Raw genomic sequence first — 144179 nt, forward strand, 5'->3', positions numbered from 1 at the left:
TGGGGAGGGTAATGTCATTGAAACATGCTAAATATTGAAAGGCGTAGATAGAGTGGATAAGACCAGAGGACACAGCCTAAATACAGAAGGGCATCCCTTTAGAACAGAGGTGAGGATGAATATCTTTACCCAGAGGGTGATGAATCTGTGGAATTCATTGCCACATACTGCTGTGTATATTTAAAGTGGAGCTTGATAGGTTCTTGGTTAGTTCAAAGGTTATGAACAGAAGGAAGGAGAGTGCCAATAAATCAGCCACAATGGAATTGCAGAGAAGACTCGATGGGCCAAATGGGCCAATTCTGCTCCAATGTAGGCAGTAGTCAGGTCAATAACAATTCTGAATTAGGAAGCAAAAATAAAACCTGTAAATTTTAAAGGAAGGTTATTTTGCAAGAAATAAAGGATTTCTCCCAATTTAGGGAGAGTGAGTTCAGAATTTTGAAGAAAAATTTTATGTTTTCTCTCTATGATCACTAATAAACCAGGTATTTGTTCAGTCTCAAGAGATTGTTTATACTGGAATATGCATCAACACAGAAAATGCTGGAAGAACTCAACCTGTCAAGCAGATCAACTCACACAAAATGCTGGAAGAACTCAGCAGTCCAGGCAGCATCAATGGAAAAAAAAGTACAGACAACATTTTGGGTTAAAACCCTTTGACAGGACTGGAGAAAAAAAGCTGAGCAGTAGATTTAAAAGGTGGGGGAAGGAGAGAGAAACACCAGGTGACAGGTGAAACTTGGAGGGGGAGCGATGAAGTGAAAAGCTAGGAAGTTGATTTGGTAAAAGAGACCATGGAAAAAGAAGAAAGGGGGTGGGGAGGAGCACCAGAGGGAGATGATGGGCAGGCAGGGAGATAAGGTGAGAGAAGGAAAAAAGGATGGGAAATAGTGAAGTGAGGTGGTATTTACTGGAAGCTTGAGAAATTGATGTTCATGCCATCAGGTTGGAGGCTGCCCAAATATAATACAAGATGTTGTTCCTTCAACCTAAGTGTGGCCTCATCACGACAGTGGAACAGGCCATGGATGGACATATTGGAATGGGAATGGGAAATGGAATTAAAATGGGTGGCTACTGGGAGATCCTGCTTTTTCTGGCGGATAGACTGTAGGTGCTCAGCGAAGTAGTCTCCCAATCTACGTCGGGTCTCACCGATATACAGGAGGCTGCACTGAACACAGTCTATGACCCCAACAGACTCACAGGTGAAGTGTCATCTCACATGGAAGGACTGTTTGGGGCCCTGAATGGTGGTGAGGGAGGAGGTGTAGGGGCAGGTGTAGCATTTGTTCCGCTTGCAAGGATAAGTGCCAAGAGAGAGATCAGTGGGGAAGGAGAAATGGACAAGGGAGTCGCAGAGGAAGCAATCCCTGCAGAAAGCAGAAGGGGGGGGGGAGGGGAGAGGAGGGAAAGATGTGCTCCAGTTGGGATACAGTTGGAGGCGGAGAACTTTTCAGAGAATTATGCGCTGGATGCAGAGGCTGGTGGGGTGAAAGATGAGGACAAGAGGAACCCTATCCCTGGTAGGGTGGCGGGAGGATGGGTAAGAACAGATGTGTGTGAAATGGAAGAGATGTGGTGGAGGGCAGCATTGATGGTGGAGGAAGAGAAGCCCCTTCCTTTGAAAAAGGAGGACACCTCCTTCGTTCTAAAATGAAAAGCCTCATCCTGAGAGCAGATGCGGCAGAGATGGTGGAATTTAAAGAAGGGGATGGCATTTTTACTAGTAGCAGGGTGGGATGAGGTGTAGTCCGGGTAGCTGTGGAGTCCGTGGGTTTATAATAGCATCGGTAGATAAGCTGTCTCTGGAGATAGAGAAAGTGAGATTGTGAAAGGGAAAGGAGGTGCCAGAAATAGTGAGAAAGGGAAGGGAGGTGTCAAAAATTTCAAGAGCTTGCCTGACCTAATGAATTTCTTCAGTGTCTTCCACATTGCTTCTGATATTTCTGCAGCGCAATACAACCCTTCAACTGTGATTCAACTCTCTCAAAATTGCGCTTTTCTTCCTCCAAAGTCACAACTACCTTCCGGATCATCTGAGAAATTTCTGTCTCTTTCTTGTGAAATTCTTCTACATCCTTACATAAAGAATAGATATCCCACACAAGAGTAAGACCTGCCAAAACTCCTGAAACAGATTTGAATGCTCTTAAGGCACTTCTAGTCACTGCTGAAGTGACTGTAGAAACAAGACTCAAGCTGCTTACAAGACCCTGAGCCACGCCAACAAATGCCAGGTTTGGTACATTAACTGTATATTTGTTAACTAGAGATTCGATTACTTGGTTGAGTAGCTCTAGTTTGTTTGTCAGAGCTTTTTGTTTTTTGAGGTATTGCTGCATAATTTTATTTACTCTTTTTTGTTTGTCCTGTTGATACTCATTTTCAGAAACACTGGATGCAATGTTGGTGATCCCACCAGCAATACCAGCTGCCATTCCCAAACCAGTGAGCGCTAACGAGCCTCCCAATGTGAAAGGAGCAGTAATTAGTCCTACAATGCTTAGAATTCCTCCCACAGCTCCTGTAACAGAGCCTGCAATGTTTGCCTCGGTAGCAGTTCCATGACGTTCATCAATGCAATTAGCAATGGATCGCAGTTCGAAGATGTATTCTGATAATTGATTTATCCACTGTGGAATATCCACCTCAAGTTCATTGTACAGCTTTGCTGGAAAGTTGCAAAGAGAGCATATTGTTAATTATTAATCACCTGAGGACACATACTAGCAAAACACATATGGTACACAAATAGAAATAAAACTGTTGCTTCACATCATTTCCAAGTTCCAGTGAAAAGAAAGTGGCCCAGAATGGAGGTGAACTCCAAGAATACCAAAGCTCAGTAGTTAATGAGATAGGAAGCATATGGCAGAGTAACAGGCCCATCAGCCACTCCCCTCCACCATCTCCACATCAACCCTGATGGGTCAATCCTGATAAAGGGTTTTGACCCAAAAATTCAACTGTTAATTCCTCTCCATAGATTTTGCTTGACCTGAGGAGTTCCTCCAACATTTTGTGCATGTGTTTTGCTCAAGATTTCAGGCATGTGCAGAATCTCTTGTATTTATCTATCCTACTAATCCAATTTAGCAACTTGGTCCATATTGCTCTGGATTGCTTTGGTGAAACAAGAACTCATCCAGACATTTCTTAGATGTACCTGCTTGCACCACCTCCCAGTCAGTGCATTCGCTGGGCGAAAGTACTAGGGGTGATTGATAAGTTCATGGCCTGAGGTAGAAGGAGTCAATTTTAGAAAACCTAGCACATTTATTTTTCAACATAGTCCCCTCCTACATTTACACACTTAATCCAGCGGTCATGGAGCATACAGATCTTGAACCTCCTGAAAGTGTTCACTGCAGGGGTGATTCATAAGTTTGTGGCCCAAGGTAGAAGGAGATGAGTTATATAGCTCTTGTTACATGCACATGCAGTTCAACTCTTTGGTGATTATGCAGAAAGTTTAAAGTTAATAACATCTCCTTCTACCTTGGGCCACAAATTTATTAATCACCCCTGATGAGTTATTAACTTCAATCTTTCTGCTGGACTAAGTGTCTAAATGTAGGAGGGGACTATGTTGAAAGATAAATGTGCTAGGTTTTCTAAAATTGACTCCTTCTACCTTAGGCCACGAACTTATCAATAACCCCTCGTATAATCTTCCTCAGACCTCTAAACCTCTGGCTGCTCATCTTAAAACCTATACTCTCTGATCTTGCATTTCTTGTCCATGGAGAAAATTTCCTACCATCTGCCCCAGTAGGTATGCTTCTAACAGGTCACCCTTCTGCCTCTTCAAAGCAAGCCCAACCTATCCATTCTCTCCCCATAACTGAAACATGCTATCCCATGCAACATCCTGGTGAATCTCATCTGCACCCCCTCCAAGGCAATATAGATGGCAACCAGAAAGGCAGACAATATTCTAGAATAGCGCACACACAAAATGCTGGAGGAACTCAGCAGGTCAGGCAGCATCCATGGAAAGGGATAAAGCGTTGACGTTTCAGGCTGAGACCCTTCAGCAGAACTAAGTTGGAAGACGTCAGAACGAAAAAGTGCTTGGAGGGGTAGGAGGAAAAACTAGAAGGTGATAGGTGAAGCCAGTTGGCTAGGAAATGTAAAGGAGAAGGAGGAGTCTGATAGGAGAGAAAAGTGGGCCAGGAGAGAAAGGGAAGAAAGAGATGCACCAAACAGAGATGATAGGCTGGTGAGATGAAGAGGTAAGAGGCTAGAGCAGGGAAATTGTCGAAGAGGGGTGTGTGTGTGTGGGGGGGGGGGGGGAGGTGTGGTGAGGCTGAGAGAAAAAATACTGGAAGCTGGAGAAATATTGATATTTAGGCTACCTAGACAGAAATATGAGATGTCAGTTCTCCAAACCGGGGGTGGCTTCATCATGGTAGGAGGAAGCCATGTACCAATACATCAGAATGTGAATGAGGATAAAAATGAAAATGGTTGGCCACCAGGAAATCCCAATGGTTGCAGATGGAGTGGAGGTGCTGAACAAAGTGGTCCCCCAATCTACATCAGGTCTTACCATTGTGGAGGAGGCTGCAGCAGCAGGACTGGATACAGTAGGCAAACTCAACAGATTTGCAGGTGAAGTATTGCATCACCTGGAAGGACTGTTTGGGGATGTGAATGGAGGTGAGGGAAGAGATGATGGGTAGGTGTAGTATTCCTGTCACTTACAGTATGTACCCAGAGAGAAAATGGTGGGGAAAGAACAAATGGGCAATGGAATCATAGTAGCCACAGAGATGCAGTTGGTCGAAGGACACTGTAGAAGATAGTGAAAGTTGTGGAGGAGAATGTCTTGGATGTGGAGGCTCATGGAATGGTGGGAGAAAACAAGAGGAACTATCACCGTTAAAGCAGCAGGGTTTAGTACAGGTTTTCGGGAAATGGAGGAGGTGCAGGCGAGGGCAACATCAATGGTGGAGGAAGGGAAACCCTGCTCTTTGAAAAGGAGAACATCTCTGATATCCTGGAAAGGAAAGCCTTATCCTGGCAATTGACTTGGTGGAGATAGTTTGTTTCTTGAGATGGAGATAATGAGATTGAGGAAGGGGAAAGAGGTGTCAGAAATGGACCAAGTGAATTTAAGGCCAGGGTGGAAGATGGCAGCAAAATTGATGAAAATGACAAGCTCAGCATGAGCGCATGAAGCAGCACCAATGCATTTGTCAATATAGCAGGGGAAGAGTTGGGAGTACTACCAGGGAAGGCTGGGAAATAGACTTTTGCATGCATACAATGAAAAGGCAGACATAGTTGGGGCCCACGTGGATACCCATGGTTACGCCTTGCGTTAAGAGAAAGTGGGAGGAGCTGACAAAGAAATTGTTGAGGGTGAGGACCAGTTCTCCCTGATGGAGGAGAGTGGTGGTGGAGGAGATTTGGTTGCGTCTTTTATTGAGAAAGAAGTAGAGAGCTTTAAGGCATTTATGGTGGGTGAATAGAAGTGTTCAGACTGGACATCCATGGTGAAAAATGAGGTGGTCAGGGCCAGGGAATCAAAAGTTGTTGAAGTGCTTGAGAGCATGTAAAATATCGTGGTTGCAGGTGGGAAGAGACTGAACCAAGGGAAATAGAATGGAGGTGAGGTATGCAAACACAAATTCAGTAGGTTAGGAACAGGTAGAGACAATGGGCTTATCTGAACAGTCAGATTTGTGGATCTTGAATAAATGGTAGAAACAAGCAGTGCACGATAAGGGAACTATGAGTTTAGTGGCAGTGGATGGCAAACCTCCAGAGCTGATGAGGTTAGTGATGGTACGAGAGACAGTGGTCTGATGGTCTGGAGTGCACAGTCCTTCTCAAGGGGTAAGTAAGAGGAGGTGTCTGACAGTTGCCACCTGGCCTTAGCAAGGTAGAGGTCATTGCACTACAGTACAGCAACACCCTTTTGTCTTTGGGTTTGATGGTAAAGTTGGTGCAGAGAGAGTGGAGGGCAGTACATTCAGAAAGGGTAAGGTTTGAGGAGGAGAGAGGAGTGTTGAAGTCGAGTCGGTTGATGGGTCATCAGCAATTTCAGATGAAAAGATCCAGGGCAGGAGGAGAACCAAAGAGAGGTAAGCAAGAAGAGGGATAATGTTGGAGAGAGAAAGGCTCATTTGTGTAGGGTGGTGAATTCTTGCCAAAGAAGTGGGCTTGGAGGCAACAGAAAAAGAGCTTGGTATCATGATAGGTGCAGAACTCAGTGGAGTGCGGGCAGAGGGGCACCATGTTAAGGTTCTTTTTGGGGATAGGACTTTACTCTTCAGAGGGGGAAAGTTTGGTGGTAAAGGTGGAAACACTATCTAGCTGTCTTGCCACCTCCTGAGACATTTGCATCTGTGCTATTAAATAAAATTTAGAAAATACAAATCTGCAGTCACAACAAACCACACCAGAACACTAAGTGTAAGCTTTAAATTTTGGGAAATCATTGCCACAGCCATTTCAAGACGAGACCCCTCATCAGTACTGGAAAAGGAAGAAGGGGTAATAATTGTTCCTGAACCTGCTGATGTGGGACCGAAACCACCTGAAACTCCATCCAGATGGCAGCAACAAGGGAGCATGGCCTGGATGGTGGATTAGCCTCAGTACCCACAACACCAGATTCAGGAACAAGTATTACCCTACAACTATCAGGCTAGTAAACCAGAGAAAAAACTTCACTCAACCCATCACTGAACTGTTCCCACAACCTATGCACTTTCAAGGACTTATTTTTGTGTAACACCCTGGAGAGGGTTTCACCACTAACGTAATGGTCTTTCTGCAGAAGCAGTATTTGGGTTATAGTCAGAGATAACAAGTGGTTTGGAATGTGAGCTGGGCCCTTTGTTCGGCAGGAAATGAAGAGAGAAGACACTGGAGAGAATCGGTCGTAGGATACGACCTGGTGGGGCTCGTGATTCAATAAAGCCAGGTGCCGGGATCGACTGAGGATAGGTGAATATGAAGTTTGGGAAGAGTCGAGCTCCAATTTGTGCACATTTGACTGTTTAAGTGCAGTGCATTTGAGTGGGCTCTTTCGTTTTTTTCTTTCTTTTCTTTACTAACCTTTTAGTTAAGATTCATAAATATAATTCCTTTAATCATATGCAGTGTGCTGTTTATTACTTCTTGGCACTGAGTTGTGACAGGGAAGCAAATTACATAGCATCCCCACAAACCAGGGTCTGGCATGAGAGAGTCATCCCAATCTCACGGGTTTGTTGAGACCGGAGTGTGTGTTCCCTAGACTTACACACCCAAGGAAACCAGTGAGGTTTCAATTGTTATTTTATTTATTTTTATTTCTTTTTTTATTTGCACAGATAGTCATCTTTTGCACATTGGTTGCTTGCCTGTCTTGTTGCTTGCAATTTTACACTGATTCCATCGTGTTCCTTTGGATTTACTGTGAATGCCCACAAGAAAAAATCTCAGGGTTGTATATGGTGACATATGTATTTTGATGGTAAATTTACTTTGAACTTTAACTTTGATATATGCTGCGTTCTTGTAGCTGCACAATTTGTAGATGTGCTCAATGTTCAGGAGGGTTTTTCTGTGACACTGTGCAGAGAAAGTTTTCTCTGTATCTTGGTAACATTTGACAATAAGAATCCAACACTCAGTACTCCAAGGGTGTTTTTGAGCATATGAAGTTGCCACGTAGGTTGCTGAACAATCTGCGTGTTAGTAAACTCACTCTACAGCAAACACCAAATGTGGTCTTGGATTGTGACCAATCACTGAGCAGGATTCATAAGACAGGGCAAATAAAATTAATGTGAGCACAAATGGAGCGGCCATTGTTGTGAGTGAGCCAGTGTTTGGAGAGGGTTTGGCTCATCAGGCTTGGGCAAGATGAAGTATCTGGTAAGTTTCTCTTTTTGTTCTGATTTCTTTTGTCCTTCTCTATTAGGGCATGGTAGTGCAGTGAGAATGGCTTCAGGGACAGTGTTTCGCATTGTGTGAGAAATGTGGAAATTCTGGGAGACATCCAGTCTCCCTGATCTGCACCAGGTGCACTGAGCTGCAGCTCCTCAGAGAACGTATTAAGGAACGGGGGCTGCAGCTTGATGACCTCCAACACATACGAGAGAATGAGTTGATAAAAAGGAGCTACAGGGAAGTAGGTACTGCTAGGTCACAGTTGATGGGTAAATGAGTGACTGCCAGGAGAAGGAGGGGAAATGCACAGCCAGTGCCGTTCCCCTCAATAATATGTATTCCACTTTAGATACTGTTAAGGGGGGCCTGACTCCTGGGGAAAGCCAGAGTGACCAGGTTTCTTGCACTGAGTCTGGTGCTATAGATCAGAAGAGAACAGAGGTGATGCAGACTGCAGCGGAGATAGGAGATTCCATAGCCAGAGGAACAGAGATGAGATTCTATGGACGTGATGGAGATGCCGGGTGGTATATTGCCTCACACATGCCAGTGTCAGGGTTTCCTTGGATCAGGTCCATGGTATTCTAAAGGAGGAGGATGAGCAGCCAGAAGTCTTGATACCCATTGGCACCAATGACAATAGGTAGGAAAGATGAGGAGATCCTGAAGAGAGATTTTGGGGAGTTAGCTAGAAAGTTGAAAAACAGGACTTCCAGAGAATTAATCTCCAGATTGAAGCCCACACCATGTGCCATTGAGGGCAAGAATAGGATGATTTGGTAGGTGAATGCATGGCTGAAAAATTGGTGCAGGGGGCAGGGGAAGGGGTTCAGATTTCAGGATCATTGGGATCTCTTCTGGGGAAACTACAGTCTGTACAAAAGGGATGGGTTACACGAGAACCTGAGGGGATCAGTACCGTAGGGGGAAGGTTTGCTGGAGCTGTTTGGGCAGGTTTAAAATATTTTGGCAGGCAAATGGGAACCAGAATCATAATGCTGAGGATGAGGTGGTTGGTTTACAAACAGAGGCAATGTGTAGTGAGACTTAGTAAGGAGAGGCTGATGATAGGGCAAAATTGCAACTCATCCTGTTGACTACAATGTAAAAGGTAGACAAAACTGAGAAGGGTGAACACAGGACTGAAGGTGTTATATTTGAATACATGCAGTATACAGAATAAGGTAGATGAACTTTTAACACCGTTACAGATTGGCACATATGACATTGTGAACATCACTGAATCGTAGATTAACTTCCAAGGCTACACATTGTACAGAAAGGGTAGGCAAGTAGGCAGAAGGCTCTGATCATAAAAAATTAAATGAAATCACTAGAAAGATGTGAGATAGGGTCAGATGCTGTTGAATCATTGTGGTTAAGCCAAGGAACTAGAATGGTAAAAAGACCCTGATAAGATTTGTATACAGACCCCCAAACAGTTGTAAGGATGTGGTTAGGGAGATAGAAAGTGCATGTCAAAAGGGCAATGTTACAATAGTCATAGGGGGTTTCAACATGCAGGTAGATTGGGAAAAATCAGGTTTGCGCTGGATCCCAAGAGGGGATTTTCTAGAATGCCAATAAGATGGCTTTTTAGAGCAGCTTGTGGTTGAGCCCACTAGGGAATCAATTATTCTGGATTGGGTGTTGTGCAATGAACTGGGATTGGTTAGAAAGCTCAAGGTAAAGAGACCCTTAGGGTCCAGTGATCATAATGTGATAGAATTCACCCTGCAATTCGAGAAATAGAAGCTAAAGACAGATGAATCAGTATTGCAATGGAGCAAAAGGTATTACAGATGCAAAAGTGAGGGGTTGGACAAAATTGATTGGTAAAGGATATTGGCAGGAATGATGGCAGAGCAGAATGCTGCAATTTCTGGAAACAACTTGGAAGGCACAGAATATATACATCCCAAAGAGGAAGAAGTATTCTAAAGGCAGGTTGACACAGGTGTAGCTAACAAAATTAATCAAAGTCAACATAAGACCCAAAGAGAGGGCTTATAATAGTGCAAAAATAGTGGAAAGTTTAAGAATAGGTAAGCTTTTAAATACCAACAGAGGGCAACTAAAAACATCATTAAGGTATAGATGGAATACAAACCGATACTATGAAGAAGGATACCAAAAGTTTCTCCAAATACATAAAGTGTAAAAGGGAGGTGAAAGTAGATATTGGACTGCTGGAAAATAATGTGGTACAGGTAGTAATGAGGGACAAGGAAATGGCAAACTGTAAAAATTTTGGAATACACTAGCAGTATGTCAGAAATTCGAGTGTCAGAGGGCAGGGGGGAGAAGAGTATCAAGTTGTCATTATAAGGGAGATGGTTCCTGAGGAACTGAATGGTCTGAAGGTAGATATATTACCTGGATCAGATGGTGAACACCTGAAAGAGGTGGCTGAAGGGATTCCGGAGGCATTGGTAATGATCTTTCAAGAATCAATTGAATCTGGCTTGGTTGTGAAGGAATGGAAAAGTACAAATATGAGGAAGGACTTAGATTAAGAGAATGGGCAAGAAAGTAGCAAATGAAATACAACATTAGAAAATGCATTGTCATGCACTCTGGTGGTAGAAATAAATGTATGGACTATTTTCTAAATAGGGAGAAAACCCAGGAATCTGAGATGCAGATAGAAGATACTTTGGTAGTAGAAATAAATGTGCAGACTATTTTCTAAATGGTGAGAACATCTAAAAATCTGAGATACAAAGAGACTTGGGAGCCCTTGTATAGAATACCCTGAAAGTTAACTTGCAGATTGAGTCGGTGGTGAGGAAGGCAAATGCCATGTTAGCATTCAGTACAAGAGGTCTAGAATACAAGAACAAGGATCTGATGCTGAGGCTTTAAGGCACTGGTGAGGCCTCACCTTGAGTATTGCGAATAGTTTTGGCCCTCTCATCTTAGAAAAGATGAGTTGGCATTGGAGAAGGTCCAAGGAGGTTCACAAGGATGATTCCCGGAATGAAAGGGTTATCATACAAGGAACGTTTGATGGCTCTGAGTCTGTACTCACTGGAATTCAGAAGGATGCGGGGGGGGGGGGGGGGGGGGAATCTCATTGAAACCTTTCGAATGTTGAAAAGCCTATATGGAGTAGATGTGGGAAGGATGTTTCCCATGGTGAGCGAGTCTAGGACAAGAGAGCACAACCTCAGGATAGAGGGGCCCCCTTTCAAAACAGATGTGGAGAAATCTCTTGAGCCAAAGGGTGGAGAATTTGTGGAATTTGTTGCCACATGCAGCTGTGGAGGTCAAGTCATTGGGTATATTTAAGGCAGAGATTGATAGGTTCTTGATTGGACGTGGTGTCAAAGGTTACGAGGAGAAGGCCAGGAACTAACTCTGCTCCTATGTCTGATGGTATTTTGATTACTCCACTCTTCAAAAAGGGAGAGAGGCAGAAGAAAGGAAATAATAGGCCAGATAGTCTAACCTCAGTGGTTGGGAAGATGTTGGAGCTGATTGTAAAGAATGTGATTTCAGGTACTTGGAGGCACATGATTGGGACACAAAGAGGGATAATAGGTGAAGGGCAGGTTATTCTGAGGAAGTGGAGAGGCTACAGAAGGACTTAGATAGATTAGGAGAATGGGCACAGGAGTGGCAGAAGCAATACAGTGTTGGGAAATGCATGGGCATGCACTTTGGTAGAAGAAATAAAAGGGTAGACTGTTTTCTAAATGGAGAGAAAATTCAAAATTCTGAAGTGTGAAGGGACTTTGGAATTCTTATGCACCATTCCCTAAAAATTAATTTGCGGGTTGAGTCTCTGGTGAAAAAATGAAATGCGTTCATTTCAAGAAGACTAGAAAATAAAAGTAAGGATGTAATGTTGAGACTTTATAAAGCATTGCTGAGGCTTCACTTGGAGTATTGTGAGCAGTTTTCAGCTCCTTCTCTCAGAAAGGATATGCTGACATTGGAGTGTCAAAATGAGGTTCACGAAAATAATTCTGGGATTGAAAGACTTGATATATGAGAAGTGTTTGATGGCTCTGGGCCTATGCTCAACTGGAATTCAGAAGTACGAGGGGAGATCTCATTGAAACCTACTGAATGTTGAAAGGCCTGGATAGAGTTGTTTTGGAGAGAACGTTTCCTAAGGTGTGGAGTCTAAGTATAGAGAATATAGCTTCAGAATAGAGTAGCATCATTTTAGAATGGAAATGAAGAGGAATTTCTTGAGCCAGGGTGGTGAATCTATGAAATTCGTTACCATAGGTTGGCTGTGGAGGCTAACTAATTGGTTAAATCAAGGAGGAGGTTGATAGATTCTTCAGGTCATGAAGGGAGACAGGAAAAAGGCAGGAGATTGGGTCTGAGAGGGAAAATAGATCAGCTATGATGAAATGGGAAAGCAGACTCGATGAGCCAAATGGCCTAATTCTGCCCTTATATCATTTAGTCTTATGGTCTAATACTGAATTCATGTACTGAAAGTGGAGGATATTTAACTTGAAATACAAAAAATGCTTACCTGCCTCTTCCATTTTTCTCATGAAAGTAGGGCTCCAATTTATACACAATTGCCTTCAAATTTTTCCTAATCTTCAACAAAAAGTACCAACAAAAATGTTTTAAGTTGCATTATCCACAAAATTTACCATTGTTAATACATTATTTCAAAGGTCTATTTTATGTCAGAGAAATGTCAGTATACATCCTGAAATTATTTTTCTTCACAACCATCCACAAAAACAGAGGGGTGCCCCAAAGAATGAATGACAGTTAAATGTCAGAACCCCAACCCCCCCAGCTCCCCCCTCCCATGCAAAGCAACTATTCCCCCAACAGCAAAAAAATGCTTCAGCACCCCTCACCGAGCGCTCAAGCGTGCAGCAAAGCATCAATAAAGACACAGACTTGCAGTACCCCAAAGAATTCTTGTTCACCCAGTAATTCGACATACCACAGACTCTCGTGCTAATAAGGGAAAAAGAGGTGCCCATGTTTCACAGCGAGAACTGAGTCATAACAAACAACTCGCTGATTTACGATGTTAAAAGTCTGTTGCATCGCTTTTTCCGAGCTCTATGCCCAAAGAACTCGGGTCACTGGGCACACAGCCAGCAGCCAGCTAGCTGCTTTCAACCTTCTGTGTACTCCCAGGACACATCAGGTTCCTGCAGGGCACCAACCTTGAGTCCACCCACCTCCAGCTCCACAAAATCCCGGAACCCTGAAGGTGCGCTAGTCTTCTCGGCCACGTCCTTGGTATATCTGTTACGGATTCAAGCAACAATAAATATATGAGTTAGGCAGGGGTTTTTAATAACAAATAACATGTTTATTAAACACTGAAAACAAACCCCCCAAAAGTAAACAAATCACTAACATAACCGGAAATCAGCTGCTGTGCGGCAGCTTAAACAGTTCTTAAAGCGATGTTGCAAAAACGGTTCTTCAAAGTAGTATTGCAAAGGTTCAAAATGCTTACAGTCCATTTAAGGGAGAGACTTTTTAAGATGATTTAAATTCTTTTTCACGTCGTGTTGTTTCGATTCCCAGTCAAACTACTTTTCCCACGAAGAATTTTACGAATTTTATTTCACAGGGATTAACACGAGAACAGTCAACAAATTCCTTCCGAATAAGGATCAAATAAGGTCGAACCTGTTTCACCGTCGAAATCGATTCTCCTCGAGCTTTTAACTCCCGAACTCCGATCTTCACTCTCCACTGAATCTCAACTAGCAGTGTTATAAAGAAACTGCTGGCAATGACCTTTTAAACTTTAGGCATTAAATAAAACTCCATCTTCCAACTAAACTGCGTCATAACATTAAGTCACGCAGTGGCGCTCTCTGCCGCCATTGTACTGTGGGCTCCGGCATAGCCGCAGGAGGAGTCACGGATGTCAACACTGCACTTCAGGAGGTGCTGAAAACGGCATACATCCACGATGGCTTGTGTTGTGGTCTGCGGGAAGCTGCCAAAGTGCTCAATAAACGGCAAGCACACTTGTGTGTCCTGGCAAGCAACTGTGATGAGGCACAATATGTTAAGTTGGTAGAGGCACTCTGTGCTGAACATCAGATCAGCCTGATTAAGGTTGATGACAACAAGAAACTCGGAGAGTGGGTAGGCCTGTGCAAAATGGACCGAGGAGGGAAACCTCGCAAGGTTGTGGGTTGCAGCTGCGTTGTTGTCAAGGATTATGGCAAGGACTCACAAGCCAAGGATGTCATTGACAATTATTTCAGGGCAAAGTAATGCATTTTATTAAATAAAAAAACTTTTAATATCCAAAAAAAAGTCATGCAGTGGCATGAAGTCAACATGGCAAATCCAGCCATGAACTGCCCCTCCTCACAGGGAGGGGTCCTCCTTTTATACCCTGTAAAAAAAACCTGTCACATGACTTCTACTGGCGGGAAAATGACATCACTCCACCATCACAAGACCATTACCTCGTCCAGTATAGCTTCAACCCCAGTCACGTGACAAGGGTACCACTGTCACGTGTCACGGGTATGTAACACCTCCCTCCAAAAAACATTTTTGGTCTGACAAGAACAAAAATTTTAACAATTATTTACAAGAAAAACAAATGTATAAATTTTATAGCATACACAATATACAATACCATCATATAACATCTTACAACTCACAATACAGTAGGAGTGTTACAATTGTAAAAAAAACTCAATAAAAAATTACATTGTACATTCAACATCGAGATAGACAATCAGCAACCACATTATCTTTACCTTTAATACGAGTTATCACAATATTGTACTCTTGTAACATCAAACTCCAATTTAATAATCTTCTGTTTTTGTTTTTCATCTTACTCAGAAAAACTAACGGATTATGATCAGTGTAAACAATAAGTGGTTTTTGAGTTGTACCAACATATACCTCAAAATATTCTAAAGCTAAAACAAGAGATAACAATTCCTTCTCTATTGTCGAATAGTTTCTTTGATGCTTATTAAATCTCTTAGAAAAGTAAGCTACTGGATGATCAACCTCATCACCCTCATTCCTTTGCATTAATACTGCTCCTGCAGCCTCATCACTAGCATCTACATCATGTGAAGCTATAGTCGTCTTTCTCGGAACATCTGGAAACAAATCCTTATATTTAAAAATTAATTCCTTCATCTGCTGTTTCTGCTCTAGCTGCAAATGTGCTAGTTTCTCATCAATATTTTCCAGAGTGGTTGAATTTGGTAACCTGACAGAAACAATGTTGGATTTAGAATGAAATTCAGATGAATCATCTATCACGTTCCTAGTTAAATCAAACTCATTATCATTAACCACAACAGTCACAGTATCAGATCGTCTCCCAAAATATGGGTTTATCATATTTATATGGCAAAGTTGTGTTGACCTTCTATGATCTGGAGTTTTTATTACGTAATCCACATCATTGATTTTAGACACAATTTCATAAGAACCATGAAATCCAGCTTGTAAAGGATTCGTTTGCACTGGGAAAAGAACCAACACCTTATCGCCAGGCTTAAACATCCTCATCCTAGCTTCTTTATCATACCAAGTTTTCATTTTCTCCTGAGCCAATTTTAAATTTTCCTTGGCTAAGCTACAAGCTTTATGTAACCTGTCCTTAAATTTCAAAACATAGTCCAACAAATTAGTGTGTATTTCCTTACTAATCCACTGTTCTTTTAATAAAGCTAAAGGTCCTCTAACTCTATGCCCAAATACAAGTTCAAATGGACTAAACCCTAAAGAATCTTGTACCGATTCCCTTACTGCAAATAAAAGTTTATACCCTCATCCCAATCACTTTCATTTTCCACACAATATGTCCTAATCACATTCTTGAGGGTAGAATTGAGAATTGAGCACCTTGAGATTCTGGATGGTACACAGACAAAGTGATTTGCTTAGCTCCCAATTTATAAACTACCTGTTGAAACAATCCAGATATAAAATTACTGCCTTGATCAGTTTGTATTTCCTTAGGTAATCCAAAATAAGTAAAGAATTTTATAAGAGCCTTTGTCACAGTTTTAGCTTTTATATTCCTAAGTGGTACTGCCTCTGGAAACCTAGACGAAGTACACATGATAGTCAACAAGTACTGATAACCAGTTTTTGTCTTTGGTAATGGACCAACACAATCTATAATAACTTTAGAAAACGGCTCACCAAATGCTGGAATAGGTTGTAATGGAGCTACTGGTGTAACTTGATTTGGTTTACCCACAATTTGACAAGTATGGCACGTTTTACAAAACATCGCCACATCTTTTCTTAGACCAGGCCAGTAAAAATGTTTTAAAATCTTGTCCACAGTTTTCCTTACCCCTTGATGTCCACCTAAAGGCACACTATGAGCTAAAGTCAAAATCTCATTTCGATAAACTTTAGGGACAACTACCTGGTAAACAATATTCTATTCCTCACTTGCAGGAATTGTAGGTGATCTCCACTTCCTCATCAGCACTCCTTTTTCCAAGTAATATCCTACTGGCACCTTCTCAATTTCACTATCTAGTAGAACTTGTTCCCTTAATTTTATAATCAGGGTCTCTATTCTGCTCTGCTATCATCTCCTTCCGAGACAGAGATAAATCTTCAGTCAGACTTACTCCAAAAATCTTGTTCAAACAACGAAGGTAAGAAAGTCTCTGACACATCCTCAAAACTCAAATCCTGAGTTGAACAGTCCTGAGTAACAACCTCATTCTGCGCATCAATCTTTTTAACCATAGCTCTAGTTACAACACATGAAGAATCTGTGTTATAATTCATCTCTGGTTCCTCTGACTCCATTGTCAAATGCACTTCAGGAAAAACTTGTCCACCCGCCAAGTCATTACCTAACAATAAAGAAATACCCTTCATGGGTAAGCTATGCTGTAATCCTACTTTAACAAATCCTGTAACTAACCCTGACTTTAAATTACTTTATGCAAATGTACAGGCATAAAATCACTCCCAACACCTCTTATATAATTTACCTCACCAGTATCAGACTCTTCATTAAACTTCAATACACTGTCTAACATCAGTGATTGAGAAGCTCCAGTATCCCTAAGGATTTTTATTGGCACCAGAGTAGATGCTTCTTTCAAGGATACAAACCCTTCAGTTATAAAATGATCATATCCCTTTCTAACTTGGTCAGACTCTAACAAAAACTCATTTGTGTTTATCTAACCCTGTAATTCTACAGGTGCTTCAGTGTGTTGCACACAAGCATCTGGAACTGCTTCCTTCTCTTTCTTTTTCAATCTGAAACAAACAGTTAGCTATTACATGACCAGGCTTCCTACAATAGTTACAAATAAGACCAAACTGTCTTTCCTTCACAGGTTTTCCTTCCTCCTTACCTTTCTCATTAACTTCGGATTTAATTTCTGATTTACCTTGAGTCTCCGTGTTATTTTTCCTCTTAAAAATTCTGCCCTGAGGAAATTTATTCTTATGGATTAAAACATACTCATCAGCTAATCTAGCAGAGTCCTGCAATGTATCAGTATCCCTCTCATTTAAGTAGGTCCTTACTTCAACAGGAATGCTTCTTTTAAATTCCTCCATTAAAATCAGCTCTTTCAATGTATCATTGTCCTCATTTACATTTTTAGAAGAAACCCATCTCTCAAAACACACAGCTTTATCATAGGCAAATTCCACATAAGTTTTTTCCACAGACTTCTTCAAACTTCTGAATCTTTCTCTATACGCTTCTGGGACTAATTTGTATGATTTTAAAATATGCATTTTCACAATATCATAATCAAGTGCTTGCGCAACAGTTAAAGCTGTATAAACTTGTTGTGCTTTGTCTTTAATTACACTCTGTAACAACACTGACCATTTATCTTTCGGCCACTCTGAAATCTGAGCAATCGTTTCAAAATGTTGGAAATATCTTTCCACTTCTGGTTCACTAAATGGTGGAACCAATTTAATTTCTTGACTAGCAACAATCAGTTTTCTAGAACCAGAAGACTGATTCCCAGACCTTAATTCCGTCATAGCATATTCAAAATCCCTTTTTTTCCGATCAGCTTCTAACCTACAACGCTCCAATTCTGCTTTACTTTGTTCCAACTTCATTTGTTCGATTTGCAACTGCATCTCTACATTACTTATTGGAAACGACTCTAAAGTCGATTCATCAAAATCACCCGAATCCACATAGTGTGACGCGATTTTTCTCTGTATTAACGCCTTTGATGTAGTCTTCAAAATACCTTTAAGTTGCAATCTACTAGCTATCTCAGACACCTCAGTCTTTTTCGCCTTCTCTAACAACTCCGTGTCTGGCGAAGCCAGAAACTCATCAATATTCATTGTTGCCGAATACCACTCACAAGCCAATCAAACAAAAGAATCGAGTATTCCCCGTTTCCAAAACACCGACTCAAAATTTAACAAGCAGTTAAACTCAAATGATCCAATCCGGACGCAGACCCCATTTTTATGTTACGGATTCAAGCAACAATAAATATGAGTTAGGCAGGGGTTTTTATAACAAATAGAACATTTATTAAACACTGAAAACAAACCCCCCCCAAAAGTAAACAAATCACTAACGTAACCGGAAATCAGCTGCTGTGCGGCAGCTTAAACAGTTCTTAAAGCGATGTTGCAAAAACAGTTCTTCAAAGTAGTATTGCAAAAGTTCAAAATGCTTACAGTCCATTTAAGAGAGAGACTTTAAGACAATTTAAATTCTCTTTCACGTCATGTTTCGGTTCCCAAAATCAAACTTTTCCAACGAAGAATTTATGTAGATGGACAAATGAAACAGCTTAAAGGCACTGACCTTTCCTTTACAAAACTGTTCCCAATCCTTTGCTATTTCACAGGGATTAACACGAGAACAGTCAACGAATTCCTTCCGAATGAGGATAAAACAAGGTTGAAATCGATTCTCCTCGATCTTTTAACTCCCGAACTCCGATCTTCACTCTCCACTGTCCACTGAATCTCAACTAGCAGTATTATAAAGAAACTGCTGGCAATGATCTTTTAAACTTTAGGCATTAAATAAAACTCCATCTTCCAACTAAACTGTGTCATAATATTGGACCACACAGTGGCATGAACTCAGCATAGCAAATCCAGCCACGAACTGCCCCTCCTAACAGGGAGGGGTCCTCCTTTTATACACTGTGGAAAAAAAACTGTCACATGACCTCTACTGGCAGGAAAATGGCATTACTCCACCATCACAAGGCCATTACCTCAAGTCCAGTATAGCTTCAACCCCAGTCACGTGACAAGGGTACCACTATCATGTGTCACGGGTACATAACATGTCAAATAGCAGCCAGTCATTTTACAGTATTCAAACAATACATGATGAGAAGTCCAAGAAACAAATATATGGGAGGTGTATACAATCATGAGGGGAACTAAACAAAATCAGTCACAACTTTACGGAGTGACACAGCAGGTTTATGGAACCTGATGATCTGCTGCTATATAGTACTTTCAGTTAACAACTTCCCAAAACTTAATGAACAACAATTCATAAAAAATTCAAGTCCTGAGTGTGGGTAAACAGTCACCCCTTGGCCTACAGCACAGCCCCACTAAATACAAAATAATTATTAAATGATTCAAATGACGTAGATTGATGAGATAATGAAAAGAGTGAAATCTGCAGTTGCTGAAAATCTGAGATTAAAACAAAAAAAAAAGCTGGAAGCTCCAGCAGGTCAGGCAGGATCTGTAGAAAAAGCATTTAAAACTTCACATTGGGCTCTTTTGTCACAAAAATATACCCTTACTTGACTCCCACCCCGTCTTAAACAAATAGAGCTTCTGTATTTTCCCTAACTGGAAATGAAATCTTACCTTCTTACCCAGAGATTGTCTTTTAAACTGACACTGGGGCTTTTCTTCGTCTTTCCGCCGATAGCTAATCAGAGATGTTCATTTTATTCTTCAATTTTTCCTCTATTTTCTATATTACTGAACACGTACTCGATTCTACTGTTTCGCAGTTCTGACAGTATACACTATCTTACCCAACCCTTCTTTTTCAACTTTGGTATCAGTGGCAGAGATAGACTGATTGCCAACAAGGAGAAAACCGGTGGAGGATAGGAGAACATTTGGATCCTGCAACACGATATAACTGGATTGAGTCAGTGGATAACAAAATTGGCAGAGTCTATTGTGGAAAAGTGGGAGGTCATGTACTTCATTAAGATGAATCTCCAGCCTAATCATTATCTGAATAAAGGAAAAATGTAAATAAAGAGTACAGAGAGTTCCAAGTCTTCTTGTGCATAAGTCACAAAAGTTAACAGCAGACATACACAGTAAGTCGTTCAGTCCATAGGTCTTTATTCGAGCTTAGATATCAGGAAGCATTACTTACAATTTTACAGGGCATTGGTGAGACCATACCGGGTGTAACTAACTATAGGTTAATTGGTTTGGTACAACATGTGGGCCAAAGGGCCTGCTCCTGAGCTGCACTGTTCAATGTTCTACAAGATTACCAAGGAACTGACAGGGAGTGGAGTTGAGGCCAAGAATCTAATGATTCTAATTTCCACTACCCTGTAGAATAGAGCATGCCAGAGATTCACCACCCTCTGAAAGAATACACTTCCCTCCAACTATATTCCACAGCTTGAGGTTGCCCCACTACTGACAACAAACCTTGTCAACCCCTTTATCCCATCTAGGCCATTCAGCTGCTTACACTCATCGACCTAGACCAGAACCGTTCATGTACCTATCCAAACTTGCCATAAATGTTGAAATCAAGCTTGCATGCACCACTTGTGGTGGCAGCTCATTCCAAACTCACAAATCTGTTGAACTTTCCACTCATGTTCCCATTAAACTTTTCACCCTTAATCCATGACCTCTGGTTGCAATCCCATCTAACCTCAGTGCCTGCTTGCATGTGCATTATCTATACCACTTCATAATTTTTTTTAAATTTTTTATAAAAACCTCTATCAACTTTCCTCTCAATCTTTTACATTCCAAGGAATAAAGTCCCAAAAAACTATTCAGACTTTCCTTATAACTCAGGTCCTCCAGACCTGGTGACATCCTTGCTAGTTTTCTCTGTACTCTTTCAACTTTATTTACTTCTTTCCTGTAGTTAGGTGACCAACACTGCACAATACTCCAAATTAGATCTCACCTACGTCTTCCACAAATTGTCAGGACACTGAAGCAGGGACCCAATTGCAGACCAAGTACTGTGCACACTGTGATATTTACTGAGTAGCAAATCTAGGGGAGCAACAAAGTCAGCATCAAAGTTCAGGAAGAGATCAAAAAATCCAGAGAAATCCAAAAACCAGAATCAAGAAACAGGCAGAGTCAATATTCAGCCAGACAGGGTACAGATACAAATGCCGGAAAGGCTCAGGAAAATTCACTGGCACAATGTGGCCACAAATAGGTGAAAACACAGGACTGAAATACACTGAGCAATAAACAGAGAGGCAGATGATAGGTGGAGCACAATGAGACACAGGTGGCAGCAATACAGGTAATAATGAGAAACAGGTGAGAGACGAGTACTCAGTAATACAGAGGCCGGAGTGGAGACAGGAGCACCTGGCAGTACAAAACCACAGACTGACAGCTAGGGGAAAAACACACAGAAAGAGTTTAACTAGAGGTACTGACAGTAAACCCCCCACACCCCACGGACACCTCTTGGCATCGTGGCAGGTAGAGCTGGGTGCTGGCAATGAAAGTCCCTGTTGAGAGAGAGGTCCAGGATGTAAAGGGCAGGGACTCAGCAGCTTTCCTTAGGACCGTAGATCTCCCAATCCAGAAGGTACTGGAGGTCATGGCTCCAGCGACAAACGTCCAGCAGTCAACGAACCGTGAAGGCCTTTGACCCATCAATGAACCATGGGAGCAGGGCTAGATTAAGCTAGTGTGGGGCCTGTAGCATGTGTTATAAAGGCGCCCTAAATTTTAAAAATGCACTTAAGTATTACAACACAAATTATTTACTTGCATAGTAACGTAATTCAATTTTTTCATTTGCTATACAGCCAGATAATACGACAAATGTCTGACACTTCAGTAATAGTATTACTTACATGTAGGTATCAATTTCAAATGTCAAAAGAAACAAAACGACAATTTAAAAGTTAATTTTTCTAGATTTAGCATGAGCAAATTTATTGATGACACTGGAAATGTCTATTTCATGCAGAAGTTCATGTTCAATGCTCATTAGAATGAGATTGTTCAATCTGTTTTGACCCATGGGGCTCCTTAGTTCATTTTTAAAATATTCTGTCAACTTACGTGTTTTTGATATCACAGGTTGGTCTCTTCTTTCTTTTTCTTCCTTCGCTGTACGTGTTGCACTTCCAGAAGCATAATAATGTCCAATATCTCTGTTTCTATTGCTCATTGCTATCTGCAATGGAAAAAGAATTAATGAAATATGCATTTAAAACCAAATACTTTACGTTACAAAAGCTAAGTAGCGGTATCAACAAAGACTAGTGAACAATAACAAATTTATGTGACTGTTGTGGCTATGAACACGTGTGGATCACATGCACTCAACAACCAACTAGGAATAGTGTTCTGAAAATGATCTGTTTAGTTGCTTATTGAAACTCATTTCATTGGGAAATACAAGTTGAAACTCACAGTCTAATCCGATCTTGTACGTTCCTGAGCTGGTTCGGACTACCTAAAATCAGGAATACAATGAGGAATCATGAACAGGGTCACATAAAACTGTTGAGTGGCACATCCCTTGTCACAGGCTCTCCGTGGCAGCACACCCTCCAGCGGCGTAACAGCACACGCTGCAGCGGCTGGGGAGGTGGGAGATAGCACAAAGGTCACCACAACACAGCAAGGAGCCAACACACGCCTGCACACACACCATGTGTGTCAATTCTCCCCAATGCCATTAGGCTTTACAATTCAACCGCCAGACTTAAGAACTTTTTAAAAGCTATTATTAATGCTTTTTGAGATAGTGATTTAGATGCATATCATATTTTTTTACTGAGTTAAGTATTGTATGTGATTAGTTTTGCTACAACAAGTGTATGGGACATTGGAAAAAAAGTTGAATTTCCCCATGGGGATGAATAAAGTATCTATCTATCTATCATGCTGCATGCAGCTCCCCCGACATGAAAACAACAGCGTTGCCAGAACGTCGTGAGAATACAGTGAGATGCCGATTTCACCAGACTGGAGCTGGCAAGCATTTAGTGTGGGGCCCTCGAACATGCAGAGCCCATTGCATATGCTACTTTTGCTACTAGGTTAATCTGGCACTTCATGGGAGAGGGGGGCTTTGGGGACAGGACACAGGGTTCAGGAAAGGCTTGATGTGGGACACATGGAAGGTAGGATGAATACTGTGGAGAGCAGAGGGGAGCTTGAGACGGACGGCAGCAGAGCTGATGACTTTAGCAATGGGAAAGGGGCCAATGAGGCGAGGGGCAAGCTTGCAGGAATTCACCTTGAGGGGCAGGTCTCGGGTTGAAAGTCCCTGACGGTAATGTGAGGCCTTGGAGTGATGGCAGTCAGCTTGATGCTTCATCCTAACAGAGGCACAGAAAAGGGCGAAGCGAGTGTGCCTCCACGTCCGCTGACAACGACGGATGAATGCCTTGGCAGATGGAACGCCAACCTCCTCCTCCTTTGCAGGCAATAGTGGAGGTTGGTAGCACAGGCAGCACTCGAAGGGGGTCAGGAAAGGGGACAGACCAGTGGATGAGGATGGATGAGAGTTTATGGCGTACTTGGCCCAAGGTAGCTGCCGATTCCATGAAGAGGGGTTCTGGGAGACCAAACACCGCAATACAGTCACCAGCTGTTGGTTGGCCCAACGGAGGCACCCAGAAGATTACAGAATGCCCTCCAGAAGTTGGGTGTGAATTGAGAGCCCCTGTCTGACACAACATCTACAGGTACACCATGTGATTTAAAAACCATGCAGTACTAGTAATTTGGCTGTTCCTTCGGCAGAGGGGAGTTTAGGTAAAGGAATAAAGTGTACAGACTTGGAGAAATTATCAACTACTGTGAGAATGGTAGTGTTACCATCTGATGGGGGAAGACCGGTGACAAAATCCAGGGCCAGTGGGTCCAGGGTCTCCTGGGGATAGACAGGGGTTGTAACGGACCAGCAGGTGACCGGTTAGAGCTCTTGCCTTGAGCACAGACCGTGCAGGCTGAGACAAAGTTGCAGATGTCATCTCCCATGGAGGGCCACCAGAACCACCGACTGATGAAGGCCTGAGTACGCTTGGTTCCAGGGTGACAGGATAACCGGGAAGAATGACCCCACTGCAATACCCGTGAGCGGACAGAGCTGGGAACGTAAACATGGTTAGTGGGGCATTGACAAGGGCCTGCCTCACTGTGTTGAGCAGCTTGCACAATGGATCCAATGTCCCATTTATGCTGCACCCACGAGACAGTGGGAGGATGACATCAGGGACCTCAGGGGTCTCAGAGGAGGAAAAACTTTAGGAGAGGGCATCAGGTTTTCCATTTTTGGAACAGGGGTGGAAGGACAGAGTAAAATTGAATCTTGAGAAAAACAGGGACCAACAAGCTTGACGGGAGTTGAAACGCTTGGCAGCACGGATATTTTCCAGACTCTTGTGATCAGTCCAGACTAAGAATGACAGCTTTGCTCCCTCCAGCCAATGCCTCCACTCCTCCGGAGCCAGCTTCACAGCCAGCAGCCCCCGGTTTCCGACATCGTAATTCCACTCCATGGGAGTGAGGCGGTGAGAGAAGAAGGCGCAGTGTGTACCTTCTCATCATTGGCTGACAGAATAGCTCCTACGCCAATGTCAGACACATCCAGCTCCACAATGAACTGCCGGTCGGTGTTGGGTTGAATCAGGATGGGGGCAGAGGTGAAACGTTCCTTCAGGTCAGAGAATGCTTTTTCAGCAGCAGGAGACCAGGAGAATCTGACAGCCGATGAGGTGAGAGCAGTGAGTGGTGCGGCCAGTGTACTGTAGTTTCTGATGAAGCGGCAATAGAAGTTAGCAAAGCCCAAGAAGCGTTGTAACTCCCGACGAGTCAAAGGTTGGGCCATTCGACCACCACCTTGACCTTCTGTTGGTCCATCTGAATGGAACCGCTTGAAATTACATACTCCAGGAAGTATTGCAATGAAACTCACATTTTTCCGCCTTCACAAATAGCTGGTTCTCCAGAAGGTGCTGGAGAATTCTGCAGACATGACCTGCATGTTCAGCAAGGGACTTAGAAAAAAATCAAAATGTCATCGAGATAAACAAAAACAAATTGGTTCAGCGTGTCCCTGAGAACGTCATTTACCAGGGCTTGGAAGATGGTGGGGGCATTGGTGCGACCGAATAGCGTGACCAGATACTCATAATGGCCCGAGGTGGTGTGGATGTGGACAAGATGGTAGGCATTACGGAGATCAAGCTTGGTGAAAACTGAGGCTCCTTGCAGTAGTTCAAATACCGAGATCATGAGTGAAAGAGGATAACAGTCCTTAACGGTCCCTGGTAATCAATTCATGGACATAAGGAGCTGTCCTTCATTTCAACTGTTACGTACCTCATAACTGGGTTAACAGACCAGCAGAAATGGAAGGATACGTTGGAATCTGGTGGGGTACTGTAACTAAAGGTGTTTATTAGTAAACTAAGCAATACAATATCAAAAATGCACATATACATATAAAACAGGTTAGCAATAATAAAAACAGAAGTGTAGGAATAAGAATCAACAGTAAAAAAAACAAGCTCTATCAAAGTCTAGGGGTAAATGAATTGTCATATGAGAATATAGAGTTCAGTTCAGTTCGTGTTGAGGTAGTTGTTGTTGTATTGCAATGTTGGAGAGAGCGAGAGAGAGAGAGAGAGAGAGAGAGAGAGCGAGCAAGAAATGAGCAGCTGCAGCAGGCAAACCTTCTGTCGTCTTCTTGTTCCGTTGTACCATTGGGGTCACCGGTTATGACCCTTCCATTCCAGGCTAGACCGTTCTTCAGTGATGGACTCGTCACCCAGGCAAGGGCGGGCACACACACAAGTCCCCACCGGTCTGCCTTCATCCACCGTGCTCCAGACCGATTCTCCTGAACCGATCCTCCAGGCCCCCACCTTCCTGTGGGTGCACAACACTCTTTCAGTGTCCACTGGTGTGTCTGAGGGTGTCTCCCCAGACCCGTCTTTTATCCCCACTGACGGGGTATCAGCTATCCATTAACTATATATGTCCATGTCTATCAAACTAGTCCACTCCCTGCTGTCTCAGCAAGAATGTTAACGAGCAAAGAAGTGTCCTTGCTGCAAAAGATTGTTTACCTTTCCATCAGTGAAGAAGCCATAATACATAAATCATCCGTCTCTCTCTCTCTCATTAGCAGCATAGTTCCCGGGGGGGGGTGGGGTGGGGTTAGCTCTGGACCCCATTTCCATCTGGCTCATTCAGTACACATAACACAACAAAGAAAAATACAGGCACCAGCAGGGGTAAAAGGCGGACGGATGATGTCTGCAGCCAGAGACTCTTAAATGCACTTATTCATGGCTGCTGTTTCAGGTATGGACAAGGAAATACAGGCGGCCCCTTGGGGGAGATGTGCCAGACAAGATGTCAATGGTGCAATCATATGGACAATGAGGTGTCAGGGAAGTGGCCTGGGACTTGCTGAACTCAGCCTTGAGGTCCATGTATTCAGCAGGGATGGCACTAAGGTTTGGAAATTCCTCGGGGGGGGGGATCTGGGCTTGGAGACAAGGGGATCTGAGCATGGTGGAGGCAGTGGGAGTGACAGAATGGGCTCCAGTCTACAATCTTGCGACTGAGCCAGTCAATGTGTGGGTTGTGTCTAACTAACCAGAAATGGCCCAGGACAATGGGAGCTTGAGGAGAGTCAATAACAAAGGTTTTACTGCTGATGCACCATCAATAACTCTCTCTGAGACGTAAAGGCGAGATATCAGCTTTTATTGACTGGAAGAAGGAACAAGCAGTGGTTGACCACCATACTACATCCTGGAGACAGAGAGGCCGGGCTCAGACCTCCATCACCTTTATACAGGGGTCTGTGGGAGGAGCCACAGGAGCAGTCAGCAGGGTCTGTGGGAGGAGCCACAGGAGCAGTCAGCAGGGGTCTGTGGGAGGAGCCACAGGAGCAGTCAGCAGGGGGCGTGTCCAGACAGGTATATGTAGTTCACCACAACTGCTCTCGATGGTTGCCAGATAAACTGAGACTCACTGGGGTCGTGACATGGGTGATGTTAGCAAATCTCTGACCATTCAAGGAGTTGGCCATCATTGGTGACTAGAGAGCAAATGTGGGTAACGCTCACAGGGGGGGGCCAAGTCAGAGTCGATAAAACACCCCTCCACACCAGAATCGACCAAGACAGAGACTGCTCACCGTTGGATGCCCCACTCCAGAGAAGCAGGTATGAGAGTGAGTGGAGTTGAGGAGGGCCGGACAAGGGTCATGCTCACCAGTACGCTTCGTCCTACTGGTGAATGCTGGCTTTTACTGGGCAGGTGGAGATGAAGTGGCCTGATTGGTCACAGTACAGACAGGAGTGGGTGCTGATTCTCCTTTGTCTTTCAGTCGACATCAGGCGGGTACGGTCAACATGCACAGCCTCAGGCTCTGGAACGGGAAATGTAGATGGGGGCAAATGGCAGGGCAATATAGACTGTGAGGAGTTGTAAATCACCCAGTGCCCCCAGATGCTTTCTGGAACCCCTCTCTCTGTGGCACTGCTGAAGGCAAACCTCAATACGGATGGCCAAATCCACCAGGGCTTCAAAGGTGGCAGGAAGGTCCTGGGTGACATCTTTGATGTCTTTGGAGTGATCGTTCAGGAAGGTGTCATACTGTGCCTCCAAGTTCCAGCCGCTGGAAGTGGCTCCGGTCTGGAACTCTATGGCATAATCTGACACGGATCTGCACCCATGGTGCATGCGCAGCATTTCACGGGCCGCCTCTCTCCCATGTTTGGAGCGTTCAAACACTTTTCTCATCTCCTCAGAAAATAACTGAAAAGAGGTTCCGGTGATGTCATCGTCCAGAATGGCAGCTTAAGTCAATAGCTCCTCTGAAAAAAACGCAAATCTTGCCCCGGTAATCCATCACATACAAGATCTTTAGAAAATATCTGAATTGATAAGGGGGGCAAGAATGGGGAAAAAGAATGGAAATAAAAAAGCATCACTGCGGAGCCTGTGGACGAGAGGGGTGCAGTGAGCGGCTCTCCTACCTGAAGCGTGGTAGCGAGGCTGACGATGGGCCTCGTTCAGGCGAAGTGGCAAATATGATAAAAATTCTGGAAGAGATACGGGAGTTCCAAAAAGATATAAAACAGCAACTGAACGATATCAAGTCAGAGCTTTCCGATGTCAATCAAAAAATAGTGGTGGCAGAGACACGAATTGAGGTGGAAGATCACGTGCAAAATGTGGAACAGATACTAAGTAAGACAATAAAAATATTAAGTCAACAAGAAAGTAAACTGATTGACCTAGTGGGAAGATCACGGTGGAAAAATATCAGGATATACAATGTTCCCGAAGGAGCAGAGGGTTTGTCTGTGACGGAGTTTGTACGAAAGTTGCTGCAGGATGCGCTGGAGCTTCCCTCGACTATGGAGCTGGAAATTGAGAGAGTGCATCGTGCTCTTGTCCCGAAGCCTACTGGAGACAGAGAAGATAAGCCATGCTCAATAGTAATTAGATTCCTTCAATACCATACCAAGGCAGAGATTCTACGAAGGGCCTGGGGTAAGAAGAGGGTGTTTTTGGATGGTGTTAATATATTTCAATCAAGATTACCCCCCGGCAGTCCTACAGAGATGTAAAGAATACTCTGAAGTAAAGCGAATATTAAAGCAATGAAAGATTAGATTCCAAACCCCGTACCCTGCTAAACTGCAGGTGTTTTGTGATGATGGGATCCAACTGTATCAGACAGTGGAAGGGGCAACTGCAGACATGAAGGCCAGAGGGTTGCCCGTTAGCGTGATCAAACCAAGGGAAAGCCTGGCTGAGCAGCTATCCCACTCTGCTTGTGAAATAGTGTGAGAATCGAGAAAGCGGGGGACGGGAGGAGGGCAAGAGAAGTATATCAGGAAGAGGCTGAGTTTTCCGAAGACAGCCCTCACCCCCTCCAGAAGAGCCATAAGGTTTGGCTAACTTTAAATGTGTTGAGAAGCTAAACGGAAACAAAAATAGATGGTGATATACCTATCTCGAGAAATACTTACTATAATGTGGATTTTATATTACTCAATTATTCTTTTTTATTCATTCATTCACTCCTTTTCCCCCACCTAAATGAGAATATGTATATGGGAGGAATACACAGGGAAATCTTTTCTGTGTAATGGATATAGATTTGTTTACTTACTTTTATCGGTACTGCAATGGGGGCCCTCAACTCACAGGTAGGAGGGGCTATCCCCCGCAGCTAGACGTTTCCTCTAGCTCAACCCAGGATCATCTACTAGAAACCTCAGCCTTGGAATCATACCTTTGTTTCCTTTTTTTAAATCATTATTATTTGTGTTTCTTGGTTCTTAATTGTTCAGGGAGTAGCTCAATTAAGCTTTATTCTTCTAATTTAGATAGATAGATAGATAGATACTTTATTCATCCCCATGGGGAAATTCAACATTTTTTCCAATGTCCCATACACTTGTTGTAGCAAAACTAATTACATACAATACTTAACTCAGTAAAAGTATGATATGCATCTAAATCACTCTCTCAAAAAGCATTAATAATAGCTTTTAAAAAGTTCTTAAGTAGTTTACTTAAGTACATTGAGTCCTAACCCCGGCACTTTAACATATCTTACTCCTGGCGGTTGAATTGTAAAGCCTAATGGCATTGGGGAGTATTGATCTCTTCATCCTGTCTGAGGAGCATTGCATCGATAGCAACCTGTCGCTGAAACTGCTTCTCTGTCTCTGGATGGTGCTATGTAAAGGATGTTCAGGGTTTTCCATAATTGACCGTAGCCTACTCAGCGCCCTTCGCTCTGCTACCGATGTTATACTCTCCAGTACTTTGCCCACGACAGAGCCCGCCTTCCTTACCAGCTTATTAAGACGTGAGGCGTCCCTCTTCTTAATGCTGCCTCCCCAACACGCCACCACAAAGAAGAGGGCGCTCTCCACAACTGACCTATAGAACATCTTCAGCATCTCACTACAGACATTGAATGACGCCAACCTTCTAAGGAAGTACAGTCGACTCTGTGCCTTCCTGCACAAGGCATCTGTGTTGGCAGTCCAGTCTAGCTTCTCGTCTAACTGTACTCCCAGATACTTGTAGGTCTTAACCTGCTCCACACATTCTCCATTAATGATCACTGGCTCCATATGAGGCCTAGATCTCCTAAAGTCCACCACCATCTCCTTGGTCTTGGTGATATTGAGACGCAGGTAGTTTGAGTTGCACCATATCACAAAGTCCTGTATCAGTTTCCTATACTCCTCCTCCTGTCCATTCCTGACACACCCCACTATGGCCGTGTCATCAGCGAACTTCTGCACATGGCAGGACTCCGAGTTATATTGGAAGTCTGATGTGTACAGGGTGAACAGGACCGGAGAGAGCACGGTCCCCTGCGGCGCTCCTGTGCTGCTGACCACCGTGTCAGACCTACAGTCTCCCAACCGCACATACTGAGGTCTATCTGTCAAGTAGTCCACTATCCAATCCACCATGTGAGAGTCTACTCCCATCTCCGTTAGTTTGTGCCTTAAGATCTTGGGCTGGATGGTGTTAAAGGCACTAGAGAAGTCCAGGAATATAATCCTCACAGCACCACTGACCCCATCTAGGTGAGAGAGGGATTTGTGCAGCAAATACGTGATAGCATCCTCCACTCCCACCTTCTCCTTATACGCAAACTGAAGAGGATCCTGGGCATGCCTGGTTTGTGGCCTCAGATTCTGTATTATCAGCCGCTCCATGGTCTTCATCACGTGCGACGTCAAGGCAACAGGTCTGAAGTCATTCAACTCCTTTGGTTGTGGTTTCTTCGGTACCGGGACAATACAGGATGTTTTCCACTGTCTGGGTACTCTTCTCTGCTCCAGGCTATATTGACACATAATGATATATTAATAATGATATATAATAATGATATATTAATGATAATGATATATTGACACATGGCTAAGGACAAAGTAAAATTAATTTTTTTAATGTCAATGGGCTGTTAAATCCAATCAAACATAGTAGAATTCTATCCAAAATGAAAAAAAAGAACAAGCCCATGTAGTATATTTACAGGCAACTCACTTAAGTGATAATGAGCATGGAAAACTAAAGAAAATGGGCTTCATTAATTTGTTTTTCTCCTCATAAAAATCAGGACATAGGAGAGGAGTTGCTATTCTTATCTCAAACAAGCTAAATTTTGAAAAAGTATTCAAAATGGGAGATAAGGAGGGCAAATATATTCTGGTAAGGGGGAATATAGACGAAAATTCAGTTACTCTATTGAATATATACGCACCCTCAAGAAGTGATATTGGTTTCTTTCAGAAAATTACTCATTATGGTAATGGAAACAGAAGGTCTCCTGATATGTGGAGGAGACTTAAATTTACAATTACAACCAAAGTTAGACTCTTCCAATAGAAAAAAACCTCTGAAACAAAATCCTTACATAAGAAAGTTAATACACTTTTTGAGGATGTTGGTCTAATTGATATATGGAGAGACCTTTTCCCCAACAGAAGGGATTACACTCATTATTGTGCTCCCCATTCTGTAGAATAGACTATTTTGTAACATTTGGAAAAGACAAAGACAAAATAAACACCTGTGGAATTGGGACAATAGATGTAAGTGACCATGCACCTATACATTTCTGTTGATTTTGACCTACAATCAAAGAATACTATTTGGAAACTAAATTCAAGTCTACTCAATGATCCCTACTTTAAGGAACAAGTTAAAAAAGAAATTGGTCTTTACTTAGAATTCAATAATAATGGAGAGGTTTCACCTCCCATTCTATGGGATACTCTGAAGGCTGTTTTAAGAGGAAAAATAATAGCGATATCTTCATACAAGAAAAAAATAAGGAATAAAACATTAGAGGAATTACAAAATAGACTGAAGGAACTAGAAAAAAGAACATAAATTGAATTTGGCACAGGATATATTAGAGGAAATTTTTTAAAAATAGGAATGAAATTAATAGTTCAGCTATGCAAGAAATCAGGAAAAATTTAATGTTTCTGAAACAGAGACATTATGAAAGTGGATCTAAATCTATGAAAATACTGGCGTGGAAACTGGAAAAAAAAGAGCAGAAAATAGAATTCATAGAATTCGGAATCCAAGAACAAAAATGATAAAAAATAAGCTAAGTGAAATTCAAGAAGCTTTTGAAGTGTTTTACAAAGCTCTATATTCCAAAGTTCCAGGGGGAAGCATAACTCAAATTGACACCTTCCTGAATTCTCTAGAGTTACCCACTTTAAGTGAAGAACAAAATAGAACAATGACTGCTGACATAACTGAAGTTGAACTAAAAGCTGCAATTAGTAGGCTTAAATTAAGCAAGTCACCAGGATCAGATGGGTATACGGCAGAGTGGTACAAATAATTTAAAAATGAGTTAATTCCTGTTTTACTCCCCACACTGAACTGGGCTCTAAGAAAGGCACAATTTTTTTTATTAAAAAAATATACTTTATTCAAAAATAAAATTATATACAATAAACCATTCAATGACTTTCGATCCTTTACAACTGTTTCCTCTGCTGTCTTTACATTTTCACACTTTTCACCACCCACTGAACTGGGCTCTAAAAAAGGCACAAATGCCACCCAGCCGGAAGGAAGCGATAATCTCAGCTATACCGAAAGAAGGCAAGGATAAAATGGAATATGGTTCATTTAGACCAACATCTGTTCTTAATGTAGATGATAGATTATTTACCTCCATCATGGCCAAGTGATTAGAAGAGTTTCTACCCATACTGATACATAACGATCAGACAGGTTTTATACAACGACAAACACAAGACAATCTTCACATTATGGATCATATATAAAATATAAAATTGAAGCAATAGTGATAAGCGTGGATGCTGTAAAGGCATTTGATCAGGTTAATTGGACTTTTCTTTACAGAGTTTTACGTAGATTTGGTTTCCATGACAATTATTAAAACTATACAGGCACTATATGACAACCCTACCGCTAGGATTAAAACCAATGGATATTTATCTAATAGTCTTACCCTAGAAAGGGGTTTGCATGGTCACTGCTACTCATTGCATTATATCTGGAACCATTAGCTCAATACATCAGGCAAAATGAAGATATCAGGGGAATTACTATTAAAGGGACAGAGCATAAATTGGCTTATTACACGGATGACATTTTGATCTATCTAGGGCAACCAACATAGTCTTTAATGCAATCCTTTGAACAATATGGTCAATTATCAGGATACAAGATCAACATAGATAAAACCCAACTACTTTCATATTACTATAGCCCACCAAGAGAAATTGAAAGTAGATATCCCTGGGCATGGCAAACAGAATCTTTCAAATATTTGGACATCATTATGCCAAAAGATTTGGCAAAATTATCAGAAATCAATTATCAGTCTATATATAAAAAAATTAAGGAAGATATAACAAGATGGAACCCAATTCCTTTTTTTAGTTTCGGTTCAAGGAACGAATCTATTAAAATGAATATACTGCCCAGACTATTATATCTCTTTCAAACCCTACCAATAGAGATTAATCAAAATCAATTCAATGAATGGAACAAGATGTTATCAAGGTATATTTGGCAGGGTAAACGGCCTAGAGTTCATCTCAAAACTACATACTTAGTATGCAATTAGCCAAGGAAAAGGGGAGATGAGGCCTACCTTCTGTTAAAGATTATTATTTTGCAGCACAGTTGAGAGCTGTGATGTGTTGGTGCAACCCATCGCTCAGTGGAAAAACATTGATGAGCAGGTACTTCCCATACAGGCAATTTTGGCTGATGACAACCTACAAAGATACATAAATACTATTGATAATCCATGGGTGAAATAAACTCTTAAAGTATGGAAAACAACTATAAAAGAATATAATCTAGAGGGAGATATTGCACTTCTTAAATGGTGTGCATATGAGTCGGATTTTACGCTGACTAAACTAGATGCTAGATTTAAGGACTGGACAGCTAAAGGAATAACAGTTCTTTGCAATATAATGAAAGGAGGAATACTGTTCAGTTTTGAAATGCTTAAAGAGAAACACTTATTAGAAAAACAAGCCTTTTATTGGTATTTACAGATGTGACAATATGTTAATAGGATGGTTTAAAATGTAACCAAGGCAAGAACATGTTTGATAGAGCTATTTAGAAAAGCATATACAGTAATTCAGATATTGGTAGTAGAATCATTTCAAGCATGTATAAGGGTTTGTCAAATCTTAAAACACATTTGACTTCATACAATAAAACAAAATGGGAGAAGGAAGGAGAGATAATTATATCTGAGGAAGAATGGCCAATAATATGGAGGTATCAATGGAAGTGTACCAGTTCACAGAAATGGAGGGAGTTCGGATGGAAAAACTTGATAAGATATTTTATTTCACCCTCTCAGAAATCCCATTATGATAGTAACCTCCCTTTTTGCTGGAGAAATTGTGGAAATCAAAATGCACACCATTGTCATATTTTCTGGGAATGCCTGTTATCAAAGACTACTGGAGTGGGATACATAATGTCCTACAAGACACCCTTAAATGTGAAATACCCTTAAGAAAGAAAGAGCATATGTTTTTGGTATATACCTCAAGAATGGTTGGAAAGGGATAAATATTTAATGAATATACTGTTGGTGGCTGGTAAAAAGACTCTTACTAGGAAATAGTTATCACAGGAGAGCCCAACCTTAATTGCATGGATGGAAATTACAATGAACATTTACAAAATGGAGAAGATAACAGCATCTGTTAATCATAAGTTGTAACAATTTGATTCATACTGGGAAAAATGGTTTAACTACATAACACCTCACAGGCCTGATTTTATTCTCACAAATCAATGAATATGTTGTGGAAAAAAAAGATCACTCCCTACTTGTACATAGTTTTCTCCTTTCGCTTTTTCTTTCTTTCCTCTCTTTTCTATAAGTGTATACCTCAGATAAATATTATGTGGAGATATGTGGCATACATGAACAATATCTGAAATACATCTTATGGAAATGTTTGTTTGATGATGAACTTCAATAACAAATAAATTACAAAAAAAAGAAAATATCTGAAAACTAATGCAGAAAGGGGAGCCTGCCTCCTATACAGCTGTTCCCCACTCTCTCACTCGACCAGACAGTTGGGTGATGACAGACTACCTTGACTTGGTCAGTCAGAAGTGTTGTTGGTTGTAATTCAAAACTGAGGGTGCACTGGGAAAGCAAAGAGCAGCAGGTACCGGGCTCAGCTGAGTACTTTTCTGGAGGAGGCAGACAGGGCTCTTGGACAGGAGAAGCATGCGGGGACACATGCGAGCCCTCTATTTTACTAAGCTCCATATACTTATCTAAAAGCCTCTTAAAACACCCTATCGTATCCACCACCATTGCCAGCAGCCCATTCCAAGCACTCACTACTCTCTGAATAAAAAACTTACCCCTGACATCTCCTTTGTACCTATTCCCCATCACCTTAAACCTGTGTCCTCTTGTGGCAACCATTTCAGCCCTGGGAAAAAGCCTCTGACTATCCACATGACCAAAGCCTCTCATCATCTTATACACTTCTATCAGGTCACCTCTCATCCTCCGTTGCCCCAAGGAAAAAAGGCCGAGTTCACTCAACCTACTCCCATAAGGCATGCTCTCCAATCCAGGCAACATTCTTGTAAATCTCCTCTGCACCCTTTCTACGGCTTCCACATCCTTCCTGTAGTGAAGAGACCAGAACTGAGCACAGTACTCCAAGTGGGGTCTGACCAGCATTCTATATAGCTGCAACATTACCTCTCGGCTCCTAAATTCAATTCCATGTTTGAAAAAGGCCAATACACCATACACCTTCTTAACCACAGAGTCAACCTGCGCAGCTGCTTTGAGTGTCCTATGGACTTGGACTCCAAGATCCCTCTGATCCTCCACACTGCCAAGAGTCTTATCATTAATAGTATATTCTGCCATCATATTTGACCTACCAAAATGAATCACTGCACACTTATCTGGGTTGAACTCCATCTGCCACTTCTCAGCCCAGTTTTGCATCCTATCAACGTCCCGCTGTAACCTCTGACAGCCCTCCACACTATCCACAACACCCGCAACTTTTGTGTCATCAGCAAACTTACTAATCCATCCCTCCACTTCCTCATCCAGGTCATTTATAAAAATCATGAAGAGTAAGGGTCCCAGAACAGATCCCTGAGGCACACCACTAGTGACCGACCTCCATGCAGAATATGACCCATCTACAACCACTCTTTGCCTTCTGTGGGCAAGCCAGTTCTCGATCCACAAATGAAGTGCAATACAGAGAGCTGGACAGACAGGCCAGACAGTTGTGCAATATTGCAAAGGAAGAATGGCTGAATCAAAAATGCAATGAAGTCAAAGGCCATATTAACAACGGCAAAGAAATGCACAAGAAAATTAAGGAAATTACTGGAATTAAGAAAATCTCCTCTACAGGATACATAAGATCAGCAGACGGATCCACACTAACAGATCCAGATAAAATATGTGAGAGGTGGATTCAGTATATAGAGCAGCAATTTGAGGATAATAGAGGGGAACCCCCAGATATTAAACACCCTAATTCTGGCCCACCTGTTAGCAAAGAAGAAATAACGAAAGCAATGAAAAGCATGAAACATGGTAAAGCCACTGGACCTGATGAAACTTCAGTGGAAATTATACAAACCCCAGAAGATCAGGGCATAGATATTCTTTTCGAACTGTTTAATGTCATATATGAGTCTGGTGTATTGCCTGACGATCTCTTGAAATCAGTATTTATAACTCTGCCAAAAATTCTTGGAACTATTGACTGCGAAAATTATAGAACAGTCAGACTTATGAGTCACGTAATAAAGATTTTGTTGAGAATTGTTCTGAGTCGAATTAAAAACAAGTTGCCAGAAACTTCTGAACTGCAATATGGGCTTATTGAGGATAGAGGAACTAGGAATGCAATTTTCATACTACAAATGCTTTCAGAAAGGGCAATTAAATATCAAAATGATGTCTTTTTATGTTTTATTGATTTCACTAAAGCATTCGACAAAGTGCAACATGAAAAATTATTTCAAATTCTCACTAAACTAAACATTGATGGAAGGGACCAACAACTGCTTCAAAATTTATATTGGAACCAAACGGCGGCAGTAGAAATTGATGATAATATTAGTAGTTGGACTAAAATTCAAAGAGGAGTTAAACAGGGATGTGTTGCCTCACCGGAATTATTTAATATCTATAGTGAAATGATTCTCAGAGAAATAGAAGACCTAGATGGGATAAAAATTGGAGGTGTTAACATCAACAATATAAGATATGCAGACGATACCACCCTAATAGCAAGTACTGCAGAAGATCTACAGATTCTCCTAGACAAAGTAGTACAAACACGTGCAGATTTTGGTCTAATCATCAACTGTAAGACAAAATGTATGGTAATATCATAACAGCAGGATACTCCCAACTGCCAATTGTACATCGGTAACCAAGAGATTGAACCAAAGACCAGCTTTAATTACCTTGGTAGCTTTATAGATAGATAGATAGATAGATAGATACTTTATTCATCCCCATGGGGAAATTCAACTTTTTTTTCCAATGTCCCATACACTTGTTGTAGCAAAACTAATTACATACAATACTTAACTCAGTAAAAAATATGATATGCATCTAAATCACTATCTCAAAAAGCATTAATAATAGCTTTTAAAAAGTTCTTAAGTCCTGGCGGTTGAATTGTAAAGCCTAATGGCATTGGGGAGTATTGACCTCTTCATCCTGTCTGAGGAGCATTGCATCGATAGTAACCTGTCGCTGAAACTGCTTCTCTGTCTCTGGATGGTGCTACGTAGAGGATGTTCAGAGCTTTCCATAATTGACCGTAGCCTACTCAGCGCCCTTCGCTCAGCTACCGATGTTAAACTCTCCAGTACTTTGCCCACGACAGAGCCCGCCTTCCTTACCAGCTTATTAAGACGTGAGGCGTCCCTCTTCTTAATGCTTCCTCCCCAACACGCCACCACAAAGAAGAGGGCGCTCTCCACAACTGACCTATAGAACATCTTCAGCATCTCACTACAGACATTGAATGACGCCAACCTTCTAAGGAAGTACAGTCGACTCTGTGCCTTCCTGCACAAGGCATCTGTGTTGGCAGTCCAGTCTAGCTTCTCGTCTAACTGTACTCCCAGATACTTGTAGGTCTTAACCTGCTCCACACATTCTCCATTAATGATCACTGGCTCCATATGAGGCCTAGATCACAAGATGCTAGAAGTAAAGTAGAAATAAAAAGAATAATTGCCATTGCCAAAACCAACTTCCAAAAAATGAAACCCATTTTTACCAACAGACACATTTCCAGACATCCCACCCTGCAAAAACTCATTTCAGGGAGGTAACACCAATACTTGAGCAGCCTTCCCTGCCCTTAGCATCCCAAATATGTTGTGGTCCCTAAAAGAAATAAAAGCATAAGGTGTATCCTTATTATATTGTCTTATGCAGAAAATGTGACATTAAAATATGTACTTATTATATTAAATCGTATTATCATGGAGTCGTTTTTTTATTCCATTACAACTTTAAGCAAGTCTAGAGGGAGTTTGGCCTCGTCATGTAGGACATCAATAGAGTAGCTCCTTAGCAGCTAGCCAGCTAGTTTAAATAACATTAGCTATGCTAATGGAAGAACGACACCTGCTAAACTCACCTCAATATGTCTTTTACAGTCATCTAACCCACCAAGGGCAATAGAAAAGTCACTGTTGCAAACAGTACAGCGAGCAACAATCAATTTCCAGGATATTGTATATAATTTGCGGGCGTCAGGGAGCCGCTATCAATATGCGGGTGACTCCTGGAACTTCTGGGAGAGGTGGGATGTCAGCATTTCTATGACAACAAGGCTTAGGCTACTAAAATGTTACATCTGGTCAATCTTGCTGTATGCTTCTGAAACCTGGACTATAACACCAGCACGCCAAAGAAACTTAGAAGCAACAGAAATGTGCTTTCTTAGAAGAATGCTGGAAATATCATAGGGTAACTAATGAGACTGTACTCCAACGTGCCCATAAAAACAGATCTTTAATGAGAACATTAAATGAGTGGAAACTTAAATTCCTGGGCCATGTCATCAGAAAGGGAGAAACAGAACGCCTTACATTACAAGGCCGTATCCCTGGGAAACGGGAAAGAGGAAGGCAAAGAAGAAAACATCTGGGCACTGTGAAAGAACTAACAGATCTAAGTGTGCGAGATATCATTGACGCTGCGTGGGATCGTTCGATGTGGAAAGCCATGATCGCCCAAGCGTGTAACGCACGCAAGGCACATGAAGAAGAAGAAGACAGCAAATCTGAAATAAAGTTAAAGAACAAAGGAAAAACTCAGCAGGTCATGTAGCATCTGTGGAAAAGAGAATAGAGTGCTCATGATTTATTGGCTTGATAGTGAGCTGTCATCAGAACATCGATCTGAGACATTTAGGAAGTACAATACTCTTGAGATGCTGCAATCACACAAAGCACTGGTGAATTCAGCAGTTTATGTAGCATCTGTGGAGTGGGATGGATAATTGAAGTGTCAGATTGACACCCTTCAGTGGTAGCATTCGGGTTTAGGGACTCTTGTGTGTGAAAATCCCAGGAGATCGGCAGTTTCTGATAAACTCAAACCACGCTGTCTGGCACCAACAATCATACCACAGTCAAGGTCATTTAGATCATGTTTCTTCCCCATTCTGATATTTGCTCTAAACAACAACTGAACCACTTGACCACATCTGTATGCTTTTATGCATCGAGTTGCTGGCACATGATTGGCTGATTAGATATTTACATTAATGAGCATATGTACAAGCGCACCAAATAAAGTAGCCATTTAGTGATACAGCATTTACTTTGTAAAGTTCAAAGTAAAATTAATTATCAGAGTACATACATGTCATTACATACAACACTGAGATTCTTTTTCCCGCAGGCATACTTAGCAAATAGATAGAACAGTAACTGTAAACAGGATCAATGAAAATCAAATGCAAATATAAATAAACAGCAATATGAAATAACAAGATAAAGAGTCCTTAAAGTGAGCCCATCGGTTGTGGGAACACCAGAAGTAGAATGAGTGTAGTTTTCTCCTTTTGTTCAATAGCCTGATGGTTGAGGGGAAGTAACTGTTCTTGAACCTGATGGTGCGAGTCCTGAGGCTCTTGTACCTTCTACCTGATGGCAGCAGTGAGAAAAGAGCATGGCCTGGGTGGTGGGGATCTTTGATGGATGCAGCTTTTATTTTACAATGTTTTGTGAATTGTAGATGTGCTTAATAGTTGGGAAGGTGTTGCTCGTGATGAACCGGGCCAAATCCACTACCTTTTGTAGGACAGAAGAGGTTTAGCAGGATATGTGCCTAACGCAGGCAAGTGCAGTCCGCTCCGACGGCATGGATCCGTTTGGAATACAGTATTACTCTGCAACTCTCAATAGAGTAGAACTATGGATCGTAAAGGATATTCATCCCAGGATAATTCTTGTAAGGCGCCTCTGGACTTTCTCAGCACATTCTTTCTAAGATATGGGGCTCAAAACTGCTTAAAATACTCCACCTCCCTCTCCTTTCGCTTTCTCTCTGTCTCCATCTCCGGAGACAAACTGTCAACCAATATCTTTTATAAACCTACCGATTCCCACAGTTATCTCAACTATACCTCGTCCCAACCCATCTCCTTTAAAAATGCCATGCCCTTTTCTCAGTTTCTATCGCATCTGTTCCCAGGATATGGTTATCGATTCCAGGACATCAGATACGTCCTCTTTCTTCAAAGAACAGGATTTCCCTTCCTCCACCATTGATGCTGTCCTCACCTGGGTTACATTAGCCACATCAGGGGTTACATTAGCCACCCTCCAATCCTCAGGAACTAACCCAGAATCTAAGGAGTTTTGAAAAATTATCACTAATGCATCCACTATTTCTTGGGCTACTTCCTTAAGCACTCTGGGATGCAGACCATCTGGCCCTGGGGATTTATCTGCCTTTAATCCCTTCAATTTACCTAACACCACTTCCCTACTAACATGTATTTCCCTCAGTTCCTCCATCTCACTAGACCCTCGGTCCCTTACTATTTCCGGAAGATTATTTATGTCCTCCTTCGTGAAGACAGAACCAAAGTAGTTATTCAATTGGTCTGCCATGTCCTTGTTCCCTATGATCAATTCACCTGTTTCTGACTGTAAGGGACCTACATTTGTCTTGACTAACCTTTTTCTTTTCACATATCTATAAAAGCTTTTACAGTCAGTTTTTATGTTCCCTGCCAGCTTTCTCTCATTATCTTTTTTCCCTTTCCTAATTAAGCCCTTTGTCCTCCTCTGCTGGTCTCTGAATTTCTCCCAGTCCTCAGGTGTGCCACTTTTTTTTGCTAATTTATATGATTCTTCTTTGGACTTGATACTATCCCTAATTTCCCTTGTCAGCCACAGGTGCACTACCTTCCCTGTGTTATTCTTTTGCCAAACTGGGATGAACAATTGTTGGAGTTCATCCATGCGATCTTTAAATGCTTGCCATTGCATATCCACCGTCAACCCTTTAAGTATCATTTGCCAGTCTATCTTAGCTAATTCATGTCTCATACCTTCAAAGTTACCCTTCTTTAAGTTCAGAACCTTTGTTTCTGAATTAACTATGTCACTCTCCATCTTAATGAAGAATTCCACCATATTAATGTCACTCTTACCCAAGGGGCCTCGCACGACAAAATTGCTAACTAACCCTTCCTCATTGCTCAATACCCAATCTAGAATGGCCTGCTCTCTAGTTGGTTCCTCGACATGTTGGTTCAGAAAACCATCCCGCATACATTCCAAGAAATCCTCTTCCTCAGCACCCTTACCAATTCGGTTCACCCAATCTATATGCAGATTGAAGTCACCCATTATAACTACTGTTCCTTTATTGAACGCATTTCTAATTTCCTGTTTAATGCCATCCCCAACCTCACTACTACTGTTAGGTGGCCTGTACACAACTCCCACCAGCGTTTTGTGCCCCTTAGTGTTATGCCGCTCTACCCATATCGATTCCACATCCTCCAGGCTAATGTCCTTCCTTTCTATTGCGTTAATCTCCTCTCTAACCAGCAATGCTACCCCACCTCCTTTTCTTTCCTGTCTATCCCTCCTGAATATTGAATATCCCTGGATGTTGAGCTCTCATCCTTGGTCACCCTGGAGCCATGTCTCTGTGATCCCAACTATATCGTATTCATTAATAACTATCTGCACATTCAATTCATCCACCTTGTTACGAATGCTCCTCGCATTGACACACAAAGCCTTCAGGCTTGTTTTTACAACACTCTTAGCCCTTATACAATTATGTTGAAAAGTGGTCCTTATTGCTTTTTGCCCTGGATTTGCCTGCATGCCTGAGGATTGGAGGGGGGCTAATGTAGCCCTACTTTTTAAAAAAGGAGGAAGAGAAAAACCAGGGAATTATAGACCAGTTAGTCTGACATCGGTGGTGGGGAAAATGCTAGAGTCGGTTATCAAAGATGTGATAACAGCACATTTGGAAAGTGGTGAAATCATCGGACAAAGTCAGCATGGATTTGTGAAAGGAAAATCATGTCTGACAAATCTTATAGAATTTTTTGAAGATGTAACTAGTAGAGTGGATAGGGGAGAGCCAGTGGATGTGGTATATTTAGATTTTCAAAAGGCTTTTGACAAGGTCCCACACAGGAGATTAGTGTGCAAACTTAAAGCACACAGTATTGGGGGTGTGGTATGAAGAAATAAAAGTGCAGACTATTTTCTAAATGGGGAGAAAATCCAAAAATCTGAGATGCAAAGGGACTTGGGAGTCCTTGTGCAGAACACCCTGAAGGTAGAGTTAGTGGTGAGGAAGGCAAATGCAATGTTGAGATTCATTTCAAGAGGACTAGAGTACAAGAGCAAGGTTGTGATGCTGAGGCTTTATAAGGCACTGGTGAGGCCTCACCTTGAGTATTGTGAACAGTTTTGGGCTCCCCATCTGTGAAAAGATGTGCTGGCATTGGAGACGGTTCAGTGGAGGTTCACAAGGATGATTCTGGGAATGGCAGGGTTATACGAGGATTGTTTGGTAGCTCTGGGTCTGAGGCAGAAATTTAGAAGGATGAGGGGGGATCACATTGAAACCTTTCTAATGCTGAAAGGCCTAGAAGGAGTAGATGTGGAAGGGTTGTTTCCCAAGGTGGGGGCGTTGAGGACAAGAGAGCACAGCCTCGGGATAGAGGGGTGTCCATTTAAAAAAGATATGTGGAGAAATATCTTTAGCCACAGGATGATAAATTTGTGGAATTTATTACCACGGGCAGTTGTGGATGCCAGGAAATTGGGTGGTTTTAAGGCAGAGCATGATAGGTTTTTGATTGGACAAGGTATCAAAAGTTATGGGGAACAACAACACACACAAAATGCTGGTGGAACGCAGCAGGCCAGGCAGCATCTATAGGGAGAAGCACTGTTGATGTTTCGGGCCGAGACCCTTCGTCAGGACTAACCGAAAGGAAAGGTAGTAAGAGATTTGAAAGTAGTGGGGGGAGGGGGAAATGCGAAATGATAGGAGAAGACCGGAGGGGGTGGGATGAAGCTAAGAGCAGGAAAGGTGATTGGCGAAAGTGATACAGAGCTGGAGAAGGGAAAGGATCATGGGACGGGAGGCCTCGGGAGAAAGAAAGGAGGTGGGGGAAGCACCAGAGGGAGATGGAGAACAGGCAAACAACTAAATATGTCAGGGATGGGATAAGAAGGGGAGGAGGAGCATTAACGGAAGTTAGAGAAGTCAATGTTCATACCATCAGGTTGGAGGCTACCCAGCCAGTATATAAGGTGTTGTTCCTCCAACCTGAGTTTGGATTCATTTTGACAGTACAGGAGGCCATGGATAGACATATCAGAATGGGAATGGGATGTGGAATTAAAATGTGTGGCCACTGGGAGATCCTGCTTTTTCTGGCGGACCGAGCGTAGGTGTACAGCAAAATGGTCTCCCAGTCTGCGTCGGGTCTCCCCAATATATAAAAGGCCACACCGGGAGCACCGGACGCAGTATACCACACCAGCCGACTCACAGGTGAAGTGTTGCCTCACCTGGAAGGACTGTCTGCGGCCCTGAATGGTGGTGAGGGAGGAAGTGTAAGGGCAGGTGTAGCACTTGTTCCGTTTACAAGGATAACTGCCAGGAGGGAGATCGGTGGGAAGGGATGGGGGGGGACGAGTGGACAAGGGAGTCGCGAAGGGAGCGATCCCTGTGAAAAGCAGAAAGAGGTGGGGAGGGAAAAATGTGTTTGGTAGTGGGATCCTGTTGGAGGTGGCGGATGTTATGGAGAATTATACGTTGATGCCTACACTGGAAAAGTTATGGGGAGTCAGGTGGATAGTGGGGCTGAGAGGGGAAAAATGATCAGCCATGATTGAATGGCAGAGCAGACTCGATGGGCCAAATGGCCTAATTCTGCTCCTATGTCTAATGGTCTTATGGTTCTGTTGCAATTTTATAAAATTCTCATTAGATCACACGGACTATTGCAAACAGTTCTGGTTGCCTCGCTATGGGATGGATGTTGAGGCTTTGAGAGGGTGCAGAAGAGGTTTACCCAGATTCGGCCTGGTTTACAGAGCATAACAGGCTGGATAATCTTGGGTTGTTTCCTCTGGAGTGATGGAGGCTGAGGGATGATCTGATAGAGGCTTACAAATTTATGAGAGGCGCTGATAGAGAAGACAGGGAGTACCTGTTTCCCAGGGCTGAAATATCTAACACCAGAGGGCATACATTGAGATAAGATAGGGGTAGGGATGTGAAAGGTAAGTTTTTTTATTCAGAGGTAAATGCCTGGAATGCATTGGCTATTATGGTGGTAGAGGCTTTTAAGAGATGTTTAAATTGGCACATGGAAGATGGAGAGACATGGACATGGTGTCGGTAGGAGGGATTTGTGTTTATGGTGTTTGCATTTGCATTCTAGCTGGTTTGGTACAACACTGTGGGTCAATTGGCCTGTTTCTGGGCCGTACTGTTCTACAGTATATTCTATTTACATAGAAATATAGATTGCTGCTGTTACCAGCAACTCATTCCCTGATAGGGAAATATTATTAATTCATCTATGAGAGAGATCAGACCCTGATCACCTTGGGCAAGGAACTTATTCCTTTAAAAAAGTATTCTGCACAGTCAAGTTAAGTTTTTTGTTTTATTTTGGAAGAGAATCAAGTACAGTGTAGGTAACTCATTTCATTCTCAAACACAAAGCATTACAATTAGTTATGATTCATATAGAAAACCCTCAGTTGAGTTGGTTAACATAATCTAAACTGCATTGGTAAAATGAATGTGCTATTAGACATATTTAATAATTTCACATAATAGATCAATAAGTGAGGACTTCAATTCGATTTGAAAGAAAACTTTGTTTTGTTGACTTAATTTAGGTCCTTTTCAACAAATAGAATAACTGGTTTATATTTGCAAGCTTCATGAATAACGCAAATCAGTTTTAATCAGGTGAAAATATTTCTTAAGTATTATGAATTGATATTTATTCATTAGTTAAAAATTTACATACAATAGCTTATATTCCAGCCTCTGAGCAGACACAAACATTATCTATATATTGAAGATTGGTTATTGGATATTGGGGTGACCTTAGTTCTGGATATTTTCACCATAGGTTAAACTGCTTCCCATTGGTTCCAAAGATGAGTTTGTTATAACTATGAATTGTGAGGAAAAGACTAAGAGGAGTGGGAATACAGTAGGGCTAACTGACATAAGATGATGTGGGGTGGAGTCAAAGAGGTTATGTCACAGACAGTCATCGTTGAAGAGAATTTTGGAGGGTTCCATCAAGCAAAGTTGCCTAAGTCCTCAAGCAGTTCATTGCTGCTCTTGGCTCTGATTGGCATGTACTTTGATTACTAGGCTAAAACATTTCCATTCATTTGACAGATCTGCTTTATTTGCCACATGTACATCGAAGCCTACAGTGAAATGTGTCATTTCCATCAACAACCAACGCAGTCTGAGATGTGTTGGGGGCAGCCCACAAGTGTCACTGTGCTTCAGATGTCTACATAGCATTCCCACAACTTACTAACTCTAACCGGTACATCTTTGGAATGTGTGGGGGGAAAAAACAGAGCAACCAGAGGAAACCCATGGGGTCACAGGGAGAATGTAGAAATTCCAACAGCAGTGGGAATCAAAGCCCCTTCTCTGATTAATGGTGTTGAAACGCAATCCAGCCAACTTCTGCTCTACCTTGTCGCACTGATAGGAAACGATGAATGTTAGGGAGTTGCTGAGCTTCCTAAAACAACTTTGACATCTGTTCTTTTAATCACTGGCTCTCCATCAGACACTTCCTCTTTATATCCCTGTAGAACTGATTCTATCCCCTTGAGGAATAATGCAGTTTCCAATCCTGGAATGCTTAATCTTTCCATTAATTACTTCCAGTTACCAGGGCACTCTCATCTGACCTGTCCTGCTTCTTCCTGGTAAAGAAGCCAAGAACATTTGCAGGTGCCAGTTGTGTTGGGCCTCAGGGCAGCCTGTATTCCACAGTCACTTCACGTCACTCACACATCCAGCATTTGTGGTTTCTGTCAATGTTAATATTTTGGGGCCTGATCAATGGGCTGAATAGAATAGACTGAGTGGTAGTCACTGGGCCAAAAGAAAGAGAGAGAATTAACATTGAACTCAAATAGTGCAAATCATCAGAGCGGACAAATTTTAAGTTTAAAGAAAATGATCCTGGGACAATGTATGGAGTGGAATAATAGATAAGGATGTGCTGGTATTGGAAATGGTCCTTAGGAGGTTCACAAGAGTAATCCCAGGAATGAAAAGGTTAACATATGATGAGCATTTCATGGCTCTCTGCCTGTACTCACTGGAGTTTGGAAGGATGAGTAAGAGGGAGATCCCATTCAAACCAATTGAATATTGAAAGGCCCAGATAGAGGGGATGTGGAGAGGATGTCTCCAATTGTGGTGAAACTAGGACCACAGATCACAACCTTAGAACAGAACAGTATCCCTTTAGAACAGAGATGATTTCTTTAGCCAGAGGGTGGTGAACCTGTGGAATTCATGGCCACAGACTCAGTGGAGGTCAAGTCATTGGGTATATTTAAAGTGGAGGTTGATAGGTTCTTGATTAGTAAGGGCATCTATGGTTATGAAGAGAAGGAAAGAGAATGGGTTTGGGAGGGATAATAAATCAGATAATAAATCAGGGACAATGAAATTGCAAAGAAGACTCAATGGGCCAAATGGACCAATTCTACACTGATGTCTTATGGTCTTGTAAGTAGTAGTCGGATCAATAACAAAACTGAATTTGGAAGCAAAAGTAAACATGCAGATTTTAAAGGGTGAACAGTTTTAAAAAAATAAGGAATTTCTACCAATTTGTGGAGAATTAATTCAGAATATCAAAGAACATTTTTATGTGTTATCTCCATGATCACTAATCAATCAGCTATTTATTCATCTCTAGAGATTACATATGCTGGAATATGCAACAACACAGGAAATCCAGAAAGAACTCAACACGTCAACCAGATGTTGCCTGACCTGTTGAATTTCTTCATTATCTTCCACATTTTTCCAGAAATTTCTGCAGCTCAGTGCAATCCTTCAACTTTGATTCAATTTTCTCAAAATTGCCCCTTTCTTCCTCCATACTCTTAGCTACCTCCCGGATCATCTGCGAAATTTCAGTCTCTTTGTCTCTAAGTTCATTTCTATCCTTCCATACAGAATAGATATCCCATGCTACAGTAAGACCTGCCAAAATTCCGGAAACACTTTTGAATACTTTTAAGGTATTTTTAGTCACTACTGAAGTAACTGTAGAAATATGACTCAAGCTGTTTATGATACCCTGAGTTGTGCCAACAAATACCGCGTTTGGTAAATTTTTTGTCTCAATTTTAATGATAGATTCAATTGCTTTGTTGAGTAGCTCTAGTATGTTCACCAGCTCTTGTTGTTTCTTGAGATATTGTTGAATAATTTCAGTTACTCTTTTCTGTTTGCTTTCTTGATTGAATTTATCAGAAACACTGGCTGTAATGTTGGTGACCCCACCAACAGCGCCAGCTACCATTCCCGCGCCAGTAAGCAATAACGAGCTTCCCATTGTGAAAGGAGAAGCAACTAATCCTACAATACTTAGAATTCCTCCCGCAGCTCCTGTAACCGAGCCTGCAATATTTGCCTTGGTAGCAGTTGCATGATATTTATCAATGGAATTAGCGATTAGTCGCAGTTCAGCAATGTATTCTGTTACTTGTCTTCGCCACAGGGAAATTTCTGACTGTAATCCACTCATTTTTTTTGCTGGAAAGTTGCAAAGAGAGCATATTGTTAATTATTAATCACCTGAGGACACATACTAGCAAAACACATATGGTGCACAAATAGAAATAAAACTGTAGCTTCACATTAGTCCAAGTTGCAGTGAACGGGAAGTGGCCCAGAATGGAAGTGGATTCCAAGCACACCAAAACCTCAGTAGTTAATAGGAAATGAACATATAGCACAGTAACCGGACAATCAGTCCCACCCAACCCGACCCCATATCCACGTCAAACATTACCTGAATGGCCAATTCTGATAAAGGGTCTCAGCCTAAAGTTTCGACTGTTTATTCCTCTCCATAGAAACATAGAAATCCTATAGAACAACACAGGCCCTTCGGCCCACAAAGCTGTCACAAACGTGTCCTTAACTTAGAAATTACCTAGGGTTACCGATAGCCCTCTATTTTTCTGAGCTCTGTGTATCTGTCCATATAACCATATAACAATTACAGCATGGAAACAGGCCATCTCGGCCCTTCTAGTCCATGCCGAACGCTTACTCTCACCTAGTCCCACCTACCTGCACTCAGCCCATAACCCTCCATTCCTGTCCTGTCCATATACCTATCCAATTTTTTTTTAAATGACAAAATCGAACCTGCCTCTACCACTTCTACTGGAATGTCTTAAAGGAGTGTCTTAAAATACCCTGTTGTATCCGCCTCCACCACTGTCTCCAGCAGCCCATTCCACGCACTCACCACTCTGCATAAAAAACTTACCCCTGACATCTCCTCTGTACCTACTCCCCAGCACCTTAAAACTGGCCCTCTTGTGCTAGCCATTTCAGCCCTGGGAAAAAGCCTCTGACTATCTACATGATCAATGCCTCTCATCATCTTATACACCTCTATCAGGTCACCTCTCATCCTCCGTCGCTCCAAGGAGAAAAGGCCAAGTTCACTCAACCTATTCTCATAAGGCATGCTCCCCAATCCAGGTAACATCCTTGTAAATCTCCTCTGCATCCTTTCTGTGGTTTCCATATCCTTCCTGTAGTGAGACAACCAGAACTGAGCACAGTACTCCAAGTGGGGTCGGACCAGGGTCCTATATATCTGCAACATTACCTCTCAGCTCCTAAACACAATCCCATGATCGATGAAGGCTAATGCACTGCATGCTTTGTTAACCACAGAGTCAACCTGCACAACAGCTTTGAGTGTCCTGTAGACTCAGACCCCAAGATCCCTCTGATCCTCCACACTGCCCAGAGTCTTACCATTAATACTATATTCTGCCATCATATTTGACCTACCAAAATGAACCACCTCACACTTATCTGCCACTTCTCAACCCAGTTTAGCATCCTATCAAAGTCCCGCTGTAACCTCTGACAGCCCTCCACACTACCCACAACACCCACAACTTTTGTATCATCAGCAAATTTACTAACTCATCCCTCCACTTCCTCTTCCAGGTCATTTATAAAAACCACGAAGAGTAGGGATCCCAGAATAGATCTCTGAGGCAACGGCCTCCATGCAGAACATGACCCGTCTACAACCACTCTTTTCCTACTGTGGGCAAGCCAGTTCTGGATCCACAAAGCAATTTCCCCTTGGATCCCATGCCTCCTTACTTTCTCAATAAGCCTTGCATGGGGTAGCTTATCAAATGCCTTGTTGAAATCCATATAGACTACATCTCTGCTCTACCTTCATCAATGTGTTTAGTCACATTCTCAAAAAATTTAATCAGGCTTGTAAGGCACAACCTGCCTTTCACAAAGCCACGCTGACTATTCCTAATCATATTATGTCTCCCCAAATGTTCATAAATCCTGCCTCTCAGGATATTCTCCATCAATTTACCAACCACTGAAGTAAGACTCATTGGTCTATAATTTCCTGGGCTCTCTCTACGCCCTTTCTTGAATAATGGAACAACATCCTCAACCCTCCAATCCTCCAGAATCTCTCATGCCCCCATTGATCATGCAAAGATTATCGCCAGAGGCTCAGCAATCGCCTCCCTTGCCTCCCACAGTAGCCTGGGGTATATCTCGTTCGGTCCCAGTGACTTATCCGACTTGATGCTTTCCAAAAGCTCCAGCACATCCTCTTTCTTAATATCTACATGCTTAAGCTTTTCAGACTGCTGTAAGTCATCCTTACAATCGCCAAGATCCTTTTCCGTAGTGAATACTGAAGCAAAGTACCTCTGCTATCTCCTCCGGTTCCATACACACTTTTCCACTGTCACACTTGATTGGTCCTATTCTCTCACATCTTATCCTCTTGCTCTTCACATACTTGTAGAATGCCTTGGGGTTTTCCTTAATCCTGTCTGCCAAGGCCTTCCCATGTCAGCTTCTGGCACTCCTAATTTTTCCTTTAGCTCCTTCCTGCTCGCAATATAATCTTCTAGATTATATTGCATTACCTATTTTTGAACCTTTGATAAGCTCTTCTTTTCCTCTTGACTAGATTTACAACAGACTTTGTACACCATGGTTCCTGTACCCTACCATCCTTGCCCTATTTCATTGGAACTTACCCTTGCAGAACTCTATGCAAATATCCCCTTAACATTTGCCACATTTCTCCCGTACATTTCCCTGAGAACATCTGCTCCCAGTTTATGTTTCCAAGTTCCTGCCTGATAGCCTCATATTTCCCTTTACTCCAATTAAACGTTTTCCTAACTTGTCAGTTCCTATCCCTCTCCAATGCTATGGTAAAGGAGATAGAATTGTGATCACGATCTTCAAAACGCTCTCCCACTGAGAGATCTAACACCTGATCAAGTTCATTTGCCAATACCAGATCAAGTACAGCCTCTCCTCTTGTAGGCTTATGCAGGGTTCTCCAATTATTAACTGTAATGGTAACTGTTAACTGCATACATAAAATGGCTTCACTGTAGATTTATAATGAAATGGCTTCTTTGTGGGTAACTGATGAGGTAACGCTCTGTTTAGTTGGAATGTTTGGGTTATAATTATTGATAACGGAGGAACTGACCAATGGAAGCGATGTTGTTCTATTTGTACATGTGGGAACCTGGAGTGAGTGGCGGGTTTTTATGGGAGGAGAACCAAAGAGGAAGGACGTGCTGGACACACTCTGGTTGACCACCGAGGTTGGTCCCAGGCGACAGGTCGAGGAGGTCAGAGAAGATCGAATGGTGGACAGAAGGCTTCGATAATTGAGCTCCAACAGTTGTGCATGATCTGATTGAACTCTGATAAGTTTTGGCACCTTTTTTTTTTCTTTTTATATTGTATTACTATTAATTACCTAGTTCCAGTAAGATTTATAAAGTGCAATCTGTAAAACGTACATTGTGTGCTGTCTGATATTGTATGTGCGGGTTTGTACCAGTGTGCATTACACAGCATCTATGCAAACAGGAGACATGGTTTGGCACGTGGACGGATTTTCCCCTGGACAAGCACAAGCCAATAGCCCTAAGCGTTACACTTATCTACATATTGTATCAAGAAACCCTTCTGAACACAGCTAACAGACTCCACCCCATCTAAACCCCTCGCATAGATCCTGCCTGACTTGATGAGTTCCTCCACCATTTTGTTCATGTAGTGTGGCTCAAGATTTCCAGCATCTGCAGAATCTCTTCTGTTTATCTATCCTACTAATCCCACTTAGCAACATTGTCTGGAATGCTTTGGTGGTGCAAGTGCTCAACCAGACATTTCTTACCTGTACCTGCTTGCTCCACCTTCTCAGTCAGTGCATTCTCTGGGTAAAAATACAATCTTCCACAGACCTCTAATCCTCTGGCTTCTCAACTTAAACCTACACTCTCTGATCTTTTTCCCATCTACCCAATATAGGCCCTGAGTTTTATATGCATCTAACAGATCACTCTTAAGAGAGGGGAAGGAGGACACCGTAGAAGATAATAGGTGAAGTCAAGTGATGGGAAAGGTGAACTGTTCAAGAAGAAAGAATCTGATAGGAGAAAAGAGTAAATAGTGGGAGAAAGTGAAGAAAGAGGGGCACCAGCTGGGGGTGATGGGCAGGTGAGGAGAACAGGTAAAAGACCAATGAGGGGAATTGAAGAAGATGGAAGGGGAGGGGTAGAAAAAAAATATGAGTTGGCAAAATATCAATATTCATTCAGCCTGGACAGAAATATGAGGTGTTACTCCTTCAATCTGAAGATGGCCTCATCATGGTAAAAGAGGACGTGGACCAATAAGTGAGAATGGGAATGGGGATAGGAGTTAAAACGGTTAGTCTTCAGGAAATCCCACCTTTTGTAGATGGAGTGGAGGTGCTCAATAAAGTGGTTCCTCCAATTTACATCAGGTCTTACCATTATAGAGGAGGCCACATCGGGAGGACTGAATAGAGTAGACAGCCTTAACATATTCATTGTTGAAGTGTTGCATCACCTGGAAGGACTGTTTGGGGCCATGAATAGCGGTGAAGGAGGGGGTGAATAGGTAGTTGCAGCATTTCTGTATTTCTTACAGGTCTATGTGCCAGGATAGATTGGTGGGGAGGGACAAATGGACAATGGAATTATGGAGGGAGGGATCTCTGTGGCTAGCAGAGAGTGGAGGAGGTAAAGATGCATTTGGTGGTAGGATCCTGTTAAAGACAGTGCAAGTTGTGGAGAAGGATGAGCTAGATGCGAAGGCTCATGGTCGGTTAAGAGAGGAGGAACTCTATCACTGTTAAGGCAGCAGGAAGATTTTGTGAGCGCAGATGTCCAGGAAATGGAGGAGATGCAGGAGAGGACAGTTTCAATGGCCGAGGAAGAGAAACCCTGTTCTTTGAAAAAGGAGGATATCTCTTGTTCCCAGGATGTAAAGCCACATCCTGAGAACAAATGCAATGGAGTAAGTTTGTCTTCAGCGATGGAGATAATGAAATTGAGGAAGGGGAAAGGGGTGTCAGAAATGGACCAAATGAATTTAAGGGTAGGGTGGAAGTTGATGAAATTGACAAGCTCAGCATGGACGCATGAAGCAGTACCAGTGCAGTTATTATTGTAGCAGAGGAAGAGTTGGGAGCATTACTGGGGAATGCTTGGAACAAGGACTGTTGGATGTGTACCAGGAAAGGCAGGTATTGCTGGGGCCCATGCGGGTGCCCATGGTTACCACTTCAGTTAGAAGAAAGTGGGAGGAGCTGAATAAGAAAGTATTGAGGGTGAGGACCAGTTCGGCCAGACAGAGGAGGGTGGTGGTACAGTGGACTGATTGATCTTTTGTCAAGAAAAAAGTGCAGAGCTTTAATACTTTCTTTATAGGGGATAGAGTTGTATAAGGAATGGACAACCATGGAGAAAAGTGAGGCGGTCAGGGCCGGGGAATTAAAAGTTGTTGAAGAGATTAAGAGCACGTGAAGTGTCAAGCATGTAGTTGGGAAGGGACTGAACCAAGGGAAATAGAATAGTGTTGAGTAAATGAACCTAAGTTCTGTGGGACTGGAACAGGCAGAGACAATGGGGCTAGCTGAACAGTCAGGTTTATGGATCTTGGGGAGGAGGTAGAAACAAGAAGTGCGGGGTAAGGGAGCTATGGGTTTGGAGGCAGTGGTTGGGAGTTTTCAGGAGTGGATGAGGTCAGTGATCGGACTGTTTTCTGATGATGGTGTCTCCTGCTCGAGAAAGGTAGAGGTCAGTCTACCATGCTATAGCAGCACTCCCTTTGTCTGTGGGCTTGATTGGAAGGTTGGAATTTGTGCAGATAGAGCGGAGGACAGTGCGTTCAGAGGAGGTAAAGTTCGAGGAACAGAGAGGAGTGCTGAAGTCAAAGCGGTTAATGTCTCATCAGCCATTAGAGATGTAAAGACCCAAGGCAGGTAAAGAACCAGAGTGGGGTATCCAAGGAGAGGAAGCAAATTGGAGAAGGGGTCATTGATGAGGGCTGGGGAATTCTTGCAAAAGAAATGGGTGCGGAGAAAGCTAACAGAAGAAAGACTTGGCATCGTGGCAGGCACAGAACTCAGTGGGGTGCGGGTAAAGTGGAACAAAGGTAAGGGACTTATCAAATATAGAACTTTACACCTCGGAGAAGGGAAAGTTCAAAGGGAATGGTGAAGACGTGGCAGGGATTAGAGCTGGGATCAGAGGGAGGAGGAGAGTTTCTGACATCAGAGGAAGTGAGGGTTGGGGTATTGAAAAGGAACAATATTCCACCCTGTACCTGCAATCAAAGCTTATGAGGTTGTATCAAGACCTTGTTGCTCTTATACTCTATGTTCTGACTAAGGAAACCATATAACCTATGTGTCTTCTTCACCACTCTATCAACCGTCCTGCTACTTTCTGAGAAACGTGCATCTGTATTGTTAAATTTTTTTAAAACTCAAAGTCACAGTAGAACACACTGGAAGATTAAATTTCTGGAATTCATTACCACAGACATCTTGGTTTAGACCAATCATCAAGGCTGGAAAGGAAGGAGGAAGAAGTGGGGGGGGGGGATAAATAACAGCCCCTAAACTTGTTGGTGTGGGACCTAAGCCTCCTGTACTCCCTTATGGATGGCAGCAATGACACCAGATTCCCGATATCAGATTCAGGAACAGTTATTACCCAACAGGCATCAGGGTATTAAACCAGAGGGGTAAGTTCACTCGACCCATCACTGAACTGTTCCCACAACCTATGCACTTCCAATGAGTCTTCATATCATGTTCATGATATTGATTTCCTTCTATTCATCATTATTATGTTGTTATTTTCGTCTTTTTGCACTTGCACAGATTGTCATTGTTTGCACATTGGCAATTTGCTTGTCTTGTCATCTGCGTTTTTTCATTAATTCTAATGTTTCCTTTTCCTTCCAGTGTATGCCCACAAGAAAATGAATTTCATACATGTATGCATGTACTTTGACAATAAAGATACTTTGAACTTTGATGGATGTTGCTTTCTTGTGGCAGTGCTCCTTGTAGTTGTGCTCAATATTCGGGAGGATTTTTCCTGTGATGCTCTGCAAGACATGCTTTTCACTTGGTAATACATGACATGTTAACATAATAAACCAATACTCAATACTCTAATGGAGTTGATGGCCATGTGAAGATTATCATGTCAGTTGACTCTGAACAATCTGCATTTTAATAAACCCACTGTGCAGCAAAGACCAAATATGGTTGAATACTGAATTCATGTACTGCTGAAAGTGAAGGATATTTAAATTGAAATATAAAAATGCTTACCTAAATCTTGATCTAATCCCATGTTTTCAGGAAAGTAGGGCTCCAATTTGGATATAATTGTCTTCAACAATTTTCTTTAATCTTCAAAAAATGTAATATTAAAAAGGTTTCAAATTGCATGTATCCATAAAATTTCAAAATCAGATTCAGAATCTGGATTAATATCACTGGCATATGTCATGAAATTTGCTGTTCTGTGGCAGCATACGTTACAATACATAATAAAAAATGTGAATTATAGTAAGTGCATATATAAAGTAGTTAAATTAAATAAGTTCTGCAAAAACATAGTGAGGCTGTATGGGTTTTATGAATGGGTTTTATGTCCATTCAGAAATTGATGGCAGAGGAGAAGAAGACATTCCTGAATCATTGAGTGTGTGACTTCAGGCTCCTGTACCTCCTCCCCGATGGTAGCAATGAGAAGAGGGCATGTCCTGGGTGGTGAGGGTCCTAAATGTTGCACACTACCTTTTTGAGGCATCGCTGCTTGAAGATGTCCTGGATGCTACGGAGGCTACTACCCATGACGGAGCTGACTGATATGTTTCCTGTCCTGCTGAAGTGTCCCAGACCAACATGTTGGCTGTTTATTTCCCTCCATTGATGTCATCTGAATTGTTGAGTTCCTCCAGCATTTTATGTAAAATGAGAGGGTTATGTGGAAATGAAATACAGATAATGTGATAATGCTATTGAGATAGTTTGGGGAATTATATCTGGGAAAATATATCTTACTGTAATTCAGAGTACTTTTTATGTATTGCCACAAAACAACAAATTTTATGGCACAAATGAGGCCCTCCGTTGATGGCGGCCAACCATAGATATTGCAACCTAGATTTCTACGTGATCCATAAGGTGGTACGCAAACCAGGGAAGTAAGATATGGAGACCAAACTGTTGCCCATGCAGGCATTGTCAGTCAGTGTTGAACTCAACACAGGACTGCCTTAGGGACTCCAGCTCCAGATTTTTCCTCAGGGTTTACTCCCGAAGCCTTCCCCATGAGTGGGTATGGCCGCAAAGCAGTGGAGGCTTGAGATCAGAGTTTTCCTTCTCCTAGATGAGCTGCAAACTACGGCTGATGAGCACCATCTGCACAGTGACTGGTTTTAAGAAGCCAGCAACCCATCTTTGCACCTTCTCTTGTCTGCAGGAACAGTCACACTGGGCTGAGAAGCTAAGCCACTTGGTAAGGCCAGGAAAAGGACTCGGGTGTCAAAGACTATTTGAGATGCATGCCATAGCGAACATTTAGTAGGGTAGTGGGAGCATATCCCTACCACCTCTTCCCACAATGACAACCTTAAGGAACCAAGGTTGCATAAGGAGTATACACAGTATCAATGATAATAAATCTGATTCTGTTTCTGAAATCTGAGAAACACTTACTGTTCCATTTCCAAATATGTAGCCTGATTTATGTTCATGTTTTAGGACTCTAGAGGACAGGGAGTGCCAACATCACAGATCATCCACTGAACATCATTACAAACCAGTGGGGTATCCTCATCACAGGTCCTGCCTCCATACTCACAAGTTCTCAGTTATTTGCATTAAATAAACAGTGCTCATTGCTTATCAAACTACCTCAGAGAGTTTTGTAGACCACCAGCTCCTGGTGACCACAGAAAATCAAAAGTAAGCAGATGACTTCCGGTTATGGCACGGTGCTGTGTCAGAGCTCCTCCGAAAAGTTTTGAAATTATGCAACCAAACAACCTTGAATTACCTGAACAGCTCCAGTTTGTCTAATTGGAACCTGAGTGATGGCCTAAGTGCCACCGAGACCAACAAAGCAAACACAAAAGTCTTCGAAATTAGACTTCACCTGTGGCCATGCGGTGCAAGCTAACGACAATGCTAGTGAAGAAGAGGCAACAGATGCTAGCACGGCAGTAGGCCCAAACTAATTCCTAAGCGCTATTCCAATAACAAAAGATGACCTTGTGTCGAGATTTGACAGGCTACTAAACGCTATACAGTCGGCCCTCCTTATCCGTGAATTCCGCGTGCACGAATTTAACCAACCATGAATCGCGAAAACCCGGAAGTGCTCTTCCAGCACATGTTCAAGCATGTACAGACTTTTTTTTCTTGTCATTATTCCCTAAACAATGCAGTATAATAACTATTTTACATAGCATTTACATTGTATTAGGTATTATAAGTAATCTAGAGATGATTTAAAGTATACGGGAGGATGTGCGTGGGTTATTGTGGATCGGGATCGAAAAAAATCAGAAGTTCTCTTACTCAGTAAGTCGGAACAGGTACATCCAGTATTATTTAGTGTCAGTTAGTCAAATGTTTGTCTTAGTATATAGTATATATTTTACCTTTCTATGCATATAAAACACTTAAGAACGTATGTTTCAGCGCCAAGCTCGAGAAGTTGTTCGATCCAGTGACAGACCACTTCCGAGCGCGCTCTCCACTGTGCCGGGTTGATGTGAGGATCAAAAACCCAAAACCCAATAATTAAACCACTGCATTACTTAGTAATAATTGTAGCTTTCATTGGGGCAGGGCCTTTCTCACTTTATCCTTTAAAATTGTTCTGATCGTTGACCAACGTAGCCTAATACTTTTCCAATGACCGATGGCATTTCACCTCTTTCCGATCGCTTTATTATTTCCACTTTATTTTCAATTGTGATAGTGATTATTTTTGTGAACAGAAACACTGCAGATTCAGACCTCTGCTGCCAGGTCCTAATGTCTACCGCACAGAGACAGGTTAAATAAGGTCTGGGGTTCCGCTGGGTCCTAAGATCCACCGCATTGAGACAGGTTGAATAAAGGACTTGAACATCCTTGAATTTTGGTATCCATGAGGGGTCCCGGAACCAATCCCTCGCAGATAAGGAGGGCCGACTGTACAAGGAATACAAGCTGATTTGTAAGCTGTCACAGTGCACATTAGAGAAGTCAAAGTATTAAAACTAATCAAGATGACGTCGCCTCTCTGCGTAATCAGAATACAACCATGAAAGCAGCTATAGAGGCACAGTGTTTAACGTGGACGATTTGGAAAATTGTAGCTGCCACTCTAACCTTCGCCTGGTGGGTCTCCCGGAGGGGGCAGAAGGGGCTGATATGGTCTATTTTTAAAAGAATGGATCCCCGAGGTGCTTGGTGCTGAAAACTTCCCTGGGCCCCTGCTGATTGAGAGAGCACACAGAATTGGCTGGGCTAACGAAGTTGAAGCATAGTCAGTTAAGTGACCCAGGGTAGTGATAATGAAGTTCCTAAACTATGCAGACAATGCCCAGGTTATGAAAGCTGCCAGGCTGAAAGAACCTGTACAGTACTTTTGGACAATCAGAGAATCATGCTTTTTCCTGACGTCGCTGCCAAACTCCTCAGGCAAAAGAAAATTTTTGATCCAGTGAAGAAAGGGTTAGCCTCTCTCTCCATCCCAGACCTATGGTATGGGATAGTTCACTCTGCTAAACTGCTGGTGACCTACAAAAGAAAACGCCACACCTTTGACAGTGTACCGGCAACGGAGAAATTTGTGCAGGAGCTGAAGGACTACAACTTGGAGGCTGCGGGCAAGTGAGACAGTATTGCAGTTTTGGACTAATGTTCATAGTGCCTAAGGAACATAAATGAACGCTAACAAACGTTAGCGGTGTGTTACCCAATGCATTGCTTATGCTAATGAATTTGCATCGGTTCTCATTATTTTCAGTGGCATTATAACTACAACCAGGTTAAATTTGATAAAGACTCTTGGTATAATTTGGTTGTAATATTCTCTACTACTGATAACGTTGGAGCTCTGTTCTGGCTGCTGGCCATGCTGCTCCTCACCATGACGACGGTGTAGTAGGACCAGGTAAGCTCCATAATTAGGCTCTCTTTCAGGGCCGTCAGGAGGTGTTCATCATGGGGAGGGTGGGTGTATTTCATTTCAGGAAGTACACTTAGTTATGTTTACAACATTCTAGTTACTACTTACTGGTTTTTACACATCTATTTTTGTTACACTGTAGTTTCAGTTAGCAATCATTCTAAATCAATTCAGCTCAACATGATTGAAGTTATAACTAATAGCCTATCCCCTGCGAACTTCAGTTTGCCTCTTGGAATGTAAGACGATTAAATAAACTTGTCAAGTGAAAGCAAGTCATGAGTAGGATAAGACAGTTAACCATATAACAATTTAACAACTACAGCATGGAAACAGGCCATCTCAGCCCTTCTAGTCCATGCCAAACGCTTACTTTCACCTAGTCCCACCGACCCACACTCGGCCCATAACCCTCCATTCCTTTCCTATCCATATACCTATCCAATTTTACTTTAAATGACAATACCAAACCTGCCTCTACCACTTCTACTGGAAGCTCGTTCCACACAGCTACCACTCTCTGAGTAAAGAAGTTCCCCCTCATGTTACCCCTAAACTTTTGCCCCTTAACTCTCAACTCATGTCCTCTTGTTTGAATCTCCCCTACTCTCAATGGAAAAAGCCTATCCACATCAACTCTATCCATCCCCCTCATAATTTTAAATACTTCTATCAAGTCCCCCCTCAACCTTCTACGCTCCAAAGAATAAAGACCTAACTTGTTCAACCTTACCCTGTAACTTAGGTGCTGAAACCCAGGTAACATTCTAGTAAATCTCCGTTGTACTTTCTCTATTTTGTTGACATCTTTCCTATAATTTGGTGACCAGAACTGGACACAATACTCCAAATTCGGCCTCACCAATGCCTTGTACAATTTTAACATTACATCCCAACTCCTATACTCAATGCTCTGATTTATAAATGCCAGCATACCAAAAGCTTTCTTCACCACCCTATCCACATGAGATTCCATCTTCAGGGAACTATGCACCATTATTCCTAGATCACTCTGTTCTACTGCATTCTTCAATGCCCTACCATTTACCATGTATGTCCTATTTTGATTAGTCCTACGAAAATGTAGCACCTCACACTTATCAGAATTAAACTCCATCTGCTATCTTTCAGCCCACTCTTCTAACTGGCCTAAATGTCTCTGCAAGCTTTGAAAACCTACTTCATTATCCACAACGCCACCTATCTTAGTATCATCTGCATACTTACTAATCCAATTTACCACCCCATCATCCAGATCATTAATGTAAATGACAAACAACATTGGACCCAGTACAGATCCCTGAAGCACACCACTAGTCACCGGCCTCCAACCTGACAAACAGTTATCCACCACTACTCTCTGTCACCTCCCATCCAGCCACTGTTGAATCCATTTTACTACTTCAATATTAATTCCTAATGATTGAACCTTCCTAACTAACCTTCCTATGGAACCTTGTCAAAGGCCTTACTGAAGTCCATATAGACAACATCCACTGCTTTACCCTCGTCAGCTTTCCTAGTAACCTCTTCAAAAAATTCAATAAGATTTGTCAAACATGACCTTCCACACGCAAATCCCTGTTGACTGGTCCTAAGTAGACCCTGTCTATCTGGATAATTATATATACCATCTCTAAGAATACTTTCCATTAATTTACCCACCACTGACGCCAAGCTTACAGGCCTATAATTGCTAGGTTTACTCTTAGAACCCTTTTTAAACAATGGAACCACATGAGCAATGCACTAATCCTCTGGCACCATCACCGTTTCTAATGACATTTGAAGTATTTCTGTCAGAGCCCCTGCTATTTCTACACTAACTTCCCTCAAGGTCCTAGGGAATATCCTGTCAGGACCTTCCACTTTTATATTCTTTAAAAGCGCCAGTACTTCCTCTTCTTTAATCATCATAGTTTCCATAACTATCCTACTTGTTTCCCTTATCTTATACAATTTAATATCCTTCTCCTTAGTGAATACCAAAGAAAAGAAATAGTTCAAAATCTCCCCCATCTCTTTTGGCTCCACACATAGCTGTCCATTCTGATTCTCTAAGGGACCAATTTTATCCCTCACTATCCTTTTGCTATTAATATAACTGTAGAAACCCTTTGGATTTATTTTCACCTTACTTGCCAAAGCAACCTCATATCTTCTTTTAGCTTTTCTAATTTCTTTCTTAAGATTCTTTTTACATTCTTTATATTCCTTGAGCACCTCATTTACTCCATGCTGCCTATATTTATTGTAGATACCTCTTTTTTTCTGAACCAAGTTTCCAATATCCCTTGAAAACCATGGCTCTCTCAAACTTTCAACCTTTGCTTTCAACCTAACAGGAACATAAAGATTCTGTACCCACAAAATTTCACCTTTAAATGACCTCCATTTCTCTATTACATCCTTCCCATAAAACAAATTGTTCCAATCCACTCCTTCTAAATCCTTTCGCATCTCCTCAAAGTTAGCCTTTCTCCAATCAAAAATCTCAAACCTGGGTCCAGTCCTATCTTTCTCCATAATTATATTGAAACTAATGGCATTGTGATCACTGGACCCGAAGTGCTCCCCAACACATACCTCCGTCACCTGACCTATCTCATTCCCTAACAGGAGATCCAACACTGCCCCTTCTCTAGTTGGTACCGCTATGTATTGCTGCAAAAAACTATCCTGCACACATTTTACGAACTCCAAACCATCCATCCCTTTTACAGAATGGGCTTCCCAGTCTATGTGTGGAAAACTAAAATCTCCCACAATCACCACCCTTTGCTTACTATAAATAACTGCTATCTCCTTGCAAATTTGCTCCTCCAGTTCTTGCTCCCCATTAGGAGGTCTATAATACACCCCTATAAGTGTTACTACACCTTTCCCATTCCTCAGTTCCACTCAAATAGCTTCCCTAGACGAGCCCTCTAATCTATCCTGCCAAAGCACCGCCACAATATTTTCTCTGACAAGCAATGCAACACCTCCCCATCTTGCTCCTCCGAGTCTATCACACCTGAAGCAACAAAATCCAGGAATATTTAGTTGCCAATCACACCCCTCCTACAACCATGTTTCACTAATAGCTACGACATCATATTTCCAGGTATCAATCCATGCTCTAAGCTCATCCACCCTTCTTACAATGCTCCTAGCATTAAAATAAATGTAGTTAAGAAATTCTCCACTTCTTACTCTCTGTTTATCCCTAACGGTGCAAACAACTTTACTATCTTTTTCTTCTTTCTCCCCTACATCTTCAGTCTGTGCGCTCCCTTTCTCTATCCCCTGCCTATCCTCCCTCACACACTGTCTACAAGCATTCTCTATTAGTGAACTAACCTCCTCTCTCCTAGTCTCTTCAATTTGATTCCCACCCCCCACCCATTCTAGTTTAAAGTCTCTCCAGTAGCCTTAGCAAATCTTCCTGCCAGAATATTGGTCCCCCTAGGATTCAAGGTCAACCTGTCCTTTTTGTACAGATCACACATGCCCCAAAAGAGGTCCCAATGATCCAGAAACCTGAATCCCTGCCCCTTGCTCCAATCCCTCAGCCATGCATTTATCCTCCACCTCATTCCATTCCCACTCTCACTGTCGCGTGGCACAGGCAGTAATCCCGAGATTACTACCTTTGCGGTCCTTCTTCTCAACTCCCTTCCTAACTCCCTATATTATCCTTTCAGGACCTCTTCCCTTTTCTTACCTATGTCATTGGTACCGATATGTATCACGACCTCTGGCTCCTCACCCTCCCACTTCAGGATATCTTGGACACGATCAGAAACATCCTGGACCCTGGCACCAGGGAGGCAAACTACCATCGGGGTCTCTTGACTGTGTCCACAGAATCGCCTATCTGACCCCCTAACTATCGAGTCCCCTATTACTACTGCCTTCCTCTTCCTTTCTCTACCCTTCTGAGCTACAGGGCCGGACTCTGTTTCGGAGGCACGGCCACTGTTGCTTCCCCCAGGTAGGCTTCCCCCCACAACAGTACTCAAACAGGAGTACTTATTGTCAAGGGGTACAGCTACTGGGGTACTCTCTAGTACCTGACTCTTCCTCTTCACTCTCCTAACCGTGACCCCCCCTGTCTGTCTCCCATGGCCCCGGTGTGACCACCTGCCTGTAACTCCTCTCTATCAACTCCTCACTCTCCCTGACCAGACGAAGGTCATCGAGCTGCAGCTCCAGTTCCCTAACACGGTCCCTTAGGAGCTGCAGCTCAGCACACCTGGCACAGAAGTGAACGTCCAGGAGGCTAGGAGACTCCAGGACCTCCCACATCCGACACCAAGAACAACAAGCTGCCCTCACACTCATAATTACCCCTTTCCTCAAATAACAGAAAAAATTGAAAACTAAATCTACCTTGCCTCGCCCGTTTCCGCCTAAGCCTGTTGAGCCAAAGCCCTTAAGCCTTCACTCTGCTCCCGGCTCACTCCAGTGCCCGCAAAACGACGCTGCCCACTGTATAAGACTGTCTCCTTTTAAATCTTCCGCGCTTCACTACCCGATGTCAGACACCTGCGCAGTCCCGCCTCTTTTAACCCTGATCAGAAGAAAAAATCAAAATGGCTCCCGCAGCTCTCCCGTTCTGATTCTCAGACTTCCTTCTCCAAAGCCAAAATAGTTTTTCTGCAGGAGACCCATTTAACCCCTGAGGATGTAGTTAGAGTAAGGAGGAGATGGCTGGGACAGGTTTTTTTTTTAGCCTCCTTCAGCTCATACTCATTGGGGGTAATTACCCTTATACATAAGTCAGTGCCTTTCCACCTTGTTAAGTTACTGAAGACCAATCTGGCAGATACCTTATTATTCAATGTGAAATTTTCTCAATCAGGCTTAATTTGGTCAATGTGTATGGGACAAATGATGACAATCCAGCTTTTTTCAGACATCTGCTTTTATCAATAGCTGCTCTGCCGGGCCATCTTATTGTAGGTGGTGACTTCAACCTGAACTAGACAGATCTAATGGGATAGATACCTCTCACCATCAGACAAGAAAAGAGTTATTGCAATGTGCTAAAGACTTTAATTTAGTTGATGTGTGGAGAAGGAAGTATCCGGATAAACTAACTTTTTCCTGCTGTTCTAGCACTTGTCAGACCTTTCCCAGAATTGATTATTATTTAGTTTCAGCTGCTTTAATATCCACAATTATAAGCTGCTGGTACGATAGCATAATAAATTCAGATCATGCTCCAGTTTCATTTATTTTGAACCTGCCTAACGCTTTACATTACTCCCCAAGATGGCGGCTTCAAACGATTTGGCTTAGAGATCCAGAATTTATAGAGTTTATTGGAGAGCAGATCGACTACTATTTTGGAAATAGTGCAGACCAGGCATCTGCTCCTATAAGGTGGGAAGCCTTTAAAGCCTTTCTAAGAGGTCAGATGATTAGCTTTACCAGCTTTAACCATAAATCTTTTAGATTGGAAATAGAACAGCTTGAAAAAAGAATAAAAGAGATTGAATCTGAAATATTTCAAAATCCCTCTCAGCAGCTATTTGCAGAACTTAACAAACTGAGAGCTAAATATAATGTATTGTCCATTGATAAGGCAACAAAAAGTTTGATGAGACTGAAGCAATCCTATTTTGAGCAGGTTGAAATGGCTAGTAAACTCTTGGCCTGGTGCATCAAACAGATACAAACAGAAAGGACAATAAACTCCATACAATCAGACGAGGGGGTGACAACTGCTGACCCAAAAGAAATAAACAATATCTTTTTGAGATTTTACCAAAATCTGTATAACTCAGAATATTCAGATTCAGCTCCACAAATACAAAAGGAATTTCATGATTTGTTTGAATTTACACCCCTGGATGAAACATCCTTGACCTCGCTGGAGTTTAACTTAGAGGTTAAAGATTGTCTGAAGCTATAACTAACATGAAGGGAGGGAAAACTCCTGGGCCCGATGGAATTCTGATTGAAATATATAAAATCTTTAAGACTGAACTAATACCAACTCTGCTTGATATGTATCAGGAGTCATTTGACACTGGTTCCCTTCCCCCTCTCTTAATGTGGCAGCAATTACACTACTGTTAAAACCTGGAAAACCACCGTCCCTATGTGGATCTTACAGGCCAATCTCACTTCTGAACAATGATCTCAAAATTCTCTGTAAGGTATTAGCTAGGAGGCTGGAGCCACTCATCCTGACCAAAATGGATTTGTTCAGGGAAGGCAGGGCTTCCACAACATTCGAAGAGTGCTTAATATACTTTATGAAAAATTTGGAAGCTCTGATAAGGCTATTCTGTCATTGGATGCTGAGAAAGCCTTTGACAGAGTGGAGTGGCAGTATCTATTTAAAGTTTTAGAAAGATTTGGTATAAAGGGAAAATTTCTAAGGTGGATACAGCTTCTTTATTCTAACCCACAGGCTGAAATTTTAACTAATGGGCTTTTTTCGGCACCTTTCAAACTCCAACAGGGAACAAGACAGGGCTGTCCCCTATCTCCCCTCCTGTTTATTCTGGCCATTGAGCCACTTGTTATGGCAATTCGAAAATAGACTAACATAGCAGGAATAACTATATGAAATACAGAACATCGCATAGCCCTGTACGCAGATGACATAATTTTGTTTAGCTCCAACTTGAAACAAACATTACCTGCCTTAATTGTCCTGATAAGTACTTTTGGTACTTTTGCAGGCTATAAAATAAACAACAACAAATCTGCAATATTATTCATGGATAAAGATGAGAGACTTACTCCCCCACTTCAAACTCTGTTTATGGTGTCAGAACAGGGTTTTACTTATTTGGGTGTTAAAATTACTCCTGCTATTGATAAAATGATCCCAACTGATTATAACCCTCTCACAGACTCAGTTATTCAACTTATAAACAGGTGGACGGAATTGCCCATATCTTTGATTGGAAGCATAAAAATTCTAAAAATGTCAATTTTACTGAAGTTCCTGTACCTTTTCCAATCTATCCCACTTTCTCCTTCATCATCTTTGTTTTCTTTATTAAAGAAAAATTTTTCTAATTTTATCTGGAATAATAGACATCCAAGACTCAGGCTTTCCCTATAATATCTGCTGTATGATAGAGGCAGCTTACAGCTACCAAATCTTATATGGTATTTCTGGGTGGCCCAAATTAGAGCAGGAGTGTTTTACTCTTGTTAAGGCTCACTCCCCTACTTGGGTCTCAATGGAATCCCAGTTGATCAATATCCCTCTAGAGCTATATCTGTATTCAGCAGATAAGAAAAAAACTGGTCAAACAAACTAAAAACTCTTTCTTAAAAAATACAATAATGGTTTGGCACGATGCTCTTGCGTATTTGGGAGAGACATCCCAGTTATCCCAGTTTACTCCTGCCTTTGGTAATGACGGCTTTAGGCCCGGCAGAGCAGACCTGGCTTTAAAACTTGGTCAACCTGAGACATAGCTAAGGTGTCCGATCTTTATAATGGTATTACATTTATGTCACTTGTAGAACTCAAGGCCACATATGGAATTCCAACAAAGCACTTTTTTAAATACCTTCGGTTGAGACGTTTTATTATGTCCAGGCACAGTTATAGTTTGAAGCTCCCTCCTTTATCTACCCTAGAAGACATCACTCTGAAATTATCTGAAGCTAGGGGACATGTGTCTGTATTATACAATTTGTTTGCAAGTAAATGCAAAGAGTCGTCAAACAACATACTACAAGCATGGAGAACTGAGTTGCATGAGAATCTGGCAGAAAAAGAGTGGTCAGAAGCTTGTTCCTTAGTTCAAACCCAATCAGTGAACACTCATTCTAAATTACTACAATACAAATGGACAACCAGACAGTACATTACTCCAGTCAGGATGCATCACTTTAACCCCAACATTCCAGACACATGCATTAAATGTAATCACCAAAAGGGTCTCTGTTCCATTGTATGTGGGAGTGCCCCCAGATAGTCTGCTTCTGGACGAAGGTGCTGGATTTGATTAGTCAGATTATTGAAAAAAAAGGTGCCCCTTGATCCTAAATTATGTATTCTGAACTTTTATCCAAAGGACTTTGTAACTCCAAAAATGTAAGGTCCCTGCTTAATACTAGCTTTTTGGAAGCCAGATGCTGCATAGCCTATTCATAGAAGAAACCAACAACCAGTGGACTCTCACAATGGCTGAAAAGAATGACTTCTTATCTTGCTCTAGAAAAGATAAGCGACATCACAAAAAACAAACTTGGCAAATTTCGGGACATTTGGGACATTTTCTACAAGTTTCTGGAGAACAATATTCAGGATGATGGAAGTAATGAACTGAATTGACTGCTTTTTTTAATGGCTGGGTGTTTGCTTTAATTTAGATAGATAGATACTTTATTCATCCCCATGGGGAAATTCAACATTTTTTTCCAATGTCCCATACACTTGTTGTACCAAAACTAATTACATACAATACTTAATTCAGTAAAAATATGATATGCATCTAAATCACTCTCTCAAAAAGCATTAATAATAGCTTTTAAAAAGTTCTTAAGTCCTGGCAGTTGAATTGTAAAGCCTAATGGCATTGGGGAGTATTGACCTCTTCATCCTGTCTGAGGAGCATTGCATCGACAGTAACCTGTCGCTGAAACTGCTTCTCTGTCTCTGGATGGTGCTATGTAGAGGATGTTCAGGGTTTTCCATAATTGACCGTAGCCTACTCAGCGCCCTTCGCTCTGCTACCGATGTTAAACTCTCCAGTACTTTGCCCACGACAGAGCCCGCCTTCCTTACCAGCTTATTAAGACGTGAGGCGTCCCTCTTCTTAATGCTTCCTCCCCAACACTCCACCACAAAGAAGAGGGCGCTCTCCACAACTGACCTATAGAACATCTTCAGCATCTCAACACAGACATTGAATGACGCCAACCTTCTAAGGAAGTACAGTCGACTCTGTGCCTTCCTGCACAAGGCATCTGTGTTGGCAGTCCAGTCTAGCTTCTCGTCTAACTGTACTCCCAGATACTTGTAGGTCTTAACCTGCTCCACACATTCTCCATTAATGATCACTGGCTCCATATGAGGCCTAGATCTCCTAAAGTCCACCACCATCTCCTTGGTCTTGGTGATATTGAGACGCAGGTAGTTTCAGTTGCACCATATCACAAAGTCCTGTATCAGTTTCCTATACTCCTCCTCCTGTCCATTCCTGACACACCCCACTATGGCCGTGTCATCAGCGAACTTCTGCACATGGCAGGACTCCGAGTTATATTGGAAGTCTGATGTGTACAGGGTGAACAGGACCGGAGAGAGTACGGTTCCCTGCGGCGCTCCTGTGCTGCTGACCACCGTGTCAGACCTACAGTCTCCCAACCGCACATACTGAGGTCTATCTGTCAAGTAGTCCACTATCCAATCCACCATGTGAGAGTCTACTCCCATCTCCGTTAGTTTGTGCCTTAAGATCTTGGGCTGGATGGTGTTAAAGGCACTAGAGAAGTCAAGGAATGTAATCCTCACAGCACCACTGACCCCATCTAGGTGAGAGAATGATTTGTGCAGCAAATACATGATAGCATCCTCCACTCCCACCTTCTCCTTATACACAAACTGAAGAGGATCCCGGGCGTGCCTGGTTTGTGGCCTCAGATTCTGTATTATCAGACGCTCCATGGTCTTCATCACGTGCGACGTCAAGGCAACAGGTCTGAAGTCATTCAACTCCTTTGGTTGTGGTTTCTTCGGTACCGGGACAATACAGGATGTTTTCCACTGTCTGGGTACTCTTCTCTGCTCCAGGCTCATGTTGAAGATGCGCTGTAGTGGTTCTCCCAGCTCAGTCGCACAGGCCCTCAGTAATCGTGGGGAAACTCCATCCGGTCCTTTTTTTCTTTTGATTTCTTATGTATTTTATTTTTCCCTTTTCTTTAACTTTGTTGCACTTTCAAACCTATGGATGATCTAGTGTGTTTTCTTTTCAGTAAAAGCAATAAAGAGATGCTTTAAAAAAGTAAGCAGATGAGGAAAGCTAAAAGAAAAATCAAGAAAAAAAGTAAATCACACTTTTACTCACCAAAGCCTTCACTCCGTGATCAATGCACACTGTCCGATTTTGAACTGAGCCTCAGCAGAAATAATAAACTAATTTACTGCAAATGTGGTCGGCTGGTATCAACGATCCAGTTTCTGGTGGCTACAGGAAATGTAAATTGCAGGTTAAATTAATAAAACTTCTCTGATGTTATCTGAAGATTTTAGTTCATCATCCAATAAAAATAAAACTGACCTTTCACACGATGACAAGTCCAATTGCAAGAAGACAATGAGGACTCAACTTATATAGTCTTCTGTCAGATGACATCAATTACCAATTATATAATATTCCCTAAAGGAAAAATAAGTTCTGAAAAATACTGACCTTTTCATTAAAGATAGGTAATGTCAATGACCTACAGTTAACTTCTATTTTTAATCAGACATAGGAGTCAATAACATCAAAAATGTAAACTAACAAGAAAGACACACTACTGGAGGGATGACGGTGAAGGAATGCTGCCGACTGGCATATTCCAGGTTGCCGGAGTATGTGCTATGGGATGTACTGAAGTTTGGTGCAGCCACCACAGGGGCTCAGTGGGGAAGGATCACAGTTCAGGATTCTCCTGCTACTGGAGAGGGAGGGGTCAGCTTGGGTGAGGAAGCCACTCTATTATTTTTGTGGGATACCACCCCTGCGAGTCAGATGTGTGGTGCCGTTCTATTTGTGTGATTGAAAGCAATACAACAGTACGGGAAGCTTTGTCTATAAATGTACAGAATGAAAAGGCATTGAAAAGTATATTCTTCTAAATCATTTTTATGAATATTTTTATTTTGTACCAGAAAAATAAACACAAAGTTAACAATAAACCATGAACTACAGTTTCAAAGTCCATAATCACTATTGGTCCACAGGTCACACCTCTTTATCCATTGCGTCCAGATGGCTAGCACGAGAGGGAACAGTTTTAAGGTGCTTAGAAGTCGGTACAGAGGAGATGTCAGGGGTAAGTTTTTTTACGCAGAGAGTGGTGAGTGCGTGGAATGGGTGTCCAGCGACGGTGGTGGAGGTGGATACAATAGGGATTTTTAAGAGACTCCTGGATATTTACATGTATTTCAGAAAAATAGAGGGCTACGGGCAACTGGAGGTAATTTCTAAGGTAAAACACAGCTTTGTGGGTCGAAGGGCCTGTATTGTGCAGTAGGTTTTCTATGTTTCTATGTTTCTAACCCTGGCTAGGTTGTCTGGGCAAGGGTGTCCAATGTTGAAAGACCTGAAATACCTGATGACCCCAGGTTACATCACTGATGATGTGTCCCACCGCATCCCAGTATTTATCTCACCACCCATTTAATTTTAGATATTTTGAATATAGTCAGGTATCTTTGCAAATGGAATGAAGGCAGTGGGTGAGGAATCCAATTCCAGCAATTGATAAACACAAAACTGAGAATGATTCCAAAACTGGAGGTAGAAACAGAAACACAGCAGATAAACTCAGAGATGACGATTATAAAACTGACATGACGTTGCTCCAAAATAATGGATAAGCTATTGTAGGCTATAGTAGGAATTTAAACTGTCGATTCATAGAAACCAATGTAAAAGCTATGAAGTTTAAAGAAAGGACAGAATGTAATGAATAAGAAATTCCTACTAATTTGGGCAGAGTGGATTCAAAATATTGAAGAAAGTTTCAACGTGATCTCTGTATCACTGCCAAACTTCCTGAAATATTTTTGAATAGTTTTAAGGCCCTGATAGCACTTTCATGGTATTCATCAATGGAATTAGCAATTTAATGTAGTTCCACAATATATTCTGTTGATTTCTTTAACCACTCAAGAACCTCCAAGCAAAATCCATTCCATATTTTGTCTGAACAATTGCAAAGACAATATCTTCTTAATTTTTAAATTTGCGAGAAAACATGCTGACATAATAGAAATAGAATTTAGAACATAGAAATCTACAGCACAATACAGGCACCTTCAGCCCACAATGTTGTGTCGACAATGTAACCTACTCTAGAGACTGCCCAGAATTACCCTACCACAAAGACCTCTATTTTTCTAAGCTCCATGTACCTATCTAAGAGTCTGTTAAAAGACCCTATTGTTTCCGCCTCCACCACCGTTGCTGGCAGTGCATTCTACGCACTCACCACTCTCTGTGTGAAAAACCTACCCCTGACAGCCCCTCTGTACCTATTTCCAAGCACCTTAAAACTATGTCCCCTCATGTTAGCTATTTCAGCCCTGGGGAAAAGCCCCTCATTACTTTATATACCTCTATCAGGTCACCTCTCATCCTTCGTCGCTCCAGGGAGAAAAGGCCAAATTCACTCAACCTATTCTCATAAGGTACGCCCTCCAATCCAGACAACATCCTTGTAAATCTCCTCTGCACTTTCTCTATAGTATCCACATCCTTCTTGTAGTGGGGTGACCAGAACTGGACATAGTACTTCAAGTGGGGTCTGACCAAGGTCTTATATAGCTGTAACATTACCTCACGGCTCTTGAACTGAAACCCATGGTTGATGAATGCCAACAGACCATATGCCTTTTTAACAACACTGTCAACCTGCACAGCAGCTTTGAGTGACCTATGGACATGGACCCCAAGATCTCTCAGATCCTCCACACTGCCAAGAGTCTTACCATTAATATTGTATTCTGTCTTTAAATGAACCACTTCACACTTATGTGGGTTGAAGTCCATCTGCCACTTCTCAGCCCAGTTCTGCATCCTATCAAAGTCCCTCAATTGTCCAGACTATTCACAACATCACCAACCTTAGTCTCATCAGCAAACTTACTCACCCATTCTTCTACTTCTTCATCCAGGTTGTTTATAAAAATCACAAAGAGGTGGGGTCCCAGAACAGTGGAATACCACTGGTCGCTGACCTCCATGCACAATATGAACCATCTATAATCATCCTTTGCCTTCTGTAGGCAAGCCCATCCTGGATCCACAAAGCAAGGTCTCCTTAGATCCCATGCCTCCTTACTCTCTGAAGGAATCTTGCATGGAGAACCTTATCAAATGTCTTACTGAAATCCATATCAGTGAAATCCAGATCTGTCAGTGGGTGAGCGTCTGGGGGACAGTGACCACCGCTCCCTGACCTTTAGCATTATCATGGAAAAGGATAGAATCAGTGAGGACAGGAAAATATTTAATTGGGGAAGGGCAAATTATGAGGCTATAAGGCTAGAACTTGCGGGTGTGAATTGGGAAATGTACTATGGACATGTGGTCGATGTTTAAGGATCTCTTGCAGGATGTTAGGGATAAATTTGTCCTGGTGAGGAAGATAAAGAATGGTAGGGTGAAGGAACCATGGGTGACAAGTGAAGTGGAAAATCTAGTCAGGTGGAAGAAGGCAGCATACATGAGGTTTAGGAAGCAAGGATCAGATGGTTCTATTGAGGAATATAGGGTAGCAAGAAGGGGCTGAGAAGAGCAAGAAGGGGGCATGAGAAGGCCTTGGTGAGTAGAGTAAAGGAAAACCCCAATGCATTCTTCAACTATGTGAACAACAAAAGGATGACAGGAGTGAAGGTAGGACCGATTAGAGATAAAAGTGAGAAGATGTGCCTGGAGGCTGTGGAAGTGAGCGAGGTCCTCAATGAATACTTCTCTTTGGTATTCACCACTGAGAGGGAACTTGATGACATTGGGACAATATGAGTGAGGTTGATGTTCTGGAGCATGTTGATATTAAGGGAGAGGAGGTGTTGGAGTTGTTAAAATACATTAGGACGGATAAGTCCCCGGGGCCTGATGGAATATTCCCCAGGCTGCTCCACGAGGCAAGGGAAGAGATTGCTGAACCTCTGGCTAGGATCTTTATGTCCTCATTGTCCATGGGAATGGTACTGGAGGATTGGAGGGAGACGAATGTTGTCCCCTTGTTCAAAAAAGGTAGTAGGGATAGTCCAGGTAATTATAGACCAGTGAGCTTTACGTCTGTGGTGGGAAAGCTGTTGGAAAAGATTCTTAGAGATAGGATCTATGGGCATTTAGAGAATCATGGTCTGATCAGAGACAGTCAGCATGGCTTTGTGAAGGACAGATCGTGCCTAACAAGCCTGATAGAGTTCTTTGAGGAGGTGATCAGGCATATAGATGAGGGTAGTGCAGTGGATGTGATCTACATGGATTTTAGTAAGGCATTTGACAAGGTTCTACATGGTAGGCTTATTCAGAAAGTCAGAAGGCATGGGATCCAGGGAAGTTTGGCCAGGTGGATTCAGAATTGGCTTGCCTGCAGAAGGCAGAGGGTCGTGGTGGAGGGAGTACATTCAGATTGGAGGGTTGTGTCTAGTGGTGTCCCACAAGGATCTGTTCTGAGACATTTACTTTTTGTGATTTTTATTAATGACCTGGATGTGGGGGTAGAAGGGTGGGTTGGCAAGTTTGCAGACGACACAAAGGTTGGTGGTGTTGTAGATAATGTAGAGGATTGTCGAAGATTGCAGAGAGACATTGATAGGATGCAGAAGTGGGCTGAGAAGTGGCAGGTGGAGTTCAACCCGGAGAAGTGTGAGGTGGTACACTTTGGAAGGACAGACTCCAAGGCAGAGTACAAAGTAAATGGCAGGATACTTGGTAGTGTGGAGGAGCAGAGGGATCTGGGGGTACATGTCCACAGATCCCTGAAAGTTGCCTCACAGGTAGATACGGTAGTTAAGAAAGCTTATGGGGTGTTAGCTTTCATAAGTCGAGGGATAGAGTTTAAGAGATGCGATGTAATGATGCAGCTCTATAAAATTCTAGTTAGGCCACACTTGGAGTACTGTGTCCGGTTCTGGTCGCCTCAGTATAGGAAGGATGTGGAAGCATTGGAAAGGGTACAGAGGAGATTTACCAGGATGCTGCCTGGTTTAGAGAGTATGGATTATGATCAGAGATTAAGGGAGCTAGGGCTTTACTCTTTGGAGAGAAGGAGGATGAGAGGAGACATGATAGAGGTGTACAAGATATTAAGAGGAATAGACAGAGTGGACAGCCAGCACCTCTTCCCCAGGGCACCACTGCTCAGAACAAGAGGACATGGCTTTAAGGTAAGGGGAGGGAAGTTCAAGGGGAATATTAGAGGAAGGTTTTTCACTCAGAGAGTGGTTGGTGTGTGGAATGCACTGCCTGAGTCAGTGGTGGAGGCAGATGCACTAGTGATGTTTAAGAGACTGTTAGACAGGTATATGGAGGAATTTAAGGTGGGGGGTTATATGGGAGGCAGTGTTTGAGGGTTGGCACAACATTGTGGGCCGAAGGGCCTGTAATGTGCTGTACTATTCTATGTTCTATGTTCTATGTTCTATATACAGTACATTCACTGCTCTATCTTCATCAATGTATTTTGTTACATCCACAAAGATCAATCAGGCTCATAAGGCATGACCTTTTCTTTACAAAGCCATGCTGACCATCCCTAATCAGATTATGTCATTCCAAATTGTCATAAATCCTTACTCTCAGGATCTTCGCCAACAATTTGCCTACCACTGAAGTCAGACTCACTGATCTATAATTTCTGGGTTATCTCTACTCCCTTTCTTGGACAATTGAACAACATCAAGTCAAGTCAAGTCAACTTTTATTGTCATTTCGACCATAACTGCTGGTACAGTGCATAGTAAAAATGAGACAACATTTTTCAGGACCATGGTTTACATGACACAGTACAAAAAACTAGACTGAACTACATAATTAAAAAAAAACCACAGAGAAAGCTACACTAGACTACAGACCTACACTGGACTGCATAAAGTGCACAAAAACAGTACCGGCATTACAATAAATAATAAACAGGACAGTAGGGCAAGGTGTCAGTCCAGGCTTCGGGTATTGAGGAGTCTGATAGCTTGGGGGAAGAAACTCATATAGTCTGGTCGTAAGAGCCCGAATGCTTCGGAGCCTTTTCCCAGATGGCAGGAGGGAGAAGAGATTGTATGAGGGGTGCATGGGGTCCTTCATAATGCTGTTTGCTTTGCGGATGAAGCGTGTAGTGTAAATGTCCGTGATGGTGGGAAGAGAGACCCTGATGATCTTCTCATCTGACCCCACTATCCGCTGCAGGGTCTTGCGATCCGAGATGGTGCAATTTCTGAACCAGGCAGTGATGCAGCTGCTCACGACGCTCTCAATACAACCCCTGTAGAATCTGATGAGGATGGGGGGTGGGAGATGGACTTCCATCAGCCTTCGCAAAAAGTAGAGACGCTGCTGGGCTTTCTTTGCTATGGAGCTGGTGTTGAGGGACCAGGTGAGATTCTCCGTCAGGTGAACACCAAGAAATTTGGTGCTCTTTACAATTTCTACCTTTTTTGCATCCTTCCAATCCTTCGGTACTTCTCCCATCCCTATTGATGATGCAAAGATCATTGCAAGAGGCTCAGATATCTCCTCCTTCACTTCCCACAGTAGCCTGGGGTATATCTTATCTGGTCCCTGTGACTTAACTAACAATGATTTTCAAAAGCTACAGCATATCCTCCTTATTAATGCCTATGTGCTCAAACATTTCAGTCCACTGTAAGTCATCCCCCAATTGCCAAGGTCATTTTCCATAGTGAATACTGAAGCAAATTACCCATTAAGTACCTCTGCTACCTCCTCCGACTCCATGCACACATTTTCACTTGATTGGTCCTATTCTCACATGACTCATTCTCTTGCTCTTCACTTACTTGTCCAATACCTTAGGGTTTTCCTTAATCCTGTTCACCAAGGCCTTCTTATGGCCTCTTCTGGCTCTCCTAATTCCATTCATAAGCTCCTTCCTAGCAACCTTGTAATTTTCTAGAGCTCTAAATGTACCTAGTTTCTTGAATCTTTCATAAGCTTGTCTTTTCTTCTTAACTAGATTTTCTACATCTTTTGTACACAATGGTTCTTTAACTCTATCATTCTTTCCCTGCCTCAATGGAACATACTTATACAGAACACCATGCAAATGTTCCCTGACCATTTGCATGTTCCACGTATTGATCCCGCTCTACGGACTTCCGCCTTGTTTATGATATTCTTTGGATTAAAGTAGACACACCTCTATCCATCAGGCTGAGTGCATCTTTGCTGTTACGTCTGCCTATCCTTCCTCACAAACTCCCTACAAGCTGTCTCTACCTGTGCTCCAACCTCCCCATCCTCTGCCTCTTCACTTCGGTTTCCACCCTCCTGCAAATCTAGTTTAAACCCTCCCCAATAGCATTAGCAAACCTACCTGCCAGGATATTGGTTCCCTCGGATTCAAGTGTACCCATCTTTTTTATACAGGTCACACCTGCCCCGGACGAGGTTCCAGTGATCTAAAACTCTAAATCCCTGCACTCTGCTCCAAACTTTCAGCCATGCATTCAGTCTCCACCTCATACTACTCCTGTACTCACCGTTGCGTGGCACAGGCAGCAATCCTGACATTACTACCTTTGAAGTCCTGCTTCACAGATTCTTTCCTAACTTCTTGTATTCTGCTTTCAGGACCTCCACCCTTTCCCTACCTATGTCATTGGTACCAATATGTACCATGACCTCTGGCTGCTCACCCACCAATTTCAGGATATTGTGGACACGCTCAGAAACAGCAAACACCCTGGCACCTGGGAGACAAACTAACATCCTTGTTTCTTTTCTGTGCCCACAGTATCACCTGTCTGTCCTCCTAACTATAGAGCCCCATGAAATGCTCCTTTTTTAAACCCTTCTCCCTGACCTGTGCGAAGCTCACTCACTTCAAAACGATTCGTCTGCCGCTAATGCTGCTGAATAGTAGGCAAATGGAAACAAAACTGTTTCTTCGTCTGTCATTCTCAAGGAATGTGGGCCAGAGTGGAAGTGGACATCTCTGACAACCATTAAGAACCAATCTATACTAATTTCATTTACCATCACATCATCCATAGTCTACCAATTCTTTGGTGATTCAAATGATCATCTAGATCAAGGGATCCCAACATTTTTTATGCCTTTGATTCCTACCATTAACTGAGGGGTCCATGGATCTCAGATTGGGAACCCCTGCTGTTCCTTAAATTGATTGAGTACCTGCTTCCAACATCTTTTCAGTCACTGCAGGTGACATTTTAAACAATCATTAGGTGAAAATATAACCTACCTTGGAACACTAAAGCTCTTGCACATTACTTTAAACATATATGCTTTTGTCTTAGATGCCTCTTCCATAAAGAATGGGTTGTGGTTTTGATATTTCAGTAATATTTGTGTAATATTATAAATATTTTATTTGATTTAGTATTCTTCTTCATCTACATGGTTTATTATGGCTCATATGTAAAAGTAGGTGAATGGCGAACGTCATCCTGACACATTGTTGTGTTGCACATGCGCACCTCACACACAGTGAAAACAAAACTAATGTACACCAAAAAAGTTTAACTCACATTCTGTACTCCCTCGTTTTTCTTTCAGTTAGCTTTATGAATTACAAAACATGATACTGGCAGTGAGAAAACTTTAAACAACCCAAGATGATTATCTACCCGTTGAATCACAGCGAAATATTCAAGTTTTCAAAAAATGTGCAGTGAGACAGTTGAGTTGAAAGAAGCACAGAATATGTTTTTTTCTTTGCAGCAGCACCTTTCTTGACAAAAGGAAAGACAATTGAGTTTGTATTCCTTTATCAAATATCCTCTCAATCTTAGATGTTCCAAGAAATAATGTTCTAACCTATTCAGTCTTTCCTTATAACTCATGTCCTCCAGTCCCAGCAACATCCTTATAAATTTTCTCTGTACTCTTTCAAACTTATTTACGTCTTTCTGTAGGTGGATGACCAAAACTGCACACAATACTCTGAATTAGGCCTCACCAAAGTCTTATACAACTTGAACATAACATCCATCTCCTGTACGCGACACTTTGATTTACGAAGCCAATATGCTAAAAGTTTTCTTTATGATCCTATCTGCCTGTGACAGCACTTTCAATGAACTATAGACCTGTATTCCCTGATCCCTTCATTCTACCACACTCCTCAGTGCCCTACCACTCACTGTGTAAAGACCTACTCGATGGTCCTATGGGTTCTCCGGTTTCCTCCCACAGTCCCGAGATGTACTGGATGGTAGGTTAATTGGTCATTGTAAATTGTCCCGTGATAAGGCTCAGATTAAATCAGGAAATTGCTAGGTTGTACAGCTTGAAGTGCCAGAAAAGCCCAATAAATAAAGTACCCCAATAAATAAATAAATAAATTCTTAGGGTTGTGTATGGTGACATACATGTTCTTTGATAGTGAATTTACTTTGAACTTTGAACCTTAAGCCTACTACAGAAATTGCAGAGGCCCTGGCAGAAATATCTATAATGCCTGTATCCTGGGGTGAGGTACTAGGGGATTGCAGGATAGATAACGTTGTTCCCTTGTTCAACATAGGGTCTAAGAGTACTGTTGCTTATCAAATTACTTCAGAGACTTTTGAAGGCCACCAGCGCCTGGTGACCACTGAAAATCAAAAGTAAGCAGATGATGAAAAATGAAGAAAGAAATTAAATCACGCTTTTACTCACCAAAGCTCCGTGATCAATGCACACTGTCCGATATTGAACTGAGCCTCAGCAGAAATAATAAACCAATTTACTGTGACTGTGGTTGGCTGGTATCAACAATCCAGTTTCTGGTGGTTACAGGAAACATAAATCGAAGGCTAAGTGGATAAAACTTCTCTGATGTTTTCTGATGACTTTAGTTCATCATCCAATAGATTAAAACTGACCTTTCACACGTTAACAAGACCAACTGTGTCAGAAGGCAAAGAGGACTCAACTTATACAATATAGTCTTCTATCAGATGACATCAATTAGCCAATCATAAAATATTGTAAGCTGAGAGCTTGGCTCAATCCCAAAAGCACCTTTCTATGAGAAAGAAATAACAAATAATGTCATTAACCTACACTTGACTCTATTTTTAACCAGATATAGGAGACAATAACATCAAAAATGTAAACAAACAAGGAAGACTCACTCGTGCAGGGATGGAACTGAAATTCAAAATATGTCAGTTGACAATCTTGGAGCCCATGGACATTTTAACTTACTGGGCATATGTAGATATGGGTTTGAAGAAAATATTTAAATCCACAATGGAGGTTGGGTGGTTTCAATTCAGATAAGTTATTGAAATATAAATCTGTAATGAAAAGATACTGTCGGTAGTGTCCATGAAAACACCAAATTAGCATAAGACAATAAGTTTAGAAACTTTTATCAGAGAAACCCAGCAGCCATTCTTTGTCAATTATATCTTGGAATTGGGTGAAGTGGGAGGTGAGGTCTCACTGGCAAGGCTGCAATTTGATGCTTGGGCTTTGATGTCCACATTTTAAATCAATCTGCAGGCATTGATGTTCAGTATTGAACCCCAGACAAGCTGATGATAGGACCCAAAACTCTGGGCTTGTGACTGACCCGTCCTTGTGCCTCTTCAGGCCATATTTACATCACATATTAGATATGAATATGGTATAATACAGAAAAGGAAACATTAAGAAATCTTGTAACCAAATGAGATTATTTAGAGTAAAGTCCCAGGAAATATTTTCTCTTCCTTCAGTGCCATGGTGGTATAACAGTTAGCATGAAGCTATTAGAGCTCAGGATGTTCCAGAGTTTGGTGTTCAACTCCAGCACTGTCTGTAAGGAGTTTGTACGTTCTCCCCATGGAACACAAGGGTTTCCTCTGGGTGCTCTGGTTTCCTCCCATGGTCCAAATACATACTGGTTAGTAGGTTAATTGGTGATTGTAATGACCAATAGCTGTGTAGCTGGGCAGTGAGTCTTGTTGGGTCTGAAGAGACTGTTCAGCGTTGTATCTGAAAATAAATGTAAAGCACTAAATTATGCAAGTTCCAGTAATCAAATTATTTCAGGTGAATTTCACAAACTCTCAAATTGAGTTAGATTAGACATTTCTATCTGCTGGTATGCACTGAACCATTTCTTTTGATCTTTGAGTATTACATAGGATATGTGGAAACAGTATGGCCGATTGGATCATGTGCTATTGTCCCCAGTTGCCAAGAGGAAGACATTGAACAGTTTCAATCCTGGTGGTGTTAGCTGGCGTAGAAGCTGAGATTCATCTTTCGAGATTAGATGGAGAATGTCAGAAGGGATGGTGAGAACGTGGCAGAGACTGGGATGGGGGGGAGAGAAGGGGACAGAGGAAAGTTAATGATAAGAATGATACAGGGGAATACTAGAATTTTTAAAAAAGGGAGTTAACACCCAAATATGCCTTTTTCCCTTTCACGTTCTCTCCAAGTCTATATTTACAGGAAATCAAGTGACTGTGGCTAGCTGAACAATAGTTCTGAATGCATTGAGCATCGGTATGCTTGGAAATCACATGATTCACTTACGCAGGTTAGCTTTAGTCTGTCTGCTTCCTGGAAATCTGGTGACCTACAGATTCCAAACAATCAGTAACAAATATCCTTGTGTGCAGCTTGAATCTTCCTGTTGTACTTTCCTCACTTTCCTGCCCCAACCCTGGACAAGAGAACGGGTTGCAAAGGAGAAGAGAATGGTGGCTTAAGCTGATTCATCTACATCCAGTGGTCACTTTATTAGGTACACCTGTACACCTGTCCATTAATGCAAATATCTGTACAGCCAATCATGTGGTAGCAACTCAATGCATTAAAGCATGCAGACACAGTCAAGAGTTTCAGTTGTTGTTTAGAGCAAACATCAGAATGGGGAAGAAATGTGATCTAAATGCCTTTGACCATGCAGTAATTGTTGGTGCCAGATGAGGTGGTTTGAGGATCTTAGAAACTGCTGCTGTTGCTTTTATTGTGTATTTTGCACACGTAAGTTATGCATAGTTCTTGTTAAGATAATCTAATATTAACTTATGCTTGCTCTTGTCTTGTACAATGCTGCTGCTCAACAATGCTAACTTTTCTGCAATTTATCCTGAGTGAATTTATGCCGATAACAACAATAAACTTGAACTTGCCTTCTGATACGGACAAGTACAGAGTTCACAGGAATGGAGTCACAGTCAGAGCAGGTGATGACGACAGCACTTGACACTCTGACATCACCAGACAGTGCATTGAGTATTGGAGCTGAGACATAACGCTACTGTTGTATAAGACATCTGAAACATTGTACTCGAAATGTGTATAGTTTTAGTCACCCTGTTATAGGAAAGATATCATTAAATTGGAAAGAGTGGAGAGATAATCTACAAGGATACAATAAAACATTTGGATAAGAATCAGAATCAGAATCAGACTTTAATCGCCAAGTACCTATGCACATACAAGGAATTTACTTCCGGCAGATGTTGTCTCTCTGCTCATAACAATAATAATGATAAATATAAATGAAAATATAGATTATACATACAGGTAGTGCAATCCAAGTAATAGTTAGCCGACAGTTAACCGGCAGTTAACTGTTCAGCAAAGTGACCGCAGTAGGGGAAAAACTTCTCCAGTGCCTATTAGTCTTAGTCTGGAGGGATCTGAAGCACCTACCAGACGGAAGCAGATCAAACAGTCCGTGCGCAGGATGGGAGGAGTCCTTTATGATGTTCCCCGCCCTCTTCTTCAACCTGGAAGAGTACAGGTCCACAATAGAGGGCAGGGAGGCTGCAATGATGCGCTCGGCAGTCCTCACTGTGCGCTGTAGTCTGGTTCTATCCTGCTTGGTGGTGGCTCCAAATCACACAATGATGGAGGTGCACAGGACAGACTCAATGACTGCAGTGTAGAACTGCAGCAGCAATTCCTGAGGCAGACCGTATTTCCTCAAGAGCCGCAGGAAATACATCCGCTGCTGGGCCTTCTTCAGGATGGAGCTGATGTTCTGCTCCCACTTCAGATCCTGAGAGATGGTGGTTCCCAGGAACCTGAAGTTCTCCACGGTGGACACAGGGCTGTTGAGGACTGTGAGGGGAGACATAGCGGGGGGGATGTCTCCTGAAATCCACTATCATCTCCTTTGTCTTGAGCGTGTTCGGCTCCAGATTGTTCTGACTGCACCAGAGCGCCAGTTGGTCCACCTGCTGTCGATATGCAGACTCATCACTATTCTGGATGAGTCCGATGACGGTAGTGTCGTCTGCAAACTTCAAAAGCTTCACATAGGGGTTGGAGGAGGTGCAGTCATTGGTGTAGAGGGAGAACAGCAGTGGAGAGAGGACACACCCCTGGGGGGCGCCGGTGTTGGTGATTCGAATATCCGAGGTGACCTGTCCCATACCTGCTGACTTCTGTTGGTCAGGAAGCTGTAAATCCAATCGCAGAGGTCAGGTGGCACAGCAAGGTGAGACAATTTGGAGCAGAGGGTATGAGGGACGATGGTGTTAAACGCCGAACTGAAATTCGGATAACTGGGGTTTAGTGGGTATAAGAATTAAATTCAAGTTCAAGTTTAATTACCATTCAACCATACGTAGATGCAGTTGAATGAAACAGCATTCCTCTGGGGCCAAGGTGCAAAACATACACAGCACATTCAAAATAGCAAGCGAGAAAACAAGGTTAACCAAAAAATAACACATGACCACGGACACCACGCTACACCACTTCCAGCGTCTCCTCTCCTAGACTGCAGCAGCAGACGAGCCTGCAGCTTGAGGAATAGTCCTCACTACAACCAAGGCCATCCAGCTCCCCTACTGTCTTTTGCACCACCAAACAAGGGAAACAGGCCTGTGGAATCTTACATCATCAAATGAGGGCAAATGGATCTAGCTTGGTGGGCACTATGGTCGGCATAGACAAATTGGGTCATAAGCCCTGTCTCCAAGCTCTCTAATCCTTGACTATGAATCTATGATTATGAGACCAATTGAATGAAAGACTTATATCATAAACATGAGATTACTTCTTCTTTAGCCCTTTACCTCTTCCATCTATCATCTCCCAGCTTTTTATTTCACACCCCCTTCCCCTACCTGTCCACTTTACTTCTCACCTGGTCTCATCTGTCTGCTTGTACTCCCTGTGATGTGGGCAGCATGCAATTGTCACCACACATTCGGGCTCCAACATAACAGTCCCACAATGCTCAGCAGAACAACACAGAGCACAGCAAGCAATAAAGCAACTACAAAGCAAGACAATTTCCTCCCTCCCACCCACCCACTCACACAGACTGTCCTCCAACCCCAGGACAGGCCTCCCACATCCAGCTCCAGACTTACAATCAACCTTCGGGCTTCGATCTTCACTATCAACGACATGACTAATGGGATCCCAGACACCAGTCTCAAATTGCAGGCTTCTCGACAGTGATATAATGAGGGCACATTACAGAAATTAAAACATTAAGAAATCTTGATCTTTTAAAGTTCAATCCCAGATAGAGGAAGGGCCTAAAGTATACAGGTTTAATTTATCAAGTTATTTAAGGTGAACTTCTCAATCTCTCAAGTTAATTTAAATTAGTTTAGACAGTTCAGTCAGTTGGTATGCATTGAAACATCCCTTTTGATCTTTGAGCATTATTTAGGATATGTGGAAACAGTATGGTTATTGGAATATGTGCTGTTTGTCCCCAGTTGCCAAGAGGAAGATACTGAATGTTTTCAATCCTTGTGGTGTTAGTTGGCATAAAAGATGAGATTCATCTTTTGAGATTAGACGGAGAATGTCAGAAGGGATGGTGAGAACATGGCAGAGACTGGGATGGAGGGAGAGGAGGGGACAGAGGAAAGTAAATGACAAGAATGATACAGGGGAATTTTAGAATTAAAAAAGAGGGAGTTAACACCTGCATACACCCTTTCACTTTCACTTTCTCTCCAAGTCTACATTTACAGGAAATCAAGTGACTGTGGCCAACTGCACAATAGTTCTGAATGCTTGGAAATCACATGATACATTGTCTGTCTGTTTCTTGGAAGACTCGTGATCTGCAGATTCCAAACAATCAGTAACAAATATCTCAGTGTGCAGCTTGAATCTTCCTGTTGTACTTTCCTCACCTTCCTGCCCCAACCCTGGACAAGAGAACGGGTTGCAAAGGAGAAGAGAAATGGAGCTTAAGCTGATTCATCTATATTCAGTGGCCACTTTATTAGGTACACCTGTACACCTGTCCATTAATGCAAATATCTGAATAGCCAATCATGTGGTAGCAACTCAATGTATTAAAGCCTGCAGACAGTCAAGAGTTTCAGTTGTTGTTTAGAGCAAACATCAGACTGGGGAAGAAATGTGATCTAAATGCCTTGGAACATGCAGTATCTTAGAAACGGTTTGCTGTTTATTTTATTTATGCCGATAACAACAATAAACTTGAACTTGCCTTCTGATACGGACAAGTATAGAGTTCACAGGAATGGAGTCACAGTCAGAGCAGGTGATGATGACAGCACTTGACACTCTGACATCACCAGACAGTGCATTGAGTATTGGAGCTGAGACATAACGCTACTGTTGTATAAGACATCTGAAACATTGTACTTGAAATGTGTATAGTTTTAGTCACCCTGTTATAGGAAAGATATCATTAAATTGGAAAGAGTGGAGAGATAATCTACAAGGATACAATAAAACATTTGGATAAGTACATGGATAACTGGGGTTTAGTGAGTATAAGAATTAAATTCAAATTCAAGTTTAATTACTATTCAACCATACGTAGATGCAGTTGAATGAAACAGCATTCCTCCGGGGCCAAGGTGCAAAACATACACAGCACATTCAAAATAGCAAGCGAGAAAACATAGTTAACCAAAAATAACACATGACCACGGACACCACGCTACACCACTTCCAGCGTCTCCTCTCCTAGACTGCAGCAGCAGACGAGCCTGCAGCTTGAGGAATAGTCCTCACTACAACCAAGGCCATCCAGCTCCCCTACTGTCTTTTGCACCACCAAACAAGGGAAACAGGCCTATGGAATCTTACATCATCAAATGAGGGCAAATGGATCTAGCTTGGTGGGCACCATGGTCGGCATAGACAAATTGGGTCATAAGGCCTGTCACCAAGGGAGGGAAGAATGTTCGCATAATCATCGTCAACCGTTGTTCAGGGACCTCCAAAGTTGTCGATGGCATTCGAACATCATGGTTAGTTTTTACTGCTGGCACTCCACACATGCATGTCCTTTCTGAGACCATTCCAGACAAATCTTAATGCAACCGTTTTCTGTGAGACCTTCTGGATGGATGTGAGAGGCCATGTACAGAGTCAAAAACAGTAAGTCTCCAGTTTGCAGGTACTGTGGGGCAAGGGCAACCACTTGAGACATTGAACAGGAGAAATATCCCAACTTCCCCAAACTTAATTTCAACCCATGACTACTGTTACGTACCCGTGACACGTGACAGTGGTACCCTTGTCCCGTGACTGGGGTTGAAGTTATACTGGACATGAGGTAATGGTTTTGTGATGGTGGAGTGATGTCATTTTCCCGCCAGTAGAGGTCATGTGACAGGTTTTTTCTACAGAGTATAAAAGGAAGACCCACCCTGTCGGGTGGGGCAGTTCGTGGCAGGATTTGCCAAGATGACTTCATGTTACTGTGTGATTTAATGTGATGACGCAGTTTAGTAAAAAATGAAGTTTTATATAATGCCTAAAGTTTAAAAGGTCAGAGCCAACGGTTTCTTTGCTAATGGAGAGTGAAGCTTGGAAGACAAATTGAGAAGAATCGATTTTCGATGGATTGACTTCGACCTTGTGTGATCCTCATTCGGAAGGATTTTGTTTACTATTCTCACGATAGTCTCCGCTGGGAAAAGCGGGAGATTGAGAATATTGTGGAAGGAAGGTCAGTCACTTTAAGTTATATTTAATAAAATTCGACGTGGGAGTTCGACGCTGGGAATCGAAGGACATCGACGTGGAAGAGAATTTACATCGCTTTAAAAAGTCTCTCCTTTTAAAAGTACCGTGAGCTTTTGAACTGTCGGCATATCGTTTTAAAATACTGTTTTCTTTCGGCATATCGCTTCAACGAACTGAGTTCGTTTCAATACTGTTTTAAAGACTGTTTGGGACTGCAACGCTATTAAGGACTGTTTGAGCAGCTGAGCTCGGATCATTGTTTGGGTTTGTTTACATTTGAAGGGGGTTTGTTATCAGTGTTTAATAAACGTGTTATTTGTTATATAACCCTTCGTCTAACTCATCTATAATTATTTGTTGCCTGAATACGTAACACTACTGTTCGGTTAACTTGGAACTCTGGGTCAGTGACTTGGTTGGCTGCCATGCCGGCATAGTCAACCCCTATGTGTACTGTCTCATCAGCTGGCCATAAGAGGCAATCAGCCATGGCATTATTTTTTCCTTTGATATGTTATCTATCCATTGTGAACTTAGATACGTAGACCAGATGGCATTGCTGTTGTGCAGAGCAACGTTCTGAAACGTTGGTCATCGCGTATATGAGGGATTTGTGGTCAAAGAATGCTGTCAAAAAGCGTCCCTCTAGAAGAAAATGATTATGATGTACAGCAGGAATGGCTATTGGTGTGTTTGGGAGTGGATCCACCAGCAGGGTTGCATTGGAAAGAGCTTGTTTCTTGTTGTCAAATGCCCTGGCCATGTCTGCTGACCAGTAAAGCATGTGATGAGGTGTATTGCTTTTCAGGACACTGTAAGTTTACTTATGGCACGGGTGGCCAACCTTTCTCATTCCACGCATGAATTTTTTCACACACGAGTCCAGATGCACCATACAACTCTTGTATCCCCATTCAATTCTTGTAAAAATATGTTAATATAGACATAGTTAGCATTTTTACATGATATATTGATTCAATATAAAAGCAAGATAAACATTACTTACCTTAATGAGACTTTTAGCAAATATATTTTGTCTTCTATTGATTTCTTCCTTTTTCTTAATCACATATTCTTTCCATAACTCAGACCCAAGCACGAGCTTCAGTTTTCCTTCTATTTCAGTCTGATGTTGTGTTTTATCGTGTCTATTAAGATCATGTCTTCTATTATATGAGAAAGTGTTTTCACAAACAATGCACAACAGTTTTCCTGACGGACATGCTATAAATAAGAACTCATTTGCAAACACCAGAGGTCATAGATACAAAATTAAGGAAGGGAAGTTTAGGGGAAACATCAGGGGTAAGTTTTTTACATAGAGGATTGTGAGTGCCTGGAATGGCTTGGCAGGGATGGTGGTGGAGGCTAAAACATTAGGGGTATTTAAGAGCCTCTTGGACAGGCATATGGATGAAAGGAAAATGGAGGGTTATGGGGTAGTATGGGTTTAGTACTTTTTTTTAAGGATTATATGGGTCGGCACAACATGGAGGGCTGAAGGGCCTGTACTGTACCATAGTGTTCTATGGTTCTATGGTTCCATGGTTCTATGGTTCCATGGTTCCATGGTTCATTTTCCCACTATTCATTGAATTCATGCTTACTATCACTTTCTGCTTATCTTTTGCTCATTTTCTTTTGCACTGTGATGGGCAACTGAATGTAAAAACAAGGCTTAATTTTCGAAAAAGTACAAAATTGCAAATGTTCACAAAGGACGAACAAAGCACAACTCCATGGTGCATGGGCTTCAATTGTAAACTGACTGGCAAAAACCTGCGATGCACCGCTAGTGCAGATGTCTGGTGCCTCAGGATCAAACAAGTATCAAACGTGTATTGAACAGTTATGGAACGATTGCAGAATGAAAGTCCTTCTTTCTTAGTTTGACTCATTGAACATTTATTAAAATTGAAAACAGATTAATGTGAAAGAAGATAACATTCGCCAAAAAATGTGCACGAAATAATAAAATTGCTAAAATAATTGCTAAGTTTTAGATTTATTCTCAGTAAAACCCATTTCTAGCTCTAAGCTACTTGAATTACTGTCATAGATTTTTTTTCTACAAATCGGTTTTTGGTTAATACTTCTTGCATGTGTAGGCATCAGGTCCAATTAAATGAAGGTGAGGGAATCTGGACTGAGGGCAACAAGAATTGGCTGGAGTGAACTGGGAAGGTAAAGCAAAAGTTGGAACTGTGAGGAGGGTGCTCCTTGTCAAAAACTGGGAACCCTGGACATCTGGTGTGAGTTGCACCAGGGGTGCTGTACTTGGTGCAGGTGTGGCCCATCCCCTGCTTCTCCATCTTGGTTATCACCCAAGCTGTCTCCAGATTCATTTGGGGATCCAACATGGAGCAGGTCAGGCAGGTCACAATGCACGTTTCCTTGGACAACAGAGGCAAAAATGTACCCAAAGTCACCCTCACCCTGATGTGCTGCAGCATCAGATTGTGCATTGATCCTAAACGCGTGGGCGCCAAGTTCCACTTCGTGCCGAGGTTCTACCTATTCCCGTTGTTGTGAAGGATGGGTCTGGCCTGGTTGCCATGCAATGTCCCAGTTGGCTGGACATTGCTGCACTACCTTCCCTTCGTGGAAAATGTTTCCCAGACCAACACTTTTGACCACAAGGCCATCAGACAATGATCAGTCAGGAGAAGGAATCGATGTTCAAAATGGGGTGGTTCCCTGAGTAGACTGTCTAGACCATCTGCCAGAATGCTTTACCACTGGACCTTACCAAGTCTAGTGAGAGTCTAGTGGGTGAGGAAGACACTCAATTGTTGTAGTGGGATACCACCTCGGGGGGGGGGGGGTTTCACATATGTGGTGCCGTGCTATTTGTGTGTATGAAAGCAATACAGGAAGCTTTGACTTTGAAGGTAAAGAATGGAAAGACATTGAAGAGTATATTCCAAATCATTTTTATTATGAATAAAGTTTATTTTGTTACAGAAAAATAAACACAAAGATAACAATAAACCATGAACTACAATTTCAATGACCATCCTCCAGATGGCTATGGTTGAAGAGGTGTGACCCAAGGACCACAGCTGCTCAGACACAAGCCAGAGCCTGGATCAACCGTGGCAGGGTTGTCTGTGCAAGGGTGTCCAACATTAAGAGATTGAAACACCCTATGACCCACGTTACATCACTGATAATGTGTCCCACCATATCCTACTCTCAGTACCTGTTTAATTTTAAACATTTTGAATATAGTCAGGTATCTCTGCTTATTTACAGTGCTAGCACATCCCAACTGGCAGAACCCCTTTGAATATTCAGTACTGGAGTCAGTTCCAAAGCCTCTGAGCACAAACTCCAGATATCCAAATTAGAGCCCTTTTGTTCCTGTGTTGAGGGATGGCTCCATGAATATACAACTTGCTAGAATATTAAGTGACAAAACTGGAGGTAAAAAGATTACACAGAAAATATCTTCTTAATTTTTAAACATGCTGGCATAACATAAATAGTACTCAAATGGAAACAAAACTGTTGATTCACTTGCCATTCTCAATGAACATGGGCCAGAGTGGTATTGGACTTTTCTGAGCAAACCAGAACTTGGGTAATTAATGGGATAAGAATCGTACAGCAGAGAAAAGGAGCTACAACCCACTGGGTCTATGACAACCATTAAGAACCAATCTATACTCATCTCATACCAACACATGGTCCATAGTCTACCAATTCTTTGGCAATTCAAATGATCATCTAGATCAGCGGTTCCTGACCTTTTTTTATGCCTTGGATTCTGATCATTGACCGAGGGGTCCATGGATCTTATAGTGGGAACCACTGAAATTTGTCAAATACCTTCTTCCACCTTCTTCTCAGTCACTGCATGTGACAATTTAAGCAATCCTTAGGGGAAAGTATAACCATGGTCATGTAACACCATGGTCCTGAAAAACGTTGTCTCATTTTTACTCTGTACTGTACCAGCAGTTATGGTCAAAATGACAATAAAAGTGACTTGACGACTTCCCTGACCACTATAGCTCTTGCAATTCACCTTAAACATGTATGATTTTGTTTAAGATGCCTTTTCCATAAAGAAAGTATTTAATATTTCAAGAATATTTAAGTAATATCATGTTTGTTTGAACATTCTTGTTCATTTAAACGGTTTATTATGGCTCATATGTAAAAGTAGGTGAATGGCAAACGTCATCATGCCACCTCGTTGCACATGCGCACCTCACACACAGTGAAAACAAAACTAATGTACACCAAAAAAGTTAAACTCACATTCTGTACTCCCTCATTTTTCTTTCAATTAGCTTTATGAGTTACAAAACATAATACTGGCAGTGAGAAAACTTTAAACAACCCAAGATGATTATCTACCCGTTGAATCACAGCAAAATATTCAAGTTTTTAAAAAATGTGCAGTGAGACAGTTGAGTTGAAAGAAGCACAGAATATGTTTTTTTCTTTGCAGCAGCACCTTTCTTGACAAAAGGAAAGACAATTGAGTTTGTATTCCTTTATCAAATATCCTCTCAATCTTAGATGTTCCAAGAAATAATATTCTAACCTATTCAGTCTTTCCTTATAACTCATGTCCTCCAGTCCCAACAACATCCTTATAAATTTTCTCTGTACTCTTTCAAACTTATTTAAACCTTTCTGTAGGTAAATGACCAAAACTGCACACAATATTCTGGATTAGGCCTCACCAAAGTCTTATACAACTTGAACATAACATCCATCTCCTGTACGCGACACTTTGATTTACGAAGCCAATATGCTAAAAGTTTTCTTTATGATCCTATCTGCCTGTGACAGCACTTTCAATGAACTATAGACCTGTATTCCCTGATCCCTTCATTCTACCACACTCCTCAGTGCCCTACCACTCACTGTGTTCTATGGGTTCTCCGGTTTCCTCCCACAGTCCAGAGATGTACTGGATGGTAGGTTCATTGGTCATTGTAAATTGTCCCGTGATAAGGCTCGGATTAAATTGAGAAATTGTTAGGTTGTTCAGCTTGAAACGCCAGAAAGGCCTATTCCATGCTGTACCTCAATGAGTAAGTAAATAAATTCTTAAGGTTGTATATGGTGACATACATGTTCTTTGACAGTGAATTTACTTTGAATTTTGAACCTTGAGCCTACTACAGAAATTGCAGAGGCCCTGGCAGAGATACTTATAATGCCTGTATCCTGGGGCGAGGTACTAGGGGATTGCAGGATAGATAACATTGTTCCCTTGTTCAAGAAAGGGTCTAAGAGTACTGTTGCTTATCAAATTACCTCAGAGACTTGTAGGCCAGTGAGCCTGACATCAGTTGTCACTAAATAAATGGAAGTGTTCTAAAGGACAGGATATAAAAGTATTTGTATAGGCATAGCCTGATTAAGAATAGTCAACATGGCTTTGTGTCTGGTAGTCTAACCAATGTCTAACCAATCTTACGGAGTTTTTTGAGGAGGTTACGAAGAAAGGTGATAAAGAAAAGACAATGTATCTTGTGTACGTGGCCTTCAAGAAGACATTTAACAAGCTCCCAGATGGGAGGTTGACCAAGGAGGTTTAGTTACTTGGCATTCGATGAAGTGACCATTTGGATTCAGCAATGGATTAGTGGGAGAGTCCAGAGATTGGTAGTAGATGGTTAGCTCTCTGACTGGAGGCCTGTGACTAGTGGAGTGTTGCAAGGATCAGTGTTGGGTCCATTTTTTTTTCATCATCTATATGAATGATTTGGATGGTAATGTGTTAGACAGGACCAGCAAAATCAGTAGGACCAGCACTCTCAGCTGATAACAAGACGGAGAGTGTAACTGGGGAATAATGTAGCAAATGAATGGAACTAGGTGATCTGCTCCTGTTTCTTAATGACTGATATAGACCATATAACCATATAGCAATTACAGCATGGAAGCAAGCCATCTCGGCGCTCCTAGTCCATGCGGAACGCCTAATCTCACCTAGTCCCACCTACCTGCACTCAGCCCATAACCCTCCATTCCTTTCCTGTCCACATACCTATCCAATTTTACTTTAAATGACAATATCGAACCTGCCTCTACCACTTCTACTGGAAGCTCATTCCACACAGCTACCACTCTCTGAGTAAAGAAGTTCCCCCTCGTGTTACCCCTAAACTTTTGCCCCCTAACTCTCAACTCATGTCCTCTTGTTTGAATCTCCCCTACTCTCAATGGAAAAAGCCTATCCACATCAAATCTCTCTACCCCCTCAAAATTTTAAATACCTCTATCAAGTCTCCCTCAACCTTCTACGCTCAAAGAATAAAGACCTAACTTGTTCAACCTTTCTCTGTAACTTAAGTGCTGAAACCCAGGTAACATTCTAGTAAATCTCCTCTGTACTCTCTCTATTTTGTTGACATCTTTCCTATAATTTGGTGACCAGAACTGTACACAATACTACAAATTTGGCCTTACCAATGCCTTGTACAATTTTAACATTAAATCCCAACTCCTATACTCAATGCTCTGATTTATAAAGGCCAGCATACTGAAAGCTTTCTTCACCACCCTTTCCACATGAGATTCCACCTTCAGGGAACTATGCACCATTATTCCTAGATCACTCTTTTCTAATGCATTCTTCAATGCCCTGCCATTTATCATGAAGCACCAAAATGTAGCACCTCACACTTATCAGCATTAAACTCAATCTGCCATCTTTCAGCCCACTCTTCTGACTGGCCTAAATCTCTCTGCAAGCTTTGAAAATCTACATCATTATCCACAAAGCCACCTATCTTATTATCATCTTACTAATCCAATTTACCATCCCATCATCCAGATCATTAATTTATATGACAAACAACATTCCACCTCGTACAGATCTCTGAGGCACACCACTAGTCACCGGCCTCCAACCTGATAAACAGTTATCCACCACTACTCTCTGGCATCTCCCATCAAACTAATGTTGAATCCATTTTACTACTTCAATATTAATACTTAACTATTGAACTTTCCTAACTAGCCTTCCATGTGGAACCTTGTCAAAGGTCTTACTGAAATCCATATAGACAACATCCACTGTTTTACCCTCATCAACTTTCCTAGTAACCTCTTCAAAAAATTCAATAAGATTTGTCAAACATGACTTTCCACGCACAAATCCATGCTGACTGTTTCTAATCAGACCCTGTCTATCCAGATAATTATATATACCATCTCTAAGAATACTTTCTGTTTATTTACCCACCACTGACATCAAACTTACAGGCCTATAATTGCTAGATTTACTCTTAGAACCCTTTTTAAACAATGGAACAACATGAGCAATACGCCAATCCTCTGGCACCATCCCCGTTTCCAATGGCATTTGAAATATTTCTGTCAGAGCCCCTGCTATTTCTACACTAACTTCCCTCAAGGTCCAAGGGAATATCCTGTCAGGATCTGGAGATTTATCCACTTTTATATTCTTTAAAAGCATCAGTACTTCCTCTTCTTTAATCATCATAGTTTCCATAACTTCCCTACTTATTTCCCTTACCTTACGCAATTCAATATCCTTCTCCTTAGCGAATACTGAAGAAAAGAAATTGTTCAAAATCACCCCCATCTCTTTCAGCTTCACACATAGCTGTCCACTCTGATTCTCTAAGGGACCAATTTTATCCCTCACTATCCTTTTGCTATTAATATAACTGTAGAAACCCTTCAGATTTATTTTCACCTTACTTGCCAAAGCAACCTCATATCTTCCTTTAGCTTTACTCATTTTTTTCTGAAGATTCTGTTTACATTCTTTATATTCCTCGAGCACCTCATTTACTCCATGCTGCCTATACTTATTGTAGATATCTCTCTTTTTCCTAGCCAAGTTTCCAATATCCCATGAAAACCGTGGCTCTCTCAAACTTTTAACCTTTCCTTTCAACCTAACAGGAACATAAAGGTTCTGTATCCTCAAAATTTCACCTTTAAATTACCTCCATTTCTCTATTACATCCTTCCCATAAAACAAATTGTCCCAATCCACTCCTTCTAAATCCTTTTGCATCTCCTCAAAGTTAACCATTCTCCAATCAAAAATCTCAACCCTGGGTCCAGTCCTATCCTTCTCCATAATTATATTGAAACTAATGGCATTGTGATCACTGACCACAACACATACCTCCGTCACCTGACCTATCTCATTCCCTAATAGGAGATTCAACACTGCCCCTTCTCTAGTTGGAACCTCTATGTATTGCTGCAAAAAACTATCCTGCACACATTTTACAAACTCCAAACCATCCAGCCCTTTTACAGTATGGGCTTTCCAGTTCATGCATGGAAAATTAAAATCTCCCACAATCACCATCCTTTGCTTACTACAAATATCTGCTGTCTCCTTACAGATTTGCTTCTCCAATTCTCACTCCCCATTAGGTGGTCTGTAATACACCCCTATAAGTGTTACTACACCTTTCCTATTCCTCATTTCCACCCAAATAGTCTCTCTAGACGAGCCCTCTAATCTATCCTGCCAGAGCACCGCTGTAATATTTTCTCTGACAAGCAATGTAACACCTCCCCCTCCTGCCCCTCTGATTCTATCGCACCTGAAGCAACGAAATCCAGGAAAACTACCCAATTATCTATAAATATGAAGCCCTCCCTCCTGCACCATGTCTTCAGCCATGTGTTGATCTGTGCTATCTTACTATTTCTAAACCCGCCTGCACGTGACACTGGTAGCAATCCTGAGATTGATATACTGGAGGTCCTGCCCTTTAACTTGGCGCCTAAATTCCTAATCTCACCTTTCAGGACCTCCTCACTCTTCCTACCCATATCACTGGTCCCTACATGGACCACGACATCCGGCTGCTCACCCTCCCTCTTGAGATTACTGAGAAGTCAATCTGAGATATTGCGGACCCTGGCACCAGGGAGGCAACAGACCATCCGGGATTCTCGATCTCTTCCACAGAACCTCTTATCTGTCCCCCTAACTATCGAATCCCCTATCACCACTGCTCTCCTCTTTTCCCTCCTTCCCTTCTGAGCTGAGGGTCCAGTCTCAGTGCCAGAGACACAACCACTGCAACTTGTCCCTGGTAGGTCATCCCCACCAACAGTATCTAAAACGGTATACTTATTGTTGATGGGAATGGCCGCAGAGGTGCTCTGCTCATTCTGTCTATTCCCCTTCCCTCTCCTGATAGTCACCCAGCTACCTGTCTCCTGACTCCTAGGGGTGACTATCTCCCTGTAACTCCTGTCTATCTCTGCCTCTGCCTCCCAAATGATCCGAAGCTCATCCAGCTCCAGCTCCAGTTCCCTAACTCGGTTTGTCAGGAGCTGCAGCTGGATGCACCTTTTACAGCTGTAGTCATCAGGGACAATTGTACTTGCCCTGACTTCCCACATACTGCAAGCAGGGCACTCGACTGCCCTAACTGCTGCCTCCATTACCAACTCCTAAGCTAATTAGAGTTATTAAAGGAGCTTACCCGGCCTTACCTGACTGGGAACAAGTTAGTCCTCAGCCTCTGCTCGCCAAAGCCTCTCGAGCCAAAGCCTTCCTCTTCTGTCTCCCTCTACTCCGTCGCCCCCACTACGTCACCTGCTTTGTTAATCTGCTCGCTTTTTAACTCTTCTGCTGCCTCACGGGCCGACTTTCACGTGCTTGCGCATTCGTGCCCCGTCCAACTGCCGAAGAAATGACCAGAGAATTCTCATTTTCTTTGACTGAAAGAATTAGTGAATTACACTGTAGGGACAGGTCATTGGTGGAAATGCACATAATTCCCAACCACCAACATTGAGCTGGAGTTTCACATTAAGAGGCTGGTTGGACGTGATGAAATAATTACGTAAAGTGTTTTTACCACGCTTTGGGTTCAGTTTTTTGGTTTTCAATAAATGAGTTGCTACGGCTTTTCTGAAATATGAAGTTCTTCGGCCATTTTCTTTGCGAAAACCTACAACACAAAATTGTGGTATTTGACATTAGGTTCAAAAAGCATCATTGAAGGTGCATGGTAGAAAGCAGCTCACATAACGCTTTACAGTGCCAGTGAAGGGTTCATTTCCTGCCAATGACGTTCTCGCTGTGGTCACATCGTTTTCTTCTGGGTGCTCCAGTTTTCTCCCACATTCCAATGTTTCTGGTAGTCAAAAAGTCAGGAAATTTGACTAAAAAGCTCACTTGTTTCCCTACTTATTGCCAAGTCTGCTGAAAGTGAAATCTCATTTTCTTATCAGGTCCAGCCTTTTGAGCTTTAGAGTTTCAGCCATAAATAAATAAGGTTGACAAATTCTTGAACTGAAATTTTGACCAACAGTCAGGGATTGGAGTTTATAGAGAGATTAGCTTTAGCTTTATTGGGATCAAGGATCAACTTTATTCATCAGATTCATTTAGGAAGAATTTACTGTGACGTGCTGTTCATGAGACCATAAGACATAGGAGCAACATTAGGCCATTTGGCCCATCAAGCTTTCTCCATCATTTCATCATGGCTGATCCATTTCCCTCTCAGCCTCAATCTCCTACCTTCTACCTGTTACTTTCATGCCCTGGCTAATCAAGAACCTATCAACCTCTGCCGATGACTTGACCTGCACAGCTGCCTTTGGTAACAAATTCCAAAGATTCACCACTCTCCAGCTAAAGAAATACCTTCTCGCCTCTGTTCCAAAAGGTCACCCCTCTATTTTGAGGCAGTTTCCTCTGATCATAGGCTCCTCCACCACAGAAAAATCCTTTCCACATCTGCTCCATCCAGGCCTTTCAAAATTCAATAGGTTTCTATGAGGTCAACCCTCACTCCTCTGAATTCCAGTGAATACAGCCCCTGAGCCATCAAACACTCTGCATATGACAAACGTTTCAATCCCAGAATCTTATATGTGAGCCCTCTCTAAACCCTTACAATGTCAGCACCTCCATTCTCTGATAAGGGGCCCAGAACTACTCACAATACTCCAAATGATGCATCACCAGTACTTCATAAAGCCTCAACATTACATCCTTGTATTTATACTCTAGTCCTCTTGAAATGAATGCTAACATTGCATTGCATTCCTCATTACTCACTCCGCCTGAAAATTAACCTTTAGAGAATCCTGCATAAGGACTCCCAACTCTTTTTGCACCTCAAATTTTTGAATTTTCTCTCTATTTAGAAAATAGTCCCCTTTTATTTCTTCCGGCAAAGTGCATGACCATACACTTCGCAAAATCATATTCCATCTGCCACTTCTTTGCCCATTCTCCTAATCTGTCTAAGTCCTTTTGAACCAATCTACTTCCTCAAAACTACCTGCCCCTCCAGCTATATTCGTATCACCCACAGCCTTGGCCACAAAGCCATCAGGACATTGATTTATAATGTGAAAGGAAATGGTCCCAACACAGACCCCCAAGGAACACCACTAGTCACCAGCAGCCAAGCAGAAAATAACTCCCTCTATCCCCACACTTAGCCTCTTGCCAAATAGTGAATGGTCTATCTATGCTAGTATTTTTCCTGTTATACCATGACCACTTAAGTTGTTAAGCAGCCTCATGTGCGACACCTTATCAAATGCCTTGTGAAAATCCAAGTACACACCATCCACCAATTCTCCTTTGTCTATCCTGCTTTTTATTTCTTCAAAGAATTTGTCAGGTAAGATTTTTCCTTGAGGAAACCATGCTTACTACAGCCTATTTCATCGTGTGCCTCTAAGTACCCCCGAAAGCACATCCTTAACAATCAACCCCAACATCTTCCCTTCCACTGCGGTCAGACTAACTGGCCTATTATTTCCTTTCATCTGCCTCTCGCTCTTCTTGAATTTTCCATTCCTCTGAATCCATTCTTTCCGATTTGGCTGCTGAACAGATGATAGAGCAGGTGAGGAGAGACAAACTGTTGATGGTCACCTCTATTGCCAGAGGCAGTCATCCATGGAAGTACACAAGAGGTTTATTAGGGGGCCAGCAATGTGAAATGTTAGTGGACGCAGGGTCGTCGGTATCGATAACTAATCCACCCTTGCCCATGAGTGCTGAGGCGACGTACATTACCAGTGTGGGAGGTGAAACATTGATGGTGGAGGGAAGTCAGCCCCAAGCACCTGAGATAGAGATACAGGCTTCCTGGAGATTTTTGGGTGTGCCCAAATAATGAAGGTACTATCCTGGGGATAGACGCACTGAGTTAGGCAGATGCTATCATAGACTCAGGAAAAGGTGAAATAACATAGACAAGACAGGGACAGCGATCTTGTGTAACCGCCTAAGCAGCCAACACAGCTCACTGAGAGACAGCAGCCCCAAGCAGGGAGGAGAGACTGGACGATGTGTAGAAACAGGGTCAGGGGGTCCCAGGGTTTGGGGCCAAGCACAGTCAGGAGCTGTTAGAAGTAGTGCCGCTGCCTGAGGAGGGAGCATTCATTAAAGGCTCACCATAAAGGGCATACAAGGAGCAGAAAAGGAATGAGTGGCCAGACATCAGTGTGCGGAGGGAAGTGGAAGAACAAGAAGAAACTACAGAGGCTATTTAAGAAAATTACATGGGGATGGGATGAACCTCTGTAACCAACTTCAGGTGTCGAACCGACTAAGCAAAACAACAGCAGCATATTGTTGATCAGAGAGAGCTGGGTGGAAAGGAGAAAGTCCTCCTGTGATCGGGAGGCCAGGTCAGGGTGAGGCTGCTGCCTGGAAAGGCAGGCTTTGCTCCCAGATGGATGGGACCACGGATGGTACTTCTGGCAAATTAACTTGTGTCTGTGCAGAATCAGGTAGATAGCCAATGGAAACACTGGACTCATGATAAAGCATACGACTCACCTGCTTGTTTTCCCCACAGACAGAGTGGGAGGTCAAGTGTACCCAGTGACAGTGTCATTGCAGAGAAACTCAGTGACGAACACCGGCCGAATGCACCAGCCCTGATCACAGCTGATGGAAGCAGACCCAGAGCAAACGTGAAGGCAGAGGACACTGAGACTGCGACAGAATCCTGTGAATAGCATGTTAATATGTAATGGTAATGATGCTCTGTAATGAAGGCTGGTTGCTGCAGGTAGATGATTAGTTGTACAGTGTAGAATAGAAGAAAATATTGGGGAAAATAGATGGGAAGAGATCTGAGTTGCAGCAGAGACATCAGGTTCCACAACTTCGATGGGATACCAGGCTGAGTAAGAGAAGCAATTGCACACAGCATCTGAGGTCAATTGCCACACACTGAATGGAGAATGAATACAATTGAGCTGGGCCCTTTCAGTAGTCGGGCCAGCAATCAAATGGACAGTCTGGAAGGGCATGTACCATGGTGAGATCCTTGCCATCTTTCCAACAGAGACAACCCCAGTCGCTCCTGTACATTAATGAGAGAGCCTCTGAGACCAATACATTTACCTAGCTGGTGCCCCTGACCAGAAAGTAATCACTGATAGCCACTGCAGAGTTTTAGTTATCAGAGACTGAGATTAAACTGCAATCGACCAGCAAGGAAGGAGACAACAGGCATACAAATGACAAAGCTGCATTTTTAGACTGTTGGTCAAATTTCTGCTACAATCTCTTGGATTAGCTGTTAGGGATGACAAAGTATATGTAGATGCACATAGAGTAATCGGGAGGAGTTCTGAAGTGGGTCATTCCTGCTGCCCTATTGGAGTAGATCCTCCTTAAAGTTGGCCTTTCCTGAGACAAACTTATTATTGTCCAGGAGGGCCAAGAGGAGGGACTGTTAGGGAAGAGTTAATTCAGCATAACCGTGAGAAGCTCAAGTCCATGTATCATGAGCAGAGGGGCCCAGTATAAGTGGCAGAAAAGACCCACCATCTTAAACTGACAACCCCAAAGTCCATGTTGCATGTCCCAGCTGTGGAAGAAGTTATGTTTGCCCATAGAAGCTTTCAGACATCTCAGAACCAACAAAAAACAATCTAGGATAGAAGTCAATTAGGGAATATTCTGGATTTAGGATTTAGCAAAATATTAACTTCAGCAACTAATCTTTATATCTGAATGTGAACAGTAGATTAAATTTAAAATACAGCTCTGGAAAATAGGTTCCTCGAGCTGTGAACATCTGTTAATTGAAAAACCAGATAATACTGATTAACATTAATTTCGGGTGTTTGGCATGTGGGTGCAAAGAAAGAGGCGTGAAAGTAATATTTAGTTCAAAGGAAGCATGGTATCTACTTTGTAAATATAGAATTGTCCTTTGATCTTTAGCATACAAAATGTCTTGTAACATTGTGTTGAACAGGCTCTCCAGAGGAGGTCTCATTTTGTTGTGTAAAAGACTACTTTATGTCTACCAGCTGCTTCCTCTGGTGACTTTGTTCACATTACACAAAGTCCTTCTTGCTTAAGAAGAGAATTATATTTTTGTGCAGGGCCTTGGGATGATTTTCAATGTCAATGTCTTTTTTCGGCAGCTCAGGCACAGGGAGTGTAAGTTTCAGTGTCAGAGCCCAATGGAAATTGAGAGAGAGTGTATGAAAGGCTTGGATTCGGGTAAGGACAGTATGTTATGGCTGCACAGGTGTGCTAAGCATTGGCATCAGAGGATCAAACTCAGCTGCAGATAAAAGGCTCAGCCTGAATAGCCATTGTTTGAATGTGCCAGTGATAGAGTGGGCAAGCTTTCGCTTAACAGGTTTCGGTGTGAACAGGCAGAGGCACAGTTAAGAAGAGGTAAGCCTTTTTTTTTGTACAGAGTAATCAGTATGAAATGCTGTTTCTGTCAGATGTGGGAATTCAGGTTACCTGACAGTTTCCCTGATGATGACATCTGCACCCAAATTCAGTGCCTGACTGACCGGAGCTGGAGTTGGACGTATTCAGGATCACTCAAGAGGCTGAAGATATTATGGATCAGACTTTTGAATAGGTTTTCATGTTTTAATGATTTACTATATTGAATCACAATGGCTTTTTTGACACTAATCAACAGAAAAAGACTCTTTCTTGTCAAAGTGAAAACAGATCTCCACAAAATGATCTAAATTAATGACAACTATAAAGCACAAAATAACTGATTGCATCAGTTTTCATCCCCTTTAAAGCAACACACAAATCCATCACAGGTGCAGCCAACTGGTTTTAGAAGTCACGTAATTAGTTAAATGGAGATCACCACGCGCAGTCAAGGTTCTTCAACTGATTGTAGTAAAAATACGCCTGTATCTGGAAGGGTCAACAACTGGTGAGTCAGTATCCTGATGAAAACTACACCATAAAGAAAAAAGAACACTCCAAGCAACTCCACAAAAAGGTTATTGAAAAGCACAGTCAGGAGATGGATTTTAAAAAACTGTCCAAGTCACTGAATATCCCTTGGAGTACAGCTAAATCAATCATCAAGAAATGGAAAGAATATGGCACAGCTGTTAATCTGCCAAGGGCAGTCTGTCCTCAAAAACTGAGTGACCGTACAAGAAGGGGACCAGTGAAAGAGGCCACCAAAGACCTATGACAGTTCTGGAGGAGTTACAAGCTTCAGTAGCTGAGATGGGAGAGACTGCACATACAACAACTGTTGCCTGGGTGCTTCACCAGCCACAGCTTTATGAGAGAGTGGCAAAGAGAAAGCCACTGTGAAAAAACCCAGAAGGCATGTGAGAGACTCTGAAGTCAAATGGAAGAATGTTCTATTGTCTGATGAGACCAAAATTGAGCTTTTAGGCCATCACACTGAACTCTGTGTTTGGCGTAAGACGAACACAGCATATCATCAAAAACACACCATCCCCTACCATGAAGCATGGTGGTGGCTGCATCATGCTATGGGGATGCTTCACTGCAGCAAGCCCTGGAAGGTTTGAGAAGATAGAGGGCAAAATGAATGCAACAAAATGTACGGCAGTCCTGGAGGAAAACCTGATGCAGTCCACAAAAGAACTGCGACTTAGAAGATTTGTTTTCCAGCTAAACAATGACCCCAAGCATAAAGCCAAAGCTACACAGAAGTGGCTTATAAAAAACAAAGTTAATGTCCTGGAATGAGCAAGTAAGAATCCAGACCTCAATCCAATGGAGAATTTATTGCTGGAGTTGAAAAGGGCTGTTCTCTCATGATCCCCATCCAATCTGACAGAGCTAGAGCAGTTTTGTAAAAAATGGGGAAAATTGCAGTGTCCAGATGTGCAAAGCTGATAGAGACCTGTCCACACAGACTCAAGGCTGTAATTGCTACCAAATGTGCATCTACTAAATACTGACTTGTATACAAAATGCTGAATTTTGTCACCAATCGTTGTGAGAGTCTTTATTCTGTTAGGAAACAGAAATAAAGACACCGACCACAGTATACAGTTCTTCTTCTTCTTCATGTGCCTTGCGCGTTACACGCTTGGGCAATCATGGCTTTCGACATCAAACGATCTCTTGCAACATCAGTTAAGTCTTTATTATGTGATCGCGGAGAGCCGTTGTCTTACGACTCCATCAGCTGCACCAGGTGCACAGAGCTGCAGCTCCTGAGAGAACGTATTAAGGAACTAGAGCCACAGCTCGATAACCTATGACTCATATGGGAGAATGAGGAGATGATAGACAGGAGCTGAAGCAAAGTAGTAACCCCTAGCCACAGTTATCTGGGTGACTGTCATGAGAAGGAATGAAAATGCACAGCCAGTGCAGAGTACACCTGTGGCCATTCTCCTCAATGAGTATACAACTTCAGATACTATTGAGGGGGACAGTCTGCTGAGGGGAGCCACAGTGACTGATCTCTGGCATTGAGTCTGGTGCTGTGTTCAGCAGAGAGGTGACGAGGACTGCAGTGTTGAAAGGAGATTCTTTAGACAGAGGAACAGAAATGAGAGTCTGTGTACATGATAACGACACCAGATGGTATGTTGCATCCAGAGGTGTTGGTACATATTGGCACAAATGAGGGTAGACAAGGTGAGGGTATCCTGAAGAAAGATTTTAGGGAGCTAGATAAAAAGCTGAAAAACAGGACCTCCAAGGTAGCAATCTCAGGATTGCTGCCTGTGCCATTTGACAACGAGGGTAAGAATAGAATGATTTGGCAGGTGAATGCTTGGCTGAGGAACTGATGCTGGGGTTCAGATTTATGGATCATTAAGATCTCTTCTGGTGTAGGTATGACCTACAGAAGCAATGGGTTGCAGCTGAACCTGAGGGCATCCAAGAAGCAATGTGTAGTGGGACCCCTAGCGAGAAGAGGCTGATGATGGGGAAAAATTACAGTCAACAGGAAAATTGCAACGTAAAAGGCAGACAAAATTGAAAAGAGTGAATACAGGCCTAAAGGTAGTATATCTGAAAATGCTCAGCAGACAAAATAAGGTCAATGAACTTGTAGCTCAGTTACAGATTGGCAAGTATGATGTTGTAGGCACCATTGAATCATGGCTGAAAAAAGATTATAGCCAGCAGCTTAATGTCCAAGGAGTCACATTGTTTTGAAAGGACAGGCAGGAAGGCAACAGGGGTGGCTTGGTTCTGTTGGTAAAAAATGAAATCAAATCATTGGAAAGAGGTGACATAGGGTCAGAAGTGTTGAATCATTGTGGATAGAGCTAAGGAACTGCAATGGTAAGAAGACCCTGATGGGAGTTGTATACAGACTCCCAAACAGTAGTAAGGATGTGGTCTACAAGTTACAACAGGAGATAGAAAATGCATGCCAAAAGGGCAACGTTGCAATAGTTATGGGGGATTTCAATATTTGGAAAATCAAGTTGGTGCTGGATTCCAAGAGGGGAATTATGAGATGGCTTTTTAAAGCAGCTCGTGGTTGAGCCCACTATGGGATCAGCTATTCTGGATTGGGTGTTGTGCAATAAACCAGAATTTATTAGAGAGCTTAAGGTAAAAGAATCCTTAGGGGCAAGTGATCATTATATGATCAAAGTCACCCTGAAATTTGAAAAGGAGAAGCTAAAGTCAAATGTATCAGTTTTACTGTGGAGTAACGGGAATTACAGAGGCATCAGAGAGGAGCTGGCCAGAATTGATTGGAAAAGAACACTGACAGTGATAATGGCAGAGCAGCAATGGCTGGAATTTATAGAAGCAATTTGGAAGGCACAGGACATATCCATCTCAAAGAGGAAGAAGTGTTCATAAGGAAAGATGACACAACTATGGCTAACAAGGGAAGTCAGAGCCAATATAAAAGCCAAAGAGAGGGCATATAATGGAGTAAAATTTACTTGGAATTTAGAGCATTGGGAAGCTTTTAAATACCAGTAGAAGCCAACTAAAAAGTCACTAATAAGGTAAAGGTGGAATACGAAAGTAAGCTAGCTAATAATATTAGAGACACTACCAAAAGTTTCTTCAGATACATAAAGTGTAAAAGAAGGGAGAGAGGCAGATGATAGGAAATTATAGGCCAGTCAGTCTGACCTCTGCTTGGAAAGATGTTGGAATTGATTGTTAAGGATGGGGTTTCAGAGTAATTGGAGTCACATGATAAAATAGGCCATAGTCAGTCAGCATGGTTTCCTCAAGAGAAAATCTTGCCTGACAAATCTGTTGGAGTTCTTTAAAGAAATAACAAGCAGGATGGAGAAAGGAGAATCAGAAAATTTGGATTTTCAGAAGGCCTTTGACAATGTGCCATACATGAGGCTGCTTAACAAGCTACGAGCCCATGGTATTGCAGGAAAGATTCTACCATGGATAAAGCAGTAGCTGATTGATAGGAGGCAAAAAGTGGGAATAAAAGGAACCTCTTCTGGCTGGCTGCTGGTGACTAGTTCCACAGGTGTCTAAGTTGGGACAATTCTTTTTACGTTATATGTCAATGATTTGAATAATGAAATTGATGGCTTTGTTCCAAAGTTTGTGGGTGCTATGAATATAGATAGAGGGGCAAGTAGTTCTGAGGAATCAGAGAGGCTACAGAAGTGCTTAGACAGATTATGAGAATGGGCAAAGACGTGGCAGAATGTGTATGGTCATGCACTTTGATAGAAGAAATGAAAGGCTTGACTGTTTTCTAAAAAGAGAGAAAATACCAACGAAGCTGAGGCACAAAGGGACGGGAGTTCTTGACAGTAATCAGTAAAGATTAGTTTACAGGCTGAGTCTGTGGTGAGGAAGGCAAATGCAATGCTAACATTCACTTCAAGAGGACTAGAATATAAAAGTGAGGATGTAACATTGAGATTTATAAAGCACTGTTGAAGTCTCACGTGGAGTGTTGTGAGCAGTTTTGGGCCCCTTATCTTAGGAAGGATATGCTGAATCTGGAGAGTGTTCAAAGGAGGTTCATGAAAATGATTCCAAGTTTGAATGGCTTGTCATATGAAGAGCATTTGATGGCTCTGGGCCTGTATTCAGTGAAATTCCGAAGAATCGGGGTGACCTCAGTGAAATCTGTCCACAAGAATGTTGGTTCCCCTCATATTCAGGTGCAACGCATCACTTTTGAATAGGTTACATCTCCCCCAGAAGAGATCCCAATGATCCAAGAACCTGAAGCCCTGCCCCCTGCATTTACCTGCTAAATTACCCTGTCTCTACCCTCACTGTTGCATGGCACAGGCAGCAATCCAGAAGTTACTACCTAGAAGATCCTGCATCTCAGTTTTCTACCTTGCTTTCTAAGTTCTCTTTCAGGACCTCTTTGTTTTTCCTTCCTATGTCATTGGTACCAATATGTACCAAAACCCCTGGCTGCTCTCTCTCCCTCTCCAAAATGCTGTCGACGCAATCCAAGTCCCTGGCACCTAGGAGGCAAAGTACTATTCTAGTGTCCTGTTCATGTCCACAGAATCTCATGTCTGTTCCCCTGACTATTGAGTCCCCTATCACTGCCTCTCCTCTCTTATCTCTCTTTCCCTTCTCTACCATAGACCTATGAACTTGAAATTTGATTGGGAGAAAGTAAAGTCTAACATTGCAGTATTTCAGTGGAGTAAAGGAAAATGCAGTGGCATGAGAGAGGAGTTGGCCAAAGTAAATTGGAAGGAGATGCTGGCAGGGATGACAGCAGAGCAGCGATGGTGTGAGTTTCTAGGAAAAGTGAGGAAGGTGTGGGGCAGATGTATTCCAAAAGCAAAAAAAATAGTCAAATAGCAAAATAGTACAACTGGCTTGCAAGGGCAGTCAAAGCTAATGTAAAAGCAAAAGAGAGAGCATGCAACAAAGCTAAAATTAGTGGTAATACAGAGGATTGGGAAGCTTTTAAAAGCCTACAGAGAGTAACTAAAAGAATCAATAGGAGAGAAAAGATGAAATATGAAAGCGAGCTAGCAAACAATATCAAAGAGGACAATAAAAACTTTTTCAAGTATGTAAAAACTAAAAGAGAGATGAGAGTGGATATAGGACTGCTAGAAAATGAAGTGGGGGAAATAATAACAGGGACAAGGAGATGACAGATGAAATAAATGAGTATTTTGCATCAGTCTTCATGTGGAAGACACTGGCAGTGTGCCAGAAGTTGAAGGGTGTGTGGGAAGAGAAGTGACTGCAGTTACTATTACAAGGGAGAAGGAGCTCAAAAAACTGAAAGTCCTAAGGGGACATAAGTTACCCGGACCAGGTGAACTGCACCCTTGGGTTCTGAAAGAGGTAGCAATAGAGATTGTGGAATCATTAGTAATGATCTTTCAAAAATCATTGGACTCTGGCATGGTGCCAGAGGACTAGAAAATTGCAAAAGAAAGGAGGAAGGCAGCAGAAAGGAAATTATGGACCAGTTAGCCTGACCTCAGTGGTTGGGAAGATGTTGGAGTCAGTTGTTAAGTATGAGGTTAAGGATTACTTGGTGACACAGGACAAGATAGGACAAAATCAGAATGGTTTCCATCATAAATATTCTCCCTTGATAGACTTGTTGGAATTCTTTGAGTAGATTACAAGTAGGATAGATAAAGTGGATGCAGTGGATATTGTATATTTTAACTTTCAGAAAGCCTTTGACAATATGCCACCCCTAGTTAAGAGCTGCTTACCAAGTCAAGAGCCCATGTCATTACAGGAAAGTTACTGGCATGGTTAGAGCATTGGCTGATTGGTAGAATGCAGCAATTGAGAATAAAAGGATCCTCTTCTGGTTGGCTGCTGGTGACTAGTGGTGTTCTGCAGGGGTCAGAGTTCAGACTGCTTCTTTTTATGCTGTATATCAATGATTTAGATGATGGAATAGATGGCATTGTTGCCAAGTTTGCAGATGATACGAAGATTGGTGGAGGGGCAGGTAGTGTTGAGGAAACAGGTAGGCTGCAGAAGGACTGAGACAAATTAGGAGAAAGGGCAAGAGAGTGGCAAATGAAATATAGTGTTGGAAAATACATGGCCATGCACTTTGGTAGAAGAAATAAATGAGCAGATTACTTTCTAAATGGGGTGAAAATCTAAAAATCTGAGATACAAAGGGACTTGGGAGTCCTTGTGCAGAAAACCCTCAAGGCTAACTTGCAGGTAGAGCTGGTGGCAAGGAAGGCAAATACAATGTTAACATTCATTTCCAGAGGTCTAGAATACAAGAGCAAGGATGTGATGCTGAGGCTTTATAAAGCACTGGTGAGGCCTCACCTTGAGTATTGTGAACAGTTTTGGGCTCCTCATCTGAGAAATAATTTTCTGGCATTGGAGAGGATTCAGAGGAGGTTCACCAGGATGATTCCAGGATTGACAGGGTCATTATACGATGATTGTTTGATAGCTCAGGGTCTGAACTTGTTGGAATTTAGAAGGATGAGGAGAGATCTCATTGAAAGCTTTCAAATGTTGATAGGCCTAGACAGAGTCGATGTGGAAGGCTTGTTTCCCACGCTGGGAGAGTCTAGAACAAGAGGGCACAGCCTCAGGATAGAGGGTTGTCCATTTAAAACAGAGATGCGGAGGAATATCCTGAGCCAAAGGGTGGTAAATTTGTGGAATTTATTACCATGGGCAGTTGTGAATACCAGGTCATTGGGTGTTTTTAAGGTAGAGATTGATAGGTTTTTGATTGGACAAGGTATCAAAATTTATAGGGAGAAGGGTAGGGAGTGGGGCTTAGAGGGGAAAAAGAGATCAGCCATGATTGAATGTTGGAGCAGACTCGATGAGCCAAATGGCCTAATTCAGCTCCTATGTTTTATGGTCTTATAATTATGTTCAAATTTATAAAACTCTCGTGAGGCCACATTGGGAGTATTGCATGCATTTCTGGTTGTCTCACTATGGGATAGATGGTGAGGCTTTAGAGAGGGTGCAGAAAAGGTTTGCCTGGTTTACAGAGCATGAGAGCTAGATAAACGGGTTCTTCTCTCTCGAGTGGCAGAGGCTTGAGGGGAGATCTGATAGAGGTTTACAAATTTATGAGAGGCATAGAGAGAGAAGACAGGGAGTACCTGTTTCCCAGGGTTGAAATATCTAACACCAGAGGGCATGCATTGAAGGTGTAAGACGATAGGGGTAGGGAGGTGAGGGGTAAGACTTTTTTTATTCAGAGGTAGATGCCTGGAATACATGGGCTGGTATGGTGGTAGAGGCTTTTAACAGATGTTTAGATTGGCACATGGATGTAAGGAAGATGGAGAGATATGGACATGGTGTCGGTAGGAGGGATTAGTGTTCAGGTGTTTCCATTTACCTTGTAGCTGGTTTGGCACAACATTGTGGGTCAATTGGCCTGTTTCTGGGCTGTACTGTTCTACAGTATGTTCTATTTACATAGAAATATAGATTGTTGTTGTTGAAAGCAAATCATTCACTGAAAGGGGAATACCCTTAACCTGTCTACAAGAGAGATCAGACCCTGATTACCTTGTGCAGGGAACTTATTCCTTTGAAAAATACTCTGCACACTCAAGTTAAGTTTTTTTGTTTTATTTTAGAAGTGTATCAAGTACAGTCTAGGTAATTTGTTTCATTCTCAGTCAAACACAAAGCATTACAATTAAAGGTTATGATTCATAGAGAAAAACATCAGTTAAGTGGAAGAATTTCTTCATTGTCTTCCACATTGTTTCAGAAATTTCTGCAGGTCAGTGTTGTCCTTCAAATTTAATGCAATCTTCTTAAAATTGTCCTTTTCTTCCTCCATATACTTAGCTACCTCCCGGATCATCTGCGAAATTTCTGTCTCTTTGGCTTTAAGTTCTTCACTATCCTTGAATACAGAATAGATATCCCATGCTACAGTAAGACCTGCAAAAACTCCGGAAACACATTTGAATACTTTTAAGGCCTTTTTAGTCACTGCTGAAGTAACTGTAGAAATACAACTCAAACTCTTCATGGTACCTAGAGATACGTGAAACAATGCCACACTTTGTACATTTTTTGTCGCATTTTTAATGATAGATTCAATTGTTTTGTTGAGTAGCTCTAGTTTGTTTACCCTACTTTGATGTTGCTTGAGATATTGTTGTATAATTTCTTTTACTCTTTTCTGGTTTCTTTTTTGATACTTATTATCAGAAACATTGGCTGCAATGTTGGTGGCCCCACCAACAACACTAGCTGCCGTTCCCACACCAGCAAGCACTAACGAGCCTCCCAATGTGAAAGGAGAAGCAATTAGTCCTGCAATACTTAGAATTCCTCCCACAGCTCCTGTAACAGAGCCTGCAATGTTTGCCTTGGTAGCTTCTGTATGATAGTCATCAATGGAATCAGCGATTAGTCGCAGTTTGATGATGTATTCCTCTGATTGTTCTGTCCATTGGGGAATTTCCATCTGTAATTCTTCCATATATTTGACTGGAAAATTGCAGAGAGAGTTAATTCTTAAACACCTGAGGACACATACTAGCAAAATACAAATGTTGCACAAATAGAAATAAAACTATTGCTTCACATCATTCCAAGTTGCAGTGAACGGGAAATGACTCAGAATGGAGGTGGATTCCAAGCACACCAAAACCTCAGTAGTTAATAGGATATGAGCATACAGCACAGTAACCGAACCATCGGCCTCATTTCCCTCTCCCCGACCCCATATTCATGTCAACCATTAAGTACCTGAATGGCCAGTTCTGATAAAGGGTCTCAGCCCAAAGTTTCGACTGTTTATTCCTCTCCATAGATTCTGCCTGACTTGCTGAGTACCTCTAGCATATTGTTTATGTGTGTTGCTCAAGATTTCCAGCATTTGCCGAATCTCTTGTGTTTATCTAATCTGCTAATCCCATTTAGCAACACGTGGTCCATTGTCTAGAATGCTTTGGTGATGCAAGTGCTCATCAAGTCAATTCTTTCCTGTAACAACACACACAAAATGCTGGTGGAACACAGCAGGCCGGGCAGCATCTATAGGAAGAAGCACTGTCGACGTTTCGGGCTGAGACCCTTCGTCAGGACTAACTGAAAGGAGAGATACTAAGAGATTTGAAAGTAGTGGTGGGAGGGGGAAATGTGAAATGATAGGAGAAGACCGGAGGGGGTGGGGTGAAGCTGAGAGCTGGAAAGGTGATCGGCGAAAGTGATACAGAGCTGGAGAAGGGAAAGGATCATGGGACGGGAGGCCTTGGGAAAAAGAAAGGAGGAGGGCGGGAGCACCGGAGGGAGAGGGAGAACAGGCAGAGTGATGGGCAGAGAGAGAGAAAAAAAACCAAACAACTAAATATGTCAGGGATGGGATAAGAAGGGGAGGAGGGGCATTAACAAAAGTTAGAGAAGTCAATGTTCATACCATCAGGTTGGAGGCTACCCAGACAGTACATAAGGTGTTGTTCCTCCAACCTGAGTGTGGATTCATCTTGACAGTAGAAGAGGCCATGGATAGACACATCAGAATGGGAATGGGACATGGAATTAAAATGTGTGGCCACTGGGAGATCCTGCTTTCTCTGGCAGACTGAGCGTAGGTGTTTAGTGAAACGGTCTCCCAGTCTGCGTCGGGTCTCACCAATATATAAAAGACCACACCGGGAGCACCGGACGCAGTATACACACCAGCCGACTCACAGGTGAAGTGTCGCCTCTCCTGGAAGGACTGTCTGGGGACCTGAGGGAGGCCCCATCATAAGGACTGAATAGAGTAAACAACCTTAACATATTCACTGTTGAAGTGTTGCATCACCTGGAAGGACTGCTTGGGGCCCCGAATAGACGTGAAGGAGGGGGTGAATAGGTAGTTGCAGCATTTCTGTATTTCTTACAGGTCTATGTGCCAGGATAGATTGGTGGGGAGGGACAAATGGACAATGGAATTATGGAGGGAGGGATCTCTGTGGCTCGCAGAGAGTGTAAGGAGGTAAAGATGCATTTGGTGGTAGGATCCTGTTAAAGACAGTGCAAGTTGTGAAGAAGGTTGAGCTAGATGCGAAGGCTCATGGTCGGTGAAGACAGAAGAAACTCTATCACTGTTAAGGCAGCAGGAAGATTGTGTGAGAGTGGATATCCAGAAAATGGTGGCGATGCAGGAGAGGACAGTATCAATGGTGGAGGAAGAGAAACCCTGTTCTTTGAAAAAGGAGGATATCTCTGATAGTCTGGAAAGTAAAGCCATGTCCTGGGAACAAATACAGTGGAGTAAGTTTGTCTTCAGAGATGGAGATAATGAGATTGAGGAAGTAGAAAGAGGTGTCAGAAATGGACCAGATGAATTTAAGGGTAGGGTGGAAGCTGGAAGTTGATAAAATTGACAAGCTCAGCATGGACGCATGAAGCAGTACCAGTGCAGTTATTATTGTAGCAGAGGAAGAGTTGAGAGCATTACTGGGGAATGTCTGGAACAAGGACTGTTGGCTATGTACTGTGAAAGGAAGGTATTGCTGAGGCCCATGCGGGTACCCATGGTTACCACTTCAGTTAGAAGAAAGTGGGAGGAGCTGAAGAAGAAAGTGTTGAGGGTGAGAACCAGTTCGGCCAGACAGAGGAGGGTGGTGGTAGACTGGAACTGATTGACTTTCTGTCAAGAAAAATTTGGAGAGCATCAATGCCTTCTTGATGGGGAATAGAAGTGAATAAGGAATGAACATCCATGGAGAAAAATGAGGTGATCAGGACCGGGTAATTGAAAGCTGTTCAAGAGATTGAGAGCACATGACATGTCAAGCATGTATTTGGGAAGGGACTGAGCCAAGGGGGATAGAACAGTGTTGAGGTAAGTGACCATAAGTTCATGGGCTGGAACAGGCAAAGACAGTGGGGCTAGCTGAACAGCTAGGTTTATGGGCCTTCGTTAGGAGGTAGAAACAAGCAGTGCGGGGTAAGGGAGCTATGAGTTTGGAGGCAGTGGTTGCAAGTTTTCCAGAGTGGTGAGGTCAGTGATCGGACTGTTTTCTGATGGTGGTGTCTCCTGCTCGAGAAAGGTAGAGGTCAGTCTACCATGCTACAGCGACTCTCCCTTTGTCTGTGGGCTTGATTGGAAGGTTGGGATTTGTGCAGATAGAGCGGAGGACAGTGCGTTCAGAGGAGGTAAAGTTCGAGGAGGAGAGAGGAATGCTAAAGTCAAAGCGGTTAATGTCTCATCAGCCATTAGAGATGTAAAGACCCAAGGCAGGTAAAGAACCAGAGCGGGATATCCAAGAAGAGAAAGCAAATTGGAGAAGGGGTCATCGATGAGGGCTGGGGAATTCTTGCAAAAGAAATGGGCGCGGAGAAAGCTAACAGAAGAAAGACTTGGCATCGTGGCAGGCACAGAACTCAGTGGGGTGCGGGTAAAGTGGAACAAAGGTAAGGGACTTATCAAATATAGAACTTTACACCTCGGAGAAGGGAAAGTTCAGAAGGAATGGTGAAGACGTGGCAGGGATTTGAGCTGGGATCAGAGGAAGGAGGAGAGTTTCTGACATCAGAGGAAGTGAGGGTTGGGGTATTGAAAAGGAACAATATTCCACCCTGTACCTGCAGTCAAAGCTTATGAGGTTGTATCAAGACCTTGTTGCTCTTATACTCTATGTTCTGACTAAGGAAACCATATAACCTATGTGTCTTCTTCACCACTCTATCAACCGTCCTGCTACTTTCTGAGATACGTGCATCTGTATTGTTAAATTTTTTTTTTAAACTTGAAGTCACAATAGACTACACCGGGAAATTAAATTGCTGGAACTCATTGCTACAGACATCTTGGTTTAGACCAATCATCAAGGCTGGAAAGGAAGAAGGAGAAGGGGGTAAATAACTGCTCCTAAATGTATTGGTGTGGGACCTAAGCCTCCTGTACTCCCTTACAGATGGCATCAATGACACCAGATTCCCACAATACCAGATTCAGGAACAGTTATTACCCAACAAGCATCAGGCCATTAAACCAGAGGGGATAAGTTCACTTGACCCATCACTGAACTGTTCCCATAACCTAAGCACTTTCAATGAGTCTTCATATCATGTTCTTGATATTGATTTCCTTCTATTTATTATTATTATTATTATTTTGTTTTCTTCATTTTGCATTTGCACAGATTGTCATCATTTACACGTCGGCTATTTGCTTGTCTTGTCATCTGCGTTTTTCATTAATTCTAATGTTTCTTTTTCTTTACAGTGTAAGCCCACAAGAAAATGAATTTCCTGGTTGTATATGATGACATGCATGTATGTACTTTGACTCAATACTCTAATGGAGTTGATGGTCATGTGAAGATTACCCTGTAGGTTGACTCTGAACAATCTGTATGTTAATAAACCCACTGTGCAGCAAAGATCAAACGTGGTTGAATACTGAGTTCACGTACTGCTGAAAGTGGAGGATATTTAAATTGAAATACAAAAATGCTTACCTAAATCTTGATCTAATCCCATGTTTTCAGGAAAGTAGGCTCCAATTTGGACTCAATTGTCTTCAACAATTTTCCTTAATCTTCAAAAAAAGTAATATTAAAAAGCTTTCAAGTTGCACTTATCCACAAAATTTCAAAATCAGATTCAGAATCTGGTTTAATATCACTGGCATATGTCATGAAATTTGTTGTTCTGTGGTAACAATACATTGCAATACATAATAAAAATGTGAACTATAGTAAGTACATATATGAAATAGTTAAATTAATTAAGTAGTGCAATAACGTAGTGAGGTAGACTTATGGGTTTAATGCCCATGCAGAAATTGATGGCAGAGGGGAAGAAGCTGTTCCTGAATCATTGAGTGTGTGACTTCAGGATCCTGTACCTCCTCCCTGATAGTAGCAATGAGAAGAGGGCATGGTCTGGGTGGTGGGGGTCCTAAATGTTGCACGCCGCCTTTATGAGTCATCGCTGCTTGAAGATTTTCTGCATGTCACGGGCGTAAAAGTCAGGCAGCTGGAGATTTTAAAAAGTGACCAGATTGAGAAGAGGTGGTCATTTCTTCAGCAGTTTGAACAGGGCATGACTGGGAAGGGGGTGAAAATCAGCCCGTGACGCAGCAGGTGAGTTGAAAAAATGAGCAGATTAACAGAGCTGGCGACGTAGTAGTGGGAGACAGAGTAGGAAGGCTTTGGCTTGAGAGACTTCGGCGAGCAGAGGCTGAGGACGAGTTTGCTCCCAGCGGGGAGAAGCCGGGTAAGCTCCTTTAATTATTCTAATTAGCTTAGAAGTAGGTAATGGAGCAGCAGTTAGGGTGGTCGAGTGCTCCGTTTGCAGTACATGGGAAGTCAGGGAGAGCACTATTGTCCCTGATGACTACACTTGCGAAAGGTGCATCCAGCTGCAGCTCCTGACAAACTGAGTTAGGGAATTGGAGCTGGAGCTGGATGAACTTTGGATCATTCGTGAGGCAGAGGCAGAAATAGACAGGAGTTTCAGGGAGATAGTCACCCCTAAGAGTCAGGAGGCAGGTAGCTGGGTGACTGTCAGGAGAGGGAAGGGGAATAGACAGAGAGAGCAGAGCACCCCTGTGGCCGTTCCCATCAACAATAAGTATACCGTTTTGGATACTGTTGGTGGGGACGACCTACCAGGGACAAGTTACAGTGGTTGCGTCTCTGGCACTGAGACTAGACCCTCAGCTCAGAAGGGAAGGAGGGAAAAGAGGACAGCAGTAGTGATACGGGATTCGATAGTTAGGGGGACAGATAAGAGGTTCTGTGGAAGAGATTGAGAATCCCGGATGGTCTGTTGCCTCCCTGGTGCCAGGGTTGGCGATATCTCAGATCGAGTTCTCAGTATTCTCAAGAGGGAGGGTGAGCAGCCAGATATCGTGGTCCATGTAGGGACCAATGACATGGATAGGAAGAAGGAGGAGGTCCCGCAAAGAGTTAGGTACAAAGTTGAAGGACAGGACCTCCAGGGTTGCAATCTCAGGATTGCTACCCGTGCCGTGTGCTAGTGAGGCTAGAAATAGGAAGATAATGCAGCTAAATACATGGCTAAGGAGTTGGTGCAGGAGGGAGGGCTTCATGTTTCTGGACAATTGAGCCTTGTTCCAGGGAAGGTGGGACCTGTTCCGACAGGACGGGTTGCACCCCAACTGGAGGGGGACTAACATCTTTGCGGGAAGGTTTCCTACTGCTGCTCCGGGGGGTTTAAACTAGATTTGTGGGGGGTGGGGGGGGAAACCAGAGTGTTAGAGCAGATGGTGAGGTGGTCATGATAAAGGTCATGTGAGAGATGCAAGTATAGTGCATGGAGTAAAGCCAGATCTAACATATAGAGAGGCTTTGATGAAAGAGAAGCAGAATAAAGGGTGTAAAGGTAGTAAGGTAGAAGGGCTAAAGTGTGTGTACTTCAATGCAAGAAGCATCAGGAACAAAGGAGATGAACTGAGAGCTTGGATACGTACATGGAATTATGATGTAGTGGCCATTATGGAGACTTGGCTGGCACCAGGGCAGGAATGGATTCTCAATATTCCTGGATTTCAGTGCTTTAAAAGGGATAGAGAGGGGGAAAAGGGGAGGAGGGGTGGCATTACTGGTCAGGGATACTATTACAGCTACAGAAAGGGTGGGTAATGTAACAGGATCCGATTTTGAGTCAGTATGGGTAGAACTGAGGAATATAAAGGAGGATAGCAAAAGCTTTTTTAGGTATGTGAAGAGAAAGAAGATAGTTAAGAACAATGTTAGGCCCTTGAAGAATGAATTGGGTGAAATTGTTATGGGAAACAGAGAAATGGCAGAAGAATTTAATAAGTACTTTAGATCTGTCTTCACTAGGGAAGACACAAGCAATCTCCCAGATGTATGGATGGGCCAAGGACATAGGGTAACAGAGGAAATGAAACAGATTGACATTAGGAAGGAAACGGTGATGAGTAGACTGATGGGACTGAAGGCTAACAAATCCCCAGGTCCAGATGGTCTGCATCCTAGGGTACTAAAGGAGGTGGCTCTGGAAATTGCGGATGCATTGGTAATCATTTTGCAACGTTCCTTAGATTCAGGATCAGTTCCTGAGGATTGGAGAATGGCTAATGTTATCCCACTTTTTAAGAAAGGAGGGAGGGAGAAAACAGAGAACTATCGTCCTGTCAGCCTAACATTAATAGTGGGGAAGATGTCAGAGTCCATTATTAAAGATGAAATAGTGACATATCTAGATAGCAGTGATAGGATTGGGCTGAGCCAGCATGGATTTACCAAGGGCAAATCATGCTTGACTAATCTATTGGACTTTTTCGAGGATGTAACCAGGAAGTTAGACAAGGGAGATCCAGTGGATGTAGTGTACCTCGATTTTCAGAAGGCATTTGATAAGGTCCCACATAGGAGATTGGTGGGTAAAATCAGAGCTCATGGCATTGGGGGGCAGATATTGAAATGGATAGAAAACTGGTTGGCAGATAGAAAGCAAAGGGTAGCGGTGAATGGGTGTTCCTCAGAATGGCAGGTGGTGACTAGTGGGGTGCCACAGGGCTCGGTATTGGGACCACAGCTGTTTACGATTTACATCAACGATTTAGATGAAGGCATTGAGAATAACATCAGCAAGTTTGCTGATGATACTAAGCTGGGTGGCAGTGTGACATGTGATGAGGATGTTAGGAGAATTCAGGGTGACTTGGATAGGCTGGGTGAGTGGGTGAGTGAGATAACCTCACACTTATTCACATTAAACGTCATCTGCCAAGTAGATTTGGCAGATGATGTTTAATGTGAATAAGTGTGAGGTTATCCACTTTGGGAGTAAGAACAGGAAGGCAGATTATTATCTGAACGGTGTAGAGTTAGGTAAGGGAGAAATACAAAGAGATCTAGGAGTCCTTGTTCATCAGTCACTGAAGGTGAATGACCAAGTGCAGCAGGCAGTGAAGAAGGCTAATGGAATGTTGGCCTTTATTACAAAGGAAATTGAGTACAAGAGCAAGGAAATCCTTTTGCATTTGTACAAGGCCCTGGTGAGACCACACCTGGAGTATTGTGTACATTTTTGGTCTCCAGGGTTAAGGAAGGACATCCTGGCTGTAGAGGAAGTGCAGTGTAGATTCACAAGGTTAATTCCTGGGATGCCCGGACTGTCTTACGCAGAGAGTTTAGAGAGACTGGGCTTGTACACGCTGGAATTAAGGAGATTGAGAGGGGATCTGATTGCAACATATAAGATTATTAAGGGATTGGACAAGATAGAGGCAGGAAATATGTTCCAGATGCTGGGAGAGTCCAGTACCAGAGGGCATAGTTTAAGAATAAGGGGTAGGTCATTTAGGACAGAGGTAAGGAAAAACTTCTTCTCCCAGAGAGTTGTGGGGGTGTGGAATGCACTGCCTCAGAAGGCAGTGGAGGCCAATTCTCTGGATGCTTTCAAGAATGAGCTAGATAGGTATCTTTTGGATAGGGGAATCAAGGGATATGGGGACAAGGCAGGAACCGGATATTGATAGTAGATGATCAGCCATGATCTCAGAATGGCGGTGCAGGCTCGAAGGGCCGAATGGTCTACTTCTGCACCTATTGTCTATTGTCTATTGCCTATAACTCAGGAACAGGAAGGGAGCAATTACTCTACTGGGAGTATTCTATAGGCCCCCTGGTAGCAGCAGAGATACCAAGGAGCAAATTGGGAGGCAGATTTTGGAAAGGTGCAAAAATAACAGAGCTGTTATCATGGGTGATTTTAACTTCCCTAATATTGATTTGGCACCTGATTAGTTCCAATGGTTTGGAAGGGGCAGAGTTTGTCAAGTGCATCCAGGACAGAGTCCTGTCACAGTATGTTGACAGGCCGACTAGGGGGAATGTCATACTAGATTTAGTATTAGCTAATGAACTGGGTCAGGTCACACATCTCTCAGTGGGTGAGCATCTGGGGGACAGTGACCACCACTCCCTGGCCTTTAACATTATCATGGAAAAGGACAGAATCAGAGAGGACAGGAACATTTTTAATTGGGGAAGGGCAAAATATGAGGCTATAAGGCTAGAACTTGCAGGTGCGAATTGGAATGATGTTTTTGCAGGGAAATGTGGTCAATGTTTAGGGATTTCTTGCAGGATGTTAGGGATAAATTTTTCCCAGTGAGGAAGATAAAGAATGGTAGGGTGAAGGAACCATGGGTGACAAGTGAGGTGGAGAATCTAGTCAGATGAAAGAAGGCAGCATACGTGAGGTTTAGGAAGCAAGGATCAGATGAGTCTATTTTGAGAAATATAGGGTAGCAAGAAAGGAGCTTAAGAAGGGGCTGAGGAGAGCAAGAAGGGGTCATGAGAAGGCCTTGGCGAGTAGAGTAAAGGAAAACCCCAAGGCATTCTTCAATTATGTGAAGAACAAAAGGTAGACAGGAGTGAAGATAGGACCGATTAGAGATGAGGGTGGGAAGATGTGCCTGGAGGCTGTGGAAGTGAGCGAGGTCCTCAATGAATACTTCTCTTCGGTATTCACCAATGAGAGGGAACTTGATGACGGTGAGGACAATATGAGTGAGGTTGATGTTCTGGAGCACGTTGATATTAAGGCAGAAGAGGTTTTGGAGTTGTTAAAATGCATTAGGACGGATAAGTCCCTGGGGTCTGATGGAATATTCCCCAGGCTGCTCCATGAGGTGAGGGAAGAGATTGCTGAGCCTCTGGCTAGGATCTTTATGTCCTCATTGTCCACGGGAATAATACTGGAGGATTGGAGGCGAATGTTGTCCCCTTTTTCAAAAAAGATAGTAAGGATAGTCCAGGTAATTATAGACAAGTGAGCCTTACGTCTGTGGTGGGAAAGTTGTTGGAAAAGATTCTTAGAGATAGGATCTATGGGCATTTAGAGAATCATGGTCTGATTAGGGACAGTCAGCATGACTTTGCGAAGGGCAGATCGTGTCTAACAAGCCTGATAGAGTTCTTTGAGGAGGTGACCAGGCATATAGATGAGGGTAGTGCAGTGGATGTGATCTACATGGATTTTAGTAAGGCATTTGACAAGGTTCCACACTGTAGGCTTATACAGAAAGTCAGAAGGCATGGGATCCAGGGAAGTTTGGCCAGGTGGATTCAGAATTGGCTTGCCTGCAGAAGGCAGAGGGTCGTGGTGGAGGGAGTACATTCAGATTGGAGGGTTGTGACTAGTGGTGTCCCACAAGGATCACTTCTGGGACCTCTACTTTTGGTGATTTTTATTAACAACCTGGATGTGAGGGTGGAAGGGTGGGTTGGCAAGTTTGAAGACGGCACAAAGGTTGGTGGTGTTGTGGATAGTGTAGAGGATTGGCGAAGATTGCAGAGAGACATTGATAGGATGCAAAAGTGGGCTGAGAAGTGACAGATGGAGTTCAACTCAGAGAAGTGTGAGGTGGTACACTTTGGAAGGACAAACTCCAATGCAGAGTACAAACTAGATGGCAGCATACTTGAAAGTGTGGAGGAGCAGAGAGATCTGGGGGTACATGTCCACAGATCCCTGAAAGTTGCCTTACAAGTAGACAGGGTAGTTAAGAAAGCTTATGGGGTGTTAGCTTTCATAAGGCGAGGGATAGAGTTTAAGAGTCGCGAGGTAATGATGCAGCTCTATAAAACACTGGTTAGGCCACACTTGGAGTACTGTGTCCAATTCTGGTCACCTCACTATAGGAAGGATGTGGAAGCATTGGAAAGGGTACAGAGGAGATTTACCAGGATGCTGCCTGGTTTAGAGAGTATGCATTATGATCAGAGATTAAGGGAGCTAGGACTTTACTCTCTGGAGAGAAGGAGGATGAGAGGAGACATGATAGAGGTATACAAGATATTAAGAGGAATAGATAGAGTGGATAGCCAGGGCCTCTTCCCTAGGGCATCACTGCTCAGTACAAGAGGACATGGCTTTAAGGTAAGGGGTGGAAAGTTCAAGGGGGATATTAGAGACAGGTTTTTTACTCAGAGAGTGGTTGGTGCGTGGAATGCACTGCCTGAGTCAGTGGTGGAGGCAGATACACTAGTGAAATTTAAGAGACTACTAGGGAGGTATATGGAGGAATTTAAGGTGGAGGGGTTATATGGGAGGCAGGGTTTAAGGGTCAGCACAGCATTGTGGGCCAAAGGGCCTGTACTGTGCTGTATTGTTCTATGTTCTATGCTACGGAGGCTACTACCCATGACGGAGCTGACTGATATGTTTCCTGTCCTGCTGAAGTGTCCCAGACCAACATGTTGGCTGTTTATTTCCCTCCATTGATGTCATCTGAATTGTTGAGTTCCTCCAGTATTTTGTGTAAAATGAGAGGGTTATGTGGAAATGAAATGCGTATAATGCTAGAGAGACTGTCTGAGGAGTTATATCTGGGGAAATATATCTTATTGTAGTTCAGAGTACTTCTTAGGTATTGCCACAACACAACAAATTTTATGGCACAAATCAGGCCTTCCATGGGGTGAACCATGGAAATTACATCTTAGATTTCTACATGATCCATAAGGCAGTACGCAAGCCAGGTAAGTGGGATACGGAGACCAAGCTATTGCCCGTGCAGGCATTGTCAGTCAGTGTTGAACTCAACATGGGACTGCCTTGGGACTCCAGCTCCAGATTTTCCCTCAGGGTTTACTCCTGAAGTCTTCCCCATGAGTGGGTATGGCCGCAACGCAGTGGAGTCTTGAGATCAGAGTTTTCCTTCTCCTAGATGAACAGTGAACCACAGCTGATGAGCACCATCTGCCTGAAGCGACGGGCTTTAAGGTGGCAGCAACCCACTTTTGCCCCTTCTCTTGTCAGTGGAAACAGTTACACTGGGGTCAATAGCTAGGCGACATGTTAAGGCTAATAACAGGATTTGGGTGTCAGAGACTATTTGAGACACATGTCAAAGCAAACATTTAATAGGGTAGTGGGAGCATATCTCCACCAGCTCAGCCCGCAATGACAACCTTAAGGAACCAAGGTTGCTTAAGGCATATGCCAATGATAATAAACCTGATTCTGTTTCTGAAATCTGAGAAACACTAACTGTTCCATCTCCAAAGATGTAGCCTGATTTATGTTCATGTTTTTGAACTCTCGAGGATGTGGAGTGCCAACATCATAGAGCATCCACTGGGCATCGCTGCAAACCAGTGGGGTCTCCTCATCACAGGTCCTACCTCCATACACACAAGGTCTCAGTCATTTGCACCAAATAAACAGTGCTGTTGCTTATCAAATTACTTCAGAGACTTTTGAAGGCCACCAGCTCCTGGTGACCACTGAAAATCAAAAGTAAGCAGATGCGGAAAGCTAAAAGAAAAACGAAGAAAGAAATTAAATCATGCTTTCACTCACCAAAGCTCCGTGATCAATGCACACTGTCCGATATTGAAATGAGCCTCAGCAGACACAATGAACGAATTTACTGCGACTGTGGTCGGCTGGTATCAACGATCCAGTTTCTGGTGGTTACAGGAAACATAAATAGCAGGTTAAGTGTATAAAACTTCTTTGATGTTATCTGATGACTTTAGTTCATCATGCAATGGAAATAAAACTGACCTTTCACACGTTAGCTGTGTCAGAAGAAAATGAGAACTCAACTTATATAGTCTTCTATCAGATGACATCAATTAGCCAATCATATGATATTGTAAGCTGAAAGCTTGGCTCAACCCCCAAAGCACCTTTCTATTAGAAAAAATACCAAATAAAATACCTACACTTGATCTCGATTTTTAACCGTATTCTATTTCAATAACATCAAAAATGTAAACAAACAAGGAAGACTCACTCGTGCAGGGATGGAACTGAAATTCAGAGTATGTCAGTTGACAAAATTGGAGCCCATGGACATTTTAACTTACTGGGCATATGTAGATATGGGTTTGAAGAAATTATTTAAATCCACAATGGAGTTTGGGTGGTTTCAATTCAGATAAGTTATTGAAAAATAAATCTGTAATGAAAAGATTCTGTCGGTATAGTGTCCATGAAAACACCAAATTGGCATAAGAGAATAAATTTAGAAACTTTTATCAGAGAAACCCACCAGCCATTCTTTGTCAATTATTTCTTGGAATTGGGTGAGGTGGGAGGTCAGGTCTCACTGGCAAGGCTAGAATTTGATGCTTGGGCTTTGATGTCCACATTTCTGATCAATCTGCAGGCTTTGATGTTCAGTATTGACCCTCAGACAAGCTGATTATAGGACCCAAAACTCTAGGCTTGTGACTGACTGATCCATGCGCCTCTTCAGGCCATATTTACATCACATATTAGATATGAATATGGCACAATACAGAAATGGAAACATTAAGAATAAACATAAAATACTACCTTATACAAGTTTCAGTAATCAATTTATTTCAGGTGTATTTCACAACTCTCAAATTAAGCTAGATCAGACATTTCTATCTGCTGGTATGCACTGAACCATCTCTTTTGATCTTTGAGCATTACATAGGATATGTGGAAACAGTATGGCCAATTGGATCATGTGCTATTTGTCCCCAGTTGCCAAGAGGAAGATACTGAATGGCTTCAATCCTGGTGGTGTTAGTTGGCGTAGAAGCTGAGATTCATCTTTTGAGATTAGACGGAGAATGTCAGAAGAGATGGCGAGAACATGGCAGAGACTGGGATGGAGGGAGAGGAGGGGACAGAGGAAAGTAAATGACAAGAATGATACAGGGGAATTTTAGAATTAAAAAAGAGGGAGTTAACACCTGCATACACCCTTTCACTTTCACGTTCTCTCCAAGTCTACATTTACAGGAAATCAAGTGACTGTGGCCAACTGCACAATAGTTCTGAATGCTTGGAAATCACATGATACATTGTCTGTTTCCTGGAAATCTCGAGATCTGCAGATTCCAAACAATCAGTAACAAATATCTCAGCGTGCAGCTTGAATCTTCCTGTTGTACTTTCCTCACATTCCTGCCCCAACCCTGGACAAGAGAACGGGTTGCAAAGGAGAAGAGAAATGGAGCTTAAGCTGATTCATCTATATTCAGTGGCCACTTTATTAGGTACACCTGTACACCTGTCCATTAATGCAAATATCTGAATAGCCAATCATGTGGTAGCAACTCAATGTATTAAAGCCTGCAGACAGTCAAGTGGTTCAGTTGTTGTTTAGAGCAAACATCAGAATGGGGAAGAAATGTGATCTAAATGCCTTTGACCATGCAGTAATTGTTGGTGCCAGATGAGGTGGTTTGAGGATCTTAGAAACTGCTTGCTGTTATTTTATTGTGTATTTTGCACGCGTAACTTATGCATAGTTTTTGTTAAGATAATCTAATATTAATGTATGCTTGCCCTCGTCTTGTACTATGCTGCTGCTCAAAATGCTAACTTTTCTGCAATTTATCCTGAGTGAATTTATGCCGATGACAACAATAAACTTGAACTTGCCTTCTGATACGGACAAGTATAGAGTTCACAGGAATGGAGTCACAGTCAGAGCAGGTGATGATGACAGCACTTGACACTCTGACATCACCAGACAGTGCATTGAGTACTGGAGCTGAGACATAATGCTACTGTTGTATAAGACATCTGAAACATTGTACTTGAAATGTGTATAGTTTTAGTCACCCTGTTATAGGAAATATATCATTAAATTGGAAAGAGTGGAGAGATAATCTACAAGGATACAATAAAACATTTGGATAAGTACATGGATAACTGGGGTATAAGAATCAAATTCAAATTCAAGTTTAATTACTATTCAACCATACGTAGATGATGTTGAATGAAACAGCATTCCTCCGGGGCCAAGGTGCAAAACATACACAGCACATTCAAAATAGCAAGCGAGAAAACATAGTTAACCAATAAAGCACATAAGAGGCAGGCAGACAGGTGGGTCACGGTTAGGAGGGGGAAGGGGAAGAGTCAGGTACTTGAGAGTACCCCAGTGGCTGTACCCCTTGACAGTAAGTACTTCTGTTTGAGTACTGTTGGGGGGGGACAGACTATCTGGGGGAAACAGCAATGGCCGTTATCCAGCACAGAGCCCAGTCCTGTAGCTCAGAACGGTAGGGAAAGGAAGAGGAAGGCAGTAGTAATAGGGGACTCGATAGTTAGGGGATTAGATAGGTGATTCTGTGGACGTGATCAGGAGACCCGGATGGTAGTTTGCCTCCCTGGAGCCAGGGTCCGGGATATTTCTGATCGCGTCCAAGATATCCTGAAGTGGGAGGGTGAGGAGCCAGAGGTCGTGGTACATATAGGTAACAATGACATAGGTAGGAAAAGGGAAGAGGTCCTGAAAGGAGAAGATATGGAGTTAGGAAGGCAGTTGAGAAGAAGGACCGCAAAGGTAGTAATCTTGCGACAGTGAGAGTAAGAATGGAATGAGGTGGAGGATAAATGCGTGGCTGAGGGATTAGAACAGGGGGCAGGGATTCAAGTTTCTGGATGATTGGGACCTCTATTGGGGCAGCTGTGACCTGTACCAAAAGGACAGGTGACACTTGAATCCTAGGGGGACCAATATCGTGGTGGAAAGATTTGCTAAGGCTACTGTTTAAAGTCTTAGATTTGCTGAGAATTTAAACTAGAATGGTTGAGGGGTGTGAATCAATTTGAAGAGACAAGGGGAGAGGAGGTTAGTTCACAAATAGAGAAAGCTAGTAGACAGTGTGTGAGGGAGGATAGGCAGGTGATAGAGAAGGGGAGCGCTCAGACCGAAGATGTAAGGGAGAAGGAAGAAAGTTGTTTGCACCATTAGGGTTAAACAGAGAGGAAGAGGTGGAGCGTTTCTTAAATGCATCTATTTTAATTCTAGGAACATTGTAAGAAAGGTGGATGAGCTTACAGCATGGATTGATACCTGGAAATATGATGTTGTAGCTATTAGTGAAACAAGGTTGCAGGTGAAAATATAACCTTCCCTGACCACTAAAGCTCTTGCACATCATCTTAAACATGTATGATTTTGTCTAAGGTGCCTCATCCATAAAGAAAGTATTTTGTATTTAAAATTTGAGGAATATTTGAGTAATACTGTAAATACGTTGTTTGAAAAGAGGCACTGCTGCACAGGCGCGTAACGTAGCACGCCAAGGTTTAAAAGGGAGACCGCCATATACAGCGGCCATCGTCTTAGCGGACATCGTTGGACTGAGTCGGAGTGGGATGGCTTTGGCTCAATCAGGCTTCGGCGAGAAACAGGCAGAGCCGAGGGTAGGTTCCGGTAAGTTTCTGTTTTGATGTTGGAATGCTCCTCTTGCAGGATGTGGGAAGTCAGGGAGACCTCCGGTGTCCCTGACAACGATACCTGCAAGAAGTGCATCCAGCTGCAACTCCTAACAGACCGCGTTAGGGAACTGGAGCAGGAGCTGGATGACCTCCGGATCATTTGGGAGAATGAGCAGTTTATAGATAGTAGCTTCCAGGAGGTAGTTACACCTAAGGAACAGGGCACAGGTAATTGAGTTACCGTCAGGCGAGGGAAGGGGAAAGGGCTGGTAGTGCAGGGTTCCCCTGTGGCCATTCCCCTCCAAAACAGGTATACCGATTTGGATACTGTTGGGGGGATGACTTACCTGGGACAAGCTGTGGCAGCCGGATCTCTGGCACTGAGTTCTGTTCTGCAGTGCAGAAGGGAGGGAGGAAGAAGAGGAGAGCGGTAGTGATAGGGGACTCCATAGTCAGGGGTACAGACAGGAGATTCTGGGGTCATGACAGAGACCCCCAGATGGTTTGTTGCCTCCCGGGTGCCAGGGTCAGGGATGTCTCTGATCGCATTCACAGCATTCTGAAGTGGGAGGGTGATCAGCCAGATGTCGTGGTACACATCAGTACCAATGACATAGGTAGAAAGAGTCAGGAGGTCCTGAAGAGTGAGTACAGAGAGCTTGGTAGGAAGTTGAAAAACAGGATCTTGAGGGTAGAAGTCTCCGGATTGCTGCCTGTGCCACGTGTAAGTGAGGGTAAGAGTAGGATACTCTGGCAGATGAACACGTGGCTGAGAAACTGGTGTAGGGGGCAGGGTTTCAGATTTCTAGATAATTGGGACCTCTTCTGGGGCAGGTGGGACCTGTACAAGAGAGACGGGTTACACCTGAACTACAATGGGACCAATATACTTGCAGGGAGGTTTTCTAGTGTTACTGGGGAGGGTTTAAACTAGATTTGCAGGGGCATGGGAACCAGAGTGCCAGAGTAGATAGTGGAACAGGGGTAAAAATAAATGATGTTAGTAGTTAGTGTTGGCACGTGGCCTAGTGGGCAAGGCATCAGACTAGTAACCTGAAGGTCACTGGTTCAAGCCTCAGCTGAAGCAGTGTGTTTGTGTCCTTGAACAAGGCACTTAACAACACATTGCTCTGCGATGACACCGGTGCCAAGCTGCATGGGTCCTAGTGCCCTTCCCTTGGACAAAATCGGTGGCGTAGAGAGGGGAAGGCCTGTAGCTTGGGCAACTGCCAGTCTCCCATACAACCCTGCCCAGGCCTGCACCCTGGAAAAACCTTCCAAAGCGCAAATCCATGGTCTCATGAGACTGATGGATGCCTATTATTAAAAAAGTTCATGCAAAGTCATAAATAGTAAGGTTGTGTGTGGTGTTAACAATCTTCTGAGGTGTGTATATTTCAATGCAAGGAGTATTGTGAGAAAGGCAGATGAGCTGAGGTCCTGGATTGACACGTGGAATTATGACATCATAGCCATTACTGAAACTTGGCTACAGGAGGGGCAGGACTGGCAGCTCAATGTTCCAGGGTTCCGATGTTTCAGACGTGATAGAGGCAGAGGGATGAAGGGTGGGTGGGGGGTTGGCTTTGCTAGTCAGAGAAAATTTTACAGCAGTGCTTCAGCAGGGAAGATTAGAGGGCTTGTCTACGGAGGCCATATGGGTGGAGCTGAGAAACAGGAAAGGTATGACCACATTAATAGGGTTGTATCAGAGACCACCCAATAGTCAGTGAGAATTGGAGGAGCAAATCTGCAGAGAGATAACAGACGACTGCAGGAGACAGAAAGTTGTGATTGTAGGTCAGTTTAATTTTCCACACATTGATTGGGACTCCCATACTGTTAAAGGTCTAGATAGGTTAGAGTTTGTGAAATGTGTTCAGGAAAGTTTTCTAAATCAATATATAGATGTAGCAACTAGGGAGGATGCAATATTAGTTCTCCTATTAGGAAATGAGTTAGGGCAGGTGACGGAAGTGTGTGTAGGGGAACACTTTGGTTCCAGCGATCATAATGTCATTAGTTTCAACTTGATGATGGATAAAGATAGATCTGGTCCTCAGGTTGAAGTTCTAAACTGGAAAAAGGCCAAATTTGAAGAAATGAGAAAGGATCTAAAAAGCAGAGATTGGGACAGGTTGTTCTCTGACAAGGATGTGATTGGTAAGTGGGAGACCTTGAAAAGAGAAATTTTGAGAGTGTAGAGTTTGTATGTTCTTGTCAGGGTTAAAGGCAAAATGAATAAGAATAAGGAACCTTGGTTCTCGAGGGATATTGGAACTCTGATAAAGAAGAAGAGAGAGATGTATGACATGTATAGGAAACAGGGAGAAAATAAGATGCTTGAGGAGTATAAAAAGAGTAAGAAAATACTTAAGAAAGAAATCAGGAGGGCTAAAAGAAGACATGAGGTTGCTTTGGCAGTCAGGGTAAAGGATAATCCTAAGAGCTTCTACAGGTATGTTAAGAGCAAAAGGATAGTAAGGGATAAAATTGGTCCTCTTGAAGATCAGAGTGGTTGGCTATGTATGGAACCAAAAGAAATGGGAGCGATATTAAATGGGATTTTGCATCTGTATTAACTAAGGAAACTGGAATGGAGTCTATGGAAACAAGGCAAACAAGTAGGGAGGTCATGGAACTTATACAGATTAAAGAGGAGGAGCTGCTTGCTGCCTTGAGGCAAATCAGAGTAGATAAATCCCCAGGACCTGACAGGGTATTCCCACGGACCTTGAGGGAGACTAGTGTTGAAATTGCAGGGGCCCTGACAGAAATATTTAAAATGTCGATATCCACTGGTCAGGTGCCGGAGGATTGGAGGATAGTTCATGTAGTTCCGTTGTTTAAAAAAAGCTCAAAAAGTTAAACCGGGACATTATAGGCCGGTAAGTTTGACATCAGTAGTAGGTAAATTATTGGAAGGAATACTAAGAGATAGGATCTACAAGTATTTGGATAGACAGGGACTTATTAGAAACAGTCAGCATGGCTTTGTGTGTGGTAGGACATGTTTAACCAATCTATTAGAGTTTTTCAAGGAAGTTACCAGGGAAGTGGATGAAGGGAAGGCAGTGGATGTTGTATACATGGACTTCAGTAAGGCCTTTGACAAGGTCCCGCATGGGAGGTTAGTTAGGAAGATTCAATTGCTAGGTATACATGGAGAGGTAGTAAATTGGATTAGACATTGGCTCAATGGAAGAGGCCAGAGAGTGGTAGTGGAGGATTGCTTCTCTGAGTGGAGGCTGTGACTAGTGCCTTGTGCAGGAAGGCACAGAGTCGACTGTACTTCCTTAGAAGGTTGGCGTCATTCAATGTCTGCAGTGAGATGCTGAAGATGTTCTATAGGTCAGTTGTTGAGAGCGCCCTCTTCTTTGTGGTGGCGTGTTGGGGAGGAAGCATTAAGAAGATGGACGCCTCACGTCTTAATAAGCTGGTAAGGAAGGCGGGCTCTGTCGTGGGCAAAGTACTGGAGAGTTTAACATCGGTAGCTGAGCGAAGGGCGCTGAGTAGGCTATGGTCAATTATGGAAAACTCTGAACATCCTCTACATAGCACCATCCAGAGACAGAGAAGCAGTTTCAGTGACAGGTTACTATCAATGCAATGCTCCTCAGACAGGATGAAGAGGTCAATACTCCCCAATGCCATTAGGCTTTACAATTCAACTGCCAGGACTTAAGAACTTTTTTTTTAAAGCTATTATTAATGCTTTTTGAGTTAGTGATTTAGATGCATATCATATTATTACTGAGTTAAGTATTGTATGTAATTAGTTTTTGCTACAACAAGTGTATGGGACATTGGAAAAAATGTTGAATTTCCCCATGGGGATGAATAAAGTATCTATCTATCTATCTATCTAGTGGTGTGCCACAGGGATCAGTGCTGGGTCCATTGTTATTTGTCATCTATATCAATGATCTGGATGATAATATGGTAAATTGGATCAGCAAATTTGCTGATGGTACAAAGATTGGAGGTGTAGTGGACAGTGAGGAAGGTTTTCAAAGCTTTCAGAGGGACTTGGACCAGTTGGAGGAATTGGCTGAAAAATGGCAGATGGAGTTTAATGTGGACAAGTGTGAGATATTGCACCTCTGAAGGTCAAACCAAGGTAGAACATACAAGGTAAATGATAGGACACTGAGGAGTGCAGTAGAACAGAGGGATCTGGGAGTACAGATACATAATTCCCTAAAAGTGTTGTCACAAGTAGATAGGGTTGTAAAGAGAGCTTTTGGTACATTGGCCCTTATAAATCAACGTATTGAGTATAAGAGTTGGAATGTAATGGTGAGGTTGTATAAGACATTGGTGAGACCGAATTTGGAGTATTGTGTGCAGTTTTGGCCACCTAATTACAGGAAGGATATTAATAAGGTTGAAAGAGCGTAGAGAAGGTTTACAAGGATGTTGCCGGGACTTGAGAAACTGAGTTACAGAGAAAGGTTGAATAGGTTATGACTTTATTCCCTGGAGCGTAGGAGAATGAGGGGTGATTTGATAGAGGTGTATAAAATTATGATGGGTATAGATAGAGTGAATGCCAGCAGGCTTTTTCCACTGAGGCTAGGGGAGAAAAAAACCAGAGGACATAGGTTAAGGGTGAAGGGGGAAAAGTTTAAAGGGAACATTAGGGGGAGCTTCTTCACACACAGAGTGGTGGGAGTGAGGAATGAGCTGCCAGTTGAAGTGGTAAATGCGGGTTCACTTTTGACATTTAAGAAAAACTTGGACAGGTATATGGATGAGAGGGGTTTGGAGGGATATGCCCAGGTGCAAGTCAGTGGGACTAGGCAGAAAAATGATTCGGCACAGCCAAGAAGAGCCAAAAGGCCTGTTTCTGTGCTGTAATGTTCTATGATTCTATGATTAAACATTCTTGTTCATTTGCAGGATGCTAGGGATAAATTTGTCCTGGTGAGCAAGATAAAGAATGGTAGGGTGAAGGAACCTTGGGTGACAAGTGAGGTGGAGAATCTAGTCAAATGGAAGAAGGCAGCATACGTGAGGTTTAGGAAGCAAGGATCCGATGGGTCTATTGAGGAATATAGGGTAGCGAGATAGGAGCTGAAGAAGGGACTGAGAAGAGCAAGAAGGGGGCATGAGAAGGTCTTGGCGAGTAGGGTAAAAGAAAACCCCAAGGCATTCTTCAATTATGTGAAGAACAAAAGGTTGACAGGAGTGAAGGTAGAACCGATTAGAGATAAAGGTGGGAAGATGTGCCTGGAGGCTGTGGAAGTGAGTGAGGTCCTCAATGAATACTTCTCTTCGGTATTCACCAATGAGAAGGAACTTGATGATGGTGAGGACAATATGAGTGAGATTGATGTTCTGGAGCATGTTGATATTAAGGGAGAGGAGGTGTTGAAGTTGTTAAATTACATTAGGACGGATAAGTCCCCGGGGCCTGACGGAATATTCCCCAGGCTGCTCCACGAGGCGAGGGAAGAGATTGCTGAGCCTCTAGCTAGGATCTTTATGTCCTTGTGGTCCACAGGAATGGTACCAGAGGATTGGAGGGAGGCGAATGTTGTCCCCTTGTTCAAAAAAGGTAGTAGGGATAGTCCCGCTAACTATAGACCAGTGAGCCTTACGTCTGTGGTGGGAAAGCTGTTGGAAAAGATTCTTGGAGATAGAATCTATGGGCATTTAGAGAATCATGGTGTGATCAGGGACAGTCAGCATGGCTTTGCGATGGACAGATCATGTCTAACAAGCCTGATAGAGTTCTTTGAGGAGGTGATCAGGCATATAGTTGAGGGTAGTGCAGTGGATGTAATCTACATGGATTTTAGTAAGGCATTTGACAAGGTTCCACACAGTAGGCTTATTCAGAAAGTCAGAAGGCATGGGATCCAGGGAAGTTTGGCTGGGTGGATCCAGAATTGGCTTGCCTGCAGAAGGCAGAGGGTCGTGGTGGAGGGAGTACATTCGGATTGGAGGGTTGTGACTAGTGGTGTCCCACAAGGATCTGTTCTGGGAATCTACTTTTCGTGATTTTTATTAACGACCTGGAGCTGGGGGTAGAAGGTTGGGTTGGCAAGTTTGCAGACGACACAAAGGTTGGTGGTGTTGTAGGTAGTATAGAGGATTGGCGAAGATTGCAGAGAGACATTGATAAGATGCAGAAGTGGGCTGAGAAGTGACAGATGGAGTTCAACTCAGAGGAGTGTGAGGTGGTACACTTTGGAAGGACAGACTCCAAGGCAGAGTACAAAGTAAATTGCAGGATACTTGGTAGTGTGGAGGAGCACAGGGATCTGGGGGTACATGTCCACAGTTCTCTGAAAGTTGTCTCACAGGTAGACAGGGTAGTTAAGAAAGCTTATGGGGTGTTAGCTTTCATAAGTCGAGGGATAGAGTTTAAGAGATGCGATGTAATGATGCAGCTCTATAAAACTCTGGTTAGGCCACACTTGGAGTACTGTGTCCAGTTCTAGTCACCTCACTATAGGAACGATGTGGAAGCATTGGAAAGGGTACAGAGGAGATTTACCAGGACGCTGCCTGGTTTAGAGAGTATGCATTATGATCAGAGATTAAGGGAGCTAGGGCTTTACTCTTTGGAGAGAAGGAGGATGAGAGGAGACATGATAGAGGTGTTCAAGATATTAAGAGGAATAGATAGAGTGGACAGCCAGCACCTCTTCCTCAGGACACCACTGCCCAGTACAAGAGGACATGGCTTAAGGTAAGGGGAGGGAAGTTCAAGGGGGATATTAGAGGAAGGTTTTTCACTCAGAGAGTGGTTGGTGCATGGAATGCACTGCCTGAGTCAGTGGTGGAGGCAGATACACTAGTGAAGTTTAAGAGACTACTAGACAAGTATATGGAGGAATTTAAGGTGGGGGGGGGTTATATGGGAGGCAGGGTTTGAGGGTCGGCACAACATTGTGGGCCAAAGGGCCTGTAATGTGCTGTACAATTCTATGTTCTATTTAAATCATTCATTATGTGTGATATGGCAAACGTCATCACGCCACCTCGTTGCATGCACACACCTCACATAAAGTAAAAATGAAACTAATATACAAGCAAAAGAAATGAAGTTAAACTCCTTTTCTCAACTCCTTATATTTTCCCTTCTTTCAGTTAGTTTTAGGAGTTACAAAACGTAACAGGGGTGATGAAGAAGTTTTAAATAAACCCAAGATGATTACCTGCCTGTTGAAGCGCAGTGGGCCATTCAAGTTATCAGACAGTCAAGTTTTAAAAAAAGCACAGCATGCTTTTTATTCCTTCAGAGGCTGGCATGAAAGATATCAGTTCCTGTCTGACTGGCAACTTGGATCTGCTCCAATTTGCCTACTGAAGCAACAGGTCCACAGTAGATCATTGACTCTTAGACAACTCAGGAACATACAACGGGATGCTCTTTATCAATTACAGCTTGGCGTTTAACACCATCAACCCCTCAAAACTAATCAGTAAACTCTAAGACCTAGACCTCAATACACCCTTATGCAATTGGATCCTGGATTTCCTCACTTGTAGACCCCAGTCAGTTCAGATTGGCAAAAACATCTCCTCCACAATCTCCATCAGCACAGGAGCACCTCAGGGATGTGTACTTAGCTCCCTGCTCTTCTCACTTTACACCTTTGACTGTGTGGCTAAATATAGATCCAATACCATATTGAAGTTTGCTGATGACAGCAGTATTGTGGACTGTATCAAAGGGTGAGACAGATCAGCATACATGAGGGAGACTGAAAACTTGGCTGAGTGGTGTAATAAAAACACCAGTGTCAACAAGGTCAAGGAACTGATTGTAGACTTCAGGAGACCAGAGGTCCATGAACCAATAATCATCAGTGGATTAGAGGTGGAGAGATTCAGTAACTTTAAATTCCAGGGTGTCACTATCCCAGAGGATCAGTCCTGGACCCATCATATAAATGTAAAAGAATTTTAAGAGACTCATGGAAAAGTACATGCTTAGAAAAGTAGAGGGCTATGGGTAACCCTAGGTAATTTCTAAAGTAAGTACATGTTCAGCACAACATTGTAGGCTGAAGGGCCTGTATTGAGCTGTAGGTTTTTTTAAGTTTCTATGTTTCTGTAAATATCATTGCAAAGAAAGCACGACAGCACTTCTACTTCCTCAGAAGATTGTGGATGTTCGGCATGTCATCGAAAGCCTTGGCAAACTTTGATAGATGAATGGTGGAAAGGGTGCTGACTGGCTGCATTACAGCGTGGTATGGGAACACCGGTGCCTTTGAATGGAAAATCCTACAAAAGGTAGTGGATTCAGCCCAGGACATCATGAGTAAAACAGCGCACCACCACCCCCGTCATAAACATTGAGCATTTTTACATAAACGTTGTCATTGAAAAGCAACATCCATCATCAAAGATCCTCACCACCCAGGCCAGGCTCTTATCTCGCTGCTGCCATCATGTAGAAGGTACAGGTGCCTCAGGACTCACGCCACTAGGTTCAAGAACAGTTACTACCCCTCAACCGTCAAGTTCTTGAACAAAAGATGATAGCTACACTCATTTAAGGACTCTGTTATATTGTTATTTCATGCTGGTTATTTATTGCTATTTATTGATATCTATGTTTGCACAGTTTACAGTTAACAGTTCCTGGTGTTTACAGCTTCATTTGCTCTTCTTTGGAATTGCTAAGTATGGCCCACAAAAGAAGTATCTCAGGGTTGTATGTGCTGAAGTATGTACTTGTGGTGAACTACATATACCTGTCTGGACTACTCCTGTGGCTCCTCCCACAGACCCCTGTATAAAGGCGATTGAGGCCTGAGCCCGGCCTCATTCTCCAGGATGTAGTGTTGTTCATTCTTCCAGTCAATAAAAGCCGATATCTCGCTTCTTACGTCTCAGAGTGAGTTATTGATGGTGCATCAGTACTCTGATAATAAATTTAACTTTGAACTTCACACTCAATACTCTAAGGGAGTTGTTGGGCATGTGAAGATTACCATGTCAATTGACTCTGACAAATGTGCATGTTAATAAACCTACTGTACAGCAAAGACCAAACGTGGTTGAATACTAAATTCATGTACGAGGGGAGATTGGTAAGTTCATAGCCTAAGGTAGAAGGAGTCAATTTTAGAAAACCTGGCATATTTATTTTTCAACATAGTCCCCTCCTACATTTACACACTTAGTCCAGCAGTCGTAGAGCATACGGATCCTTTCTTTGTAGAAGTCGGTGTCTTCTACGTTTACATTTAATCACGTTTAATATCACCGGCATATGAGGTAAAATTTGTTGTTATATGGCAGCAGTACATTGCTATACATAATAATAAAAACTGTGAATGGCAGTATTTATGTTTACAGTAAATTAAATAGAATATATATACTTAAAGTAAATAAATACTTAAACTATATATATAGTTAAATTAAATAATGGTGCAAAAATAGTCATAAGGTAGTGTTCATGGGTTCAATGTTCATTCAGAAATTGATGGCAGAGGGAAAGAAGGTATCACTGAGTCACTGAGTTTGTGTCTTCAGGCTCCTGTACCTCCTCCCTGATGGTAGCAATGAGAAGAGGGCATGACCTGGGTGGTGAGGTCCTTAATGATGAATGCTACCTTTTTGAAACATCACTCCTTGAAGATGTCTTGGGTGCTATGAAGGCTAGTGCCCATGATGGAGCTGACTGAGTTCACAACATTGTGAACTGAGTTGACAAATTTCCCGTTGTCAAGACTTAATGGGAACCAATGTGCCAGTGTTGACTGTTCGTGAATGGAACTAGGTTAGGAAATTCACCACGCAACTTACAATCAATCGAAGCTTGCACTTTACTATCTCTGTACAAGCAACAACATAATTATGTTGACCACAGGCCAACAATTTAAAACATGAATCCTACTATTCCCTCTATACTAATACTCACTCAGAACACTTTTCCAAGTTATAACATTGAAATAGGGGATCTCCAGATGATCGATCCTTTCTTCGCCCAGCCCCTGGCATGGGGGTTCTTCCATGCGATGGTGGGTCTCTTGAGAGAGTGTCTACTTTTATACTGTTCCTTACCAATTCAAATATTGCATTCCAGTGTTATTGGCTTTAAGGTATCTGATTGACCTTTAACACCTTTTTATTGGCTCAGCAAGTGATAATCGATAATTTATGGCTCTTTTATCTCTTCAGTAACTAGCTCGGATCATTCCAGGTCACACTAAACCCAACATTCACAAACCTACATGTCATGTTATATCAAAGAACACCTCATAAATAACTTGTTATTTGGACATTATCTCCAGTCCTGCAGATTACCTGAAATATCATTCTGAATACTTTAAAACACAGAAAGCAAAGCAACTCTATTTCACAAAATGGAGGATGTAAAACAGTTCCACAAAATGGCAGCCTCCATTTGCAAGCACATGGCAGGAACAAAGACAATTGATCTGTCTGCTTCCATCCATTCGAGTTCAACGTTTGCTTCCATATTTTAAATCAAGCTTAGCCAACACCAGAACAGTTAATGGAGAAGTTGTAGAGTCAGATGTTGGTAAGACTTCAGACAAAGTCAGGAATCAAAAGACTGAGCTTGGTGCAGCTAGTGTCCTGATCTGCATACATTTCAATGCAAGAAGTATCGTAGGAAAGGTGGATGAATTCAGGGCATGGATCAGCACTGGAATCATGACACTGTAACCATTAATGAGACTTGGTTGCAGGAGGAACTCAGCTGGCAGCTCAGAATTCAAGGGTTTTGTTGTTTTGGATGTGACAGAGGGAAGAGATTAAAGGAGGAGGGATGGCATTACTAGTCAGGGAAAATGTCATGGTAGTGCTCCATTTGGACAGACTGAAGAACAGTCCTCGTGAGACATTATGGGTGGAGCTGAGAAATAAGAAACACATGCCCATGTTAATGGGGCTGTATTGCAGACCACCCAGCAGTCCTAGGGATTTAGAGGAAGAAATTTGTAGAGAGATCATAGACTGCTGCAAAAAACATCAGGTGATTTTAACTTCCCATACATTTTTCTGAGAATCCCATACTGGAGAAGGACTAGGTGGAATAGTGTTTGTCAAATATGTTCAGGAAAACTTCCTTAATTAGTATGTAGAAGACCCAATTAGAGTGGTTGATACTGGATCTACTATTAGAGAATGGGACAGAGCAGGTGACCAAAGTTTGTGTAGAGGAATACTTCCCATCTATTGACTACAAGGTCATTTGTTTTAAGGTAAATATGTAAAAAGATAAGTCTGGTCCATGGGTTGAGATTCTAAATTGGAGAATTGATAGTATCAGAAATGATCTGGCAAATGTGGATTGGGACAGGTTGTTTACTGGTAAAGCTGTACTTGGTAAATGGAAGGCATTCAAAAATGAAATTTTGAGAATACAAAGTGTGTATGTGGCTGTCAGGATAAAAGATAAAGATAACAAGTGTAGGGAATCCTGGTTTTCAAGCGATATTGAAGCCCTGATTAAGAGAAAAAAGGAGGTGCATCGCAAGTATAGGCAGGTAGGAACATACGAGGTGCTTATGGAATATAAGAAAGGCAGGAGAACACTTAAGAAGGCAATCAGGAAGGCATGAAGTTGCTCTAGCAGACAATGTCAATGAAGATTCTAAGGGGTTCTAAAGATACGTTAAGAGCAAAAGGACTGGAAGGGACAAAATTAGTTCTCTAGAAGTTCAGGATGGAAATCCATGTGTAAGGACAAAACAGATGGGGGAGATCTTAAATAAAATTTTTGCATTTGTACTTACTCAGGAGTCAGACAGAGTCTATAGAAATGAGGCAAAATGGTGACAACTTCATGAACCCTGTACAAATTACTGAGGAGGGGGTGTTTGCTATCCTGAGGCAAATCAGGGTGGACAAATCCCAGAATCTGACAAACTTCCATGCTTCTGTACAGTACTTCTCTTTGAATCTATGACTCTATTACAGGAATCAAACAATACAAGATATAAACCCAAGAAACAAATATATACAGGACTTATAGAGACTTATATAATCATGATTGGGCTCTAGAAAGGGTGTTAACACAATGTCTTTTCCCTGGGAAGGGGAAGTCAAAACAAAGGAGCATTGGTTTAAGCTAAAGAGATGGCTTCCAGTAAACTGGTGACATGTATGGTCACAGCAGCCTCTCTGGGTCCAAACAAGTGTGTTCTTGTTCATCCTTTATGTCTTTTTAATGCTCAGAAGACACTGCTGGATTGCATTTACCTGTGGCTGCACTAGCATGTGATGATCAGACTGCTGTGGGCCTGTTCTTGCTGACAACATCCCATGCACCACCAATCTACAGGACAGGACACTCTGGGACTTGTGCTATATTAATTGATGTTTTTGAGTGTGACGGAAAGTTTACTGCTATCTTATATAGGTCATATGTGCCTGTTGCAGTGTGTTTTGCACCTTGGACTGAGTAACACTTTCATTTCACTTCATCCATGGGTATTCATGTATGGTTGATTGACAATTAAAGTTAAATTTGAAATGTTTAAAAGGGACTTGGGGGAACAATTTCTTCATGTAGAAGGTGGTGCAGAAATGGAATGAGCTGCAGAGGCAATGGTTGAGGCAGCTCTGATAAGAACATTTAATAGATATTTAGGTAAGTACATTGATAGAAAGTGGTTTAGAGGGATATGGACCACACATGGACAAATGGCAGCAGCTTGGGGGGGGGCATCATAGTAGGCATGGGTAAGTTGGGTTGCCATGCTGTATTCCTGTATGAATCTAGATAGATAGATAGATAGATAGATAGATAGATAGATAGATAGATAGATAGATAGATACTTTATTCATCCCCATGGGGAAATTCAACATTTTTTCCAATGTCCCATACACTTATTGTACTATACTGAAAGGAGTTCCTTGATGATTCTGCGTAACCTAATTAAGATTTAAATACAGCTGTTTATTTGCTGAGTTGGTGTCATGTAAGTTCTGAAACAGCTTCAAAGCTGCAGATGTTTTCAGAAATAAGGAGCAGTAAAGCCATGAGGTCGAAGTTGCCTCTCATTTGTAAAGACTCGTGCGCAAAAATCTTATGGTGTGCAATTTTTTGTCCAGTGACAAAAACATATGAACACTAAATAATTTCTTCAATAAAAACAGTAAAAATAAGCCAGAAAAATCATCACAAACTCCACATTGTCAGCACTATCTGCATCAGAAACTTGATAAAGAAATGTTATTGTGTACAATCGTGAAATTTCCTTGACATTCAATGAGGTAGATAGAGGGTGTCACCATTCTGTGCACAATTTAAATTCCTTTGTGCATTAGTAACAAAAGATGTGTGCAGTCACACACACACACAAACACTGTAATGAGAACTTTGCATGAGGGATTGAATGTAAGAAGGATAATTTTAGCATTGGATATCAGGAAGCCAGAGCAATGCCAATTAACAATAAAAGTAATCACAGATGCCAAGTAGGATATGAAGAAGGGAGCTGTGGATAGGCTGAAATTGATGCAAGGAAGTCGCGTTATAAGGATATTGGGTATAATCAAGATGGAGTTACAGAAGAAAAAGAAGAGAGGGATCACAAGTATTTCCAAATGCTGGAAATGCCCAGGGTCTATTATTATAATTATGAGGAAGCAGAGAGGCTACAGAAGGACTTAGGCAGATTAGGAGAATTGGCAAAGAAGTGGCAGATGGAATACAGTGTCAGGAAGTGTATGGTCATGCACTTTTACAGAAGAAATAAAAGCATAGACTATTTTCTAAATGGAGATAATATTCAAAAATCTGAGGTGCAAAGAGACTTAGGTGTCCTTGTGCAGGATCCCCTAAAAGTTCATTTGCAGGTTGAGTCAGTGGTGAGAAAGGCAACTGCGATATTAGCTTTCATTTTGAAAGGAATAGAAGATAAAAGCAAGAATGTAGTGTTGAGACTTTATAAAGCACTGGTGAGGCCTCATTTGGGCCTTTTATCTAAGAACGGATGTGCTGACATTCAAAAGGGTTCAAAGGAGGTTCATGAAAATGATTCTAGTACTCAAAGGCTTATCATATGAGGAGCGTTCGATGGTTCTCACCTCTACTCAATAGAATTCAGAAGAATGAGGGATGACTTAATTGAAAACTATCTAATGTTGAAAGACCTAGATGTGCGGATATGGAGAGGATTTTTCCTGTGGTGGGGGAGTCAAAGGCCAGAGGACACAGCCTCATAAAAGAGGGACATCCTTTTAGAATGGAGATGAGGAGGAATTTGGTGAAGAGCGTGGTGAATCTGTGAAATTCATTGCCACAGATAGCCGTGGAAGCCAAATCATTGGGTATATTTAAGGCAGGGGTTGATAGATTCCTGATTAGTCAGGACATGAAGGGATATGGGGAGAAGGCAGGAGATTGGGGCAGAGAGGGAAAATGGGTCAGCCATGATAAATAGTGGAGCAGACTCAATGGGCCAAATGGCTGAATTCTGCTTCCATATCTTATGGTCATATTGAGCAATGCACACAAAATATTGGAGGAATTCAGCAGGGCATTCAGCATCTATAGGGGTAAATAAACCACCTCATTTATTGCATCTGGTGCAACCTCCTCTACATCAGTAAGACTCAATACAGGTAATGGGGTCTCTTTGTTGAGAACTTTCCCACCATCCACATCAACCACGAGGATATCTTGATACCCACCCATTTCAGTTCCACTTCCCATTCCCACTGACATCAGAATCACAATCAGGTATAATATCACTGGCAACACACACAAAATGCTGGAGGAACTCAGCAGGTCAGGCAGCATCTGCAGAAATGAATAGACAGTCAATGTTTCAGGCCGAGACCCTCCATCAGGACTGAGAAGGACGGGGGAAGACTCCAGAAGGGTCAGTGCGTGGTCCACAGAGGCGATTAGAGATGAACACCATATGGAGCATTTAATAGGTAGTGGGAGCATACCCCCCACCACCTCCCCCATCTATGACAACCCTAAGGAACCAAGGTTTCTAAAATCTGAGAAACACTAACTGTTCCATTTCCAAAGACGTAACCTGATTTATGTTCGTGCTTTAGGGCTCTAGATGATCGGGAGTGCCAACATTGTTGAGCATCTACTGGGCACCACTGCAAACAAGTGGGGAATCTACACCCCAGGTCCTGCTTCCATACTCACAAGTTCTCAGTCAGTGGCATCAAATAAACAGTGCTGATTGCTTATCGAATTACCTCAGAGACTTTGGTAGACCACCAGCTTCTATCGATGACTGAAAATGAGGAAAGCTAAAAGAAAATTAAATCACTCTTTTACACACCAAAGCCTTCACTCTGTGATCAATACACACTGTCCGATTTTGAACTGAGCCTCAGCAGAAATAATAATCTAATTTACTGCAAATGTGGTCGGCTGGTATCAACAATCCAGTTTCTGGTGGTTACAGGAAACATAAATTGCAGGTTAAATTAATAAAACTTCTCCGATGTTATCTGATGACTTTAGTTCATCGTCCAATAGAAATAAAATTGACCTTTCACACGTTAGCAAGACCAACTGTAAGAAGACAATGAGGTCTCAACTTATATAGTGGCATGCAAAGGTTTGGGCACCCCGGTCAAAATTTCTGTTACTTTGAATAGCTAAGCGAGTAAAAGATGACCTGATTTCCAAAAGGCATAAAGTTAAAGATGACACATTTCTTTAATATTTTAAGCAAGATTACTTTTTTATTTCCATCTTTTACAGTTTCAAAATAACAAAAAAGGAAAAGGGCCCGAAGCAGAAGTTTGGGCACCCTGCATGGTCAGTACTTAGTAACACCCCCTTTGGCAAGTATCACAGCTTGTAAACACTTTCTGCAGCCAGCTAAGAGTCTTTCAATTCTTGTTTGGGGGATTTTCACCCATTCTTCCTTGCAAAAGGCTTCTAGTTCTGTGAGATTCGTGGGCCGTCTTGCATGCACTGCTCTTTTGAGGTCTATCCACAGATTTTCGATGATGTTTAGGTCGGGGGACTATGAGGGCCATGGCAAAACCTTCACCTTGCACCTCTTGAGGTAGTCCATTCTGGATTTTGAGGTGTGTTTAGGATCATTATCCTGTTGTAGAAGCCATCCTCTTTTCATCTTCAGCTTTTTTACAGACAGTGTGATGTTTGCTCCCAGAATTTGCTGGTATTTAATTGAATTCATTCTTCCCTCTACTAGTGAAATGTTCCCTGTGCCACTAGCTTCAACACAAGCCCAAAGCATGATCGATCCACCCACATGCTTAACGGTTGGAGAGGTGTTCTTTTCATGAAATTCTGCACCCTTTTTTCTCCAAACATACCTTTGCTCATTGCGGCCAAAAAGTTCTATTTTAACTTCATCAGTTAAAATCTAAACAAGCTTGACGCATTTTAGAAACAAGTCCTGTGGACTGATGAATATAGCACAATACAGAAATGGAAACATTAGAAAACTTGTAACCAATTCAGATTATTTAGAATAAAGCCCCAGAAAATATTTTCTCTTCCTTCAGTGCCATGGTGGTATAACAGTTAGCATGAAGCTATTAGAGCTCAGGATGTTCCAGAGTTTGGTGTTCAACTCCAGCACCGTCTGTAAGGAGTTTGTACATTCTCCCCATGGAACACATGGGTTTCCTCTGGGTGCTCTGGTTTCCTCCCACGGTCAAAATACATACTGGTTAGTAGGTTAATTGGTGATTGTAATGACCAATAGGTGTGTAGCTGGGCAGTGAGTCTTGTTGGGCCTGAAGAGTCCATTCGGCATTATGTCTGAAAAATAAATGTAAAATACTAAATTATGCAAGTTTCAGTGATTAAATTATTTCAGGTGAATTTCACAAACTCTCAAATTAAGTTAGGTTAGAAATTTCAATCTGTTGGAATGCACTGAACCAATTCTTTTGATCTTTGTGCATTACATAGGATATGTGGAAACAATGTGGCCTATTGGATCATGTGCTATTTGCCCCCAGTTGCCAAGAGGAAGATACTGAATGTTTTCAATCCTTGTGGTGTTAGTTGGCATAAAAGATGAGATTCATCTTTTGAGATTAGATTGAGAATGTCAGAAGGGATGGTGAGAACATGGCAGAGACTGGGATGGAGGGAGAGGAGGGGACAGAGGAAAGAAAATGACAAGAATGATACAGGGGAATTTTAGAATTAAAAAAGAGGGAGTTAACACCTGCATACACCCTTTCACTTTCACTTTCTCTCCAAGTCTACATTTACAGGAAATCAAGTGACTGTGGCCAACTGCACAATAGTTCTGAATGCTTGGAAATCACATGATACACTGTCTATCTGCTTCCTGGAAGACTCGTGATCTGCAGATTCCAAACAATCAGTAACAAATATCTCAGCGTGCAGCTTGAATCTTCCTGTTGTACTTTCCTCACCTTCCTGCCCCAACCCTGGACAAGAGAACGGGTTGCAAAGGAGAAGAGAAATGGAGCTTAAGCTGATTCATCTATATTCAGTGGCCACTTTATTAGGTACACCTGTACACCTGTCCATTAATGCAAATATCTGAATAGCCAATCATGTGGTAGCAACTCAATGTATTAAAGCCTGCAGACAGTCAAGTGGTTCAGTTGTTGTTTAGAGCAAACATCAGAATGGGGAAGAAATCTGATCTAAATGCCTTTGACCATGCAGTAATTGTTGGTGCCAGATGAGGTGGTTTGAGGATCTTAGAAACTGCTTGCTGTTTATTTTATCGTGTATTTTGCACAAGTAACTTATGCATAGTTTTTGTTAAGATAATCTAATATTAACGTATGCTTGCCCTCGTCTTGTACTATGCTGCTGCTCAAAATGCTAACTTTTCTGCAATTTATCCTGAGTGAATTTATGCCGATGACAACAATAAACTTGAACTTGCCTTCTGATACGGACAAGTACAGAGTTCACAGGAATGGAGTCACAGTCAGAGCAGGTGATGATGACAGCACTTGACACTCTGACATCACCAGACAGTGCATTGAGTATTGGAGCTGAGACATAACGCTACTGTTGTATAAGACATCTGAAACATTGTACTCGAAATGTGTATAGTTTTAGTCAGCCTGTTATAGGAAAGATATCATTAAATTGGAAAGAGTGGAGAGATAATCTACAGGGATACAATAAAACATTTGGATAAGTACATGGATAACTGGGGTATAAGAATCAAATTCAAATTCAAGTTTAATTACTATTCAACCATACGTAGATGATGTTGAATGAAACAGCATTCCTCCGGGGCCAAGGTGCAAAACATACACAACACATTCAAAATAGCAAGCGAGAAAACATAGTTAACCAATAAAGCACATAAGAGGCAGGCAGACAGGTGGGTCACAGTTAGGAGGGGGAAGGGGAAGAGTCAGGTACTTGAGAGTACCCCAGTGGCTGTACCCCTTGACAGTAAGTACTTCTGTTTGAGTACTGTTGGGGGGGGACAGACTACCTGGGGGAAACAACAGTGGCCGTGCCTCCAGCACAGAGCCCAGTCCTGTAGCTCAGAACGGTAGGGAAAGGAAGAGGAAGGCAGTAGTAATAGGGGACTCGATAGTTAGGGGATTAGATAGGTGATTCTGTGGAC

General features: G+C 42.4%; 2 protein-coding genes and 3 long non-coding RNA genes across 7 annotated transcripts; 1 reads left to right on the forward strand and 4 right to left on the reverse strand.

Annotated features, from left to right (window-relative positions):
* Positions 1-2557: 2557 nt before the first annotated feature.
* Positions 2558-18974, reverse strand: LOC140726146 (uncharacterized). Of its 3 annotated transcripts, none has more exons than XR_012098584.1 (4): positions 18671-18974; positions 13071-13137; positions 12395-12465; positions 2558-2680 (listed from the first exon to the last, which is right to left on the reverse strand). It is a non-coding gene; the product is annotated as an uncharacterized lncRNA (long non-coding RNA). The 3 variants fall into 3 exon arrangements; XR_012098585.1 differs by having other exon boundaries at positions 13056-13137; XR_012098586.1 differs by having other exon boundaries at positions 12827-13137.
* On the forward strand, positions 13675-14172 carry LOC140727145 (small ribosomal subunit protein eS12-like; the record flags this gene model as incomplete). Its single annotated transcript, XM_073044458.1, has 1 exon — positions 13675-14172. A coding segment is annotated over one exon (456 nt), but the record flags the coding sequence as incomplete, so codon positions are not given.
* Positions 18975-22173: 3199 nt separating the features above from the next.
* On the reverse strand, positions 22174-69576 carry LOC140725886 (uncharacterized). The gene is made up of 3 exons (XR_012098502.1): positions 69561-69576; positions 55668-55748; positions 22174-22264 (listed from the first exon to the last, which is right to left on the reverse strand). It is a non-coding gene; the product is annotated as an uncharacterized lncRNA (long non-coding RNA).
* Positions 69566-79288, reverse strand: LOC140725885 (uncharacterized). Its single transcript, XR_012098501.1, has 3 exons — positions 79077-79288; positions 69774-69872; positions 69566-69680 (listed from the first exon to the last, which is right to left on the reverse strand). It is a non-coding gene; the product is annotated as an uncharacterized lncRNA (long non-coding RNA).
* A 29836-nt stretch (positions 79289-109124) lies between these two features.
* On the reverse strand, positions 109125-121899 carry LOC140725887 (apolipoprotein L6-like). The gene is made up of 3 exons (XM_073041824.1): positions 121789-121899; positions 113937-114016; positions 109125-109968 (listed from the first exon to the last, which is right to left on the reverse strand). Exons 2-3 carry the CDS (start codon positions 113956-113958, stop codon positions 109214-109216), a joined length of 777 nt encoding a protein of 258 aa, XP_072897925.1. The 5' UTR covers positions 113959-114016; positions 121789-121899; the 3' UTR covers positions 109125-109213.
* Positions 121900-144179: the final 22280 nt, after the last annotated feature.

This window comes from Hemitrygon akajei, chromosome 4 (assembly GCF_048418815.1).
Source record: "Hemitrygon akajei chromosome 4, sHemAka1.3, whole genome shotgun sequence".
Lineage (NCBI taxonomy): Eukaryota > Metazoa > Chordata > Chondrichthyes > Myliobatiformes > Dasyatidae > Hemitrygon > Hemitrygon akajei.

Excerpts from the sequence above, each read along its gene's own strand:
- LOC140725887 (XM_073041824.1), bottom strand. The coding sequence starts at position 113,958 with ATGGGATTAGATCAAGATTTAG. Across the intron at positions 109,969-113,936 it reads GGGATTAGATCAAGATTTAG|TCAAATATATGGAAGAATTA; the intron begins GTAAGCATTTTT and ends GCAATTTTCCAG.